We start from the raw sequence: 144,179 nt of genomic DNA on the forward strand, positions 1-144,179 counted from the left end.
GGTTTCCATGTTAATAGACAAGAAAGAGAACCTGGACAGGAGTTGATGTATCAGGCATTAAAATTAATCGAGCCACTCAAGCAGACTCTTCATCGTGTCTTTGCCTGCAGAAGTCTCGCTCATGTGCTTTCATGTCCCACCGTGTGTGGCCTAGTGTCTCCCACAGAATGCGTGCCCACTACGCTCTGACCGTGAAAATGGAAGATGTTAATCTTCTCCCTCACTCTATTGTGATCTTCTGGAAGGAAGGAACCATGACTTAAAAAAAAAAGAAGTCAAAACTTCAGGTCCCATCCAGATATTATAAAGCACACTAACTAAACTACAATACATGATTTGTGCTCAGTGAGTGATGAGAGTGTTTGTTTTTCTGGTGTGTGAGCAGCTCCTGAGTTGCCTTTAGGAACGTATATGTAATTGAAGGGGCCCAGAGTGTAGGGCACTGTGCTTATCCTGGGATCATGTTTAAAAAGGAAGGAAAAGACACCAAGATAGTATGGCTCGGGCTGTGACCATCCATATGTACGCCACTAGCTGGGGTAATAGTTCGGTTATAACCCCACATTGTAGCATTTAGTTGCTGTTGCTTATTGATGTTTCCCCGTGGAATTCTCCAGAAGCCTCTTCTGGAATTACTAGCGTGTGAACACCAGCACTGCGTGAGCCTCTGTGTGCAGATCCTGCATTCGATGTCGCATTCGAGGAGTGAGCAGGGCAGGACGAAGAACAGACAGCAAAAAGACAACCACAGGTCAGGTTGTTTTGGCTTCAGGAACTTACCATCTTGCTCAGTGAACAGAAAATGCAAACCACGTGTTGACTCCTTAGCTCTTCAGGGGCTCCCAAGAAGTGTTTCCCTGAAGCCCTGAACCATAAACTGAGTTTCTCTGAACAGAACTGGTTATCTATGGGCTCCCATCTGGGTGGCTGTGTTTTATACACTCATGGTTTCTTTGTTCACGTTGCTCCACTTTGGCCTTGCCTGGGGTTTGGCACGTCCTTTCGCGCACACAGTGACTGCTGAAGATATCAGGTCTTTCCTAACAGCTCACGGAGTGTGGTTTCCACATGTAGGTAGTTGACTTCTCAGGCACTCTCCGCAGGCTTCTCCTCATCGTGAGGTGAGGGAGGGTGGGAGGACCACACTGTAAATCATCGTCCGGAACAGGTTCTCAAGGAGGCCCCTCTAAGGGAGTGAGATTATGGCAACCTGTTGTAGTACTTTCTACAGCAAGTTCAAAGCTATTGTAACCAAAGCCCAGCTGATCGCAGTGTATTTTTTCTTTGGGGGAAGGTAGGGTATCCTATTTGAAGGGAGGGAAACTAAGACACAAGGCTGAGGTTACTTTTGTGAGGTCACGGGGAGCTTGAGACAGACAGGAATGGAAACTTCCAGTGGGCTGCCTTCTTGGTCCAGCTTCCTGCCTTCAGCTCGGGAAGGCTGATTTTGACTCAGAGTGGGTTCCAATCGATTCTTTAGCTGACAACGGTTGGGAGCTCTCCTTCTGCCAGCCTGCCGCCCTTGCCGTCCAGAAAGAACTTTCACACTTTGGGGCTTTTGCTGAATGAGACACAGGTTTGTTCCAGGAGAGCTGATTGCCAGGCCAGTGGAGTCTAGTGGGAGCCTAGTGGTCTCCGGAAATTCACTTTACCATCAGATTCAGTTTCTTTATGTGTAAAACGGGAAGGCAATCCTGATGACGGGGCAGGGTTCTGTGAGGGCCTAAGAATGAGCAAGTGTTTTAATTAAAAAAAAAATCATGCATGTTTACTTTTGAAAATTAAAAACTTTATGCAACCTGAAACATATACATAGAAAATAGTAACATTCTCTAAGAATCTCTTTGTCTACCACTCACTTCCTTTGTCCTTTCTTTAAAATCAGGGTTCTTCCAGCTGTCTGCCTCACCCACTGACCCTCCCTTTCCTAAACTGTTTTCCCGAAGAACTTTGCTCTCCTTATTGTCATCTCCAGCAGCTTTGTCTTCACGTTCGTTCTTCAGGAGAATGTGGTTTCTGATACTTTTCAAGTTTTCTGGATTACAATCACTTACTTGGGTTCTGAGATCAAGCCCTGCGTCAGGCTCCATACTCCGTGCAGAGTCTGTTTGTCCCTCTCCATCTCCCCTGCTTCTTTCATGTATGCGCTCTCACTCTCTCTTTCAAATAACAAATAAAATTATACACACACACACACACACACACACACATATTCCTTCAGGTTAAAACACTTTTTTTTTTTTAAATGGACACACCATATTTCATGGTATGGATATGCCATCATTTCTTCAATTATTGTCTTATTTATCTTGATTCAATTTTTCGGGTTTTCCTCTCCCTACTACCAGAGGATGCTGCAATGGTCAAATACAAGTATTTTTAAACGTATCGGTGCTTTTATTGCTCTGTGATAGATTTTCAAAAAAGATGTCATTGGCCCAAAGGGAATGTGCATTTTGAAATTTATTCAATGTCAGATTGTTGTCAAAAAATTTGGAACAACTCATGCTTCCACCTGTAATACGTGAAAAAGCCAGACTCCCCATACCCTAGTCACCAGGGACACTGTCAGCATTTCTGATCTGTTTTAATTTGTGTTTCCTTGTTTGTTGATGAATAGGAGTATTTTTTCATGTATAAACTGGCCGTTTTTAATTCTATTTCTGTGAAATTCCTGTTCCTATTCTTTGCCCTTTATTCTATGGCAAATGCTTTTCCTATTAATATTAACTCATTTGCCATATGTAGTTCAGATGGGTCCTCCCAGGCTATGTTTTGCTTTCTGCTCTTATTTATGGCATCTCTTGTCACATAGAATTCTTAAGTAATTCACTCTCTTTATAGAAATCTTTCTTCTTGTTTTCTGTGCTGCTGTATTATCTCTGGTTTCCCCCTTCTTCCCTGAATGATTCTTTTCCTGTTTCTCTCCTTGTCACCTCTTCTTTCTCCTTATTTCGCCCTATAGCTATGACTTCTTCCCACTTAGAGTTTTTGTTCCCTTCTTAAAATCTTGAAACACTTATCAATTCTTTTTCATTTCTCAATGTTATGCTGATGATGCCCTGATCTACGTCTCTGACACCCGCCTATAGCCTCAGATGTCTGGTTGGCCATCAGTCGTCTGAGCTTGGATCTGGCTTCCTTGCCTCACGGACAACTTGGGTAAGATCACACTCCTTGTTTTAACTCCCCAAACCAGTTCTTCCTGCCAACTTTCCTGACATTCTCAATACACTAGTTGTCCGTTACTGGGCTTGAAACTTTGGGTTCACCTTCAACCCTGATAGCAAGGCACTCATCCAAGTTTTGTCAAGGACAATCCTTTCCTCTCTATGCATGATGGCCCCTCCCTGGTCTAACACCTGTCACTTTGTAAGGAAATACTCCCATTTTTACGGATGTGTAATTCCTCCCAGGAGGACACAGTGATGCTGTTAGGAAATCCTCTTGTGCTTCAGAGGGTGGAGACACACTCCAGGGGGAAGCTGTGGACATGGGGGCGATGGACAGGAAATCTCATGGTAGAATGAAGTCATGTGTGACATCGATTACTTGAGAAACAGGTGGTCCCTGCAGGTAGACCTGTGCAAATGAGGAAAGAGTCCCACCAACAAAGATCTTCTTTAAGTTAGATTCTAGATAGTTGCTCCATGTTTTAAAGATGGTTTAACCATTCAGAATAGGCTAGAAGGTGAGGGTCTCAGACAAGAGGCGTGCAGGGATATCAGCCTTTGGGGTGGTGTAGTGTTCCGGGGAGGGCATAAAAAACAGGGCAAGCTTGCTGTAAAAAGATTAGAGAATTGTGTTTCATAAGTCAGATCGATTTTCTGAGTACCCTTCCTGTGTTCCTACTTTGTTCTGCTTGATGATTTAGCGAAAAATTTACAAGTTGGGCTTGTGTCAGTGCTGCAAGGGGACAGAGCAGAACTCTCCTGGAATTAGCATGGTGGGGTGGTGGGTGGATTTGAAGGGAAGGAACCAATCAGAGCAGCCACAGTACTTGGGAGGCAATTGTGAACTGATTGAAGATGTGGCTGCATAGCCAACCTTGTGCTCCCCCACTTACTAGCCATATGACCTTTACCAAGTTACTGTATCCTTCTGTGTCTCCGGTACCTCAGTCATAAAATGACAATAATAGAGGCGCCTGAGTGGCTCAGTGGGTTAAAGCCTCTGCCTTCGGCTCAGGTCATGATCTCGGGGTCCTGGGATTGAGCCCCGCATCAGGCTCTCTCTCAGCAGGGAGGCTGCTTCCCTTCCTCTCTCTCTGCCTGCCTCTCTGCCTACTTGTGATCTCTGTCGTCAAATAAATAAATAAAATCTAAAAAAAAAATGACAATAATAACGATACCCACTCAATATGGTTGCTAGGAAGATTAAATAGGTTAATGTATGGAAAGTGCTTAAAGCAGTGCCTATCATATTGTAAATATAATATCAATCTCTGCATTTCACCAAGAAGCTACTTTAGGAACTAAAATTTGGAGTTTCTGTATCGTACTTCATTAAAGGAAAGGACATTGTCTTCTATTCTTCATGCCTTGAAAAATTACTCACCTCGGCTTGCCACCCTGGTCCAGATATCATTTGCATCTCACTGCCAAAACACTCTTCCTCAGCTCACTTCCACCATGAACTTGGATTCCTTCTGTTTGTGAAACATTGCCTTTTTTTCTTACCCTTTGCTTTGTTCAGGTTGGTCTTGTCTACTCCCTCGTTCCCTCCTCTTTGACTTCGTTATGAATATTCCCTTACCTGGTATGTCCTTCTTTTCCAACTCTTTCCCTCCTTCCACTTCTACTCCGCAAAGGCTATCTATCCTAGATCTAGATTAATGCAAAAGTTTCCAGAATGTAATCTATGACCACCTTAGCTTTCCGTGTTTTACCTGTACTTTTGACTCAGCATATTTAGATTCAGGCTGTTGATCCCTCATTCTTCCCATTCACTTCCTAATAATTGCTTTCCTTTTGCTGCCTGCCAGCATGTGAGTTGAGAACTCACCCAATCTGACCCAATAGAAATTAAGAGCACCCAGTAGAAACACGTCATTTCTGACACTTCTCCTCTCTTATTCCAAATACCTATTGGCTCCCATGTTGTTTTGGTTCTATATTCTAAATCATTCTTTATTCCATCTTTCTCATTAGGTTTTGTCTTGATTACTGAACTCCACTCCTAATTAGTTCCTTAACTCTAATCTTGATCCACTCTAAACCATCCTCCTTGGAGTAATTGCAATAATTTTCCCAATACACAAATGAAATTGTCCTTGTCTCCTCTTTTGATATTGTAAAGGCTTTTCACTGTGGAAAGATAAAATCCCTTTTCCTTTTGCCATCTGGTCTCTACTATTCTCATCTGTCATCATTGCTCAACTTTTTCTCTGAGTTTTAGCCATTAATGACTCATCATACTGTTTCCCGACTCTGTACCCTTAGGTGCTTTGTTCCTTCTCCCTGGAAGACTCTTCACTCATGAGTCTTCCTGGAAAACACCTTCAAAACTTTCTTTAAATGTCATCTTTCTGTAATATTTCTTCTAGTTCTTATACTCGTCTTCAGCATTATCTTTCTATCTCTATCATTTATCTATAAATAATTCTGTCTTCATATGTTATATTATAAAATAATAAAATAAATTATAAATATAACTTATAAATTATATAAACATAAGTTTATGTATACTCTATAAATTATAAAATAAAATAATTCCATTTTATATATAAATTATATATAATATATAATACACATATATATTATTATATAATTACACACACACACACTACACTGAAAATAAATTGTTTACAGGTCTGCTACCTTACTAGACTGAGTTCCTTGTGTGTGGGATTGTGGGTTATTCATATCCCTCTTGTTTAGCATGATGCTTCATGTGTTTTAGGAGGTCCATTAATATTTACTGAATAAATTAATAAACAATAACATATACTTTACAACTAGAAAGTAAAGTCTGTAAGGTAAGCACAGTGACTTTTAATAAACGCTCTTGCATCTCAGTCATGTTTGGAACTTAGTAGACAATCAGAAAATATTTATTGACAATCTCTGTTGAGCTCGGCCACATGGGAATACAATCTGTTTTATATTATCATTAACAAACGTTTTTATGCATACATCCCATGCTCTCATAATTAGATTTCAGTTCCTTTAGGGCAAGGACAATATTTTATGCATTGCTAACCCCACGGAGACTCTTCCAGTACTGTTTAATGAATGTCCCTTGATTGAATAACCAGGTAGCAAAGCCTGGATTATTTTCTTCCAACTTTTGTGGCTTTTTATTTCCTGGAACAGTATCTGGCCTCTCCCATTAATGGTTCCTAGTGAAGATGTTGCTTAGGCCTCTGGGAACAACCTACTTTGGGCCAAGCAAGGACTCTAAGCTCTTTATACACGTCCTGATGTGCTCTGACAGGAATAACATCTCTAGGTGTCTCAAATAACACACTCTTGAAAGCACCTGGTCGTTGACTTTTGCCAGGAAATGGCGGTGCTCCAGGGCCTGTTCATTCTGGCTGGTGGTGAGTTGAGTGAATTCTGGGCAGCCTGTCAAACTTGGGTGGCCATTTTCAATTCTGCCCCAACCAGCCGAGAACTCCTCTGTGTTTCCTTATGTGCCAAGCAAAAATGATAATTGCCTCTCATCTATCTCAATGAGTTATGATGAGGCTAAACAAGATTATTCAACATGAAGGAAGCAGCGGTTGGAAGTGCTTGAACAGCATAAATGCTGAGGAGAAACCGGAAAACTCCTTCTCACCCAATATTAATACCTGCTGTGTCCTATAGTTGAGTGATGAAAATTATAAGTGATTAGGAAGTGGGGATTTGTTCCGTTAGATAAGGATAATTATAGAATTATGAATATGAAATGCCTCTTTTTTTCTTCCATTTTAATACATTTTAATCTAATGAGTATTTATTATCTTCGAGGAATGTGTTTTTCATTAGTAACATTTAAAAAAAATAGTGTTTTATGTTCAAGTCCTCTGTTTCTTAACACAGCCCATGGGAGTGCCCCCTAAACAAGATGATTGCCTGGGTCGGGAGTTGTCCTCACATGTGATCAGACATTGCCCCCTGGTGGTCCAAAGTGATCCTGCATTTCCTCCAGAGAGGGGGAAATGGGAATGCGTCGCATCCCAGGCTGAGGACCTCTCTCTCTCTCTTTCTCTCCTCTCTCACACACACAGCCCCCCTTCTTTCCATACTGTTTTTTCTTCGCCACCGTGTTTTTTAAACCACTGCAACTGTGATGCACACTTTAAAATTCCAGTGTTGTCTTACTTGCTCAGTTTGATGGTCAAGAAAACATATATTGAGCACCTACTGTGTGCCAGGCATTTGCTACCACTGGAACACTTTGGACAACTTTATCTGATCTATCCCATTATTCTAACAGAGTATGAAGCTCGTCATTTTCCTAAGTTGTGTGCATGTGTGGATGTGTATGTTTTTACTTGATGGTTCTTGACCTCTTCTCACTGCTGCGTATTTAGCACCTCGCTATGTATTTGGTACTTAATAGTCCCCCAATAACGTTGGTGGAATAAATGGATAAAAGTTAAATCACTTCAACTGTAATGTGATGATTGCTGAAAGAAGCAAACACAGGGGGTTATAGAAGCAGAGAGGAGAGCCAGCCAATTTGGGGAGGAGGGAAGAGGATGAGGTGTGTTCAAGACAGGCTCCTTAAAGGAGTCATTGGATTCCTGAGCTGCACCAGGAGATAGGCCAGCAAATGGAGAGAACAGCATGACTGAAACTGCAGGCCTGGGAACAAGCATGGAATGTATGGGCTGCAGTGATCAGTGGAACAGTGTTGGAAGGCCGCCATGATGAAGATTCTCCAGGGGGCAACTAGCGGCCACCGCAAGAGCACAAGATAGCTACATTTGTCTTTGAAGGAGATCACCCTCTGGACGGCCCCAGAGCTGAGGATCTGGTTTTCTTATACACTGAAGCTGGTATGCAGGAGGCAAGCCACAAAATTCAAATGCAAACATGACTCAGTAAGAACGGAAGTCCAATAAGGGCATTCCTGAGGGTGGCGGATGGAAGCAGAAGATACATGAGAAAGTGTAGAAGGGAAGTGTAGAAGGGAGAGCAGAGGACTGAGAGTGAATGTGGTGTCTTTTCTCAGCTTATGTAAACTGCACAGCAGATCCTCAATGAATGTTTGCTGAATGCATCAATGAACATTAGGGCTGGTTGTCAGAGAAAGAGTGAGCAGAAGCTGTTGCAATGAAATCCTCCAGATTCTGTGGTTTCTTCAATGTTCGTCAGCTGCATTAATCAAGCCCTACTTTTGTTTTGTTTGGTGTCTCGTTGTTCAGTCTGTGCCACATACAGAGACCACGGATGGGCTTAGATTTGTAACCTACATTTTGTAACATTCCAACTCTAAAATGATTGAGGAAAGAAACCCTGAAATCTGGGTATCACTCCTAAAATTTCATCCCTAATCCAAAGTGTATACCCTTTGTTGCTGTTGTCCTGCCATGAAAATTATCTTCCCACTGATTAATAGAATAGGGATTTGCCTTAGAGTTATAGACACAGCAATATCCATTTTGCAGTAGTTTTCTTTACACGTGTTTTCTCTTTGCAGAGACTGAAATTCATGGGTCTTTCAATAAATTTATTACCCTAAGTGAAACTCTGAGTGAGTTTCACTGCATGACAAAAACTTCCTGGGGGGCGCCTGGGTGTCTCAGTGGGTTAAAGCCTCTGCCTTCGGCTCAGGTCATGATCCCACGGTCCTGGGATAGAGCCCCACATCGGGCTCTGCTCAGGAGGGAGCCTGCTTCCCCCTCTCTCTCTGCCTGCCTCTCTGTCTACTTGTGATCTCTGTCTGTCAAATAAATAAATAAAATCTTTAAAAAAAACCCCAACTTCCTGGAATTTATTGCAGTTTCTAGAGGACATGAGAAATTAAAAGTCTAACACTAACACTTTGTAAGTATCTAGATTTTGTGAAATTTTAAAGAAATAATCTATTTTTCCTGAGGTTTCCTGTACTCTTAAATTTGTTGAATTCTTTATTTTTTTAAAGATTTTATTTATTTGAGAGAGAGGGAGAGAGAGAGGGAGAGAGCACCAGCAGGGAGAGCTGCAGAAGAAAGGGGAGAAGCAGGCTCCCCAATGGGCAGAGAGCACAACATGGGGCTTGATCCCAGGATCCTGACTGCATGACCTGAGCTGAAGGCAGAGGCTTAACTGATTGAACCACTCAGGTGCCCCAACTTTGCTGAATTCTTAAGTGCTAAGACAGCATGTGACGCCTGATAAGAGGCTTGAGAAGAAACTCTATTTGAACTTGAACTCCAGACAATTGCACTTTATGAATAATACTTTTTTGGATAACATTTTTTTAAAGCTCGAAATTGTTATTACTTTTAAAAAGGGCCATTATTGGTCAAGATTCAGTCAGAAACCAGTGTGCTTATGTCAAGTGGAAAGAGATTTAAGGGAATTCAGTGTCTGCCACAACTTTGGAAGTCCTGCAAGAACGCAAGTCAGAAGGCCTTTAGCTATGTTTCCAGAAAGTCAGAAACTTGCTGCTGCCACCTGAGAGACAGGAGATGGTGGGAAGGGCCACTCCATGGTCACAGCTGTCCTGAAGTGAGCCCTTCTCAGGGATATGTGACTGCTACAAAAGATGGTGTTTACTGAAGCCCACACATCCACCAATTCCAGAAGGGAAAGAACGCTTTCTCTTCCACCTTCCAAATCTAATGTAAACACTTATCACTGATGGGATCTATAGAGTATGGAGAACTCTGCTGGCAAAGGAAATGTGGTTCACAGGCGTCTAGTCTCTGGGGATGGCACAGAGGGAACGAGAATGAAGCTGAATGATGTTAGATGATATCTAGGATGTATTCACCACGATAATGAGAACATCTATACATCTTACTGATTTCTTCTATTGGCAGAGTATATCCTTGAGTAAGTTTCTCAGGAAAGGACGATGACTCTTATGAGTTTTTATATGTTTGAAAATATCTTTATTTTGCCTTCACGTTTGATTGATCATTTGATGAATATAGAATCCTATATTGTTTCCTCAAGACTTTAAAAATATCATTCCAGTAGCTTTTAGCATTCAGAGTTGCCAACAGGAGGAGGTTGGAGGCAGTCTGATTTTTATTCCTTTGTAGGTAAACTATTTTGGCCTGGTTTCATAATTTAAAGGACAGGATGTTTCAAAATTTCAGCATTTGTATGGGTCTAGCTTTTTGTTTTTTACCCTGTTTAGCACTTAGTTGGCTCTGACAAGAACAGTGCGGGTACAGTAGTATGGGGGTAAAAGTCTTCTTGGAGAGGGCTCGTGAGGGAAGAAAGGATGAGAAATGGTGGTGAGTATAGAAAATGCTTTAGGAGTTTTGCTACAAAATGAAGCAGAGAAATACATCAGTAGCCGGTGGAAAGTGGAATAGAATTTTTTTTTAAGGATGGAAGAGATAGTAGCACGTTTGCATACTGACATTGTAGAAAGAAAAAAAAAATGATAAATAGGAGGGAGAGGAGAGACTTCCTGGAGCAATAGATCTGACTTGGTTAGAGGAGATGGGTTCTCATGCACAAAGGGAAGGTTGGCTTTGGAGAGCTCATCTGCAGTCACGTTCAGAAAAGCAGAATGTAAGTGTGGTAGGTGGATAGATGTGTTGGTGAGAGTTGATGGATATTAGATTGTAATTACTCCATTTGCTCAGTGAAATAGGAAGCAGAGTCATCAGCTAAGTGTAGGACTTAGGGGAGGAGATGTTGGAAGTTTGAGGAGGTGTAAGAGAACGTAAGGATAAAACCAGAGAAATTAAGTTCTGGGAAAAATTGAGGGTTCCAGTGAAGTTCACATCCATGAATTTAAAGGGAGATCCTTGAGGATAGCTGTGTGATTTCTGCAACTACATTCATCTGTCTGGGTACAAGCATGGGCCATATGGAGAGTTAATTTATCTGGGGTTATGAGTTTGCCCAACTAAGCACAACACATTAAGGGAGGGAGATGTAAGGATACATAAGAGAGAAATGGCAATGATTGCCCATGGAAAATAGGCTGGTCAGTGTGTGTTGTGGGGGGAGTGGTGACTGAGGATGGAAAGGAACAGGAAGAGTTACTATCAAGGGACTGGTGTCCCAGTTGGTTGAAGGGGAGGAGTCAAGGTACTAAAGAAATTCAACTGGAAAGACAGGAGGTGGTGGCCAAAGAGATGCAAGGAATGGAGATAATGGTGGGATTTGGATTACTGATAATGAGAAGATCTAGGAATAACCACAAGGCTGAGTGACTGAGGAGAACTGGGAAGCAAGATCATTCGAGGAGAGGACATGCAACCCAAAGCAGAATATGGAAGCTTCAATTGTGTGAATACTAAAACTGCCAATAATTAGAACAGATGTAGAGTTGAAGAGAGTTACAGTGATCCAGGAACTAAAAGTTATAGAAAAACGAGGGGGACATCATCACCTGGAGGCTGGTAGTGAATGCCAACAATGAAGACAAGGGATTGACTAGTAGGGTGACATGAGCTTCAAGACTGCGTGTTTTAGGGAGGAAGTAGAATGATCTAGAAGTTGCAAACAAGAGCTAGGTTGGTACTTAGCATGTCTCCTTGAGACACCTGCAGAGGAAGAATTATACTCAGGAGAGAGATGGGTTTCCATTGGGAAAGACCTTGTTTCCAGAGGGAATTTGTTGTTTGAAGGAAACAAAGCACATCCAGTGTTTGGGACATAAATACCAGGGATTTATTTATTACCAAACCCTAAGAACTGTCCTGATGCTATAATTTCCCATTTCTAAAGAAAGTTCAGTTCAGCTGGACTCCATTTCCGCAGAAATAAATGGGAGCTCGAGGCTTCGGAGAGCTGGACTAGCAGCTCCGTGAAATGCCATGAAGAGCAAGACGAGTCGGCAGCCCAGGGGGTGTGATCTGTTGGGACTGGTATAGGTTTGATGTTGTGTAGCTGAAAGTTCTGGTCAAAGAGTTGCCCCCAGGTCATTTTCTTCTCTTTTTCTTTGTCATTAGATATAAGAAAGTTTTCTACTTTTCACAGAAGTTTGCTTTTTTGGTCATCTAAGATGGTCCTTTGTCTGACATCAAGCTTAATTGTAAGTTCAAATAATTTAAAACCAATCAGACACTATCAGACTATAGGAGGAAAGAGATGGGAACTAATATTTATTAAATGCCTCTATATACCAGACACTGCATAAGTATTTTTGTCATTTGGATTCATAAATTCATTTTCTTCATTCCCTTACTAACAGAAATGTGTGTGTGTTTGTGTGTGTGTGTGTGTGTGTGTGATACTTGCTAAATACTAGGGATTCAACAATAATTAGAAACCCTGTCTTAGAGGAGCTTATGGTTAAATGAGAGAAACATCTAAGCAAACAGAAATTGTAATACAGTGTGATATAGGTTAATAATTAATAATTATTGAATATTTACTATGCAGCAGGTGCTATGTGGACATCTTTTTTTTGTGGACATCTTTTATATTGGCTCATTTAATCTTCTCAGCAATGTCCTCACACATTATATTAATCGTCTCCTAATTATGTTGTTACAAACCATTTCCAACCTTGATGGCTCATGACAACAAATATTTACTTTTCTTGCATATATATATATATATTCCCCCCCCCTCCCCCGTTTCAAGCTATCAGTGAGTTGGTCTTGGTTCCAGGCTCTTGACTGGACTTCAGTTGGTTAATGTGTCTCCACATTCCTGTTGTTACAGTAGGACGTATTTTCATGATAGACTGTAGGAGTATAAGGTAGCCAGCCTCTGCCCATTTAGAGAATTCACTCTCGTCAGATTTGTTATTATTCAGTTGGCCAAAGTATGACACATGGTCAAACTCAGCATCAGTGGGATAGGAAAATACACTCTGCCTCCTCTAGTGAGAGGTCCTGCAAGTCACATGGCAAATGGCAAGGCCACATGGAGAGAGTAATGGATTGAGAACAGTGATTCAATCAGCCATAGGCATTTAGTATTGTATCATCCCCAACTTACAGGAGAGAAATTTAAAGAAAATTAGCAACTTGCCCAGGGTCGGGGAGTCAGGAACCTTAAACCCCAGGATCATGCCCTTGACCACTACACTATTTTGCACAGGTAATTTGGGAACAGGGCAGCAGTGGGGGTGGATTGCCAATCTAGTTGGGTGTGAAGGGTACGAGGAAGGTTCTTAGGGAAGATACGACCCGAGGATAACCTTAGCAGTGTATTTGGTCAGACTAAGAGTTTCTATTTGGTTTAGCACCGAAGAGGTCATTGGTAATGTGGTACAGGTAGTTTAACTGGAGAAGTGAGAACAGAAGGCAGATGACTATGGGTTAAGGAGAGCACGGGAAGTGAAGGGAGAGAAACAGCTTCTGGAAGCTTGACTGAGATGATATAAGGAAACTAGGATTGGAAGAGGCTAGAGAATAGCAATTTTTTTTCTTCAAAGACCCAAGTGCTTAATGTTAACCCGAACGTTAGTAGAGATGTGCCGCTGGATTTGGATTTGGCCTCTAAGGTGTCCACCCCCCCCCCCCTCCTGGGCCCATTGGTACAAGATGCGCTGTTGGGGGTAAGGAAGAAAGCAGATTTGGAGGTGACTCTAAGAAGAGGGAATGGAGATAATTTCCATGATTGTGTGTGCCACTGCATAATAACATGTCCTCTAGCCTGGCATCTGTCCTATAGCTTACAGAACAGAACCGATGCATTCATTTAGCTGGTATTCTGGGGGAGGGGGGTAACATATTTATTGCGAGCAGGTGTGAAAAGACTTTCCCAAAGTACCCATCAATTTAAATGAAATGTTAGTACACCTTACATCTCCCTTTAATACACAGAAGGGTCTGTTGAAAATACACAGAAGTCCCTTTAATACACAGAAGTCTCTGGAATTGGTGACTGAGAAATTATAACCTTTAGAGGTAGTTGATAGGAGTATGCCTGTGAAGTTTTGTATGCTAGAGTTTTCTTTTTTTTAACCTCTTTTCTCTCTCAGTCTTTAAAACAATGCAGGTGACTATAGTTGCCATCATAATAAACCAATGAAAACATTCAATTTGCCCTTTAGTATCTGAGATAAATAGTTCAGTTGTTAGATTAGGCCTCCCTCCCAATATCATGGCTTTAATTGGTTTCCTTGGCATTTAGTGTTCAGAAGAATTGAAGATATGGAAGCCACTCGAAAACTGTTGAAACATTCAATTTCAGATGGAGGATGATATGGCTAGCTAAGGACCCGTATGACAGTGAAAAGAGTTTCAATCCACTAATCCTTATTAATGAATAACAACCAACTGCAAAATTCAGAGGCTTAGAACAGAAAGAGTTCACCTCACTCATGCTATATGTCTCTCACAGATGTGGGCTATGCTCTTCTTCATATTTATTCCAGGCCACAGCAGTGGAGGGAAAGCAGGATGGTGAATCATGAATTTGCTCTTAAAGCTTCCATTTTCAGTGGCACACGTGACTTCTGCTTACATCTCAGTGACCAAAGTAGGTCACACAATCTTACCTAACTCCAAGTGTCAGGAAAGTACAATCCTGAAAGGAAAATGCTAGAAATAGTGAGCAGTGCTAGCGGCAAATAAGTGAGAAGACATCATAGCTGTCATTAGTGCTGGCCACGGAATGAGTCTGTGGTCTGGGCTGCAAGTGGCCATGTTCTCTGTTTGTCCCTCCACGGTCTTTCTCTACCTTTCTTCTTCCTGCCTAGCCTCAGAGGCTGACTTCTATGCACTGTGTCAACTAGGCTCCCTTACCCTCCGGTTTATGGTTGGGGATTTGGCCAATGTGAGGCTTTGGCTAGAGCTTGAAGAATGCGAGTAGAAAAATGTTGAGACGTTTATTCCCCAATCCCTCCTTGCCAGTCTATGTTTGTTAGAGGCTGAATTCCTCTCCAGAAGGTCATGTTCCCAGGTCAGGCGACCTTGTTCTACAAGAACAACTATCTCCTGAGTCTTCAGGCTGAGGGTGGAAATGGCTTCTCTCTCTTGATGCACGGCTTTACCTCCTTAGTTGGTTTCTTTTAATCTGCACATACCATTCTATTGCAGTAGAATCATCATTCATTTCTCTTCTTCTACCCATTTATAGTGATATATCATCTGTTTCTTGCCAGGATCTGGACCAACAGAATGACCAGGAAAAACTCAGCAACTCTTGGATCCACATGGTGGCAGCAAGCTGGCTGGGAGAGCTGCTCGGATTCCAAGGAAGGCATTATTTTCCAGCGCCCTTGTAGATGTGGCCAAGGAGAATGAAGGAACAGGCAGATCTACTTAGAGCCAAGAGCCATGAGGGGAGAGCTCCTCTCTGGGTATCAGAATAGAGACAAGAGCAAGGAATGTTCCCTATTTATCCTAAGGGTCGAGGGCCCTCACAATGTCTCGCCAGAATTTCTATTGTCAGTGAATGCTCCGTATCTTCTGTTGCTTCCCTTTAGAACAGGTGTGTTTATTGTGATCATCTTATCCCCATTTCATCATTGTATATTGAATATGTTGGGGAAAATAATTTGTCTTCCTAATTTGTCTCTGCTCAAGAGGACTCATGTCCACATCTGTCAGAGGGAGTACTGTGCGTCGTCACCCCGAGACCCTGGATCTTGAGCTTGCTGCTGTGGTCAAATGGACCTGGGGATTTTCCTGCAGGGACAGTGTGAATGTGCTTTACATGTGGGAAGGAGAATGACTGAATGTTTGGTGACCAGTAGCGTGGTAGTCACCTGTGCTGTTCGTGAAATATTCCTGGCTTTCCTCCTTCTGAGTTTATGTTGGAATTGCACTCTGGAGTTAAACGTGGACATACAGCTTGCTTTAGCCAATGAAATGTGATGTGGGCTGTTTCTAGGTAGAAGCTTAGGAGAGCCAGTGCACGATTTGCCTGCTTTCACTTTCCCTTTTCCGCAGCGACCGGCAGTGTCTCAGAGAGATGCAGCTCCCTGGCCTGCAGTGCAGAGCGAGGAATGACGCAGAGTCCACTGTGACCCACACTGGCCGTGCATCAGGAAATACGCAACTGTGCTTTACTAGCCTGAGAGTTTGTGGGTTTTATCATAGCCTGATCTAGCATCTTCTGGCTCATCTGTAGTGAAGATAATTCTAGACAGAGCGCAGCATGTGCATAGAGACCAGAAGTTTCTTGTCAGAGTGAACAGTTTGGTTCACTCCAAGGGTAGTAATGTTCTTGACAAATGAGGGGGATAGTAAAGCACTTTAATGCCTTGCAGAGGAGTGCAGGTTGGAGTGAAGGAGACATGTTTGTTGTTGTAAGAGGCTAATACAACCCAAATTAGGGCAGTGATTATGGAAATAGAAAAGAAGTAAGAAATGAGGAACCAGGGGCGCCTGGGTGGCTCAGTGGGTTAAGCCTCTGCCTTCAGCTCAGGTCAAGATCTCAGGGTCCTGGGATCGAGCCCCGCATCGGGCTCTCTGCTCAGCGGAAAGTCTGCTTTCCCCTCTCTCTCTCTTTCTGCCCTTCTGCCTACTTGTGATCCCTCTCTCTCTGTCAGATTAAAAAAAAAAAAAAGAAATGAGGAACCACGTGGAGGTCAAATTGATGCTGCTTGATTTCAGCAGGAGGTGGGTAGTGGGGACAGTGAGGGACCCAAGATGACTGCAATAATTTGGAGGAGGAGCTTGAGAATCTTTGTTTTGCATTGGGTTGTGTGTTCACCTTAGGAATTTTCAGCAAATTGCCCGATTAGAACTCAAGGATGTGCTTGTTCAGGGCTGGGAACACACAAGGTGATTGATTATTTGGTTGCTAATGTCAAGGATGCGTGTCTCCTCCTTCTCACTCTTTCCCTCAGTGGGATAGGGATGGATGTGGTGGATCACTATCCGTATATTTTTGCCTAGTTTTCTCCTCAGAAGTGTTGTAAAGGCCGGTGCTTGCCTCCAGAAAAACAGCATTTGTCAACCCTCAGTTGTGCCATGTATTTTTGAGTACAGTAGAAACAGGAGAGGAGGGTAAATCTTTAAACCAATGAGATTACACGAATTTTCTTCAGAGTGCATTTCAGAGTCATATATACAATTTAAACATAGTCCTGAGGAAAACAGACTCTGTAAAAAAAATTATAAGTGGAATAAGACGAATGACCTGGATAATTCACAAAATGACATTGTCCCTGCAAAGAGCACATAGTTCAACTCTTAAAGGGTGAGGAGCATGAGAGATGTTTTAAACTGTCCTGAAATACCACATTGTGTCGGAGATGCAAGACTATTGGTTCCTTGACCTCAGCTGTCTCTTAGATGCTTTCTTTCTGGTGTTTTATTAACCTGCAAGATGTAGTTGTTCGTTTTTTCTTCTTCTTGGATTCCTTTGGGTTCTACTTCTACTTTTGTGAGAAAGATGGAGTTTCTTTTCATGTCCCACCTCAGTGGAATATGCCCTGACTGAAACAGTATCACCACTGTGGCCATCACCCAGAGTCCACGCATCTGTACCAATTCAATTTTGTGGCGGCGTCTCTCAAGTGAGGTTGCAGACAAGAAACACTAGTACCACTTGGGAACATGATAGAAATGCACATTCTCGGGTTTCCACACAGACCTCGGGAATCAGAAATTCTGGGGTTGGAGCTCAACAATCTGTTTTTATCAAGCCCTCCAAATGACTCTGAAGCATGCCAAAATTTGGGAACCAGTTGTCTAGGGAAGCCTCAAAGACATAACATATCCTCAATGGTGTGGAAAGATTTGAGGATGGTCTATTAATGAGCTACTAATAAGGAGAGAAATCCCATTAAGTGGGCCTTGTGACGTGGAGCAAAATCACTTATCCTTCTCTGTCTCTCTGTGCCTTAGCCTCTTCACCTTTGGGACTAGGCAGTTGGAATGGTCAGCATTTCCAGTTTAGGGACCCACAAAGTAGTGTGAGGGGTTTGTCAACTAATTCTAATATTTCAGAAAACTTCACAGAAACTATGTTTCCCCTCAATATGCTGAAAAGACAGACCAAAATATCTTACTTTCTAGTTCTGAGCCAAAATAAGCACGTAAACTGTGAGCTTCTTGTGGTCACTCATTTTCATGTTTCCAGGGCTTAATCACAAGGTCCAGCCCTAGGGGAGCCCTTCAAATAACGTTACATAAAAAAGTTATGAACCAAGTTACATAAAAATCAGTATGAAAATACAGGTTACTTTATGCTAACCAGAAGCTGCGACCGACTTCCCAAAGGAAGATAATGGCGCCCACGTTTGTGAGCATGCGCCTTGAGGGTTGCCGCGGTAGAGTCCTGCAAACAGAGGCTATTCAAGGCGGGGACCAGGTGGCCTGCCCCCGACACTTGGCTTGTTAGTGCTTCTATGGACGATAGCCCAGTTCACTTATTCACAAGTCTGTGTGGTTTCAATTATTTATGATGTTCTGCTAAAGCTGGATGTGGTTCATTTGGTCCTGGAGGATCCATCTGGGTCACCGACAGGACCCCGCTGTGTCCATGTGTGCCGTGTGCTTCCTGGCAGTGCAAAATTCAGCAGCATGCCAGGGAAATCACATCTCACAGTCTGGCGAAGGGGGTCTGGGGCCACATGGGAGAACGCAAGGTGTGCCAGGGACCTCCCAAGTGCTTTGCAAGGGGGTCTCTTTCTCAGAATGATCCATCCGAACCTACCATCATCTCCTTCAGTCCTGGGTGTTTTTTTAGGGGGAACAGATTGAAGACCTCCCCTGCCCGGCTGGCCTGTCAGAGGGAGAGAGCAGAGAGAGGCCGCCTGCTGCCCCAGAAGGGAAGTGAATCAGCAGGGCACTGGTTTCCTTCAAACACTAATTATTGCCTCTTGGCTTTGGAGATTGTCTAATCCCATGGCTACCCTTTGGAAATCTGAACTCTGGGGTCAGATATGTAAAGGGGCAAGAGACCAGACGGAACATTTATTAGTTCACAGAACTCCAATTCTTTATTAATCACAGCTTGCTCACAATGACACAGGAAGATAGCACTAATGAAGAGTAAAGATGCAGGCAGCAACCTTCAGGAGTTGGGATTTGGGGGAGAAACGACTTCAAAACTGCGATAGGTACTTACGGTGGGTGTCTGGTGATTCTTAGTTGGCACAAATGCCCTGCCTAGCCCCCTTAGCTGTACCAGCCCTCACAGATGGAGTAAAGTTTCTTTTTATTTTAACAGGCAGGATTGCCTCACACTGGGGAAGAAAGACCAGCTTGAGTGAAAGTCCGCAGTGTTTTTGATCTTGTTCGTATGTGTGTTTTAATGCAACAACCAGCTCACAGTTTCCAAGTGGAAAAATATTCAGTAGCATCATGTACTTGTACTATAGGTAAGAGCTTAAAATGACATCATCAATCATGGCATCCACAAATAAGCCACCTGACACATTAAGTAATTCATTCCATCAAAAGAACTTAAACTAGAGAATTAAGCCCACTTCATGAAGAGCGAATTCGTGGCTGCTTGAACCACTGGGATTTGGATCTGTGTTCAGCAGTTTTAAAAGGTTCAACTTTTTGCTTCTACCCAGACTGATCTCAGATCTGTCTTCTCATCCATCCCTTTCTAAAGCCAAAGCACATTTGTAGCACATAATCCAGTAGAAGCAGAAGTAAATGCTATGATTGGTGTGTGTTTGTTTGTTTTTTCTTAGCCTGGTTTTGTAGTTTCTAGGCAGTTAGTAGATTATGAATGAACAAATGTGGAGTTTGCGTGGAATTGTAATTAATACCTGTAACCTAGGCATGGTCTTAGTCAAGTTCAGAGATTACAAAGCCGTCTAGGTCATTAGGCAATGGTGAAGGTTTCTAGCACCATGGACTGTCTACTGACCTCATTTTTCTGTTGGAGTGAAAAGGGCAAGGAATGGAGTTCAACATGAGGGCTTCAAAAAGAACAGACCTAGCAAATTCATTTGAGTGGAAAGACACAACATCAAAAGCCTGTTACAGGACATGTAAGATTATGAAATAACTTGCATAATGCAATACTTGTATTTTTTAACAAAAATGTAAGTATTTACAAAATAAGATCCAAGGTATTTTTTAAACATCAAGCAAAACATTCTGCAAAGAGACCGCATTGAATTTTTTTTTAATTTTTGATTTTGTTTTTTGTTTTTTATAATGAGTTCTTTTTAAACCATGTCATACATTTCCCATACTGATATCGCATGATCCATTATAATATAGGCAGGGGGATTTACTAACGGTGGGGCGTGCCATCCCTTCATCGCTTCAGCCAGAAAGTTCAACCTGCAGCTCCTTGTTCCTGCGCACCTCGGCAGCATGCCTCTCCTGGAAAACACCAAAGGGAGAAGCAACGTCACAGAACCCCGCTGTCTGCTCCACAGAGAACCAGGAAGGCCTGCCTACTCCTTTCCACAGTTCGCATCTCACTGGAAGTCACCCAGTTGTTTGGTGTCTATCTTTAGGAAATTTTCTCATTTCATGATAAATGACCGCAGGAGACCCAGGAAGTGTCACGTTAGGGAAGACCATATAAGACTTATGGAGACTAAAAAAACCTTCATGCCATATTTGATCAAAACCATGATCAGAAAGTCCTATGATTAAGAGAATTTTGAATATGCCAACTACTGTTCTAGATCCAGGAAATAGCAATAAAACATCACATTGTTGTTTACCCTGTCATTTTTAATGGTGTTTTTTCCCCCCTCTTCCCAAATACATGAAGGGCTTTATAATTGCCGGTGGATACTTTGAGAGGATTAGTTGCAAGACTTTTTGTACACTTCCTAAATGCTTATTACCCTGTTTGTCGGGGCCTTTCAAAGCTTGTCTGAATAACCTTTCTAGACTTACCCTCCATTCTTCTCCTTTCCACGCGTACTTGATGCTTTTGTATAATGGAGTTGTCTTTTCATGAATTTTTAATGCTTGAGATTCCTAGTTTTCCATCTCTATTTGGTCAGGATCAAAAACCTACTCTTTAAAGCCTATAGCAGTCATGTTTTCCTCCATGAAGATTTTCAGGAGACCACAAAATAAAATTGATCTTACCTTCCTTTTGAACACCTGCATAAATGTTTGCTTATATGTGGCAGCCATTTTGTTTTAACTTCTAGTATGGGCATTTCTGTTCTTGTCTCATCTTCTGTGGTAAGTAGTTGTTTATATATAAGCTCACTGAGGGCCAGGACTGTATTTTCTCACTTTTGTTACCTTGCTGGGCATAGCAGAGTGTTCTGCGTTCAACCTGTAATTGGTGAATGTTTATTTACGTGAGGGACTGAGGTGCTAAGTTTGGTTTGGGAACTGAGCTTACTGTGGAGGGAACTGAGAGGAAAGGTGGATCAGGTATTTTTCAGTACATGGTTCTGTACCGAATGACTATAAACCCCTTGTCTTGCATATCATACGTACTAAATAATTGTTTGTTGAACTGAAATTTTAAAATGCTAATGGTTACTAGTATTACTTCTTTTTCTACTTAGAATATTATTTATATTCCTATTTTCTTCCCTGCAGTTCCAGAAATTTCTTGTGGCTCTATGGATTCCTTTAGTTCAGGGGCAAAGACCTGAACCGGCTATAAAGTAAATCTTACCATTAAACTCCAACAATCTCAACGAGTCTCTGCTTACTGTGTTCTTTATAATACTGAGCATTTATTAGGACTTAATATGGAACCAGTTCTGCATAAATACAGATTTTTATCTGTTAAGTTCCCTTTCTTCCTCACAACAATCCCATGGTAGAGGCGTTATTCTGGTTCCCACTTAACAGATGAAGAAACCGAGGCATGGAAAGCCTACGTCATTTGCTCAGGATCACAGAACTAACAAGCGGCAGAGCTGGGACTCCACCTCAGGGAGCCTGCCTCTACAGCCCACTCTGTTAATCACTGCTGTACAACCTCACTGTTAGCAGAAGGACAAAAGTTTAATAGTTGTGAGGAAAAATGTGTCTTTTCAAATATAGGTGTTGGGACAAAAAGCCATATAACATCTGACACTTCCTTCAGAGAAAGAATTGGAGTAAATAGGAAGTTGACTCCAGAGAGTTGAAACACAATTTTATTTAATTGGTTTAAATGAGCTTTTTGTGTTTGTTGAAGAGCCATGAGGAAAAGGGGAAAAAGGCATTTTTAGGGAAGTCACCTCTGTCCCATCCAGAAATGTCAGAGGAAGGAGCAGGGATAAAACTGGCTCTTCCTTCTTTTTGTCCCGCCATTACAAGGAAAAAGATGCAGCAAAACCTTTCTCAGGCAGAAAGAAGCTAATTAGAGCTGAGCTCTGACAAAAATTGAGAAAAACTCCAGGCCATCAGTATACTGGAGCAAAATAGCAGACACCCAAGCGTAAGGATTGATACAAATTCAAATTTCTAACAGGGAGCATTATAATTAATATTACTGGGCTACCCTGGAGCGCACTTCTTAGGAAACTCAAAATTAGTTGTAAGGAAAAAGGTTTTGCTATAGGAAAGAACAACTAGATCTGTGAGCTGGAGATAAACATTAAAAAAGGGAAATTAGGGGCGCCTGGGTGGCTCAGTGGGTTAAGTCTCTGCCTTAGGCTCAGGTCATGATCCCAGGGTCCTGGGATTGAGCCCCACATGCGGCTCCCTGCTCAGTGGGAAGCCTGTTCTCCCTCTCCCTCTGCTTCTGTTCCCTCTGTCACTGTGTCTCTGTCAAATAAATAAATGAAATCTTAAAAAAAAAATAAAGTTATATAACATTCTCTCAAACTATTTTTATTTTAAGCTATATCACATTATGTGATGTGATTGTCACTGAAATAATGTCTATGATGTTTTCAGTTCAACTTTTCTATATTGTTAGAGGTGAAATTTATCAATTATAGTAAGACAACGTCTCTTATTTCCTAAGTGCTATCCTTTGTGGTTGGCCAGGTAAAGTAGCTGTCAAGGTCGTCTGTGTTTTTTTGCTTCTCTTACTCCTGAACACCACGGAAAGCTCCTTTAGTCTCTGTCACAATATTACGATCTGAGCAGTCTTGGCAGGGGCTTGTGAATGGTGGCGTTGTGTTATCAAAGCAAGAGGATGTGACACCTTTGAGTTATTTGGAGAATTCAACAAGATTCAGCCGAAGTCCTCTCAATTGACCTGCTAGGTTAACCAACATTCTCCATTCCCTCCATTATCTTGGAATTTCCTAAATGTTGGGTTGTTTGTGAGGCTGGGAGCCTCTTCTCTATTATTTCCACATACTTTTCCTCTCACTGGTTGAGCTATATAGCTTGCTTGCAGTTGGTGATATTTCTAGCCTCTTCGACCAGCTAGTTGAGAATTTCATTATATGATTCAGTTAAATGTTATAGTAATAGAAAATTGTGAGGGTGGAGGGAAAGCTTTGGAAATACTCAAGAAAGGGAACTATGATCAGACATTGGATCAACTGTAAAAGTGAGGGGAAACTGTAAAAAAGAAGAATTGTAAAGATCCTATGTATCCATATTATTATACAGAAGTCCTCAGCCAATTTTAAAGAAATTAAAACTGTAAAACATGGCTAATAGGATATAGGTGGAAAATGGGAGAAAAAAAGGACATGGGACCCCAATTAACTGATCCATTTCTCACAAAGGTCCTGATCTACATCAAAAGATTGGTAACTGGCTATACATTTAAATGTTCGATATTAAAGTTCTGTGTTTAATGAATGTATGTATTATTGTTAAAATGATTATACCTGCTTTAACTGATTTTTCAAAATTACCCACTACAGATCCTGTTCGGTTTGATGAGAGAGCTGTTGCTCTTCAGGCTTCTGAAGGGTCAGGTGGTGAATTTTCTGCAGGATACTGTCCAGAGTTAGGGAAGGAAGAACATGTTGGGGAGGAAGAAATTGTCTCTTTAATCCTTTCCATGTGGGAGGAACCAGTTCTTTTCTTTCTGTCTCTGTCTCTGTGTCTTTTTCTATTATACTATTCCAAGAATAAGAACATTTGAAACTTCACCAGAGTGTCATTTTTTTTTCTTAAAGATTTTATTTACTTATTTGACAGACAGAGATCACAAGTAGGCAGAGAAGCAGGCAGAGAGAGAGGGGGAAGCAGGCTTCCTGTTGAGCAGAGAGCCTGATGCGGGGCTCGATCCCAGGAACCTGAGATCATGACCTGAGCTGAAGGCAGAGGCTTTAACCCACTGAGCTACCCAGGTACCACACACCAGAGTGTCAATTAACTCACAGACTACAGTTTTGAGTCCTGGGTATGACAATTTATGTCACTCAATTTGAACACTATTGGGTATGTGTAATTTCGATTTGAGTGACATAAACAGATCAGCCTACTGTAGGTCTTTGTGGCCTAGGAATTCTTTCTTCCACACCTTTCTCCACATTTGATTCTATTCTATATAATAAGCTGGAGTGTTGAGACGAAGTGTTATGAAAACAGAAATTGAAAAAAAAAAGTGTCACATTCTTTTCTGAAGGAAAAAAGAACAGTTTTATGGAACAAAGGTAAAAAATATTTAAATATAATTTATGGTGGCGCCTGGGTGGCTCAGTGGGTTAAAGCCTCTGCCTTCGGCTCAGGTCATGATCCCAGGGTCCTGGGATCGAGTCCCGCATCGGGCTTTCTGCTCAACAGGGAGCCTGCTTCCCTTTCTCTCTCTGCCTGCCTCTTTACCTACTTGTGATCTCTGTCAAATAAATAAATTAAAAAAAATCTTTAAATATAATTTATGAAAACCTAACAAAGCATATTTAAGAAGTCTTTAGCTCAGTAGTTCTCAACTCCTGCTAAATATTAGCACCTACTGGCAAATTTAAAAGTAATGCTGATCTCTGGGTCCCATCCCATACAATTATATCAAAATCTCTTCCCTTAAAGAGCACTTCAGAGATTCTAAAGTTCAACTGAGATGGCTTTTGCTTTAGGCTTTCAGTTCTAGCTAAAGATTTTGGGTCTAGCATGGCTGGGTCTCCAAGAAGTCTGTGGAAATTTATCAGTGAATGACACCAAAGAAGCCACGAATACCACAGGAAGACATGCTCTGCTCGGATGCTCTGTTCTCTTACTTGAGGGGTGTGGGAGAGGGTGGCAGGGGGCAGAGTGTTGGCAAGAGCTCACATGGAATTGTATCATGTCTCCTGGTTAATTGATAGGGTCAGGGAGGCCTGTCAAATGGTGGGAATTTAGTGTGTTAGCCTTGATGTGGATTTATTTTTACTAACATTTTCCCAGTGTTTTTGTATTTACTATTTATATTGGTCCATTATGATACATTGACTTATTCTCTAATTTTTGCTGCTAGGTCATTTATTGTTGAGTTTTATATTGTCTGCACGGGGAGAGATATGGTTATTTAATGCTTTTTGATATACGTTCCCTTCCAGGTTCCTAAGCACACAGTCAGTACTCTATCAATACTCACTGAATGACTCACTAATAGGTCTCATTTTCAGTGGTAAACATCTTTTGAAGTATCAGATTCCAGAATAACTTATGTATGTTAGCACTTTGATGCATTTTCAGCACGATTCTTATTACTGATTCTCTTAATAATTTTAATCTCACTGCAGTAATTTCATTCATACAAAAGGCTAGATACTGGTATTAATAAAAAACTTACTTTGTATTATTTTAGGAAAGAGAACACATATTTAAAATACATCAAAAGGAAGTAAATTTGGTATTACCTAAGAAATCTCTCCACTTCATGGAAAAGATAATAGATCTTGGGTAACACTGGCCAAAGATCTCATTAGATTTGAAAAATGTCTCTGTGGCTGTGAAATACCAGGGGAAATGTGGTCTTAAAAATGATCTGCATTGTATCATTCATCATGGGATTAGAATATTGTCAGCTGAGGGAGTCTGGGTGGCTCAGTCATTAAGCGTCTGCCTTTGGTCCAGGTCATGAACCCAGGGTCCTTGGACTGAGCCTAGCATTGGGCTCCCTGCTCAGCTCCCCCTGCTTGTGTTCCCTCTCTCACGGTCTCTCTCTCTCTCTCTGTTAAATAAATAAATAAAATCTTAAAAAAAAAAAGAATACTGTCAGCTGAGATTTAAATCAGAATAGGCTAAAAACCCTTGTTATCAAACCTGACTGAATATTGGAGTCATCTGGAGGATTAAAAAAAAATTAGGTTCTACCCCTGAAGATTCTGCAGCTTGATGTCAGGAATGTTAGGCTGTCCACAGGTTGATTATTTCCAGGACAAACTGCATGTCTGTATGCATCTGTGTGTCTGAAAGAGGGCAGAGACTAAATCTGGGTGAGAATGGGGAAGGGTGCAAGGGGCTGGGCAGGGAGTGAGTGAAGAGAAATGCACAGAGAAAAAGAAATTGCCTATTAAAATCCAACACTTCTGGAAATACTAGTTAAAACATGCAAATTTCATGTGCCATTTTACAATTTCAATCAAGAGGGACATGCTGTCTACTTGTATATGTGTAATTTCAAAAACAATCATGGTCCTGGTTGTTGATGATATAAATCTTGCACTGGATACTAAGGTTTAATGGAAAATACTGGAATATGACCAGTGTGCCCCATTCCTAGCAACTCCACTTGATTTATTTTATTTTATTTTGGGCCTAGGATAGGAGATGGTTGAGCCATGATTATCCAGAAGAGAATACGTGGTGATCTTCTGCTGTCCATGGTACCAGTAAGAATCTCCTTGATTGTGCAGAAACATGTGAACTGAGGGCAAATGGAGGAAGACCGAATGGTTCAAAGTGAGGGGCATAAATTTTACCCAATGGAACTATGCCCTCCTGCATCTCAGCAAAGCACTGGCTATGGTACCACCATGTGTAACATGTAGAGAGTCGAAGGGCCACCTTCAAATTCTGACCTGATGCACTTATTAGATAAAGTGCACTTAGATGAAGTACATTGTTCTGAGAGTGGGGAAACACCAGCTTATATAAGTAAATTAAATTTTAACTTTAAAGTTCTGACTAAGGCATTCAGTAGCTCTCCATTCCTACCCAAGTCACCTAGTACTTCCTCTACACACTTCGGAGAGCCTCAGTGTCTTGCCGCTGTGTCAGAGCCCACACACACTTCCTCAGCAATGCTTTCAAAAGTTCCTCAAGAGCACAGATGTCCACCAAAATCTCCATGGAATTAAATGTATCTATTTTCAGGTTTTATGCCTAATTTTCTTTGGTTCTGGTCTGATATGTGTAATCAGATAATGGGAGCAAAAACAGTCATCAGAATAGATGAGAATATCAGCATGGGGTTGCTTGATCCTTAGATGAGATGGGCCAACTCTAATTGAAGACAGGAGTCTTCCTAAGAAAAACTCAGAAAACAGGAGCACAACTCCTGTTGTCGAGACTCCTCATGCTCTGATGACAGGGGCAGTCCTACCTCTCTCTCAGTGCCGACATGTCGTCGTACTCAGTACTGGTGCGGGAAGCAACTGCTCAGAAAATGACTGAGGCGTTGTTTCTCAAAAGTCATATTTCTCAATGTTTCAACCAGTTTCTGGAGAGGGACAAAGCTAAACGACTTGTAGCTATACTCTACATTTTCAAAGGAAAGTTTTCTGGGTGGTGGTGGTGGGTAGATAGCCCACAAAAGGGAAAGATAGAACACTTTCCAGAGGCTCTCCAGGAGAGCTCATCCTGACTGAAGGGTTGGTGAGAAGGCACCAGGATATCAGAACTTGGGGAAATGAACATCCCTTACTAGCTTCCCTTTGCTTTGGCTTCAAGCAATGTTATTATACTCTAGTTTCCCATGTAGATTTTCCTACATGGAGAGTATGGGCTTCCTGCTTTTTTTCATAGATATTTTGTTCTTTTCCTACAAATGTATTTTTCCAAATTATTATTTATATATTTAGCATCATGTTTTAATTAAATAGTGAAATAAATATTGAATGTGTTATTTTATTATATATTATTATTACTTATTAATATTATATATTTGTATGGTCTACTTTGTATTTCCAATTTAATATTTCTCTAAGGGATTGGTTCTTCAAATTTGTACAGAAGTCTTTACTATACTTGAAAAGCATGGACCAGCCTCCCTGAATTCATTCACTGCTAAAAAAATCAGACGTAGTTCTAGCTTTAAGGTTGGATTCACATTCTTCTACATGTTGCAGTGCCCACGAAGTCAATGCTACAATGGGAGAATCTGCCCAAACTGTTGGCTGTCTGCGCACTTGAAGCAGGTTTTGACTAAGTCTTTGGCGCCTGGACATTTGAGAGCTCACCCAGCTGTGTTGCATAGCAATGCATACTTATGCCCAGAACTTTGTTGGATTACCTTTTCCTGCAGACGTTCAATAATAGCAGCTAGATTAGCCTCACGGTTTTCTTTAATTTGTTCCATTTTCAGGATCAGCTTTTCCTCCGCCATTTTGCTGAAGTTGTTGTTCTCCTCCAAAGCCTTCTGAAGGACTTCTCGCTCATGTTCCCTCTTCTCTGCCAATTGCTTCAGCACCTGGGCCTCCTGAGACTGGGGAAGAAAAACATACTCATCTAAGAGTCACCCACACACAAACCTGGGGGAATGATGGCCTCCTGATTCGAGAGTGTTCCTTTCAAATGAACACCACTTCTAGCCTTGAGCATGGTTGCCATTCAATACCTATCTGCACGGCTTAGAGTTTTTGGTACAATGTGGTTAGCTGGGAGATGTGGTCAGCTGAAATTTCAGCTGTGAGTTTTTTGGAGGCACTGTCTTAGAAGAAGCATTTAACCCTGACTGAGGAGTTTTTTTTTTTTTTTTTTTTTTTTTAGAATAAGTTGCTGCTAAGCATTTATGCAACCGGGATACTGCAGTTAATCACTGCAGTGCAGCGTCCATTGAAGCCTAAGGAAAATATGGGAAGATTGGGGCAAGTTCTAGTCTTTTCCCTGCCCCATTTTTTCACCAGCTATAGGCTGAGTCCTGCAGTACGCTTTCAACTCTAGCCAATCAAATCCCCAAATCCATTTTCTCATTTTATTCCACACCCCACCTATCCCACCCCATTCGTCCCTCCAACCTGCTTGTTTTTCTTTCATTAGCCAAATTCTCTTTGGAGACTTGTGAACATACAAAGTTAATGTCCACTTGACCACAGAAAATAGAAAGCCCTTATTCTGGCCTCCTCTTGAACATGCTGAGGTCACCTGGGCAATCTTTGAAACCCTGTGGTTACTTAGTGATCAGAGGAGAAACATCAAAGTCAGACACACCTCACCCAGCATCCCCCCACATTTTGTGCCCTTATTTCTCCTGCAGCATCAGGGGGCTGTATGACTCTGTGCAGTGGAGGTTAGCAATCGCTGAGGTGCTTGATGAAAATGCAGAGGCTTGGTATCCACCTCCCTTCCCAAATTCTGATTCTGTGGTTCTTTTCTGACATGCAGGAATCTGTAGTTTTGATAAGCTTCCCTGGTGATTCTAATGCATGCTAGTCACAGAATACCTTCTGGAAAATGCTCTGGCATGGTCTTTGATGTCAGGGCTGCATTGGTGACCCAGATGTGCTATTTAACTTGACTTTTTCCTCCATAATATGCAACGGAAAGAAGTCTTACTCAGTGCAGAGCTATCCAGGTTTAAAACTAAATTACTGCACACTCACTGTTCCTGGGTAATGCCTTAGGACTGGTCGGTGCTCTGAGGGAAAGCTTCACAGGAGTAATTGTAAATGTGAACACCTAAACAATGGCAGATCAAAAAAAATCTCATGGCTTGTCAAATACTGATTACTATTAGAAGCATTAATGGGAAACCATTTTAATTAGCAGTGGTCATGGGGTCTTACAGGAGAGATCTTGGTAGGTGAACACTGAGAAGTTTGACAGGGGAAGAAGCTTCTCCTCGGATACAATTCTACAGGAATGATAACATCAGGCAGCCTTAAAGACTTTTTGCTGATGTGTTTGCTCTGAAGTTCATCAGGAACAGCTAGTGACTCATTGGAGATTAGAACATTTTGGAAACTGGCCTCATGTCTCCCTTTAACCCCCAATTGGTTTCACTGACATCCTTGGTAGACTCATCAGTCTTGCTTTGTTATAGCTGACAAAAAAATCAGTAAGAAAAATAATGAGAAAATGTTAACACAGAATAAATTCAAAATCAAATGGAGCTTTTTGGGAAAAAACATGAAAACTATTTTCTAGCTGATTCATCCTTCTGCCTCTAGGTGGGACTATTGGTAAAGCATCCTACACGGATTTTGCTTCCTTATTGCTGCTAGGACTACTGAACTGGGACAGGGACACACTGACTACAGATGTGTGTGTGTCTGTGTGTGTGTGTGTGTGTGTACACACACAGTTATACAGTTTCTCTCTGATGGACTGCAGGGCAAGGGGCCATGTGCCTGCTGTTCTTCACTGTATCTGCTCATAGAGAGAGTTATCATGGATCGGTATTAAGGGGCAACTGAGGAACTTTTCATTTTCAGGTGCTCAAATTTACTGTGGCTCTTCTAAAATTGGGTTCTAACTTACAGTTTATATTTGCATTCTTAGTTTTCTTTTATGAAAGGCCTAAAGACAGCCAGGAGATGGCAGGGGGATAGAATCGAGAAGGGAAGCCCTGGGGACTCACAGGGCAATATGGCAGCATGTGTCTTTTCAAATGACTTCCTTGGTGGGGGACATTTGGTCTGTGTGAACAAACACTCCCACAGGCCCCATCATCAGTGACGGAGAGAGGCCTATTGCCTCACTGGGTGGAGAGTTTGGCTCCGTTCGAGCTGCCTCAGTTAATGGCATTACTCCTTTGGCAGCCACTGGGACTAAATGAGACTACCCAGCATCGCTGTCAAGTGTATTTCTTTAGCACAATTAATGGGGTGAAATAGAAACAGAAGGCAGTCCAGAGTGTTCTTATGTGAGGCCGCTGCTAAACGAAGAAGACCGGCCAAACTGGGCCAGGCCACTTCAAAGCTGTTCTTTCCTGTCCTGCCTTTTCTTACACAGAGGAAAGGTCATATTTGCAATCGTCTCAACTAATCCATTTTTAGGACCTAATGATTACCTGTGTTGCAAATATATAAAGCTCAGGTCCATTAAAGAAATATATGACATGAAGTTGATTATGGAAAGAATTCCACACTGAGAAAATATTTATGACAGGGCCCCATTTTGGTTTCTCCTCACAAGTCCTTAACTCTCAAACACATTCTTCCACAGAGCCAATAGTCTTGGGGTCTTTACCTCAGTTCCTAAGGTCTCCATAATTCCACTGCTGCTACAGTCATATTCCTTTTTCTTTCTTTTGCAGCCTAGCACCCAGATATCTCTGCCTACAACTTCTCTGAATTTATTCTTGGGAAGAAACTGATTCGTTCATATATACACCTTCATCTCCCTAGGGTGCCTGGATGGCTCAGTTAGTTAAGCCTCCAACTCTTGGTTTCCCTTCAGGTCGTGATCTCAGGGTAGTGGGATGACACCCCTCATCGGGCTCCACACTCAGAGGGGAGTCTGCTTGAGATTCTGTTTCCCTCTCCCTCTCCCCCTCCTGCTCACACACTCTCTCTCTGTTTCTCAAATAAATAAATAAATCTTAAAAAAAAAAAGATAGGGGCACCTGGGTGGCTCATTGGGCTAAAGCCTCTGCCTTCAGCTCAGGTCATGATCCTGGAGTCCTGGGATCGAGCCCCGTGTCGGGCTCTCTGCTTGGTGGGGAGCCTGCTTCCCCCTCTCTCTCTGCCTGCCTCTCTGCCTACTTGTGATCTCTGTCTGCCAAATAAATAAATAAAATCTTAAAAAAAAAAAAAGATACACTTTAACCTCTCAGTCACAGCCTCACAGCCCGGAAGAAAACCAGTTATGGTTCTAATATTTCCATCAGTGAGCAAAAAAGGATGTAGTTTAAAAAACTGCTTTAAAATATAAAGTGTGTGTAAGGATGTAGAATAAAAATATGTGCTAGACAAAAGTGGAAAAGTGTCCCTTCATTTTGGCAAATGCAACGTTCTCACTGCAAGGTGGAAGAGGTGTTTTTTATTTTATTCCTTGCTTGGGCAGATTAGCAGAAAAGAGCCCCGACTGGGAGGCTTGAAAGGTAGGATTTGTTGAAAGTTGTTAAAAATAAATTGTTTAAGGAAAAAGGTCTGACCATGGAGGACCATCTCTGAAGAGCATGTACTTAATATAGAAGATCACGGACACAATGAAATGGAAAATTAGGGCGTGATAATCATCAGCTGATACAATGCAAATGTCAAGGCAAACTATTTATAGAACCGAGACATCCAACATGACATTCTGGGAGATCAGGGAACTTTCTCCACCTTGCTATTGTAATAATGGAGGTGCAGAATTGGTGAACACCTTTTCTAGGCATCAACCTCCTCACACTGAACTGAGTATCACTGCAATGATTACATGAGACTACGTGAAGGGAAAAATAATGAGACAGGGAGAGGAGTTATTGTACATTTAGGAACACTTCAACATTTTCTAAAGAGGTTCATTACCATTCCTTGTATTACTGAGTATGAATTTAATTACTATACAAATGAAATGGAAGATAAATTTGAGTTAAGTGGTATATAAAACTCACTTTATTTTATGTACACATAAGAGATTTAAGACTATATTTTAGATAGTATTAGTGTTCCACTTATTTCAGAAGTGAACACACTTCTAGCCCTTTATTTTATTGTCTCCTTTCATCATTTGAATATATTACTTGCCACTAGCTAGAACCTTTTATCAGACACTGGATCTCCTAGTATCTCAGTGTCTTCCCAGTGATAGGTTGGAGGATGTGTCTCCAATTATTGGCTTTACTGTTAACAATGAAAAAACATTAGTAACCCAGCTGGAGCATAATAAGGTCTTGTTACGATATAATAATTGAATATAATTGTGTAAAACCAAAGGGTGCCATATTCACTTTGTGTTGGAGTGAGAAGTGTAATAAAAATTTTAAAATAATTGAAACCTAAAGACCTTTAGAATGAGCTCTTCGCCTAAAGCCTGTACTGATTTTACTGTGATGAACTAGGAAAAGAACTACCGGGGGGTAGGGCTGCTACCCCCTGGTAGGGGACCACACACGAGAGGGTTCTGTGGACCAAGGGTCACATTCACCAAGGAGCAGATGCTTTCTGAATGTTGAATTACAAATAATCTAGCACTTTAGCTCGTAATCCACTGCTGTACAAACCACCTCCTCTTTTCCTGGATGCAACTTTAATTGCCATCTAGGAGATGCCAACAAGCAGAAAAGGTAAGTCTATCAAGTTTGGTGACCAATGGTCCACTTTATTCTATTTTCTTAAAAATAAGCAATGTATCTTTCTTTCAGAGATTCAGGGACTTTGGAGTTGATAGGTGATAATATTGTCAGTGTGGGTATCTCACTGAACTGCTCTGAGTAGTGCTCTTTTTAATTCAGTCTATTTTAGGTTGAGATTTTATCCATGTCATTAGAATTCTTAAATTTTCATCATTTTTTCCCAATACTAATTTTTTTCAGGCCACTGGTAGTTGGGCAGACCATTTTATAGGTGTCACCTACCAAACTGTTTCTCCTTCTTTGTAACTTGATAAATAATATTTTATAATATTTGAAGTATTTATGAAATGTATGGTAACATTTCAGCATCTTTGTTGATAAGAAACTTCTTTTCCTTATAAAATTGTGAATTTTCAAAATCAGAGAGGGAGACAAACTACAGGAGACTTTTAGGTATAGGAAACAAACTGACGGTTGCTGGAGGGGAGCAGAGTGGGGATGGGGTAATGAGGGGATGGGCATTAAGGAGGGCACTTGATGTAATGAGCACGGAGTGTTACATGCAATTGATAAATTCCTGAATTCTACCTCTGAAATGAATAATACACTATATGCTTAATTGAATTTAAATAAAATAAAATTTAAAAATTGTGAGTTTGCTGGACTATATGCACAGGAACCAGATGTGTTTTTGCATAATAGCTTTGTCTCACAGTGTTTTTCAAGTGTCTTCATGTAAGATAGGTCTCCTGGTTCTCACATTAACTCCATGACAGAGGTCCTATTACTAGGCTCACTTTACAGATAGGTAAAATAAGACATAGAAAGGTTAAGGACTTGTCCAAGGTCACACAGCTATTATGTGGTAGAACCAGACTTTGATCAAAGGTATTGTCTTAAACATATGTTTTCACCCACTGTGCTTTTAAAGATGCTCTTAAACACTATGATCAGCTTATGACAACCATATAATTTATTGTCCAAACTGGGGTACTTGTAAAATTGAAATGATAATAATGATATAGAAAAAGCAGGATTAAGCTGGAGTTGTCCTGGGCCAATTGGGACTTTGGGTTAGCTTAGCTCTGCTGTTTCTTGCTAAATGTTGAATGAATAAATGGCTGGCTGGCTGGCTGAATGGATGGATGACTGAAGAGTTTCACCCATGGGGGTCGGTTGCAGTATGGAAACCTTGATTTCAAAATATGAGCTTCAAGCTGACCTCATGTCCTACAGAGGCGAACGCTGATTCCCACGGATAATCAAGGAGAGGAGGAAAAGCAGGAAAAAGACTTATTTCTTGTGTAACAAATTTCTTCCGTGAACCAATCAATAGGGATTAATTCTGGTTCAAAGGAGCCTGAGGGAGGACTGCCCAACCTAGTAACCAGATGGTCGGTGCTGCAATCGTGTCAGCAGATGGTATGAGGAATTGGGGACACTGCCAGAACATTTACTGTGAAGGGAATCTGAGCCCACGTGGAGATGACTGCATTGCAGCCCTCCAGTTATAAATCCAGAAGGCCTCTGAAACATAGCCTAGGTCATTGGTTCCCAGATGTGGTTCCTAAACTCCCAGAAGCAGGCCTTTTGATGATACCAGTGGAGGGGAAAGGGGCTCATAAGCTTTTATTATGTTTTAGAAACCCTATCAGAAATCATATTTCACCTTTTTCTTTGTCTATTTTTATACTCACATTGAGTTAGAATTAAGTCAATTTCGTGAGAAAATGCTTATTTTTAATGACAATCAAAAACATTGATTAGCAGTTATAGATTGCTTATAACCATAGCAAAACAAATTTATTAATACTATTATATTAATTTATTAATACTGTTATGTTAATATTATACTACTATTAATAGCATGTTTGATAGGCAGAATCTTTAAAAACTTGTAACTATGAGAACAGAAATAGACTCAGAGCAAAATGTTGCTGACCACTGGACTAGGTTGGATATGTGTTTATTTTTGAAAGCCTTCGGTGTTTTTTTATGTCTTCCGTAATAGAGTTTGAACATCTAATCTGGGTTCTTCAAGGCCCACCACAATCTCACCTCATTACTCTCCATCTCCCCACCCAACTCCACTAGTTCACTGGTCTACCCACTGCCCTGAAAACATGCATTATGCATTCTTACCTCTGTGTATCCTTAGTTCTGGAATGATTCTCTTAGTCTAGAACACTTTCATGTCTTCTCTATCTAACACTATTTATTTTTCTAGTCAGCCAGTTTTTTCTTTTTAGTAGATATTTTTCTAAAGAGATGCCATGTTTCACATCAAATAGTGAAATGTTTTTATTTTCCTCAATGATCTCCCATTTCAGTTGAAGCCCAAGTCATTAAAATGCTACCTTCTGACCCCAATTCCTGCTGGCCCCTCCTTGTTCTTTCTGCTTCAGTCACACTGAGCTCTGTGTTCTTAAACTGCACACTCCTACCGCAGGGCCTTTGCACTTGCTAATCTCTTTACTTCAAATGTTCTATCCCCAGAGAAGAGTTGTAAAGCTTACTCCTTTCCTTCATGCTTCCCCCCCACCCAAATGTTCTCATATTTAAGAGGCCATTTTTGATCACCCCATATGAATAACACCTTCCACTCCAGCACTATCAATTACCCTGCTTTATTTAGTGTTATCTAATGTATTTTATACTTAGTTATTAGCTATTTCTTCCCAATTGGAATAAGGTTGATGAGGCATCTCTAATAGCTAGAACAGTGCCTGTCAAATAGTAGGTTCTTAAAATATCTGTTGATTGAGTGATTTTTCCCAGACTAAGAAGTCTTTGGATTGTATAATTTATTTAGTGCACTTTCAGAAGATATCCTTTGGAAATGTAGTAATTATAATTTTGTTTTAGGATGTGAAGACAAAATAAAAAGTCAAAACAAGTGATATATTGCCACTTTAACATTTGGTTCTAAAAATTATCATGTTCTTAGTCATTTAAAAATATTTGCAGTACTAACTCTTTCTAGGGACTAATAACAAAAGACAGAATCCATGCCTTCATGGAGTGTATAATTTAATAGCAGGAATATTAGGGCTAAATAAATATATATGCAGATAAACATATGCTTACTAGTTGTGCAAAGTGCTACAAAATAAATAAATAAATAAATAAATTAGAACACCAGGAGAGAGATCAGCAGGTGAAAATTGGGCCCAGAGAAGCTCCCTCCCCACAGTGAGGACTTGACAAGTAAATGCAGAGCCCACAGAGCCAAAGAAGAAAGTGTGAGATTTAGAAGATCCTATTATTTTCAGTAGGTCCTAAACTTCCCCTGGGTTGGTTCTGATCACGTAAAGATTGCAATCACAGCATGGCAGTTTCTTTTTAACTTTCTGAGTTTATATTTCAATGTAATTCTTAGAAAATATGTAAAAAATTAGTAAAGTTGAAACTGAATAATTATCTGGTACCAATTAGAAACAGGCCTAAAATTCCTCCATGGTTCATTAAGATTTTTCTGGTCTCCTTTTTATCTGTGCAGTCTAAATGAATAGCTAGTAGCCGCACAGGGCTGTTTTATGTTACTCCTTAAAACGTGACTGCTAGAAAAATTTAAAATACATATGTGGCTCACATTATATTTCTGTTCGACAGCACTGTTCTGTGTACCTGCAGAGATCGCTTTTTTCATGCTGACAGGGCTAGGAGAATTACCAGTTGAATAGTGTAAGAGCTAAATAGTTCCTGCAATTGTTATACAACGCTAAGCTTCTAAAGATGAAAATTGTGGCTATCTATCATTTTGCTTCTTCCCTTCTTTGGATAACAACACCTCAATTTTCTTTTAGGGCTCTACTCCTCCGCATTTCTCTGCAGGAATCTTACCTCCCTGCCTCTGAAGGTCATGTGATCCAGGCTAGCCAATCAAAGTACCGCATCCTCTCAATCCCAAGGATGGGCTCAGGGTGCAGGGTGCGACCCCAGGACAGGACAGTGAGGATCAATCCCAGGATTTTCCTGGGAAAGAAAAATGCTCTTTCTGCTCGAGTGTCTAATTTGTGAGGAAAATAAGCTGGGAGTGACTGTTGGAAAGGAAACTCTCTTGGTCTTGAAATCAATTAGAGGCAGGAGGAGATCGATGATAGATTTAAAAAGGTTTATCTGACCACATTGCTTCGTCTGGATCCAGCTTGTTTTTGAAGCTGTAACCATTTCTAGACATTTTAGTCACATACTCACTTTGTGTTTTAGCTAGTTGAATTGAGTTTTGGTTATATGCCTGTTTTCACTAAGGTCATCACTGACATATATCCACTAGCTAGAGGCTCTTTGAGGAGAATTAACAATTCTTCTAACGAGCACTAATTAAGTTGGCACAAGCCAATAGAATAAAATCAATTAATGATTTTTTAAGTTGGTACTTTCTGTTAATTAGTTATATTCTCTTCTAATTAAAACTCTACTACCAGGACATAATCTATATAATGATTTTTGCCTTGAAAATTGTAATAAGTAATACTAGACATGTGAAGGAATACTGATTTTAAGGGCTTTCAGAAATTTTTCCTGGTGTCATAATGCCGGATGATTATATTTGTGAATGTCATTTAGCCCCGAGGCCAATTTCTAGTTCAATTCACTTGTATAAAGGTGTAATTGTTGATAATTTATCATTGTCAAGGTGTAGGAGTTTTACCAGAATTAGTAATTACCTAACTCAGGAGTTTTATGAGGCTACCAAGTTAATTTTGATAATCTCTGTGTCGTTCTTTCCTTTTAACAGTATCCTTCAAATTTAAATAAGTTACCTGGAAACACCAGCAACATTCTGAAACATGATGCTGAATTTTCATCTCAAGTTTCAATCTCAGCTCAGTCGCTGACCTTCTATTCTAAACAAGTCGCAGCATTTCTATAGGACAACCTAGGACCTGTACCTATTGCCCCTTACCTGTAAGAGAACTTGAACTGCCTGGAATGTAACACACTGTTGTAGTTAGTAACTTACACCTATTGGCAGCAAGTTGGGAGATAAGTTCTCGTTATCTGATATTACATATGTATGTATATATGTGTGTGCATGTGTGTACACACGTATTATACACACGCATATATGCACATACACATATTTGGCTTTGTGCCATTTTGACTGTTAGAGAATTCTGTTAGTGAGAAAGACTATCTTTGTTTTCTTTGTAACTATCCAACCTATAGGTGTTGAATGTATTGGGTAACTTTTTATAAGTAATATATTAATAAAATAAAAAATTATTGTAAATGCAGAGTTTCCACTCAAGTAAGACAGTGCATGGAGCATATTCTTAGTGACTACATGCTTCTAAAAATATTTTATGATAAAGTCAGTGAAAAATACAATAGAGGCATGAATTACCTAAAAATAATTCCATTTGGGTTGGTCAAGAGCTTGTTGGTGGGATGGACTTTAACAATCACTTGGTTGGTACAGGCATATTCAGATGTAACTTCTATCTTTATGTATAGAGTCCCTGGGATTTCTGAGTGCCCCCCCACCATTTTTAATACCCTTGGTTTCTTAGTCATCTAATTGTGAACAATTAGAAATTGGGCAAAAGAAAAGTGCTCTAATACAAACAGGGGCCAGTGGAAAAGAGGGAAGAAAAGGCCATCAAGGCTTAGAACTGGGGAGAGGAGGACACTAATAGATTTAGAGGGTCCTGATCTTAGAAGGACCAACTTCAAAGGCAGGAAGTGAGGCCTGGAGACAGAAGCAAGCTTAGGGCCCTTATCCTGGGGTTAGCAGCATCTGGGCAGAGGTATTTTAGGCGGAGGATCTGGTGGTCTATAATTTCAAGGAAAACAATGCACTACACTGGGAATGGGACGCCGACCCCGAGAGGAGTAATCACCACTCGTGTACCCCTCCCCATCTCCAAACCATGAAGCTAAGTTTCCTAAGTTTATGCTTTCCTGGATATGCACCGTGTACTAAGGGAGATTTTTATGATAAGGGATATAAGAGAGGGAGAAGGGCACCAAGGTATTGAGCTCTTTTAGTGTCTAAGATCTTTGGTTTAAGTAGCCCAGAGGCAGCAATTTTTACTTGAACTAGCCCGGCTCTGTGTCTGTTGAAGACCTACACGTGCTGGGATATTGTAGGTCTACACATACTGTCCCCTGGAACCTCTGCTAGAATGTGTGGGGGGTGAAGGGGGGAGAAGAAAGGAGAGAGAAGAGGAGGGAAGGGAAGAGACAGAGAAAAGAGAGAAGAATTGAAAAACCTATGGGAGAAGTTACCTTTCTTCTTTCCTCTGCAGCCTCCAGTTTTTTCTGGATCTCCTCCAGAGACAGGTCTTTCTTCTTTGGAGAAGCTAAAGTCCGTGGGGCTTCTGAGATGGGAGATGGTGGCTTCAGGATCAGCTCAAAAGCCTGGCCGGAGGCACGTTTGTTGATTTGCTTCACTTCCATATCTGAGGAATGAATATTGAAGGATATTAAGCATACAGAGCAGTGAAGCAGGGGTTTATTGAAATAATTTGAGTTCTGGCAACGGAAAGCAGCCTTGTTATTCTGGCAAATAGGAATAAATGCTGCGTGTGTTATCTGTTCTACATGGTTTTGAACATACAAGACCTCTTTTTTTTTTTTTTTTTTACTATCATTACAGATATATTCCAACAGAATAAATATGTACAGTGTTGGGAAATTCAACAGTGTCCATAGGGAATTGATTAAAGGCAGGCCTCCTTAGGAGATAAGAGCCCAGACTGATTTTAAACTGAACTTTTTTTCCCTTTTGAATAAACATGAGCTTCACATGAAAATAAAGTGGCACAGATTTCGATTTATCCTTTGAAAATTACCATGGCTGGAGGCATTTTCAGGCTAAATGAGAAAGAAAAAAAATAACAAAGGTTTATTGAAAATTTGAAATGCTTCACCAATTCTTCTAGGAAGCAGTGCACGAAACAATGTTGAATTTATCTGTTTAGCTTCCAAGACTCAGCTCACCCATGACTTCTGACTTTCTTTCTCCCCTGTCTTCAATCCCTAATGCTGTAGAACCTGTCACTGTCTTCCCGGTACACTTCGTGTCACCCCCAGCTTAGCCCTTAACCACACTGTGCTCTGCTTGCCGATTATTTGACTATTGGACGCATGTCTCTTCTCTTCGGCTCTAAGTTCCCCCAAGACTGGCCTGTTCCATATTTATCTTTGTAGCCTCTGTGACGGTGCGTAGTGCCATATTAGAAACTCGGAAGAAATGTGGCTGGATTGCGGGTCACAGCTGTTTCTAGCAGAGGAAACCTCTGTCTGGGTTATCTGTCGACTGAATGAATTTACACAAGGTAGGCGCTGTCCCCGAATTCTAATGGAAGTTTTGGTTGGAAACGGAAACCCTTTCACAAGGACATGGTTACAAAACAGTTAATTAGCATTTATGACACTTATGTTATGTTAGTGTAACTTTGGAAGGAAAAAGCCGGGCTTTAAAGGCACCGAAGTGGGGCGCCTGGGTGGCTCAGTCGTTAAAACGTCTGCCTTCAGCTCAGGTCATGATCCTAGAGTCCCGGATGGAGCTCCATGTTGGGCTCCCTGCTCAGCGAGGTGCCTCCTTCTCCCTCTGCCCCTCATCCTGCTCTCTCTCTCTCTAATAAATAAATAAAATCTTAAAAAAAAATAAACACACGGATGGTGTTAAGTGCCACAGATGCCTTCAGCTTATCTTTAATGTATGTCTTTACTCTTCTGGAAAAGAAACATAATAAGCCAACAAGTAACAAAATATACCTCAGCTCTGACTGCTACACATAGAACTCTATCGAACATTGTAATTACATTGACTGAATTAAGTGAGGATGAGATCATCGGCAATGATAGCTACCATTTTTGAGGGCTTGTAAGGGGGGTCAGCCTTGCTGCCAAGTATTTGACCTGCATTAGACCATTTAAACCCTATAACAACTGTGGGAAGAAGATACTAGAGAAAATCTAAGTAACTTGCCTGAGGTCACACAGATAGTGGCAGATCCAGGAAGAAAAGCAAGCTAAGTAGACTGAACTTTGATTAAATCCAATGGAAAGTGTTGTACTACAGTGAAGTTTGTAGTCATGCCAATTCTTTAAGCTAGATTTCTTTCTTTCTTTCTTACTTTTAATTTCAATTCTTGTTATCTGGGACCTCCGTCATAAGTCACTTTTATCATGGGAATTTGTTAGCTTGTGGACGTGCATAATCAAAATATGGGAACTTTATGAAGAATAGAATAAGGGGAAACAGTGATGGTTGTTGATTTTTTCTTTTGAGTTTCCTGAGTATAAAGCATTTTCTTGCAAATTGCTGTTTGGTCTAGCGAAAACTTAGCATATTATATCATTTGCAAAGAAAAGCTTTAGACTTGCTATCCATGTTGGTATGCTGGATGTGGCTGCTAAGAGCCATCTAGCTCTATTTCTGAAGAGACATGAATGTGCTCTTGTTAGCATCAAACTGGAACTGTTTTAGGGGCGTCTGGCTTGCTCAGTCAGTAGAACATGTGACTCTTTTTTTTTTTTTAAGATTTATTTATTTATTATTTTAGAGAGAGAGGGCCATGTGGAGAGGAAAGGACAGAGGGAGAGGGAGAGAGAGAATCTCAAGCAGACTCTCTCTGAGTGTGGAGCCCCATGCAGGCTCGGTCTCGTGACCTTGAGATCATGACCTGAGCTGAAATCAAGAGTCTGATGCTTAAACTGACAGAGCCACCCATGTGCCCCAAACGTGTGACTCTTGATCTCAGGGTTAGGGTTTACATAAAAAAATAGAAACACACACACACAAACCACAAAACCCTAAACTGTTTAGAGCAATAGGCAATCAATAAGACCAAATAGCTAGACGCAACAAGTCAATAGTGAGATCTACAAAACATTGATTTAATTTGATTTAATTGTGAGACAGAAACAAGTGTATGTAAACTTTTCCAAACAATGTTAGCGGGAGCATTTCTACTGTAGGCAACTCACCGTCATAAGTATAGATGTTGATGTTGCGAGGTTCGGGGTAAAAGCAAGAGCAGATCAGTGACAGCATGGACAGCTCCTTCATTTTTTCCTTGTAGGCTAAAACAAAAGACTCAGGATTAGTATCTTTCATTTTCTGAATTTCCTCTTGGTGCTTCTTTTAATCTAAGTTACAATTACAGACTCTTTCGGAATGAATATTGGCAGGGACACAGCTTCGCAAAATACAAATGAAAGAAAGATTGAAACAGGTGCATATTCCTTATTACAGAAGATATAAATGACACATTAAACCAGGTTAGATAAAAAGAGAGAGAAAGGGAGTGAGAGAAAGAAAGGGAAGTAGGAGGAATGAAGACCCAACAGGACAGGGAGGAGAGACAACGAAGACATAGAAAAAGGAAAACCAGACAGAATGCTCCGGGAGACAGGTCCATCCGAGTTCATGTGTATGTGCATCTACCGGACATAAGTATGACTCAGGAGGTGTCCTTTGTTGCCTCGGCCTGCATGGCCACGGATGAGGTCGGGGACAGGCAGAGAACCCATCAGGATTGTTCTCAAGTGGATGCGTCCTCCAAGGATCTATGTTCCTATTTTCTCTTTATCCTCAAGCACACTTTCTTGTCCCAACTTCTTTCTACACATACCATAAAGTTAGATCTGAGCTCTGATAAGGCTCTCATCTCCTCTGTGGAACCTGGTTTGGGGGCCCACCTTGCCAGGCAGCTGCAGGCATTCAGTGAGGGATCTCCTTCCTCCTTCACTCCCCCTCCCTATTTCATTTTAACCTTTCTCTGTCAAGAGGCTTCCTGCTCAGGTAACCTGGCAAGGCATCTCCTCAGTGCTGGTTGTCACCAGGATGGGAGAAGACCCAACGGGTATAAGGAGGTGGGATTGGCCCACCATTGTTGATTATCAATAAATTTAAAAAAAAATGGAAGAGAAATGACAGGCATACTGTGCACTAACTTGAAGAAAGGTACAAATAATGGTGATGGTCTAATGTGTTGTATCTCACGGGTAATGGTCATCTTTTGGCAGGGGCTTCTGATTTTATGATAATGCAAGGGAGGGTGAGTACCTTGGGAAGATAGGAATTCCCAGATGATTAATTTGGGCATTACTGACAAAGTCCATCTTTTGTTGGCTAATGGGAAACAGATTTGACACCCAGATGCTCTAGAGCTACCAAATGCTAGATGAGGAGGGTCCTAAAAGATCATTGAGCTGACAGTCCACCTACCCCACCACCAATTTTGCAAATGAAACTGGCCCCCAGAGACTAAAGTCATATGTGGCCTCCAGATAAAAATGCAGTAAATCAATCAATATCAAGATTGCCAAGTAACACTTTTCTATTTCTACTTTTAGGATGAGGTTCAATGTCAAGGCGAGACATGTTTGCATATCATTGAACAACATGCAAAGATCAAATATTGCCATATTGTATATGGTTCAACCTAATACATCCAGAAGTTCACTCTAAGAGAGAATTTTCTCTCCTTGTGTAGCTTATTTCCTTTAAAATAAACAACGCAATTTGCCTTTTGTTATAACAGTCCTGCTAACAATTACTTTGAGAGATCTCATTAGATGCTTTTGGAATTTTAGAAGGCTGAAACTGTATTTCTTTGTCTTATTTGTTTATTTGGTTAATAAAATTATGGCACTTCTAAAGTTCCAAGCAGGTCGGTTAAAAAAAAGAAAAAGAAGTTCCAAGCAGGTCTTTACATGGATGCTTAGTGTGAATCACAGCTTCTGTCAGATAAAAACATTTGGTGGTTTAATACATTTGATTCCATGAAGAATAAAATTCAAAACACAAGTTTTTGCAGGCTGGTGCCTTTTTTTTTTTAATAAGAGAAAGCAAAATGGTATCCAAAATATTTTGCAAAATTAAGCACATACAAGGGACACATGTTAAAAATACCAACTTTATTAGGGAGGGCTAACCCCAAAATAAAAATAAAATAAGATCTCTATCTCATAGAGCAGTAACAGATTAAAGGTATAGAAGAACATGAATTTCTACTGAAAAGAATACTCCTCAACATCTGTCTTCCGTTTCTTGGAAATGAAATTCAATACTTTTTAGTAAGGCCACTGCTCTATTATACTCCATAAGTTAATGAAGGCAGAAGCTAGAAAGGTTGTCTGAGACCAACAGTTTAGAACTCTGTGTGTAATGTATAACCATGACTGATGAAAAGTTTGTCTTTCCTCTCCTAGGTGGTTTGGGGACAAAACTCAATTGACCAATGTGGGCAATTACTTAAGGTCATCCTTACATTGTTTTTATTGAGGGCCATGACTCTCCATGGCATGAACATAGATTCTCATTCATATATTTGTTCTGAATCCTAAGGAGCTCCTTAAAGCCACTTGCAACCATTCTGAGCATATCTTGACTTTCCCTGCAACAAAGGCACATTCTCCATTGAAGAAAGTTTTCCTCTTCACCTGGTAGAGCTGCCCAAATTTTCCCCAGGTGGCATTGCTCTTCCTAATCCTCTCCTCTCAACTAAATTCCTGCCAAAATTTCAATCCCATTTCCAGCCCTCCCTCCTCAGGGTTTCTCTCTCTTAGGGGTGCTGCCCACATTGATCTCCAATTGCCCTTAGCTGACTGTACTACCCAATCTTGATTATATACTGTTATATGTGGTTCTATACTGTCTAAGATCAGTCACTACTGGGTTTTGATGTGTAAATTTTGCTTATAAAACCATAGGCTCTTTGAAAACAAATACTACATCTTACTCATCTATGAAAAAATTCACAGCACAGGTCTGGATGGAACAGAAGGCTATTGCTTAATCAACTGTTGTTGGCTACCTTGCTCATTGATTTTAAGTCAATCTCTCAATTAACAAGTATTTATGATCACCACTGATGGAGAGGAGTTTCTGTAAGGCACTATGGAATTACAAAGAAATATAATAGTATCCTTATTCTCAAGAAGCTTTCAAATTTAGGAAATGGAATACATGGATATAAAAATATGGAGTATATGGATAGAAACACATGCAAAATATGGTGTCAAATAGAGGTACAGGTGATTTGTGTTAGAAGTTCAGAAGAATCTCAAGGCCTTGGTGCTATGGGGAGAGTGGTCAGGAATGGCTTTACAGTTACGGTTGCCAGATTCAGCAAGCAAAAATACGAGGTGCCTAGTTAAGTTTTAATCCAAAAATTGCATGGGACATACTAAAAATCATTCCTTGCTTTTCTGAGGTTCAAATTTCACTGGGTGACTTATATTTTATACAGCAACCAGAACAAATGGACCTGGATGGTAAAGACTGAGTGGAGTTAAGGAAAGCAAGGAAGGGAGAAGGTATGTTTATTATTGTTGACATGGAAATGGGGTTCTGAAGAAGCTATCTGGAAGGCTTTTGTGGGTGGGCAGTGAGTTGAGTTCATGCAAGAAAAGGATAACTGAACTACGGGGAGAATCATTCACTTCATTTTCATGGACTACACTACAATGAGGTTTTTAGGAGTTGTGTCCTGACAGAAAGACTTCCTGGGGCTCAGTTTTGCTCTGAGATGTTGGGTAAGATGTTCTGAATTTTTGTTCACGTGAAAAGTCTATGACTTAAGATATTGTATTTACATTAAGACAACAATTCGTATATTTTTTACCAGAATGTCAAAATATCATGAATTTTCTACATGGTACTTAAAAGAAATTTAAGCTCGAGGGTTTGGTTTTGAGTCCATTCTCAGGAATATTTCTGTGGGAAAATTTGAGAAGCTCAGAGGTGAGAATGAGTGGTTAGCTGGAAGTCCTGGTTTGCCTGCACAGTTCTAGATGAAGCCCGTTAATAATATCCTCTTTCACTGTCAGAATTTGGCCATTACAATTATCTTAGCAATAGGGAGCCGCTGAACATTTTGAAAGGGGGGTTACCTGGTGAAAGCCTCTTCTTAGAAATATTTATCTAGTCATTTTATTATGCAGGAAGGACCTGTTACCACGAGATACACTTAAGATGCAACCGAATAAAGTTCAGCGGGTAATGTGGTATGACTTAAGAAAACAGTAGGGAATGGCAAAGGGAAAAGAAAGGGAAGATAGTTACTAGAGACCGTATGAAAGAACAATGGAGAGTAAACAATAACTGTATTTGGAGTTAAGGGCAGAGGAAGAGAGCAAGAGATCCTTACAGATGGGTGGTTAAGGAAGCTTTCTAGACAAACTGTCACTAAATCTGAGTCTAGTAGGATAGGTTGGCCACACCCTAGAGTATGGGTCAAAATATATGGAATTTGGATTACCTTTTTTTTTTAATCAACAATGAAAAATCCCAAGCAAATGTGAAGGCTATTAGAAATGCGCTAATAAGATTTCACTATTGATATTTCATACTTTGAACTGACAATCCCAGTGACTGGTTTTTGGAACTCAGCATATATTAATTTTTTCATTATACCCCAACACCAAGTAAAGTTCTGGGCAGTTTGTAAGGTTTGGGAAGTAACAGGTAATTCCATATGATCTTTCTCATAGTTGGTTGCATTTGCTATTAACTATTAATGTTTGCAAGTTAGTGTATTTCTCTAGTGAATTCATTTAAAACTCAACCTATATGATGTACAATGATTCTATAGCAATACCTGTTTCACCTAATGATGTATGAACACTAATTGTTTTTCCATTCTTCCAAATGGCTACAGTGGACTATGAATCATGGTAGCAGTGGCTATTTGGGTTTGGAGCACAAAGACTATATCAGGCACCATGCTACGATATATGCATGCATTTCTCATTTAATCTTCTTGATAATGTTAGGAGAAGGATACTATAATGAGACTAGATTTACAGATGAAAGAAAAAGATGCAGAGAAGTGGAGTAGTTTGCCCAATAGCCAACAGATCATGAAGTGTGGAGTTCAGTTTGATTATGGGTCTGTCTGGTTCTATGTGCCTTGCCTGTAATGCCATTCACTTCCTCCAACTATCTGTTCAGATGCATTACACACACCTTCACCATCTCCATATTGTTTTTTAACAAGAAATTAATGTATGTTACTACTGCCTTTGAAACTAAAGAATCCAAGACTTTTTTCTCTTCCCATTTTTCTTTGGCATTTGTTCCTTAATTACTCCCCACATGTGACTTACTGACTACAGAACTATAGGTCAAGTACAGAGACTCAGAGAAATAAAGTATAAGGTGTTTTTTTTTTTTCTTGTATGTTTTACTTGGATAGTAAATATTGGCAGAGATGGCTACAAGACTCAGGAACAGTTTCTCAAAAGGAACTCTGAGTATGTGTATTCTTTTATGACTGAATATATCCTTATCCACTCCTATCACAGCTAATGAAGTAAGTGGTAATTATCTAGGCATTTTAGGGGGAAAATGCATTGCATTGGTTATTTGGATATTTTAAGAGCAATATATTTTGACTGGTAATTACCTGAATTTTTTCATTTTTTTTAACTTTTTCATTTGTGTTTGTGTGTGTGAATCTGAGGAATTCACAAGGAGCATCCAGGAGAACAATAGAATTGGTACTAGAGATTTAATAGATTAGATCTTGGTTTAGATTAAATTAGTAGCAGAGAAATTAATTGTACTTAATAAAATATGAAATAGACAAACACATATATAATGATTTCCTCACTCTTCTAAATACGCAGTCTTCACATAGATCAGAATCAGTGATCTTACAGCTTTCTTTAGCACCTTTTTCCATGTCATAAATTAAGCTCTTCATCCTTTTTTTAACTTGATTTTAACCATATTGTGTGTGTGTGTGTGTGTGTGTGTGTGTGTATTGTATTTGATAGTTTGATTGTTTTGGGGTCCTAGAGCTTGAGGTCAGATTATTTTCTAAAAGTCAAATCTGTCATCCTATTTAGAAATACTTTTGGGTGCTCTATCACTATGATTTTCTTCTTGAAAGAGGAAATAGATGAAATGGATTTTATTTAAAACACTTGTATACCACATTAGCTTGAATTTGGACCTTAAAAAAAGGTTGATGAATATAGTTGATGAATATGTAATTGAAGATTCAACATTGACATGAAAAATAAATCTCCCATTTTTGAAGGTCTATTTTAACATCCCAGAAGATCACTGATATGAGGTAATGTTCTAGATATTTCTGCTATGATGATGTAATGTTAATGGGCTTAGCACAAAAATGGATTCAGTCTACATTCATTCTACCCACCTCCTCCCCACCCCCCAAATTATGATTTCCTAAGATGTAATGACCAGGGAGGGTTTGAAAGATTAATGTTTGATCAGCTGAAATGGCATACTTTTCCTGCAGGAATAGATACCAAATCAAATTAGGGGACATTTAAGAAGGTCAAAGCTGTACAACCCATCGCTGGGTTGTACAGAAACATATAAGGCTCTTAAATTTCAATCTGATTGATTTTTGGCAAAGTAGCTGTGACAAGGAAAAGAAATTGGATGACATGAATCAGTCCTTGTGATCAAAAATGTAATAAGAATAAATGAAACAAGATGGGATTGGGAGGGAGACAAACCATAAATGATTCTTAATCTCACAAAACAAACTGGGGGTTGCTGGGGAGAGGTGGGATTGGAGAGGGGGAGGGGGCTATGGACATTGGGGAGGGGAGGCGAACCATAAGAGACTATGGACTCTGAAAAACAACCTGAGGGTTTTGAAGGGTCAGGGGTGGGAGGTTGGGGGAACAGGTGGTGGGTAATAGGGAGGGCACGTTTTGCATGGAGCACTGGGTGTTGTGCAAAAACAACGAATACTGTTATGCTGAAAAAAATAAATAAAATGGGATAAAAAAAATGTAATAAGAGCGGTAAATTGTACCAATCTGAGACCTCACCTTACCCTTGATTCCAGTTAAACCTCCTGCCGAGTTTAATGAGAATCCCACTATATCATGCAGGATCTTGCCCTTTTTTTCTCTCCCTCTAATGAAAGACATTCTTACAGTCCTACATGGAGATCTGCACTGGTTTATTGGAGTAATGAAAGCTCTTTATTCTGTTTATATTTCAAGACTTTATTGCCAACCTAATTTTGAGTATTCAAGGAAATTTTTTCTTAGGCTCTCAACACTACTAGGTAGTATGAATAAAATGATAGCCTAATGCGATAGCTAGATTGGTTGGTACTTAAATGAGAGAACGCCATCTCAGACACTCAGGAGAGTCGGCTCACCTGGGTGAGTAGAGTTCTGTCATCGGAATGACTCTTCCCTTCTTGTAGTCTCCTGAGCTGGAAGCAACCATCATTTGAGGCTGCCATGACGTTCTTTGAATTGTGTCTGCAAAATGGCTTCCTCTGGCATCTAAGTAATTTAAATTACTCCCCATTACTTTTTTCTCCCTTCCCATTATTTTTTAATTTTATTGGCTGAAGGCTGGAAAAATACTTCCTATCCATTCTTAATTCAGCAAAAACTCATACTTCCTATCCAGACTAATTATTGCATTTGTGGGCTCAATTTCTAGAATCCAAAATGTTTTGGTTATCAATGATAAGGATGTCATTAATGATGTATTACTTTGTTGTAATAATGTGTGAGCTTTCTCCGGAAAAAAATCTGTGGCTCCTACTCATGTGGATTTTATTTTATTTTTTAAAAGATTTTTAGAGATCACGAGTAGGCAGAGATGCAGGCAGGGAGAGAGAGAGAGAGAGAAGGAAGCAGGCTCCCTACTGAGCAGAGAGCCCGATGTGGGGCTTGATCCCAAGACCCTGGGATCATGACCTGAGCCGAAGGCAGAGGCTTTAACCCACTGAGCCACCCATGCACCCCTTCATGTGGATTTTAGAATAAAGTCCATGACATATGTCTTTGCATTGAATAAAGTGGTGTGAAACTACAAATACAGTAAGTTATTTACTATGCTCTCAGTGAAAGCAACACCTTTCAGAAATGGAAAAATGCAAGACTTTTATCACAAGTGCAAAAAAGAAAAAAAACCTGTCATATAAGATTCGTATGATTTTATCTCAGTTAATGGGCCAGTTGACTTTTCCCCTGAGTGGACCAGTGGTTTAGATACTGAGGATACAGAAAATGAATTCAGAGAAACTTATCTGTTAATCACAAGAACGGGCTGCCTGTATGCAAATAAAGGAACACACTAATTTATAGAAAACACTGTGAAGAAACACAGGAGGATTAAGCCGAGACTCCACAGCAACTTGTGTGACAAGCCTTAGACATTAATCTTGATTTATTTAATTAATCTATTGGGCTGAAAACTTAATAAAACTTGAAAGTATATTTCTTGAAGTGTCTCTATGTAAACTTCTGCTTCCTTGGAATGGTGTGAAGTTTCTATGCATTCAAAAAACTCCATATTGTTGTTTTAATTCTGAGCGTGTTCTACAAAATACATTCTACTTAGAACAGTTCCTAGCATCAACCACGAATAAAGGTATTTCACCTTGGTGTGATTGTCAAACGTTTCTTAAGGGTCCACTGGAAAGAATCTTTATTTGGATAGTATACAGACTGCATTCAGATAGGTCTCCCTAAATGTTTTCTTAGGAAACCTAAATGGTATATAAATAATTAATAGAAAATAACTATTTCAGGCAACAGCTGCAAAAACCTCATGGAAGGATAAGCATTCTGCTTGCTTCCAAAAACCTAACGAGAATTCCAGGGTCTCATTTAACTTTGCAAAATGCACAATATGTAACATTTACTTAACGGCACCCTAAAGTCAGATTTTTAAATCACATTCAGTGGCGTTTTATTTCAGCCATCCATTCAAAAACCTCACATTACATGCTTCTGTAATTGGTATAGTGAACCAAAACTGAACAATCAGGTAATTTTTCCCTCTGACTGAAAATACATCCGTGACTTTGCTAGTCACATTAGTATGTGCTCCGGTCACTCTGTGTTACAGAGAATAGAATGAACAAATACATCTTAAGAAAATAGTAAATATAAATATTGTTAAGGTTTGAACTACCTGATAGTAAAAAAAAAAATTATTGTAGTAATATTCTTGAGTAGCTCCGGGAGGATGTGGGAGTAGCAGAGCCTTGGAGGGGAGCGTGAAGCACCTTAACGTTACCGTGTCCGCAGGGCCATCTTCAGCATCAGATCTCCAGGCATGAAAGAAACCCTTCAGGTTAATCCCGGAAGGTGACGAAAATTGCTTTTTTGTTTTGGAAATCAAATGCTACTTCCTCAAGATCGGCCAGGTAAAGACTCAATTTTCTGAAATAGGATTCCTCAGATCGTACACTGGCGCTTGAATTAGTATAGTTTTCTGCTGGGGCCGTAAAGCAACATACGAAGCCAGTAATGCACCCGAAGTCTGCATTCTATGGTCAGCTGGGGTCATCGCTGCTACAAATGGGGTTGAAATATAAAAGACAGAGTAGGGGCGCCTGGGTGGCTCAGTGGGTTAAGCCTCAGCCTTCAGGCTCAGGTCCTGATCTCAGTCAGGGTGTTGGGATCCAGCCCAGCATCAGGCTCTCTGCTCCTGACCGCGCCCACCCCCGCCTGCCTCTCTGCCTACTTGAGATTTCTCTCTGTGTCAAAAAATAAAATCTTTACTTTGCAAAATTATGAAATGTGTGGAGATCGTTTCAAGTGAAACTATGATCCCATGGAGTTGCCCTTTGCTGAATCAATCCCACGTGAGAGGTAGGAAAATAAGCCTGAGATTTTTTTAAAAAATTTTTTTATTTATTTCTTATTTTTTTTATAAACATATAATGTATTTTTATCCCCAGGGGTACAGGTCTGTGAATCACCAGGTTTACACACTTCACAGCACTCACGATAGCACATACCCTCCCCAATGTCCATAACCCCCTCCCCCTCTCCCAACCCCCCCTCCCTCCAGCAACCCTTAGTTTGTTTTGTGAGATTAAGAGTCACTTGTGGTTTGTCTCCGTCCCAATCCCATCTTAAGCCTGAGATTCTGACTGTGTTATAGGACCTTAAAGATCTGTTCAGAAATTTCGGTTTTTTATTTTATGACGTTGAGCAAGTCATTTAACCACTCTGGACCTTTTCCTCATCTATAACTAATTTTATGATCCTACAAATTTAGCAATCTTGTCTTTAAATAAGTAACTTTCCCGTTACCTACAGATTTATCTTGTGTTTTCTGCAGTAGGCATTTTCTTTACCTATATATTTTCAACAAATTACTTTAAGGCATTGCATTTTTTTAAAAGCCTTATATATTTATTTGAGAGGGAGAGAAAGGGAGAGAGCACGAGTGGAAGAGAAGGGGGAGGAAGAACCAGACTCCCTGTTGAGCAGAGAGCCAGAACAGAGGGCTCTATGTCAGGACACTAGGATCATGACCTGAGCCCAAGGCAGATGCTTAACCATCTGAGCCATCCAGGTGCCCCAAGGCATTACAATTTAAAAGAAAACTTACTCAATATTTCTACTTGGCAAAAATGTTGCCCCTTTCCAAATTTTGATATTCCATAGTAAATATTTGTATGACATAAAATATTATAACATATAATGTTCTTCATAAAACAATTCACATTTTAAATTTCAAATTGTCCAAATATTAGGACAAATTTCACTTTCCCACATGTAAGATAGATTTATTTTTGGCTTTGGCTTTAAATATATAATTTTCACTATTAGGCAGAACAAATGATGTACACACTGTAAGCTTCTTGGATACGATTTAAAACTCTTTTGGAATCTGTAATAGTCATTCTTAATATATGTGAAGGATTCCATGTTGCTTTACTGATTGAGGTTGGAAGAGCCCATGCATTTTATTCATTTGTGGCAGTAAATACCATATGATTTGGTGATAAATATTGCCAATAAAATAAAAGGAAAGCAAAAATGGAATCAAGTGTTTGATCTGCAGAGACAAATGTGGGTTGGAATGTGGCATAAGTGGCTGATATTGTTTTACAAATGACAATGTGGTAATACATAATATATGAAGGCACGATGTTGCCTTTATCTTATGGTCTTTTTTTTTCTTTTTTTATTCTGCCCGAATATTATTCATAAAAGAGTGGCCTTGTGGTTGGGAATATTGCTCACAACATTTGCCAAATAATAATAGATGGAGTAGGACAGGGGTCTGTGTACTGGGATGTGGGCCATTTGAGAAATGTCTCCCACAGTTGTGACTCATGCAATTCCATAAGGCTGGGCTTGTATCTCCTTAAATACAGGAGTGAGTCAACCCTAATGGTTTCCATTGCAAGGGCCTTTGAGTTTCTTCTCTTTTAAGAGACAGTCATTTCCTGGCTTGTTTCGTAGAGGTTAGCCCTCATTCCTCTACTATTTTGTTTGCTGCTTATTGTTTCTTCCCAACTATATTTAAGTTTTTTGAGGATGAGGGAAGGTGTCTCACTTAATGTTTTCTATAGTTTTTCCCCCAACATGTAGGAGTGTGTATGGCAGTTAGAAGGTGTTCTGTGAACACTTATTCATTGGGGGCCAAGCAAGGTAGGGCTGTTCATCAGTTGCAAATGATATTTGAATGGGACAGTGGCCCAGGAGCTCTCCCATTGAAAGCAGGTATAGAGTGGGGGTTAAGAGCCCAGATGTTGGAGCCAGATTGAGTTCAACTTTTCTCTCCACTAAATGTACTAGCTTCATGTTATGCTACAGACCAATATTTCTGCATACTTGAAGTTGTTTGCTTCTCCCACTTAGCGCTTATCCCCTAGCTGTAAGCTGTGTGCATAGTTTCAAAATGGCACTAGTAAAGGGCACAACTATGATGTGTGGTTCCCTGAAAAAACTTAAGAAACCCCCACCACCTTTATTTTTCACAACAGTGGGTAATCAACTCTCTCTATTTAGGAGAAAAAGGAGACAAGTGAATGTTTCCTCTACATTTATACGTTGTGTTGCTTTCTTTCCCACCTCACCCCCCCGCCCCAACGGCCCATGGAAAGAATATGAATAGAGCTGAAGACTTATGCTCTTGTTCAGGATCTTTTCAACTTTGAACAATTTATTAAACCCGAATAGATGTTTATTTATCCACAAAATGGAGATAGGATGTTGTTGTAAGGATCGACTTAGGTATGTGTTGGGAAATTGAAATGCTGTACTGACATAATATGTTATTAGTGAAGATTCTTCTTCTACAAACTGATCCATATTCTTTTTTTTTTTTTCCTGGCACCAGAGTTTAGGACTTTTAATTTGTCCCAAATTTGCTGAAGCAAAAACCATGATAAAACATTCTGCTTTCCTTTACATACCCCAATGCAAAAAACAAAAACAAAACTATTTGTAGGAAAAAAATGGTTTTGTACATGGGAAGAAACAATATAAATTCAAAACTTACAGATAAGGATTAGCTCTATCACTCATCTCTTTAAAAAGTTTATATGAATATCTAGTCAAAACCAACAGGGTATCTCCCTTGAAATGTAATCTATATGAATTTCCAAGTAGACCACAGGACTGTACTATCTTGTAATGTCCTCAGAAGGCTCTGTCACTGAAACTGATCTATATTCTTGAGTGACCTTTTGAAGTTTTACTGGGCTTGGCTAAAGTGAAATGTTGTGGAACCTCGTTTCGTACAGTTCTGCCTGCTTCTCTTAGTTCATCCTTATCTCATTGAGTCAACAAACACAGTCAGAGCTCCTATGATGTCCAAGAGAGACATGGCAGTTAAGCAGGTGAACCCTGAGATTTGACTGACTTGTCCTGAATCCTGATCCATCCCTGTGTGTGTGTGTGTGTGGGGGGGGGGGGTGACCCATCCCAGGCTGTGTGTGACTTCTCCTCTCTCCCTTTCTCACCCGTGAAAATGGGGATGATGATACCCTCGCAAGTGTTTGGCATAGTCACAGACCCGACAGAGTTAGCACTCAGTACATATTAGCCAATAGCAGTGTTATTATTACCAGCCACTTACAAAGTAGGTGGAACATGGTTCAGTCCTAAAAGAAGCCCTCAGCATAGTTGGATCAAAGACAAAGAAAGGTCTGCAGCAAAACAGGAACTAAGAACAGCTCACGATGAGGAAGCTGGAGTGTAGTGAGGTGAGCGCTAGATTGAAACCTAGAGCTGCCCTGAATATTTGTACCCCAGAGCAAGTCACTTAACTTTCCTTGGCTTCTGCTTTCCTTCCTTGTCAGGTGGGGATAATGAAACTTGTTTGGGGGTTGCCATAAAAATTGAATGGGGAAAAGCAGCATAAGGAGGATGCGTGACATATAGCTGGTTCACTCGTAGTAGGGAAGAAATAAATGACCAGGAAGATGTTAGCAAAAGGTGTATTTAATGATATATGGCCAATTCCCACATTTACTAGGAGACAGTAAATCTGCTGTAAGAGTTCACAGGAAGGAAAGATTAAGGAAAGCCAGACTTGGGAAACTGCTAGAATTTGCTTCATGGAGAGCAAATCGTTTCTCAGAAGCAATTCTGAGAAATCCAATTTGACTTCTTAGCTGACTACCCTACTTATTGCCTATTCGCTTCTAAAATTTAGCAGAAGTGATAAAACCTGTAGTTTTCTGCATAGAAAAACTTCAGGGCTGTTTGTTACTTGTCATTCCCCTTACAATTAATTTAGATGCATAAGCTTTGGTTTCACCAAGCAAGCAGGACACAGAATCCAGTGTTCTGGGCAAGCTACATCTTTCTGCATTTCTTTTCTTGGATATGTTGTAACACAGCTTGTAGCAATTGATAACCAATACAGACTGCAACTGTGAACACTATTTTGAGATTGCATTTTAAGAAAAATTTCAGTGGATGAAATCCAATTCTTTCAAAGCTACTTAATTCAGTATTTCTTCCATGTCAGCCCTGAAGTTAGAAAAAAATTTCACCCTAAATACTGACTTCCATTTTCTTTTATTTTGTTCTGTTACTAAACTTTTTTTTTTTAAAGGTTTTATTTATTTATTTGTCAGAGGAAGAGAGAGAGAGAGAGAGAGAGAGAGTTCAAGCAGGGGGAGTAGCAGGCAGAGGGAGAAGCAAGGCCCCCTGCTGAGCAAGAAGCCAGATGCTGGGATCATGACCTGAGCCAAAGGTGGACCCTTAACCAACTGACCCACCCAGGCATCCCAACTTTTTTCTTTTTAAACCAAGTTTTTGTCTGATAGAGAGGTGCAGCTCTTTGCTCTCTACTTCGTGCTTGGTAGCTGTTTCAGAACTCTGCTAGATTTTTTTAAGTGAGGAAATATCTACATTTTCTTTAAAGCTGGTCTTTCTTACCAGGTGCATGTATTATGAACTTGTGAGGATATAACATTGTTTTAAGGCTTTCATATAAATCTCCTCCTTTGTCATTATTCTATGTTTATGAGAAAGTAGGAGTCTATTATTACCTGTATTTTATGGCCTTTAGATGTGAAAAAATACTGAGTACTTTTATACAGAGAGAGCTATAATCAACAGTAACTAATTTGAAAAAGGCCTATATAACTCTTATAAATGTAAGCACACAATTCTATTAATATGTCTGCAGTTATGTCATAAATATAATTCCTAGTTTATGTATCATACATTTATATGAAATTTTGGAGGCAAATACTTAAAATGCTCTTTTCTATTGGTAGTCAATTATCCTCCCTTAAGCCTTTGTAAAGTCTGATGTCAGATGAATGCTAATTTGATTTCTCAGGATATCTTTATTATTCTAACGATTACATTCTGCTAACGTCTTCCAGATTTATATTGGCTGGTACCTGAAACACTATCGATTGAGAAGGTATTACTGTCATCAATGACTGAGGAATAACATATCTCTACATATCCGTAGCCTTTTCCCATCACAGTCATCTAAGGAATATTACATTCTTACTGTGTGGCTCAAACTGATGGGTTTATAAGATTGTAAGGAGAAGAGACTCTGAGTGTGTGGGGTGTGTGTGTTACATGATATAATCCCCATTTCTCCGCTCTTTTTTTCTTTCTTTGAGAGGTGGTAGGGGCAGGGGAGGCAGAGGCAGAAGGAGAGAGAGAATCCCAACAGGCTCCATGCCCAATGTGTGAGCACCTGCCAAGGGGCTCAGGCAGATCTCACAATGCTGAGATCATGACCTGAGCAGAAATAAAAAGTCAGAGACTTAACCCACTGAGCCACCAGGATGCCCCTCTTCCTGCTCTTTAAGAGAACTCAGTGTAGACTTTTACATCTTATTGTTCTTAATTATTTCTACTGAATGTGACATTTTATGTAGATGAGCCTTACTGGGCAGACAAGAACGGTCAATTTTATTGAAGTTTTATATATATTTGAAGTTGGATGAGATATGAAATATGACTGTGAAACATGCCATGAGAAATAAATGCAAGAGAGGTGTGCTTTTAATTTTGGCATTCTCTGGAGTGGATCTGTCTTGGAGATATACTATATTGGCAGCTGCATCATAAATATAATATCAGCTCTCTCTGTATCACAAAGAATTGTTAATAGTAGTCATTTCTTAAATTCCAAGTAATTTCTAGTAGATTTGTTACTACATTCACAGAGCATAAGAATTTAGAAGTTTACTTTAAAAGATTACTTTTATTTAATATTTTCATGATCTATTTAGGGGGGCTTGGAAGGAGATTAAAATTTTTTTTTATTAAAAAGTACTTAACAGTCAATTGTTGAATGACGCCTCATAACAACCATATGATTTAGGTGGCATTATTTTTCTCATTTCATAATTGAGAAAATTGTGGTATAGAAATGATAATTTGTTCAAGGATTATCTGATAGTGAATAGCAGGGCAGGGTTCAAAACTATGTCCATCTAATATGCAATCCACCTCTAATCTGCCTGACCTAAGTTTTTTTTTGGGGGGGGGACTGTTTTTAATTTACATAGCATTTTGCATTCTTTTGAGTTCCATGACAAGTTGCATTTTCTTATTATACGAAGCTTTTCCCTTTTGTTTTTAACTTTTGGAGGCAGCTTTAAACCAACCTTTCAGCAGCATGAACATTTGCGTTTAGGTTGTTTGATCTAAGGTGGGCTTGTACTGTTGCTTGATGGGGCAGACTCAGAAGGTAGAGAACGTCAAGGCGGTGCAGGTAAGGGGCAAACATGGAAGAAGCATAACAATTTGTTATGAGTTTGTTATGAGTTTTATCTTTTCCTTTCCAACCCTCTGATATTTTCTATTTCTACTTTCAAGGGCATGCCTACTTTGCCCAACAATTCTCTTACCTTGATGGCTGCCATCTTGGGCCACTATTCATCACCCTTCCCTTAAAGAACGTTGGGTTGGAGAAAAATGGGGTGGGGACTGACTGCAAGAAGTTAAGCTTTGGAGAAGTTAGTTGCTTCTTCTCAGCTGATGTTCATTTAAAAAAACTTTTAAAGAAGAATCTTGGGTGGGACCTAAGCACAAGACCTTCAAAATATCAGATACTGTTGCTCAAGCAATTCACTTGACATTTCATTTTAATTACTTAGGAAGTGTTTTTCAAAGAAAACCAAATGACTCTGTTTCTGTGCTCCTTGTTCCTTCGTTATTTATTCTAAATGTGCATCAGTACATGGGTAAAATATCCAGGCATTCTATCTGATGACACATAATGCCATGGGCTGCATTTATACAGTGTTTGACAGACATTAATCACTTTCACATTTGTTTCCTTGGCTCTGGAAAGGACCCTCTGAAACAGACAAGGCAATATCTCACCACTTTATAATGCTACAATAGGGGCATAGAGAGGAAAAGGAACCTGACCAAGGTTGGCTAGCTAAGACAGTCAAGACTAGAGCTCAGGGCTTCAGAATTCTGCTCCGGGGCTCTTCCAGCAATGCAACCCTGGCTGCATGTGGAGAGGGAGCAGAGCTGTTAGGGCTAAAGTCTTCTATTCTCTTGAGTTCTGAGTTGCAGAGCTATTCAGAGGAAGGAAATCACACTAGAGGGCCATGCTGCTCCCCACACTGTTCCAGGTACCCCACTGGTCACCAGCATTAGGTTTGATCCAAGTATGGTTCTGGACCAGGAGCATCAGCAATGTGTCCCCCACCCTCCAAGCGTGTTAGAAATGCAAATTAATGAGACTCACCTTAGAGTCAGGGAATGGGAATCAGAACCTTAGGGGTGGGGGGGCTGGTGCAGGATGGGATCTGAATGCTGCTGAGGCTCAGTTAAGGTGGAGAAACCTTTTAACTAAGGGATTTCCTGGCTGGATTGGTTGATAGAGGACACTAGTTAGATATTTCAAGTTTGTATCCTCTGGGTGGATCACAGTACTTTTAACTGATGTTCTTTGTGTAGCATTATGTACTGTCTTATAATATGGTAGGATAGTATAATAAAATTTTTTAAAATGGTGGAGACTTCCAGTTATGGTTTTAAGCTACTACTACTGGCATTCAACTTTTTTGTATGTGCAGAGTCTTGTCTTCTACAAAAGACTAAATTCTTTCAAGCAAGAGAATCATATTTATTTATAGTCTCATGATACTTAGCATAAGCTTCAAAAGAGAATTGGTGCTTGAATCTATTTTACTTTGGTAAGTCTTGCCATTAACTATTAACTATTAATGACTTTGGACTAGAGGCAAATATGTTTAGTGTGTGACCTCCTCATGTATGCCTATTTGTTTATAGGACTTAGAGGAGTAGTGCTAAACTTTATTAGTTTTATTTTTTATTACATAATATATTATATTGCATAATATATTATACCATTATAATCATATAGAATATGCATATTCTATATAATATATAATTATCTATCTATCTATCTATCTATCTATCTATCTATCTATCTATCTTTATTAAACACATGTTCTGGCCCTGGCCCTGAAGCTTACCACATATGAACTTGACTGAGTAAATTCTTTGAGCTTAAACTGACTCATTTTAAACAAAGCAACATGTATACTATGCCCATTTCATAGGGACTATGTGAAGATTAAAAAGGATAGAGGAAGTAAATATTTTCTAAGAACTACAAGGTCCTTATGGATAGATCATTCTATCTAAATCCTCTTTTGAAACTTACATTTCTCAGACTTCTACGTTTGCTCTCCATTTTTTAATATGAAAGGAAAAGATAAGTCTGAAGTAGAATGGAAAGATTTTTAAAGTGACAAGGAGTCTTGGATAATCATGTAATCTGTACATCAAAAGACTAGAATTGACTCTGGTAATTTTTCATGTGTTTGAATGATGAGAATGAGAAGGATGCTAAATGGTGCTTTTCAGAGAAAGCTGCAAGACTTAAATTACAACAATAGATATTAGTGTTGGAAATAAAAAAGAACTTGGCAGGCATAAGGACAAGATGTTCCACAGCAAGATTCCAAGGGAGCCTCCAGTAACTCCAGGGTTGATGAACTGCCTGACGAGGTTGGTGCCCCTTCCCCTGATATTGGGTGAGTGCTACCAAGGAACGTCTTGAGATTTTCTGGTCTCCGTTTTGCAATAGTCAGTATATTGCAGGTTGAACTTTGTCACGTGAGTTAGACTTCTATCTACTAAGAACCCGGAACTGAAAGATTATCATTAGGTTCATTGTGAGTGTTGTTGTTGAATGGAAATCAACCGGGGCTGCGGTGCATGGGGGAATCTTCCAAAAGAGGGAATAGAGTGCTAACAAAAAATTAAAGTTTACAATGCTCTCTCGTACAAGTATTTGTGGAACAAGGTTTAGATAAAGTTCATCAATTTCTTTTTATTCTGATATAAAGAACTGTTACTTGAATGGTTGAAAGATTGACAAATTGATATTCAGATGATCTATTGTTAGACTAATTATTTGTCCAATGGATGGTGTACAAACTCTGACATCAAAAGTCTTATTCCAAAAGAATAACTGCTAAATAAGCACTCATACAGGAATTGCTTTACAACTTCACTTAAAAAAAAAAAAAAAGAAAAAAGTCAGGCCCGACAATGTTATTTTTAGTGTACTATACAAAAACTATAATTATCTATTTCTAGTCAAATTTTTTGAATTTTGTAATTTTTCCAAGTATTAGATATTTTAATCTGGAGGTAGACAAAATTGAAAATGAGAAAAATCTTAAAATTTTTATTATGCTTTTGTAGTAAAATCTATGACTGCTTCTCTTAAATACAGTTCCTAGAGAAGCTATATTTCCAGATGACTAACAAAATGATTGCTGAAATGCATTAATTAACCTTTATATTCACATAAAAGTGTTTTGTGAGAACAAATGTACACAAAATGTTATCTTTAATCATGGCTAATAAAAATGGGTTATATAAACACAGGTTTTACTACTGCAGATGTCTCCTTGACAAATGACAGGACCTGATTCCTTTATTAAAAGATAATTAAAAATGTTTCACAAGGGACTCAGAGCCTTCCTCCTGCCTGCTTGCTTTTGAGATAATAAGGGGTAGAGTCTTGAAGTAATATCTAATGATTATACTAAATGTGGATGCCTAGGTGGTATATCTCTTTTAGTTCTAGATTTATTTCATAAAAAAATATTAAAGCTAAATATCTAGTGTCTATGTAAGGAGGTAAGTGTCCATTTTAAAATGCAATAACCATGATGACACTGATTAGATTAAGTCAAGATTTTCTTTTTCTTTCTTTCCAGACTGGTCATCATGGTGTCCACATGAGAAGTCTCTGCTTCTCTCTTAGCCTTCAGACAGCCATGTGTTCCATACATTACAACCCCCAAGGTCTCATAGCTCTTGTTCCCCCAAAGCCTAAATCAAGGCAATTATTTTAATAAGTCCCAGGTTAGCAATTAAAGGTAGCTATCAATTTGAAGGCATCGCCTCTTTAAAGTGAGTCTGTGCTAAGAAAGGATAAGACCATCTCAGCCTTGTTGGACAAAACAGCAGTCTCATGGGTTTGACCTCCATGGTGGGAACACCTCTGACATGGAGCATTTATAAGAGTAACTGCTACTGGTTAAAGGGACAGATTCTGGAACCAGATGGCCTGGGTTCAAGTTCTGTATCTAACTGTGTGACCTTGGATAAAAGTTACTTCCCCCCGTGACTCAGTTTCCTCCTCTGTTAAAGCACTTACTTTTTGGGCTTATTGGCTATTAACGTAACTAATATGTGTAAAGGGCTTGGTGCCTAGCATGTTATATATGCTATATCAGGGTTGAATCGATCAGTAAAAATCCTTTCTTATAGATACTCTAAAATTTATGTCTATGCTGGAAAAACAAATCTTGAAAGAGAACAGTGGCAGTGGAAAACTGTTGATTGACAACAACAGCTACAAAACAGGAATGGATAATCTTGAGGCTTAATCCAACTTCACGTTGCATAATAGTATATCCTACAGCTGTGGGGCCAGTTTTATTGGGGACTGTTTTTAGTGCTCTATTTGGGAAATAATGTATTTCTAATTTCAGATATTTTAGATATAGTGTAATTTTGTAGGATAGCATTTCCAGAAACGTGGGAATGCACCCCACTGCATGGGAGCACTGACATATGGTATTTTTGGAGCTCTTTTTTGAAGTCTAGTTTTTTTTTCCCTTTAGGTTGACTTTCTTCCAAAGTTAGTATGGAACAATGGAGGTCCTTTATTGGCTTAAGTAAGGAGAAAACACATACATAATTTGTTTTCAATTATGCAGCCAAACTCAATAAATTATTAATAATTTTCTCATGTGGAAGAAATTCTCTGTTAATTTGGTAAGTAACACTTATGGGCTATGTTGAAAGGCAATTTTAGTGCTGTTTAATCTGTTTTAGCTTATACAGTATGTGGAGTATTTGTAGCAAATTATCTCTGTGACAAATGGGATTAGCTATATGGCAAATTGAATTAGGCAAATTTTAGATTATCCCATAACTAAAAGGTTGTGAGTTGAACTCTGCTCTGCACATTGTTTTGTAAATAACAGTAAGCTAGCAATATTGATTTATCATTTTTCTCCACTGTGCCACAAGCCATATTCATTTTTCCTTAGGCACATACACACACACATACACACACAGAGCTAAATTCGCATTTTCCACATTTTGTTGAAGGTCTTCTGCTGAGTCCTACAATATGAATATATTTTAAAGAATCCAATTATGAGAGACTGATGGCAGAGAACACATAAGTCCCAGAGGAATAAATCCCTAAGAGTATGAAAGGGGAAGTGAAATATTTTGTAAAGATTGCCATGCCTTTGAAAATGTAACACCCAATACCAAAGCTTATTAAGTGAGGAACACCTCTATCACAATTCTCTCTTTCTGAAACCGACATACAGGGTGGTTAGAATCAGCATCACCTGGGAGTTTGTTAGGAATGCAGAACGTCTGGTCTCCACTGGTCCTACTGTATCAGAATTAGCATTTTAATGAAAATCACAGGTAATTCATATGCACATTAAAGTTTGAGGAGCACAGTAATATGAAACTATTAAATATTTTCCAGATGGATTATAGTTACGTGAAAAAAAAAATCCCTGCCAATTCAAACATGGAAAAAAACTAATTTCAATGATCCTAAAAATTAGTTTAGGCTTGTTTTTGGTACCCCCCTCCTCAGTATCATGTTGTATCTATGTTTTAACTTCTAGCCTAAAGCTCCCTAAAGGTGGACACTGATATTCAGGTATGTCCCCAACATCTTGAGCACAGTTTAAATAAATGAATAAGTAAACAATGTTTTTGTTTAATTTATTCCTTTATTTAAACGTTACAACTTTCTGTTCCTAAATAATTTTGCTATTACTACTGACCATTTTCTACCATTCATCCACGACAAACTCCCAAAAGTAACATAAATGGTATTATAATAACAGTGTAATAAAACTCGCAAGTAAAATCATAAAAGGACTAACCAGGGTTAACACTCATTTCTACTCATTTTTAATAGTCTCCTTGAAAATGTGCACAAATTTTCATCCAGTAGGGTAAAGTATGGCATTAATTTATTAAGTAAGCAATTATATGTTTCAGATTAAAAAAAAAAGATTTTATTAAATAGTATTTGAAACTGGGGGCGCCTGGGTGGCTCAGTGGGTTAAAGCCTCTGCCTTCGGCTCAGGTCATGATCCCAGGATCCTGGGATTGAGCCCCGCATCGGGCTCTCTGCTCAGCGGGGAGCCTGCTTCCTCCTCTCTCTCTCTGCCTACTTGTAATTTCTGTCTTTCGAATAAATGAATAAAATCTTAAAAAAAAAAAAAATCAATCACCTATTTCTTTAGAGAACTAGATTGCCCTCTAGTGGGGCGAAAGCTTATGTGGACGCCAAGGTTTTCCAGTGGGGAGAGAACAAGAAATGAGAACCAGCCTCGGTTCTGGAAACATCTGGGTCATCAGCTAATTTGGTATTTTATGTGGCCAATTTCTTGCATTTTTCATATAAGGTCACAGATCCTGTGACAACAGTACGGTGTGTGTTTCTCCAAGAAACAGAAAGAAAATTGGTGTGAGCTGGAATTGGATTTTAGCAGCTCGGGAATGGCCACACCCAGAGCAGGTACCCACCTGCCCAGGGCCAGCATCATCCAGCCTTGTGAGCAAGGAGCTCCTGAGATGGAATCGGGCATGTAGTCAGTCCTGTTCGGTTGGAATAAAAAAAGCCATAGTGATTGACAAATGAGGAATTTTCCTAAAGATGGTCTGGATTCATTAATGACAAAAATGCTCAATTAAATGTGATTGATTCATCTCCCATTTCACTTTTAACCTTATAGATTTAACTTGCAATTCTGGATGATAGAAAATACTAGATATTCACAGAACTCAGTAACTATTTTGATCCTACATTGTAGGGTGAAAAACTATTTTATTTCATGCATTGGCTTTATCCACTCTGAAAGGACTGCCAGGCACTGTGGAATCTGAGCAAAATGTAGCCTCTTACAGCCTCTTCATCACAGGCACGCTGGCTCAAATGACTAAATGCTTCTATCCATTAATACTTTTAAAAATCTCCAAAGTAAATAAATGTGTTTTTAGTGCAACAAAAAAAAATCCTGCTAAAAATGTTAATGACTAAGAGCAGAGGCACTCATTCTAACAATAAAAATACTCCCCTCCTCCTTAGGATAAAACTATTTACTACAAAGCCATAGGTCACTTCGCAAAACCATTGCAAATAGTGACTGAAAAAAATTCCAGACTTTAATGCTAAAAACCATTCAATCTTATTTATTATTTTAAAGTACACTTTCAGAGAATTTTGACATGTGTCGACAAATGCCACCAGGTATACTAATTTATATCATCATACTAGCTCTTTGTATAGGGCTACACTGAGTCATGTAATGCTTACTACAGGTTCAGCTTACTCGCTGGTATTAACCATATATAATTAATTGATAAGCTAATGCTATTTCTCTTTCAGTTTTTTTGTTTGTTAGATTTTATTTATTTATTTGACACAGAGAGACACAGGGAGAGAGGGAACACAGTAGAGGGTATGGGAGAGGGAGAAGCAGGCTCCCTGTTGAGCAGGGAGCCTGATGCGGGGCTCAATCCCAGGGTTTTGGGATCATGACCTGAGCTGAAGGCAGACGCTTAACGACTGAGCCACCCAGGCGCCCCTCTCTTTCAGTTTTATGTTGCAACCCTGAGTGCTCGCTTCGGCAGCACATATACTAAAATTGGAATGTTGCAACCCTGACTAAATCCTCATTTTTCCACTTCTGGTTATTTATATATCCACTTAAAAGGTGCCCACTTTATTAGAGTAGATAAAGGGGAATACTATATGCACCTAGGACAATCATGCTGAATAATTGTTTAATGAATCAGGAAAAAGCACCCGCCCTGGTGATTAATTGATTATGCAGTGCAACTGAAACGAGTTCAAAATCCATTATTTTAGTATTGCAGAGGTTGAACTTCTCTTCATGATTTGCAAATACAGCTTACTCACGACAGAAAGAAACCTTCCATTTGTCATATTTTGGGTGGGATTTTTATTAATGGAATGGTGGCTACCATTTGAGGATCCAGGTTTCTGTGCCGAACTGAGACAGTATCAAGAATCAGCAATTGGAAGAACAGTTTCAGAAAAAAAAAAAAAAAAAAAAAAAAAAGAAAAGAAACAGTTAAAAATGTGTGCATAACCTATGTATAATGATTGGTAGATATGACCTTATGGAATACACAGTGAAGATTATTACATCTCAGTTATATACGTATAATTTTACTCTTTGCAGTCACAAACAATTATCTTTGGAGAATTTTCCAGCAATCTCTGGCACACAAACCCTATCCTTAGTAAGCACCTTCAGGTAATACCCGACCCACAAGAACATATGTAATCCAGACAGGAATTGAAAACACATCCGCTTTATAATGTAAAATGAACAACAGGGCAAAAAATTCCTTTTTTAAGGGGTGGGGGAGAAGGAAGGGAAGAGTAGAAGGGAGAAAAGAGTGCAACAAGGGTTAATCCTTAAATTCAATTATTCAAACCTTTTGAACAAATAGGCCATTGAGTCATAAAGTAGTAGTAGTAATAATAGTAATGATGATGATGATAATAATAATAATAATAATACTATGAAATAACACTGATGGTGATGAATTTGTCGCCCTCTCCTTCAGCAGAAACCCTCCGGTGCGGGTGCAGAAAGCAGAGCGAGATCGCCCCCATCCCTAATTCTGAGAACCTTTCTGGACTTGCGGGTGAATCGCGAACTGTGAGAAGTGGGGGTAGCTTAGGACACTGCGCAGAAATGCGTCTCCCAGGCTGCACCCGCGGGGGCGAGCGCCCAGCTCCGGGGAGGGGAGCACAGGGCGCGGCGCGGGGCTCTGCAGGGCTGGCAGCGCTCCACGCGCCGGCTCGCCAAGAGCGCCCCCACCAGGCCAGCGGCTGATTAGTCCGGGCCGCAGCTGGGAGGGGTGGGGCCGGGCCGCGCCTTGCTTGAATAGTGAGGGTCCCTTCTGGAGAGACTATCCAAAGGGACTACGTCCCGGGAAATGATAGAGAACCCCGCTTGGGCCGAGGGTTTCAACTAGGGGGAAAGTAGCCTGAACTCTGCGGGTTGTGGGAGGGCGAGAAGAGAAGAACCCTCCCCGCACCCCTGGAAGGGGTCACCTCTGCGGTCTTGCAGCCGGCTGGGGTGGGGCCGCGCTTTTGTATGGACCGGCGGGGCTCGAGCCAGCTTTTCTGCAGAGACACCCGCTTGGCTGGGAGGGGCTCGGCACCAGGACTTGGGGCAATATCGGGTGTCTGCGCAAAGCAAGGGGGTGTCTGGGTTGTTCTGGACTGCGGGGCTGAAAAAAGGGGGGCTTTAAGACAGCAGACCGTTCAACGGCCCCTCCCCAACTCCATTTCTTCGCCAAGCCTCGGAGCCGGAGGTCTTCCCAGCACCGCAAAAAGGGTGGGGCAGGGCGGGGCTGTGCGGAGCAAGCCCTGTCCACCGCTTTATCCCTTTTCCACATCCCGCACCAGTGTCCCGGGGGAGGGGTGCTTCCAGCAGTCACCAGACCTCTGGCCCATCCCTGCCTATCCACTCCGGGGGCCACTGAGCGCTGGAACCATGGGGCACTTAGAGGCGTACAACCGGTTGGGGATCTCTCGGGTCTCAACTGTTTCCCTGATATATAGGTTGAGCTTATGGAAATTGCCATTATTTGGCCCTGTCTGACCTAGAAGACGGATATTTTCACGTGGCTCAATTTATTAAGAAGTTGACCTGTTTTGTATCTGTATTATAATATCTACACTTATCTAGGTTCCCTAAGCTTTTACCCAAAACGATTAATGAGCTCGAAGAAGCCTTTATTCGCGTCAATGTCTAGTTACCCTATGCAATGTGGTTTTGAAAAGAAAAATGTTAACCCACTTTTTTCCTCCTCTCGGTTAAACAGAACAATGAGGCCAGGGTGGGGAAGACAGGGGCAATGGTCAGGTCTCATTCGGAAGCCGAGTCGGAGTCTGTAGCTACAAGCGCGGGGCGTGGCGCTGCTGTTCCCCCCAGGGCTGGGCTCCTGGGTGTCGCGCTGCGCTCCCCACCAGGCCCTCTTTCGGCTGAAGCTGCTGCACCCGGAGGGGGGGAGGAGTGAGGGCGCCGGCTTGGCTTCACACAGGGTGGGGCCGTCCGCATTGTGCGCCCAGCGCTGCAGGTGCCTCCCCCTGGGACCGTTCGTCCTCACACAAAGAAACCCCACCCCAGCGCCCGCGAAACCGCTGTCCCTCCACCCCTCCCCACCGCGCGCTTCCCCGCCCCTGCAGCTGCCCACCCGCGCCCTCCATGCCCTCCCCGACTTCCTCTCTTTTTCCCCTCCCTTTCCCTAAAACAAAGGAGCGTAGCACCCCATCCCCCGCCCTAACCTCCCCGCACCGCGCCCCAGGACTAGCGGTTTTTCGGACGAGACAATACCATAAAATTTGCCCCGTTCTCCACTCGCCCCCCCAACCCGTCTCCACCCATCTTTCAAACAACCTAAAAGGGACCGATTTGACTTCGCATTTTTCTTTTTCCTTTCCGCCACCTCCCTCTCCTCTTCCCCATTTTCCTTTTTTTAACTAAAGAAATGAAGGATGTTACAAGCACTTTTCAAAATGTCCCTTAACCCCATCTAAGGCAAACAGTAAAGGTAGCTCCCTCCCCCCACGATTGAGCCCTAATTTAAAACATGGAAACAGAACAAATTCTCTTCCCATGGGAAGGCAACTTACCTGCTTCTTTCTTTCAAAAGAAAATTTTAGTTTTAGGTTTCCAGGGACCCCTCTTTGCCCTTCTCAAACCCCCAGAACTGTCTTCATCCTTCCCGGTTTCTGTTTTATCATTAACGTCTTTTTCTTTATAAAATATTTCCCAATGCCTTAAAAGCTCTTAAGAGAGAAGGTGAGAGAGGTGGGCTCCAGGTCGAGCCGAGGAAGAAGGAGTCGCGATGCCTTACCCATTGCTGTTTTAGCCATTGTAGGGATGTGCAGATGCTGAGCGGTGGCGAAGGCGAAGGGTCCAGCTACAGCAGCGGAGAGCGCGAGAGAGAAGACTGAATAAGGCACTGAGTCTGCAGAGTGGGACCGTGCGAGAGAAAGAGCAAGAGGCAGGAGCCCATGAATAATTATCACTCAGAAGCTCAAGCAGATTGGCTCCCAAGGTCCCCTGACATGACTCCCGCAGAGTCAGAATCTCCAAGCATTAAATATTGATCGGCCAATGGTGCTGGAGTACAAAGTACCAGAATGCAGTTTGAAATGGAAATCAGTCCTTCCCTGGCAGCTCCCCCCCGTTTTGGGGGCCTGATAGTACAGTCCAAGTAGAGTGGAGCCTTAGCCCAGAAGCCTCCTAGGAGCTAAGAACTGGGCTGTGCCTACCTGGGAGCTCAGAGGATTGACTTTATTCACACATGTTTTATCTCACAAATAGACATAAAAGGGGAAGGGATTTAGAGCTTTGAAAAGTCTTCACAACTTGCTGACTATTGGAAACGTCTGTTTAAACATCATGGGTTTACTTGTTCATGTTTTCTCCTTCACCTTTGGCCCTGCTTTGGTAGTGTCTAGTCTCCCAGGGTGACCCTGTGTCTTGCTATGATGGCAGCTTGAAACAGAACTGCATTATTGTCCTTTGTCTCCCACCACAGTTGGACTCAGATGTCTTGGACTGTTGAAGGTCTCTCAGCAGAGTGAGGCCTGGTGTTTTCTACTCTTGGCACAGAAGGAAGGGGCTGTCTGTCTGGGCTGTTGGGAATAGGGACAAATAGTTATGGTTTACCTGGGACCTCATGGAGGAAGATGAAAGTCAGTTTCCTGTCTTGTTCATCTGGCTACAGGGCAGAACCAGGTCGACTGATTGGGTGGAACACTGGAGGAACTATGGGTAGGTAGTGCCATTCTGACTTGGAGATGCAGGATTATAGGGATTGAGATCTCAGTGACTTTTGCAGGTCTTAAAGGAGAAACCTTTATACTGAATGCTTCATGGAGATGAAAGGTGTGACCTGGAGTAGGATTCTTCAGAGATCCAGAGACTCCATTGATATGGGCCAAAGAAAGATGTGTTCAGGTTTCAGGTTGAGCAATGTGGTGTGTGAGTATCTCCCAGATCAGGTGCAAAAAGTGACCTGTCATTAGAGAGAAGACATTCACTAATTCATTCCTGTTGACTTAATGAACATTGCTCATTAATTCATTCTTTCTCAGAAGACTCATATAAATATTCATTGAGCATTTATCATATACCAAGATTTGAGGACACAATGGTGAAAAAGATTTTAGACCTTGTTCTCATGGAGATTTTAATCTCTGTTAATTTAATAACACTTCTGTGATTTCACTGAGCCTTCCTCCATTCTAGATCCATTCAGAAAATGTGGTTTTTGACATTTGAAAAAAAGGCAAAGGATTGTTAATTCCATTGCATTTGAAAGCTGAAAGAATTACACATTGTTGAAATCATGAACATACACAAAATCCTGGCAATTTTAAATTTTATAAAAAGAAATGGTTGGGATTATTCTAATGAATGAAATAAATTCTTAGCATCTTTCTATTAAATCACAATTGAAAATTTCTTCATAGCCTCATGAATAATATGCAGTTCTGAACACACAAAACCATAAAAAAAAAAAAAAAATCCACAGGCACTCTCCTTGGTGCTGAAATAAATTTCTTCACCTCCTATTAACTTGTGAGACATTTAAACTCCATGGACATCTCGCTGAGTGATAGAAAGTATTGGAACTAGAGCAATTCTGACCTGCTGAATCACAGGAAAAATATAAGATAAAGTGGAGATCAATAAAATTACTTCTTGAACAGGAAGATTAGAAATTATTTTTCCTGTCATTGTACAGGTCTGTGGGTATGACACAGCAATAGAGCAGTATGGAAGTTGGCAAGGTCTGGAAATAAATAACCATTTTCTCCCCTTCTATGGTCATTTCCCACTTTAAATGTGAGAGCTAATTCCTTCTCAGTGGAGTAGTTACCAGTCATGAGATGAAGGATCTTTAGCATTCTGTGTGACTCATATCTTTAGAATATTCTTCTCCCAACCTCCCCCTTCCCCCTTAGGCTATGTAACATCTTTACACATTCTTTAGCTTCCTTGGAGAACAAGATCCCTAAGTCATGGCATTAATGTTTTTAAAAATTACCACATAGCAGTTGAATAAGATCTTTTGCACTTTTAATCAAACAAAACAAAACAAAACAAAACGAAACAAAACAAAACAAAACACACATTCTACCGTCTAATTTCTCATCCTATGGTGAACATGACTTACTAAAGTATAGGAATATGAGAAGGAGGTCAGTATCCATAGGGACAACTGTCACATGTGTTTCTCTTTTCTATTTCTGACTTTCTGAGTGTTAGCCACCTAACCTCACCTATGTGTGATTTTCAAGTACTGTCAAGCAGGGAGAGGGTAGGTTAGTATGTTTAACTACAGAGCATCAAGATAACACTGTCATCAAGTGGCGAAGAAAAACTCAATAAATTCAAAGAGCTGACTTATCAATTATTGTTCTTTCTTTTCTTTTAAGATAGTAATTTCAATCATGAATTTGGCCCGGGGCGGGGGTTGGTAGGGACAAACAGGAACAGAGAATTATCTTATATTCAGTAGTTTATTCATTGTTCATTCATTTATTCAGCTAATTCATTCACTTAACAAATATTTTTAATGAAATTTTGGGTTTTAATAGTATTAAATCAGCCAACCTTTTCCCTAATGTCTCAAAAATACACAATGAAAAAAAATATAACCCCCATTTCTTCAAGAAAATGCTATTAATTTTGGAGGACAAATATTGTCCTGTGTATCAGAGTGTTTTGGTTGCAAAATATAGAAAAGACAACCAAACTGACTCTGATAATAAAAGGTGTTTTTTTTTTTTCCTTTTTATTCATCTAACTACATAGAGGTAGAGTAGGCCCCAACAGTCTGGAGATAAGAATCAGCTTTCCCTGAAGCAAGTGGTTTGTTTGTTTGTTTGTTTGTTTTTTTAAGCTTTATTTGTCAGAGAGCCAGTGCAGGCAGGGGGAGCAGCAGGCAGAGGGAGAAGCAGACTCCTGGCTGAGCAAGGAGCCCAATTTGGGGCTGGATCCTAGAGATCTGAGATCCTGACCTGAGCTGAAGGCAAATGCTTAACCCACTGAGCCACCCAGGTGCCTGAAGCAAGTGGTTTTGATAAGGATGGGTGGATACCCAAATTAAGGAATAGGTACTAGGTCTGTAAAATGTATAATAAGGCCAAAAGTTACTTATCTTCCAGGATTTGGGGTAGGCTGAGGGTTATCATGTATAAACTGCCTAAATCACTATGGATACGTAATAAATTATACCTACTATATTTGTGATTTCCAATACATTTAAAGTTTTTAAGGATAGGAACTGAGTAGTGTATATCTTTATGTCCTTTTTAGTGCTTGGCTTCAATGATTCACATGGTCATAAGTCCGTAAATGCTTGTGAACTAACAATGACAATAATAAAACACTGTTGAACATAATTCAAAATGATTGAACCTGGTGAAACCATTGTGATACTTTCAACCACCTTTCTTTCCTTGGCTCATGTTGGGAGCAGTGAATAAGCTGTTTACTATTGTTCCTTTATTTATATACTGCCCATTTCCTAAAGGACATAGGTGGATAGAACTCACATCAGTAGAAGACCCTTGTTAACTTTTTAAAATCTTTAACAGCCGGAAGAGGAAGTTGTGGAAGTCAAGATGTGCTAACAGAGATTTTAATTACTGTGGGTTACAGTGTATTGTGTATTATCTCAGGGAGGAGAACTGAGGTGTTGACTGCTTTCCAAACTGGAGAGGAACAGTTGCTTTGGAGGATTAGCTGATGTAATCTAGAGTAGTCATATGATTTTCTGCTATTAATAATCAAGTGTCTGGGAAAGAATCCTAAAGTAATTATTAGAAGTTAGTATATACAAAAAATATTGTTAGAGTTAAATTAATTATTTGGGTCTGGACTCAGTTGATTACAAAGGAAGTTTGTGGGAGGAAAAAGGTCATAGAATTTTTTTAGGTTGGGAATGCAGTTATAGCTGAAGATATCTAGAAATGCATCTAAAATAGTAAGATGAAAAAATAGTTAATTGACTAACATTTTGACTATTTTGCTATATTTAAACCCTTATAGATTAATGAAAAGTAAGAAGAATCAAATATCCTTTAGTAGCATTTTTCCAATATGGTTTATTTAAAAGGAAAAATATCTGAGGAAGGAGAGTTTGTGTTTCTTATTAATAATGAAATCTGTATTGTTCAGGAATTTTCCAACGTGTTAGAGTTGTTTTCTGCAACGGTAAATAAACATATCTTATTATTTCTCCTTAGATCAGTTATTTAAAGATGAAGAATGTTTAGTTAATTACTATCTCCTTTTTTGTACCTAGGGTTTCTTTATGTTCAAATGGGACTTGTACATATTAGTAATTAGTATAATTTACCTGGAAGGAAAATGACTTATTGAAATTAGTAAATCCTATCGATGATTTTATAATTGAACTTCTCTGAAAACAAATTTGCTCTAATCATAAGAAGGACTTAATATAAATTAAATACATTGAATCTTTACATTAAATTGGTATGTTGAAAAACTGCTATCTTGGCAGCAACTACTATGACTGTTTCCTTCTCTCTGTGAGTTGATTTACAGCCTGAGTCCAAGAAGAGTATTAGTTGGACATCACTGAAGCTGGGAAGTTGATTCCCCTTGGGATTCCACTCAGCATTTTAGCTTACAACATTTGAGTGGAAACACAATGGATACAATACTGAAGTGCTGGAGGAAAAATCTAGGGGAAGTATGACTCACTCTATTTAACCCATAGGTCCCATTTTATTTTATTTTTTAAACAGAAGTCCCACTATGAGCATTGCGCTGTAAATACTGTTAACAGTAGTTGCCTAAGAACTTTGTTTATTTTAAATCACAAAGGAGGAGGAGGATGAATTATGGAAGGAAAAAGCAAAAACATTTTATTATCCTGCCTTCCAGTGATATTTTGCCATTAATCATTTATTAACTCATTCTCTGACCGTCTGAACTTCCCTCACCCCTTTTCTGCTTTATTATCAAATGGAATTGAATTAATAGATGTAGGTAGGATTTTTAAAAAGCTATTTCATCAAAAATTCAATTTGACAGTAACATTAGCCTTGAGTTCAAGCATCATGTATTCAACTATTAGTTAAAACTTACCAAGGGGAAAATGTTCCTGAAGCAAAAATATTCCTTATCAGGGAAAGCAACTGTAGTTATTTATGAGTATTCTGATAACTCTCATTACTGAAAATGATGTGTTTTGTTTCTGGATATGGCTATTGCTGAACTCTTGGCTGGACTTCCCTGAATTCTCCTCCTTAGTCAAACTGATTGTACCTTTTCTCTCTTATAATAACACTGTTGTCCTTTTGTCCAAAGTGGGCTAAGTGAGCTGTAATAGCTTCGGGTTTTTTGTTTTGTTTTTGTTTTTTTAAATGGTGACAGCACCAGCATGTGTCACTCTGGTATAGTGGCAATGGGGTAATTTTTAAGCATATGATTCAGTAGAAAAGGCAAGATGTATTTGCAATCCCACTTTGTATCTAATTTTTAATTTGCCCAGAACCAACAAGGAGTATAAGTCTCATGGATCAATATGGCCAACCTTAATAACTACGTGCCTTTTTCTACCCCTCACTGCCGCCCCCCACCCTGTCAAATAAATGATTCCACTTTTCCTGAAGTGTTTCCCAGGCATTAGTTATTGTATTGATTCAGGATTTGGTTGGCCTGTAAATAGTCAGGGACAATTTTATTAGCTGGAACTATTCTAGCCAACAAATTTTTGCGGGTTGAGTGGACTTCTAAGGCCTAAGCTCTTTTATTTGTCACATAGTTATAGTCTGTTGTAAATTGGGGATCACACATTTCAGTCTGAGAATGACATTTTCATGATATCTGGTGTCTTGGATCTTTTCTGATAAGTTACCTAGCCAGGTTTCTCACCAAAAATATGAGATGTAGAGGGATTTGTCTTGAATCCTCAGAAAGGCAATATGATCTTCTCAAAGTGTAAATCATATTTTGATGTCATTAGCATGGAAGGTCCATCTAATTATATAGGAAAAATAGACCCATGTGTGTATATTGAGAGAGCATAAAAATAATCAGCTGGTACCAGTTGCTTCCTAATTGTAATTGGTCTAATTGCAAAGAACATCCTAGGTAGTTTTAAACAAATGATGTGATGGTCTGCATTGATTTATGACAAGGTAGTTGAATTATAATTTATGTTATTAGTGACCTGTCGCTTTCCATTTTTGTATATGTGCTGCCGAAGTGAGCACACCGTTTTTGACATTCTATTGGTGATCATGAGGTTTTGATGTGTATAATTGTGGGAGGCCTAGAGTTCAATTGATTTTGCATTAGATGTGTTTGGGTTAATACTCTCTAGGAGCATCTGGACCAGATAAGAAATTCCACAATTGGCAATTTTAATAGCTATGGCAATTGTCTGTTGTAATTGTCATTTTATTTCTGCAAATTTCCTGTTTCTGAATTAGACCTCCAATGGAAATTGTTATCTAGATTATAAACTCCTTGGCACATTTGCTTTGGGAGGTGTAAATCCATGGATTATATGTTCTGGAATTTAAGAACAGCGTTGGTGCTTTGAAACACTTGAAATGACCCTGTTTTCAATACAGTTCTAAAACTGACTTTCACTGGTGTCTTTCCCTATGTAATCAGTCTACTGGTTGTGTATTATACAGGGATGTGTTCACTGGTATCTCTTTAGGAAATAAAGCTTGCACCTGTTGGATATGATTGTATATGATGCTAGGTTTTGAAAACACCTGATAAGATCAAAATGTGATAAGGATAAGGTTGGTCAATAAGAAAATGAGAATATATGGGGATTTTGTAATGCACATTATATCATAATTAAGGCTAAGGTAGGACTTTAAGATGAGGAGGATTAAATTCTTCCATAAATATTAACTGTTCTAATCTTAAATACCATTAGTTCACAACTTTTAAACACAGTGCTTTGATTCTATACCCTCAGTTTAAAGATAACAAAACTGTAAACCCCTTGCCCAAATCTGAAACAATTACCCCCAAACCCAAAAAACAAAACCTTGAACATTTCTTAATTATTTCTTGTATGTATAGTATGGATGTGGAAATTCTGGAATCATTTCGTACATACATCCTATGAGTGAGAAACTGAATCAATTTAACCTTATTGTTGGGAGCCAGACAGTTTGCCTCTGTGGCAGAAGAGAGATACAAATGTGGAATTTGGGAAGGTGGAAAAGAATATTGTGGTATTAGATTGGAATTAGATATATAAAAATTCATAGTATAAAAATATATATGCATTTCTTAATTCATGATTTCAAATACGCCATATGTATAATAAAAGCCTGTGCTTCTTAGTTTTATCTACTCAATGCACTTAGAAGCAATTATACATTTGTATAATGAGAAGAGCTAGCACCCAGAGTTTGTTTTTGTTTTTAAGATTTTATTTATTTATTTATTTATTTGATATATAGACAGAGACAGCAAGAGAGGGAACAGAAGCAGGGGGAGAGGTGGGAGAGCAGGATTCCTGCTGAGCAGGGACCCTGATGTGGGGCTTAGTCTCAGGACCCTGGGATCATGACCTGAGCTGAAGGCAGATACTCAACAACTGAGAGACACAGGTGCTCCCAGAGTTTGGTTTTGAAATACCATTCTCCACTAAAAGGAGCTTGAGCAGGATGATCTTGCCAAAATATATGCCACATTTTTATGTGGTGAGCATGAGAAAGCCATCTAATTACATAGGAAGAAGTTTCCTTGAGAGTGTGTATTGAGGAGACATAAACTTATTGATATGAGAACAAACAGTCTACATAGATTTAAACAAACCATGTAATGGTTTCTGAATACCTTAGAGACTTGGCTGATTCCAGGGTTGGAATAGAGAAAATTCAAGATGAGTCTGAAGCACGTTATTGAGTCAAAAAGGAAGTGTAAGGGCCTACTTAGCCAGAGCGACTCCATCTTGGTAAAACAGCCATTTTGTTGTTTGTGCAGTAAACTTAAAATGATTCTGCCCCTCCCCCCCCTGAGGAATTTACTTAGAAACAAGTCTGGGAAACCAGTAAAATGTAGCCGACCAGTCCCTGATAACAGAGCCCAGATACAAGAACGGGTCAGTTTAGGCTGAGATAACAGAGCCCAGATGCAAGGAGGAGTCAGGTCAGATGGAGGCATCCAATCAGTAAAGTACACATACTATCTCCCTGACCACCAAAGAATGTGGACCCCGCCTTTTCCGGCGCCAACTTGAGTGCCAATTCTGACCAATGATAGGCTAGTTCAAATAGCTGCTATAGGGTAGATTGTAATTCAATTGGCCACCCATGTGTGACCTAGCATGACCGTGCAACTTTCGCTGTGTATTACAATCTCATTGGCCAGGCTCAACCACATGGCTTTTGCTCTATAAAAACTAGTCTGTGAGGCTGGGGGTCGTTGCTCTCTCTGTAAGAGATGCCCCCAGCTGGTCCATTTGATTCTTAGTACTGGCATGAAATAAAGCTTGGCTTGACCTTCACTTTGTATCAGTCTTGCTCCTTTGATAACGGACCCCAACAGAAGGAAGTTCTAAAACTAATGGATATTATAAAAAGGGCACCGGAGCTGGCTTGAAGAAATCTTAATGACCAAATCTGGGGCAATCTGAGCATCGATACAAATATAGCAGCAATGGCTAAGAATTCATTAAATAAAATAGAATTCCTGGGTCTTGACTGATGATAGAAAAATAAATGGGAAGGAAGGAAAAGCTCTTCTTTATCATGGAATTTTATATAAGTAATGTAGAAAGGAAGATAAAGTTGGGAAAAAAAATCACTCTGCAATTGCCATAGTGATCATTGACTTAGGCAAGAATCATTAATAAATGCTAAAACTGCTAGGTGAAAGTTTGATGGGGAAGAGATAATTAAACTCTCTCAGAGTATTTCCTCACAGATTACTTACTAATTACAGAGGAAATATTGATGACTTTACATGGAACCTTGAAACCTTGAGGAAGCTAACTGAGCCAAGCGATTGAAGTTAACATTACTAGTAATGTGATAAAAAAGCATCATGTGCCTCTAGATGCAACACACTAAGGACATATCATCAGTTACTTGACATTCCTGCCAAACATACACAAATTAATTGTGACAAAAAACATAAAAAAACCCATACTGATGGAGAGAATCTGTAAGACACTCACTTGTGTTCTTAAAAAATATCAATGCCATAAAGGCAAAGACTGATGAGTAACTACTGAAAAGACATGACAACTAATTGCAATGGATGATTCTGGAATGGATTCTAGGTCAAGAACAAAATTATATAAAGTATGTATGTGATAGAAGTATAGTTTATGCTATTGTGACATTATATTATTATTGATTTTTCTGAGTTTGATGACTGCACTGAGGTTATGTAAGAGAGTATATTCTTGAAAGATAAACATGGAAGTATTTAAAAATAAAGGATCAAAAATTAAAAAAATAAAAATAACAGGTCGTAATAGCTGTAATCAACTTTCAAATGGTATAGCATTTTTAATAATAATTATTTTATTATTTTTTATGAGTATGTATAACATATACAAAGAGAGAGAGAAAGGAGAGAGATGTATAAAATGTATAAATGTTAACAATGAATGTAGGTGAAGGTCATATAGGAATTAACTATTCTTGGGACTTTCTCTAGATATGGATTTTTAATTAATTAATTAAATATTATTTTAAAAGATTTGTTTATTGAGGAGAGAGTGCAAGTGAGTAGGGGGTGGGGAAGGGCATAGGGACATGGGGTGGGAGAAAGAGAGAGTCTCTAGCAGACTCCCCACTGAGACTGGAGCCTGACACAGGGCTCTATCTCAAACCCTGAGATCATGACCTGAGTTGAAATCAAGAATCAGAGCCCAACCTGCTGAGTTATCCAGGAACCCTTAAATTGGATTTTTAAAGAATAAGAAAGGAAAAGTTTAAAAATATTATTAATTCATCTTACTTCCTCAGTTTAGGCTAATAGATCATTGAAGATTCTGGGTTGGGTGGTTTATGTATTTAAAGATTTATTTACTTTAGAGAGAGAGAGTGTGTGTGCACAAGAGTGAGTGGTGGGAGGGGCAGAGGGACAGAATCTTCAAGTGGATTCCCTGATGAGCTGGACATGGGGCTTAATCTCTCCACCTTGACATGGTCAGTGGAAGCCAAGAGTTGGTTGCTTAACTAAGAGACCCAGACTCTCCTTCTTTTTTCACTATGTGTTATTTTTAAGCAGTGTTTTTTCAGTAGGACTTCTCCAAGTCAAGCTATGGGCTCAATTTGAAGTTTTTATATATATATATATAAATTTTATATTTTTATAAATTTATATATATACAAATATTTATATATATATAATTTATATATAATATATATTTATATATAATTAATATATATTATATATTTATAATTATATATATGTTTAATTTTATGACAATTTATATATATATATAAATATATATATATATTTATTTATTTTTTCCCCCCATAAGAAGCTCTTCTTACATCTTGATTTGGCTCATTGTATGTATTTCTATGGGATTTCTATTTCTTTTCTAAAGAGAGGAGAAAAAGTCATGTACCCAGGAAAGTTCAGATTTCTTGGGAGGTCCTGAATCTTCAGACAAGCCAGAAGCTATGACTCTCATTCCATCTGCATCTCCTTTCTAGTGTATTTGTATAAGTATCATACATAGAGTTCTTTGTTTTTCAAACAATGCAAATGTTCATTAATTACCTATTATTTTTGTAATATCTATTCAGAGTTCTCTTTAAGTGTCCTTTTTCATTCCTGACATTGGTAATTTGTATCTTTGCTCTTTTTTTCTGGGTCATTCTGACTGTTGGTTTCATTGATTTTTTTTTTTTCTATTGTACTTTGTTTCATATTTTATTGATTTGTACTTTTTTCTTTATTATTTCCTTCTTCCTGCAGATCTCAGAGAGAGCTAGCTACCTGTCCTGGAGCTGACTGACAGTAATCAGGGAAGAGGGCATTTTCAGCTATTTTCAAAAAACGCTTATGACTGTGGAATGTGTGTGGTATGTAAATTTCTGGGTAATGGCTGCCAGTAATGCTCTGGGTATCTCCATTCGTGCGTGTGTCTTATTCCCTTCATTGTAATTCTCCCAAAATTTTTTGGTAAGAATCTCTCACAGGTGGCACAGGATGCCTTATATCACAACACATTAAGGTGCATGCATTGTCTAAATTTTTGTGATGCCACAAATGGTCAGGGGGTTTTGGGTGATGGCAGCCTGGTCCCTTCCTCCTTTGTAAAGGCCACTGTCATGTAATGATTTCATCTCTTGATGAGGTTTGAATCAATTATTTCATTTCAGGGTATAAAACAGGTTTTTAAGAATTCTATATTACAATCCCATAAATTCATCCACACCATACTACAAAGAAGAACTTTCTCTAATTAAGAATGACTTTGGGGAGCCCCTGGGTGGCTCAGTTGATTAAACATCTGCCTTGAGCTCAGGTCGTGATCTGGGCATCCTGGGATTAAGCCCTGCAACAGGCTTCCTGCTTGGCGGGGATTCTCCTTCTCCTTCTCCCTCTGCCTGTCCCCTGCTTTGCATGTGCTCTTTCTCTGTCAAATAAATAAACAAATAAAGAAATAAACAAACAAATTTAAAAAAAAAGAAGAGGAAGAGTGATTTTGGATCTCTGAAATAGTAAAGGCCGATAGACACTCAATTTCATCCTTCTAATTGACATTTTTTGAAGTAAGGTTTTTAAAAATGTCTATTAAATAGATTTTTTTGCTTTCTTTCTTTTTTCTTATTATTTACTCATTTAAAATACTTCTACATTAAATGTTTTAAACAATTACATTCATTATTGTATTTGACAGTCAAATCATTTCAAGTTTGGTCAATAGGCACCCCTTCATGTTGGCTTAGTGTGTAGCCTTTGGAAATAACTCTTTGACTTTGACAATTTCCTTCCTCCTTGACACAGCAAAATGTTCATCTTGTATATTTACAGATTCACATTTAGAATCAAGTCTTCCTCTGAAGTTCCTGAATCCTTTTAGAAGGAAATGGCATTTGGAAATCATAATGCTAGTTGTGTTCAGTATTATTTAGCTATCATGACTTCTAGGTCTCTTCAGTAGACAGAACTAGGCACTTGTATTTTTTCAAAGGAGAAAAAAATCATGAATTTTTTTTTTTCCATTTTATTTATTTTTTCAGCGTAACAGTATTCATTCTTTTTGCACAACACCCAGTGCTCCATGCAAAACGTGCCCTCCCCATTACCCACCACCTGTTCCCCCAACCTCCCACCCCTGACCCTTCAAAACCCTCAGGTTGTTTTTCAGAGTCCATAGTCTCTTATGGTTCGCCTCCCCTCCCCAATGTCCATAGCCCGCTCCCCCTCTCCCAATCCCACCTCCCCCCAGCAACCCCCAGTTTGTTTTGTGAGATTAAGAGTCATTTATGGTTTGTCTCCCTCCCAATCCCATCTTGTTTCATTTATTCTTCTCCTATCCCCCTACCCCCCCATGTTGCTTCTCCATGTCCTCATATCAGGGAGAGCATATGATAGTTGTCTTTCTCCGATTGACTTATTTCACTAAGCATGATACGCTCTAGTTCCATCCACGTCGTCGCAAATGGCAAGATTTCATTTCTTTTGATGGCTGCATAGTATTCCATTGTGTATATATACCACATCTTCTTGATCCATTCATCTGTTGATAGACATCTAGGTTCTTTCCATAGTCTGGCTATTGTAGACATTGCTGCTATAAACATTCGGGTACACGTGCCCCTTCGGATCACTATGTTTGTATCTTTAGGGTAAATACCCAGTAGTGCAATTGCTGGGTCATAGGGTTCACTCCAAATGGATGAAGGACCTCAATGTGAGAAAGGAATCCATCAAAATCCTTGAGGAGAATGCAGGCAGCAACCTCTTCGACCTCAGCCGCAGCAACATCTTCCTAGGAACAACGGCAAAGGCAAGGGAAGCAAGGGCAAAAATGAACTATTGGGATTTCATCAAGATCAAAAGCTTTTGCACAGCAAAGGAAACAGTTAACAAAACCAAAAGACAGCTGACAGAATGGGAGAAGATATTTGCAAACGACATATCAGATAAAGGGCTAGTATCCAAAATCTATAAGGAACTTAGCAAACTCAACACCCAAAGAACAAACAATCCAATCAAGAAATGGGCAGAGGACATGAACAGACATTTCTGCAAAGAAGACATCCAGATGGCCAACAGACACATGAAAAAGTGCTCCACGTCACTCGGCATCAGGGAAATACAAATCAAAACCACAATGAGATATCACCTCACACCAGTCAGAATGGCTAAAATTAACAAGTCAGGAAATGACAGATGCTGGAGAGGATGTGGAGAAAGGGGAACCCTCCTCCACTGTTGGTGGGAATGCAAGCTGGTCCAACCACTCTGGAAAACAGCATGGAGGTTCCTCAAAATGTTGAAAAATCATGAATTTATAATGATATTTCAAACTCAGATTTAGCATTAAAATATTTAAGTCAAATTTTTGATTTTCTACTTTTCTCTTGCATTTTACTAGATAATAATATTAAACTTCATTGTATATTAGCATATATACACGTAAGATGTCAAAATAAACTTACCAATATTATTACCAACAAATAGACTACTGTTAAAATTTCTTTTGAACTCTATTTGTCCATGAAATATATCCTATTCCATAAAGTGTGAAAAGTCAAAACACTATGTGGAAAAAGAATTTTTTGTGGGTGTGTGCTTATGTCTCTAACTAGATATATAATTAAGCTTATTTTTCTTTTTGTTTTCATATTTTTGGGTTCTTGCTTCAATTCCAATGTATTCCATCCTCTTCCCTCTCTTTTTCTATAGCTATCCATTTTTTTGGTAACAAGTTGTGATTAGTACAAGTTTAACACACAAAAATCCTTTTTACAAATGTAACTTGCTAAATAAATGAAAATTCTTACTAATACTAAAGATAGCATATTGTATATGCTATTCTGAGTTTTTTTCCACTTTATATATTTTGGAGATCATTTCATATCAGTGTATAGCAATCTTCTTCAGTCCTGCTTATGATTAGATACTATTTAATTTACCATAATTAATTTAACCAGCATTTGAGTGACTTCCTGTTTTTAGTTTTAAAAATATACTTTTTTAAGAATTATTTATTTTGGGAGGAGGGGCTGAGGGGGAGGGGAGAATCTCAAGCAGACTCCCAGCTTAGCACAGAACCCCTCAGGGCTGGATCCCAGGACTCTGAGATCATGACCTGAGCCAAAACTCAGAGCCAGGCGCTTACCTGACTGAGTCACCCAGGCACACTGGTTTTTAAAAATAATTTTGCAAAGAATAACTTTGTACATAAAATATTTCATATTTCATAATTTTGACATTTCTTTACAGATATTTAGAATTGAGTTCAAAAAAATGTGTAAGTAGTTCTTTTAGTTACTGTCACATCCCCCTTTATCACTGTTAACTCTTTGTATTCTTAATTGCCATGGGTTTGTTCCATCAAAATAAAATAGATATTGTAAAAATTTTGGATGTTTTTCAATTGGAAGTGATATCTTAATAAAATGTTCATGTATGGTTGAGGTTAAGCAACTTGTTATATGTTTCATTCTTCTGTTTATTGTTTGTTCACATTGATTGCCCCTGTTTCTATCTGGTGTTGTTGGTTTTTGTCTCAATTTTGATTGAGACAAAATTTGATTTGATCAATATGATATCTTCATGTCATAAAAATATCATCCCTTTGTCTACAGTATTAGTTATAAATATCTTTTCTTAGTTTGTCCTTTGTTTTTGATTATGATATTTTTTCTTATATGAGTTTTTTCAAAAATTTAGTTTAGTCAAACTTATTATTCCTTTTATTGTTTTTAAATTCCAAATCAGGGATATTTTTCCAATTTCCAAGTCATGAAGAAATTTACCCTTATTTTATTTCTCCATTGCATAATTTCCTTAATTTAATTTAATTTTTATATTTTAGATCTTGGATCTCCTTGGAGTCAGTGTGAAATGAAAATTCAATTTTCTTTTTCCAAATGGCTATTTTTTATTCCAATGTCATTTAAAAATGTCCATCTTTTCCTCACTAATTTACAATCCCATCTTTGTTGTAGATCAATGGAACAGAATAGGGAGCCCAGATATGGACCCTCAACTGTATGGTCAAATAATCTTCGACAAAGCAGGAAAAAAATATCTAATAGAAAATAGACAGTCTCTTCAATAAATGGTGCTGGAAAAATTTGATGGCTATATAAGGAGAATGAAACTTGACCATTCTCTTACACCATACACAAAGATAAACTCTAAATGGATGAAAGACCTCAATGTGAGACAGGAATCCATCAAAATCTTAGAGGAGAACATAGACAGTAGCCTTTTCCACATCAGCCACAGCAACTTCTTTCAAAACATGTCTCCAAAAGCAAGGAGAACTAAAGTGAAAATGAGCTTTTAGGATTTAATCATGATAAAAACCTTTGCACAGCAAGGGAAACAGTCAACAAATCAAAGGGACAACCCAGGGAATGGGAGAATATATTTGCAAATGACACTACAGATAAAGGACTGGTTTCCAAGATCTATAAAGAACTTCTGAAATTCAACACCCAAAAAACAAATAATCAGTCAAAAAATGGGCAGAAGACATGAACGGACACTTCTCCAAAGAAGACATACAAATGGCTATCGGACACATGAAAAAACTTCATCATAATTAGCCATCAGGGAAATTCAAATCAAAACCACGTTGAGATAGCACCTTATACCAGTTAGAATGGCAAAAATCGACAAGACAAGAAACAACAAATATTGGAGAGGTCGTAGAGAAAAGGGAACCCTCTTACATTCTTGGTAGGAATCAAGTTGGTAGAGCCACTTTGAAAACAATGTGTAAGCTCCTCAAAAAGTTAAAAATAGAGCTTCCCTGTGACCCAGCAATTGTACTACTGGGTATTTACTCCAAAGATACAGATATAGTGAAAAGAAGGGTCATATCCATCCCAATGTTCATAAAAGCAATGTCCACAATAGTCAAACTGTGGAAAGAGCCAAGAGGTCCTTCAACAGACTAATGGATAAAGAAGATGTGGTCCATATATAGCATGTAATATTACACAGCCATCAGAAAGGATTAATATCCAACATCTGCATCAACAGGGATGAACCTGGAGGAGATTATGCTAAGTGAAATAAGTCAAACAGAGAAGGTCAATTATCATATGGTTTCACTTACTTGTGGGACATAAGGAGTAGCATGGAGGAAATTAGGAGAAAGAAGGGAAAAAGTAAGGGGGGGAAATCAGAGGAGAAGATGAACTATGAGAGACTATGGGCTCTGGGAATCAAACAGAGGGTTTTAGAGGTGAGGGGGGTGGAGGTATGGGTGAGCCTGATGATGGTTATTACTGCATGGAGCCCTGGAATGAATGAATCATGGAACACTACATCAAAAACTAATGATGTACTGTATGGTGACTAACATAATAAAAAAATTATTGAAAAAAATAAAGGTCAAAGTTCATACAAGTATTTCTGAACCAGAACTAGATGTTTTCTTCAGTATTTAACAGACACAACTGCCTTCATTTCAAATAATGTCAGCTTAAACTCATTTTGAATTTGACTATAGAAATTTCACGTTAGGGGGTGCCTGGGTGGCTCAGTGGGTTGAGCCTCTGCCTTTGGCTCAGGTCATGATCTCAGTGTCCTGGGATAGGACTCTTTGCCCAGTGGGGAGCCTGTTTCCCTCTCTCTCTGCTTGCCTTTCTGCCTACTTGTGATCTCTCTCTCTCTGTCAAATAAATAAATAAATACATAAATAAATATTAAAAAAAAGAAATTTCATATTAGGTCTTATCTAATATAAACAGTTTAAAAACAGAGGCAAAATTTCCAAGACACTATCTTATGCCATACCACAAAATTGTATAAGGCATAGATACTGTAACTAGGAGCTTATACTCTAATGAGAGAGACAGGTACACAGAAACCATTTCAATATATTTTCAATGTAAAGGTTACTGACTTATGCACAGCATTTGCAAAGATATACATGTGGACTTGGATTCTTCAAAAATAAGATGTAAAAAAAATCAATGAAGTCAAGATAGAACAATTATATTTATTTTATTCTATTCTGTGATTATTATTAGTCTTCTTTGTTTTAGTTTGTATTTTCAAAGTCGTGCTAGAAGACCCACATATCTGGTTGAGTAGATGCAAATAAGGAAAGAAAATTACTCATGTGAAAGACAGAGCACTAGGATAATGGATTCTTTAGGTTCTCATGAAGAAGAAACACTGCATTTCATGTTTAAGACTAGGGTATCTTATGAAAACAGAGAAACTTTGAGTTCTCTCTCTATTCTGTATCTGAGAATTTTCCCACATGGGCAGAGGTTTCCTCCCTCGGGTTACTCCTTGTTCCCAGGGCCCTAAATGCTTGACTACATGGCATAATTTTCAACCATGTAGTCGTGTGACTTGCTTTCTGCCTGAAGCTTTAAAATTTTAATTGACACCCCTCCCTTTGGGTTTTGGAGGGACTTGCATTACGGGCAAATGGTGGTTCTAATTCTCTACTAAGAAGGTCGATTAAAGATAAATTTTCTTCCTTCCTGCTGAGTGTTGGCATGATTGGAAGAACTTCTCATTAGTCAGATGTTGAGGAAACTAACTGGAGGATGGATGCCTGGAACAAAGGTGTGTGAGCCATCTCCTCACCAGAGAAGCTGTTCAGGAAGAGCTGCTTATGAACGTTTCTCCTTCAAAACAAATGCCAGTTCCAGACTAGCATTGTATATTGAAATGTTGCCCTGGCGAGAGAGGCAGAAAAAAGGAATATTAAAGAGATGTCTGAGCTAATAGCTCGTGTGAGAAATAGCATGTCATTTCTCAATCACTGTCATTTCTAAGTCCTGCAAGGAAATTATTTATGGGGAATGGCCACCTGCCTGTTCGTCCATCATTTTGATCCATAGCTGACCCCTAGGTTTGGTCAGATGGATTCAGAGATGTAATTTTAAAAAATCACCCTCAGCTGCTCTTTTCGAGTTTGGTTGAATGTTCCTATGACTTTCTAGGCTGAGGTTGTATTTGTATTCATGGAATTACTCTACTTGCTTCATTAAAGTGTGGTTGAGGGGAATATTGGAACACATATCATGAGGCACGATAAAATCGTAAGAATCAGAGATGGAAAGAAAAATAAAACTGGCCACTTAGCTACAAAATAAGATTTGTGTACTTTCACCTTCCAAATAGACTGTCATCAGAAGAGCACATGGTAACCTACTGTTTCTCAAGAGCTTCCAAGTCATCTAATTCTTTCTGTTATTTGGCTTATCAAATAGATGAAGTATAACCATTTCATATCAATAAGTTTTTTAGTACTTACCTTATACTAGGCACAGTGGGCTTACTATTTACAGTACTTAATTTACTCCCCATGTCAGCCTTATATGACATGTGCTATTATCCTCATTACAGCTCTGAAATCTGAGGGCTAAGAGAGTCTAATAACTTGTGCGAAGTGATAAAACTACTAAGATTTGGATGTAGGTCTGATTCCAAAGCACATGTCCTTAGCAACTGTGCTTTATCTGTGTGGAAACATAAGCAGTGTTTTGGAATTGGAACTTTATTTTAGACTTAAAATATATGTTAGAGATTTGATGTGATATTTTGGAGAATAATGAGAAGTCACTACCAGTGATTTGAGGTCTGGTTACCAGTTCCTGTGGTATAGTATGTGGATACTAAGTATGTCAATTTATTTAGCTATGTGACTATGAGTGAATAAATAATACTTTAAGATTTTGACTAAGAAATTAACATTTATATGTGTATAGATACAGACTCATATAGGAATTCCTCAACTGATTTTTGGGATTATTGTAGCCTGTAAAATTATTATGAACTCAATACACAATTTCCTATAGGATCAATGTTATTTACTCATCATGTTTATGTATTAAAACTGATCTATAAAAAAAACTCATAATTTTATCTGTTCATTATGGCCATTTTCCCAGACTCATAAGTGGGGAGCCTGAAATACAGTAGACAACAGCAAAAAATATTTTGTTGAATAAGTAAATGAATAAATGAATGAAAAGAACTGAAGAATAATACCAATTATGTTAAAGATGTAATCTATAACATTGTTATCTATATTATTCCTGACATTGGAGGATACATTCAGAATTCTAACTTGGGTTATCTGTAACTTATCTTTCCTCCCTCCTTTCCTGAATGTACAGAAATAGGTGTGGAGACCCTTCATCGGGTCATTAATTCAGTTTCCACAATTTGGGAAGCGGTCTCTAGCAGGCCTGAATGAAGGGCTGACAAGGTTATCCCAGAGGCTGGGAGTAGAGGCTCCAGGAAGGGAATCTTGGAGAGGCACAGGAGGTGGTGGGAGACTGTCAGAACAGAGGTACAAGTGTGGAAGGAAGGGAGGGCAGGAAATCTTTACTGATGGTGAGGTGGAAAGAACTTCTGCAGTCTGGCTCTCAGCATGGAAGAACTGTGTGTAAATCAGCATGGTGTGTGTGTGTGCGTGCTTACATAAAAGGGAAAAGATGATTTTTATTGTAGATTCATCATACAAATCAGTCTCATCATTTTATAGCCATAGCACAAGAACATGGTTTCAGACTTCACATCCCAAACCAGTGGTAAGAAGCAATTCTCAAGAGACAAGAAATTCAGCTATACCAGACCCACAAGATTTGTGAGTCAGACAATTGCATTTAACATAAAAGTGGGGAAAATACAGCTGTTAGTCCATTTTTGCCTCATGCATATTTCTAGAGAAGAACTCCCCATAGCCAAATGATGGCTTGTGAGGCAAATAAAGTCCAAGGAAGCAGAATACCTGCATGGACATGCTTGGAGGTAGGCTCACATTTCTTTTTGAATTATCAGCATTGACACCAAAAAATATTATTCATTCTGGAAGAAGTAGAAGATATTTTATTTCTTTCCCAGTTTACATATGCTTCCCTGAAGACCTGATTGCTTGAAAACTTACATTAACAGTTCCCACTGTTGCGTCAACAGTATCCAGGTATTGCAGTCTTTGTTAGAATCCTCTCTTTTGGCCAATACTCAAGTCATTTCTTAGTAGAAAGCTGGCTAATAAAAGAAACTCTTTAATCCTTTCAATCCACCAAGCTACAATTTTGTGCATTGTAGTAGCACTGCAGGAAAAATGTTCCAGAGAGCCCTTAAGGAAGTATACAGGCCAAACTCTCAGATTACTTGAATATACGCAATGGATGTCCAAGTAGAATCAATCAACAGCATTATAAGAACAACTTCAATCTGAAGTTACCTTATGATTTCTCCTAAAGTAAGTGAATTAGAATGTGGATCTTGAGTTTTTCTCTCACATTTTCTTAGTCTCCTTTTATTTTGGAAGGCATTTATGTTACAATTCACCATCACTTTTACCACTGATCAAAATCCATTCAAATTTACATAAGCAAAAATGGGATATGTTGAAAGTAAATACCAACCTAGTGAGAGGAACAGAAGTCAGAGCTCATGAAGAGCTGGAGTCAGAAATGGAAAGTTATTCCAATCCACTACATCCTCACTCTCTCTGTCGCCCTTCCTCTGGGTCCTTGTGGACCCATCTCTGCTCTTTCTCTCTTGGCCTTTTAATTTTCCTCTCTCGTTAACAGGTTGACTTACTTGTGCACGTACTATAAAATGGCCTTCCCTGACCTCTAACTGTCCGCTCAACTTGATGCTAACAGAGATGATGTGCAATTACCAAATAAATTCCTGGGAGAGGAAATCTGAATGGTTTCAGTCAGATTTCTACTACTGGTTCAACCATCTGTGGTCAAGAAGGAGGTAAGGTGACAGCTGCAAGAGTCCATTACCGAAGATTGCAGTGAGGCAGTTTTTAGAGGAGGGGAAAGAGGAGGAGGAGGGGAGAAGGAGATCATCAGAGACAACAGCAATAGCAACAAACACTTGTATAGCATTTACTATAATCCATTCACTTCCCTAAGTACCTTGTACGTATCAACTCACATAGTAGGGAGTCATTGGTTTTCTTAAAAGATGCCCATACAGTTTAGCATTTCTCAAAGTCTGTGTAGACCTTTAAAAAGATTGCTCTTTATGCATGTTCAAATAATATCTTAATGTAACTTTTTTGTGACTTCTGTTTAAAGAAAAACAATTATTTCATAGGTGAATATGTCTTGGGTAGTCTGTGATTTTTACCTTTCTTTTCATTCCAACTCCATTTGTTTTGATATTCTTAATCATTTTATGTGACTCGTTCTAGTCATGAAGATTCCTAGAGATTGTGGGCTCCCTTTTGCTGAGTCTCAGGTCCTTACAGGACAGATTAGTGCTACTGAAAAATAAGGTCTCCTGGAGTCAGGCAGAAAAGGGTTTAAATCTTGACTTCATCACTTCTATTTCTAGGAACTGGGGCACATCTTTTAAGGTCTTTGTGTCTTGGTTTCCTCAAGTTAAAATGCAGGACATAGTGTTACACATAAAATTATAAGTAATTCCTACAAAGGGCCTGGCACATAGTAGGTCTTCAGTAAATCTCACATAATAATATTTCTCACCAAATATATATTTTTTCTTTGTGTGAGTTTGGCATATTGGCATCACTTAGCAGGAAATTTTTGATATATTTGTGTTGAAACATATTAAAGTTGATAACTTACTTGACTTGAAACATATTAAAGTTGATAACTTACTTGACATACAAGACCCTATGCCCCCATGAATAAAGAAGGGGACAGAAAAAAAGCACAAAACGTGATGAGACAGGCATTTAATCAGTTAAATTATGAATATTGGCAAGTAGAATAAAAATGCAAATTGTGTTTTTGCATCAGTGTGTATGTGTGTGTGTGAGTGTGTGCATATATGTGTGTGTGGGTGTGAGAAAGAGAGAAAGAAAGAGAGGATAATGGCTTTTTACAATCCCCGTTCAGAACTACAAAGCTGAGCTTTACAATCACTCATCATCGGAGGTTGTCTATATCTGATTTTTAATAGAAATTCGGCAAACTTGTTCTTCCAAATACACTTTCAAGCATGAAAATGAGATTACTTATAGATTTATTTTCTCTGAAGTTTACAGCCAAGCCTTTTGCAGTGCTATTTACTCCTTAATCTTGTTAGAAACTGCGTCGGTAGCTTCATCTTTGCAGTGTTTTCTTTTTTTTTTTTTAAAGATTTTATTCATTTATTTGAAAGACAGAAATTACAAGTAGGCAGAGAGAGAGAGGAGGAAGCAGGCTCCCTGCCGAGCAGAGAGCCCGATGCGGGGCTCGATCCCAGGACCCTGGGATCATGACCTGAGCCGAAGGCAGAGGCTTTAACCCACTGAGCCACCCAGGTGCCCCTACAGTGTTTTCAATTACTCTCATCTTCTGACTTTGGACGTACAAGTTTCTTCCTTGGGAGGTCTTTACTCTCATCGATTTTGATTCCTTTGGGAAATTTCATCTTTAACTCTTTTAAAAGGCCTAATTATTTACCCAATTATGTAACCCATCTCATGTATTAGCAAAGAGAGAGTTTAGTAGAGTTCCAATTTGTATTTCTGAAATTAGGAAATTTTGATACAAAAATAGAACAAAAATAATGAAGTTATGCCTCATTTATAATGGTGATACAGGGAAATAACATGCACGAGTCCTTATTGCAGTGACTGTCATGTGAAAATCACACTGTGTGTGGCTGTCTGTGTGTGTTTACTTACACAGCACAGTGCAGCACTATGCAGGATCGCATAGTGATTAAGAGCTGGACAGCTTTGTATTCTTCTGGTCACCTTCTGTGGCAAGGAGTCCTTGGTGATTAGCCTTCCCAGTTTGGAACCTCAGGAAGACTACATGGGTGAGGAAGAAAATAAAGAGTTTTATCCTACTTTTGGGTGTTCTTAAGGTCTATTTTGATATAAAAATTTCCAACTCAGTAAAGAGGTAACCATCTGAGCATTCTTAGAAAGAATCCAGTCATTTCAGGATGAATTTTTACCAAGAGATAACCTCACCTCCCTTAGCCACTCAGGACAACAGCAATTTATCTCACTGCCATAATTTTTTTCTATTTTAATATAGACAACTTCTTGTACTGCTTTGCATTTTTATCTATGTCTGTAAGTCCGGATTTCTTTGAAATTCTTTCATGATAAAAAAGCGATCCACATATGAAAAATATAAAAATACCTAGCGAGAAGATTCCAAAGCACTATGCTATAGTCTGAATGTATCCCCTCAAATTCATATGTTGAATCTTAACCCCCCAGCTGTGAAAGTATGAGGAAGTGGGATCTTTGGGAAGTGATGTCATGAGGGCAGAGCCTTTATGAATGGAATCAGTGCTCCTATAAAAGTGGCTCAGAGAGATTATCTCATCCTTTCTGCCATGGGAGGACACAGCAAGATCAGGAACAAGAAGAGGGCTCTCACTAGAATGTGACCATGCTGGCATCTTGATCTTGGAATTCCAGTCTCCAGAACAGTGAGAAATAAATTTCTGTTGTTTATAAGTCACCTAGCCCATGGTATTTTGTTACAGCAGCCAGAAAAGAATAATACAGACTGTGAATTGTCCTTACTGTAAACACATCATTAAAAGTGATGACCAAACTGCCATTCAGAAGTCAGCTTTTCTTTTTTGAATAAACCTTCCATGAAAAATATTTTTTAAAATTCAGAATATAACATAGTTTCTTTATAAGACAGAAACGTACTGAAAAATAAAGCAGGTAACAGTTGTGCTTTAATTGGAAATTCTTTGTATTTTGTTTTTTTTTTTTAAGTTTTTATTAAAATCTATAATGAGATACCACCTCACACTGGTCAGAATGGTTAAAATGAACAACTCAGGAAAAAAACAGAAGTTGATGAGGATGCAGAGAAAGGGGATTGCTCTTACCCTGTTGGTAGGAATGCAAACTGGTGCAGCCACTCTGGAAAAGACTATGGAAGTTCCTCAGAAAGTTAAAAATAGAACTAACCTACAATCCAACAATTGCACTACTAGGTATTTATCCAAAAGATACAAAAATACATTTGAAGGGGTATATACACCAGTGTTTATGGCAGCATTATCCACTATAACCAAAATATGGAAAGAACCCAAGTGTCCATAGACTGATGAATGAATAAAGAAGATATGGGGGATGCCTGGGTGGCTCGGTTGGTTAAGCAGCTGCCTTCGGCTCAGGTCATGATCCCAGCATCCTGGGATCGAGTCCCACATGGGGCTCCTTGCTCAGCAGGGAGCCTGCTTCTCCCTCTGCCTCTGCCTGCCAGTGCTCACTCTCTCTCTCTCTGACAAATAAATAAATAAAATCTAAAAAAAAAAAAAAAGAAGATATGGTACACACATGCACACACACACACACAGGAATATTACTCAGCCATCAAAACAAGCAAAATCTTGCCATTTGTAACAACGTGGCTAGAACTAGAGGGTATTAAACTAAGTGAAATAAGTCAGAGAGAAAAATACCATATGATTCCACTCATGTGTGGAATTTAAGAAACAAAACCTATGAACATAGAGGAAGGGAAGGAAAAATAAAATAAGATAAAAACAGAAAGTGAGGCAAACCACGAGACCTTTAACTATAGAGAACAAACTGAGGGTTGCTGGTGGGTATTATAGGCAAGTGATGAATCACTAAATTCTACCCCTGAAACAAGTACTTCACTCTATGTTAACTAACTTGAATTTGAATAAAATCTTGAAAAAAATTCCAGTTAGTTAACGTACAGTGTAATATCACTTTTAGGTGTACAATATTTAACACTTTCACACATCACCCAGTGTTCACCACAATAAGTGCCCTCCTTAATCCCCATCACCTGTTTAACTTATTCCCCCACCCACATCTCTGTGTCTGTGTGTGTGTGTGTGTGTGTGTGTGTGTGTTTTTAAACATTTTACTTATCCATTCGAGAGAGACAGAGCAAGAGACGAGAGGGGAGAAGGAGACGCAGGCAGGGGGAGAAGTAGGCTCCTCACTGACCAAGGAACCAGATGCAGGACTGGATCCCAGGATCCTGGGATCACGACCTGACTGGGAGGCAGATGCTTAACAGACTAAGCCACCCAAGCATCCCTCTTTGTGTTTTAGGTAACAGTTTTTGAGCATGTATACTGCAGAAAGGAAAATGAGCTCCAGGTCAGGATATCAGGGCTGTCATCAGGTCCATGTCTATAAACATGAACATGTCATGGCTAAATGGACATCATAACTCTGATCTATTTTGTGGATAAAATAATTTGAAATATATGAAAGAACCTTGTAAAGTTATTGGTCATCAAGAGTGTGTAGAATATTTGATTCTTGAATATTTACCACATACTCACAAAAGAGTCACTTAGGCTATTTTTTTTTTTTTAACAGAAAGAGAGAGAGCACAAGCAGGCAGAACAACAGTGGGAGAGGGAGAAGCAGGCTTCCCGCTGAGCAGGGAATTTGATATGGGACTCGATCCCATGACCATGGGATCAAGACCTGAGCTGAACAGCAGGATCCTAACTGACTGAGCCACCTAGGGGCTACTCACTTAGCCTTTTTATACATATCTTACATGGAAATATTTAGGAATACTTGTAAAATATTTGACAGCTTTGGCAATGCCCAAGTCCAAGCTTAGATGCAAATAAGTTTATTTATTTTCTTTTTAAGATTTTATTTATTTATTTATTTGACAGACAGAGATCACAAGTAGGCAGAGAAGCAGGCAGAGAGAGGAGGAAGCAGGCTCCCTGCTGAGCAGAGAGTCCTATGTGGGGGTTCGATCCCAGGACCCTGGAATCATGACCTGAGCCAAAGGCAGAGGCTTTAACCCACTGAGCCACCCAGGCACCCCACAAATAAGTTTATTATGCCCTTGAGAAGAAATGTCTTCAAAGAAAATGGAGTGACACTTGAAACATCCTGTTTTAAAATCTCATTCTTCGGGAGAATATTGCTTCTCAAAAGACAGTTCTAATTTGTTTGATCAAATGCATGCTATTTGTGCCAGTCACCGCAGGGGATTATAGCCTATAGGCATACACATAGCATCACCGAGGGAAAACGACTCCCTTATCATACCTGAAAAACTAACCACAGAGTAAGGCAAGAGCGAAGAAATGCGGTCGCCTTCTGCAGTATAGGAAGGGATTAGTTACTGAATTAGGGAATGAAATGGCATCTTTGAAGAAATTGAGTCCCTGATAAGAATTCAAATCAGAGAACTGAGTGGGTCGCTGGAGCCTCCTGCAATCCAAGACAGCACACATCCGCGTGTGCACCTGCTTCAGAATTGCTTCCCTTTTTAAAGCAAATTCACCACTTAGAGCAAGGACTGGGAGTCCAGCTTCCGGAAATGAAGGCGGCAATTACTCTCAGGCAGAATAACTGGGCAAGAAAACTTGTGAGACATCTAATTCCTGCTCAGAAAAAGCATCTTTGGTAGGGAAGAGAAGAGCCCCGTGTACGACTATCATTTGGGTCACTTCCGGTTCGGACTTCCGGTGGCAGGATGTCTCATCACAGCCACAGAAATGTTGTGAGCTATCTTAGAAAGAAAACAGCCTGTTAGAGTAGGGTCCCTTCATGGCTCTCTGACCATAAGAACATAGGCTCACGGGGACATCAACCTCTGGGGTCACTTCTCTTTATAAGAGGCTGCAGGGGGCTTTATAAAATTCTAGGCCTGAAGACTAACCTGTCTGCTGATCAGGCCCTGATTTTGTTTCTAGTAACCAAACTCCTGCCTACTTCCTGTGGGCAGGTCATGGCCTTATATCAGTAGCTGAATCCCTGTCATAGCCTTACCTGTCTTGGTTCTCTTCTCTTCTTTTCGTTCCTTCTTTTTTTTTTTTTTAAAGCATTTTACTTTATTAATTTGAGAGAGAGAGGAGAGCACAGAGGAAAAGTGAGAGGGAGAAGCCAATTCCCCACTGAGCAGAGAACCCAACATGGGGCTCGATCCCAGAACCCAGAGATCACGACCTTTGATCATGATCAGACTTAACCTTAACTGACTGAGCCACCCAGAGCCCCAGTGATGGTTCTCTTCCAAGACTGCAACCTCACTTCATTCCATCTCAACCCTCTTAGGGACTGGAGAGCAGGTTCTGAATTACAGCCATCTTGGCCATGTACTTGTTTTCTCCTGGTCTGCTTGCTGACTGCAAGATGTTCTCAGCATGGTAGACCACTGTGCAAGGGTCACATGTCATGTCTGCCATGTTCTGGACTGTAAGACACCCGAAGGCAGTCATCACTTTTGTCACATTCAGCGTTGTGTCTCCAGGATCCTGAATGGTGCATAACATATACTGTGGTTAGTAAGACTTTTGTTGTTGTTGTTTTTTATTTTTGTTTCCCTGCTAATATCTGTTTGAAGTATTTATGTTGCTGTGACTAATCCGTCTTATCTAGTTTGGCCATCTGAGGTGTGACCCTTCCTTTACTGATTGATTCCCAATACTAACATACACAATTTAGTTGGAGTAGCACACTAATTATTATTCATAGCAATGCTTAGCACTTTTCATCATCAAAATGTCTTCCAATTTTAGTTAATTAATCAGCCACAGATTTGTGTGGAGGTGACTATAGAATCTGATGTGTGATGATAAATCATGGCAAAGTAGCATGACAGTTTAAATAGGAAAGAGATAAATGTGAAGATACTTTCAGATTAACTATTGTGAGGAAGTCAGCCTGAGGAGTGTGTAATGCCCCCATAGTTTCTCAGATTCGTTTTGCATAATGAGTCAAGGATACCTGGGTTCAATCTTGAGCCCGCCAATTACTGCCTAACTCCTGTGGGCAGGTTGGTGAGCCTGTCATCTCAGTCTCCCTGTTTTGTTTTTCGAGATTTTATTTATTTATTTTACAGAGATCACAAGTAAGCAGAGAGGCAGACAGAGAGGTGGTGGGGGAGGGAAGCAGGCTCCCTGCTGAGCAGAGAGCCCCATTCAGGGCTCAATCCCAGGACCCTGAGATCATAACCTGAGCCAAGGCAGAGGCTTAACCCACTGAGCTACCCAGGCACCCTCGTTTCCCTGTGTTTGAAATGGGGGCTTGATCATTTCCATATCAGAAAGCTATGAGGATTAGATGAAATAACATGTAGAACACCAAATACTGTGTTTGACATAGGGTACGGGCTCAATAAATGCTTAGTAACTATAGAACTCAGGAAAACTACAGCTCCAATCTGAAAACTAAAACCCCCTGAAATTCCAAATTAATGGAAGTTTACTTTTTGGTGCAGTACAAAGGATGAACCAAAGGCCCAGGGTTTCCTTTTCCATTTAAGTGGGTATACTTGACCTGACCGGTTTGTACAAGTCCTGTGAGGCATGATTCACACAAAATACATGGGAATGGAGCCCCTGAGTTGGACCTCATATCTTGGTATCTCAATTTCCTTATCTATAAGATATGTATATTAATAATTATTTTTCAGGGATTTAAGGATTAATTAAAGCAATGTTTATAAAATTTCATGCCTAACATATGGCAGGTACTTGATAGTGTTACTATTTTTTTGGAAAACTAAAAATGGTATTTGTTCCTTAATGTCATGTATAGCGTTTGATCTGAAATAATTTTAGTTAATGAATATCGAAATATATTATACCTAACTTAGTTTGAAACAATAGTGTTTAGAGCTACGAAGGCCTGGAGAAAATTGTCACTTTATTAAAAAAGCAAAATAATCTCCAAAACTTTAATTTTCCATCCTTTCTTTTTAAAAGATTGTATTTATTTATTTGAGAAAGAGAGCACGAGAGCACACACGAGAGACAGAATGGAGAGAGACAGAGACAGCATGAGCCGGGAGAGGGACAGAGGAAGAAGAAGATTCCAACTGAGCTGGGAGCCCGATGCAGGGCTCAATCCAGGAACCCGGGATAGTGACCTGAGCTGAAGGCAGATGCTTAGCCAACTGAGCCATCCAGATGCTCCCAGTTTTCCATTCTTAATTTTAAATTCACTTTCCTTCTTCTGGTGTGCAGTCTGTATCCCCACTGACTTGCCTCTCCCCACTCAGATCTGCCAGTTTTGAAATGTGGCCCAGGGTCAGCCCAGGTGCAGGGAAGACCAACACCATCACACAGTGATGGTGGAAAGCCTTAGAAAGAGCCACGTTGAAGTTCCACAGGGCTCTGTGGCCAGGCAATCTGGGGCAGAACATACGTGATAGGGTTACCCACTAGTACCAGGTTACCCATATCCCAATTCCTCTACAGTTCTTTCTCCAAGGCCACCACAGACAGTGGTGTAGCCTGTTCACTGGGAAGATGGGGTGCAGGATGAATTCAGCCTTTAGGCATTCTGCCACCAACCTGTCTATGGTGTGGTATGTACATACCAGGAGAAGGGGTGTCTTTACCTAATTCACACAAAGACATCCCCTGGGGTGGCAGAAACTCTGTCTTCTCTTTGAGAATTCCTATAAATTCTCACAACGTGGAAAAATAGAGGTCCTTTTATTCCATTCTAAGGACAATTATTATTTCAGAATGTGATTCCTACATTCCCTCCTCTGCTCTGTTGTTGCTAAGGCTTTTCAACTTACTTGGGATGTATTTTCCTCATCTCTTTCCCCACTCCCATCAAAGGCAACCTACAAACTCATCTCAGACCTCCTCATTATGAAATTTTCGTGTCATCTTGTGGCAGACACATCCTAAAAAGACCTCCAAATGAGTCATGCTTTTGTGTCATTCTCTCCTCTGAAGTGTAGGCAGAAGTTGTGACTTGCTTCTGGCCAATAAAATACAGTAGAGAGAATGGGATAGTTACTTCTTTGGTTATCTTAAGTTACATAAGACCCTGCCTTAGCAGATGGGAGAGGAGATTCTCCTGCTGGCCTTGAAGAAGTAAACTCTTAGTAAATTTGAATAGAGCAGAAAGCATTTTATTTAGGTAAAAAAAAAAAAAAGTTATTCTGGAATAGCAGAGGAATCACAATTTGGGACAATCCAGCGACAGTGAGCCACAGGCAAGTCCAAAGAAACAAAGGGAAGGTCAACTTTTCCTAGGCTTTATGAGGAAAGTGGGGGAGGGATGATGTGAGCTGAAGTTCACCTAGAAAAATGAGGGTTGACGGCTGTGGTGGTTCTCATTGGCAGCAAGCCATGGTTTCTGCCTTGTTCCTGGGCAGGGAGAGATCTTCTCTCTTTTCCCTACAAGCAGGAGAGAAAATTCCTATGAGAAAATGTCCTCCCTTGTCAAAATTACTCTTATCTTCTTTCTTCCTATAGGTTAAGCAGGCTGCCATAAACAGTAGGTGTGAGAAAGCTCCCCCTTCAGGGCTTCTGACTCCATTTTGAATAAGGTCTCCTTTAGCTGTTTCCCTGTGGCCCCATCTGAGAAGGCTGGGCAGAGGCTGTGTGGCAAAGACAAGTGGGCAGTCCCTAGGAAATGAGAGAGCCCCAGGGTTAAAAGCCTAACAGCCAGCAAGAAAACAGGGACCTTTGTCCTACAGTCACAAGGACCTGAATTCTCCCAACAACAACAGGAACTTGGACGAGCGCCCTGAGCTCCAGGTGAGAATGCAGGGGAGCTGACCTCTGGATTTCCATCCTGGAAGACACCGAGTAGAGGACCCAGCTAAGCTGGACTTTGGTCCCTAGAAACTGTGAGGTAATCAATATTTTTTTTTTTAAAGATTTTATTTATTTATTTGACAGAGAGAGATGGCAAGAGAGGGAATACAAGCAGGGGGATTGGGAGAGGGAGATGCAGGCTTACCGCTGAGCAGGGAGCCAGATGCCGGGCTCGATCCCAGGACCCTGGGATTATGACCTGAGCTGAAGGCTGATGCTTAATGACTGAGCCACCCAGGTGCCCCTCAGTAGGCGTTGTTTTAAGCTGCTAAACTTGTGGTAATTTGTTTTGCAGCAATAGAAAACTAATGGCACTACCCTCCATGGACATTAGCACACAAACAAGTCCCCGACTGCCCATATGAGGTGTTGTAATATTGCTGTACCTTGATATTACCTTTATTACCATATCTATCGGACTACATTGTTATTGATTATTCACTTGTCTGTTGATTATGCTTGGTTGGATGACCCCAGGTTATAACAAACATCTAGGCGGAGAATCAAGACATATAAAACAATATGTATTTGTAGAACAACTCCAGAAGTGAAGAGAGTTACTTGGCCAGGTAATATCTCAAAGTTTCAGTCTTTGTCCAACTCAGAATAGCTGGACAGTATTGTCTGGTGTCTTTTACTATTGCTCTTAACCGCAGCACATGAAAAAGGAATATATGCTGTTGTGTCCGTTTCCATTCCTACAATGGAGAGAGGAGATAAAGAGGCAAATTTTGGTAGTTTATAGGATAAGGAAATGTATGGAGGAAAAATACATCTTCTCAAGGTTAGGGAACAATTTTTATTGATTTGAAAAATGTTTAGCATTGCCATGCACTTTTCAAAGAAAGGCCTTTTTATATTATAAATTTATATTTATATTTGCCTTTTTATATTAGAAAATATAGAATTGCCATATTTTCCCCCAAATAAGCATCTCATTTTTTAAAATTTAAACCAAGTGCACAGATCAACATGGTCACATAGGCTGTTCCCAACTTCAGTTCTCACAAGAAGACCAGAGATAAGACACTGTTGTAAAAATCCCAGGGACCCAGAGGTGCGCTGAAGCAACAGCGCCACCACCCCCCCGCCCTGCCCCTGCCTCTGATCACAGATATCTGGAAAGACCACATTAGAAGGGCAATAAGAGGGGCTACACTCTGACTTTTTTGCCCCTCTTCCAGGACTGCATAGCGCTGTACCAAGGGTACACTTCTGGGCTTATGGTTTCTCCAGGGGGGATAAAGAACCCAAGGTGAACATCCAGCTCCTCCATCATTCTCAGGCATTTTTCTAGATGCCCACTTGGACATCACCGCCTAGGAATCACTGGGGAAATCTGCAGCCTTGACAACTGAATCAGACAGGAATGGAGAAGAGGGGCAGGGCTTACAGCAATCAAAGCTGTACCTGTGGGGCACCTGGGTGGCTCAGTGGGCTGATGCCTCTGCCTTCAGCTCGGGTCATGATCCTAGGGTCCTGGGATCAGGCCCCGCGTCGGGCTCTCTGCTCCTCGGGGAGCCTGCTTCCTCTTCTCTCTCTGCCTGCCTCTCTGCCTAGTTGTGATTTCTCTCTGTCAAATGAATAAAATATTAAAAAAAAAAAAAAGCTGTACCTGTTGGGAGAGCTATTATCTAAAAGACAAGAATACCAAGTGTTTGGAAGGATGTGGGGAAAAGGGAAACCTTTACACTGTGGTGGGAATGTAAATTGGTGCAGCCATTATGGAAAACAGTGTGGAGGTTCCTCAAAAAATTAAAAATAGAACTGGCATATAATTTAGCAATTCTCCTGGAATACATATTCCAAAGAAATAAAATCACTACCTTGGGGGTGCCGAGGTGGCTCAGTGGCTAAGTGACTGTCTTTGGCTCAGGTCATGATCCCAGAGTCCTGGGATCGCGTCCCACATCAGGCTCCCTGCTCAGCAGGGAGTCTGCTTCTCCCTCTGACCCTCTCCCCTCTTGTGCTCTCTCATGCTCTGTTGTGCTCTCTCATGCTGTCCTATGTTTAAAGCTTTAACTCCATGGTTATAATTTACAGCACTGCTTTTGACAAAGAATGAGGCCCATGCAAACTTAAATATTTTAAAATAACAAAATCTTTAGGGTTTTTTTTTTTTGGTCCCAGTGGAAAAGATCCAGAACCCATATACCCTTAATGCTTCATGAAATCCTCCTTTTCATCTCCTGCTCAACTCAGTGGGAAAGAACAGCCCCTTATTCCCTTTGAGCTCACTATCTTTTCCCCCATCCACCCCACTGTCAAACACAGGTCCAGAGATATTTGTCCCTAGTCTGTTTGTCCTATACCTCTGAGCTCTTTATTATGTAAATTGACTGCATTTCTTTGCTAAATTTTTGCTTCTTTTAAAAATATTCTTATATTCTAAATCTGTGCGATTCTTCCAATTTCCTAGCATCATGGTGGCTACTGAACACTTGGGTGTGGCTAATCTAATTTGAAATAGACAGCAAGTATACACACTGAATTTCAGTGTGAGAAAACACTAAAATATACCATTAATAATTTTTTATATTGATTGCATATTGAAATAGAATCTTGGATATAAGGGGTTAGATGAAATATGTTAACATTTAAAAAAATAAACCGAGTGCCCAGGATTCACCTTCATCTAACATTTCAGAAAGCTTGAAGTGAAAAAACTTTACTTTTACTCTTCAGTATTTTAAATATTCAAACTCTTTTTTCTCTAGTGCACGAGCCCGTCATTTTTCAAGTTTTCATTTTGATCGTTATAGCCTCAATAAATGAACCTATTTCATTGCCATCAAAAGAAAAAGAAAACTTATTACACCACAGCATCAAAAAAGATTATGAATAATTATTCATATAAGCTAAGTCTGCAAGGCAATTAGAAGAGCAATTCACTTTTATTTTTACTGTATCTGCAAAATTCCTCCTCTGACTGTGCTTCCAAATATGAAAAATGGATATAACCTGATTTTCAAATGGAAAAAGATGAAGAGAAAAGCTGCGTACAAAAATCAAATCTATCCAATCAAGTGCATTATTCTGAGGTATATCTTATTTTATTCTTTCTCTCCCTATCTGTCCCATCATTTAGGAATAAAATGAAGTCACTGAACCATTTTGATTCAGGGCCATTTGTTGAGCTGATCTGAGGTAAGTCAGGAAGTAGGTGATGCTGGTGCCTAGTTTTTTTTTTTTTTTTTTTTTTTTAACTATCTTATTCTGTTCCATTCATCTGTATGGTCCTTAGACCACTGGGGAGGATCCCCCACTGAGGTGAAAACCTCCTCCTTCATGGACGTAATCCCACTCCAGAAGTCTCCTCCCTCCCAATCCAAAGTTACCTGTGCCTAGTTTCATTTCCTCATCATTTTATTAGGTAATAGGCTAGCAGTTCAAGTAATTGAGGTTGTTCTGAGAAGTTAATGGCTTTTTCCTCCTGAAAGATGGCAATTCCTTATTTTAGATGACATTTTAGACTTTGCAAACTACCTCCCTGTGCCTCTCATTTGACATTCTCAGTAACCTAGAAAGCAGGTATTTCTTTCCCTACTTTGCCGATGAAGAAACTTGAGAGGTTAAATGACTGCACCAAGGTTAGGTAAGTAATTATGAGAGAATCAGGGCTTTTGGTTCAAGACTTTTCCCTTACAATGTAACTGGCCAGCACATTCAGGCACGATATTAGGCTGGAGGGGGTTATCTTATTACTATTTCTATTTTTTAAAGATTTATTTATTTGAGAGAGAGAGTGTGCACGCGTTGATGAGTAGGGAGAGAGGTAGAGATGAGGAAGAGAGAGAATCCTTTTTTTTTCCATATTCCCTATTTATTTATTTATTTATTTATTTTTTATTTGTTTATTTTCAGCATAACAGTGTTCATTGTTTTTGCACCACACCCAGTGCTCCATGCAGTACGTGCCCTCCCTATTACCCACCACCTGGTTCCTCAACCTCTCACCCCCCCACCCCTTCAAAACCAAGAGAGAAAATCCTTAAGCAGACTCTCCAGTGAGCTCGGAGCCTGAACTGGGGCTGATCCTAGGACCCTGAGATCATGACCTGAGCTGAAATCAACAGTCAGCCACATCAACTGATTGAGCCATCCAGGTGGAGGGGGTTATATTATTAAAAAACCCTCTTGTTACCCCTCAAGTCACATCATATTGCTAATGCCCTTTTTTGCCTTTACTGGTGATTCCTATTTAGCAGCGTGCATGGCAATGACCTGTGATGTTAAAGCAAATGTTAGCACCTCATCTCAGACTAAATGAATTCAAATTTCCAGTAAATGGGGAAAAATCGGTAGTTTAAAAAAGCCCACTGGTGATTATTATGCCCATCCCTGGTTCAAAACCATCATCACAGACCCTGACCAGTAATTTTTCCCTTATCATGTGGTAAAGGGCTCAGTGCAATTTTGGCCTGACCTCAGTCTAACTCTTGATGGAGCCATCTCCCCCAGCAGGCTTTCCTATATATGAAAGAAAGTGAATGACCGTGAAGCAGGCATCTTGTGGTCAGTTTCAACACTCAGCAATGAACTAATCCCGCACTGAGGTTGCTTCCCAGCATCCACTAGTAACAAATCAGGAAATAGGATTTAATAAATGGATTACTAGAATTATAGGATAGCTAGAATGGAAACCATTTGGAAGTAACATATTCCTAGAGTTTTCAAATACTGTAAGCTATTTTCGAAGACTGAGCATTTGCTAGGGGGTCAGTGATGGTAGAGATTGCAATGGGGTGAGACTGAGAATTAACATAACACTCATACTTCTATTTTCTCATTTTCTTCCAAATAAAGCATTGCTTTATTTACCACCTCTCTTCCTTACCACTCTTCTTTAAATGAACAATTACTATCCTTTATCAGAAGATGAAAGTGTATTCCTGTATTAGTTATGCATTACTGTATAAGTAATTGTAAAAATAATTTATTGGCTTAAAGTAATTTCAGTTGTTTGTGATTCTATGAGTCATCCATCTGGGCAGTTGTTTTTTTTTTTTTTAAGATTTTACTTATTTATTTGACAGACAGAGATCACAAGCAGGCAGAGAGGCAGGCAGAGAGAGAGGAGGAAGCAGGCTCCCCGCAGAGCAGAGAGCCCGATGTGGGGCTCAATCCCAGGACCCTGGGATCACGACCCAAGCCAAAGGCAGAGGCTTTAACCCACTGAGCCACCCAGGAGCCCCATCTGGGTAGTTTTTAAGCTCAGCTGGGCTGATGGTTATTCCTGGTCCAATCACTTGGCTGTGGTCTTCTGGTGGCTTAACTAGAACTCAGTTGTCAAAGATGGGCTCACTCACAGAGAGGTGATTAGCAGTCTGTCATGCTGGAGTGCTCTGCTCCACTCCAAATGATCTATCTAGTAGGCTAGTTCAGAATTATCCACACTGTGGTCTTAAGGTTCCAAATGGGGTCAAAGAGAGAAATCCCTACTGTGAAAGTACTTTTAAGTCTTTTTTCATCTCATGCTTCTAATATGCCATTGGCCAAAGCAAGTCAGATGGCTAGGTCCAGGTTCAAAGGGTGGAGGAAGAAATTCACTTCTTGATAGGAGGAGAAGCAAGGTCACATTGCAAGTGTGCATGTATACGAGAGGTCATCTTTGCAAAAGACATACCACAGTTGGTAAAAATTGATATATGATTACTTAAAACACAGAGAAATTCAGATGACAAATATTTTAAGAATGAAGAATAGCACAGAGGAACAGAGTAGATTATAAAATGAAGCATTTCTTCTAAGCATCTTGCAAATACAAGTTTAAGTAAACATTTTCTTAATATCATTCAAATCTTGCTTTTTCCCCCCAAAATGGTTTTATCCATTGGGAAAGATTATGTTAAACATCATTTAAATATTTAAGCCCTGAGGCATACCAGGTCGTGAATTGTATTAACTTGCACAAAATGAAAGTTTGCATAAATGGCCAAACATAATTTCCATCCTGGAATATTTTATCATAATTATGAAATATCATATTAAAGTATGAGTGAATCGCTTGAGCGAACTAGAAACATGTCACCAGTTCAGTGCTCTGACTGCAAAATGAGCAGTATTTACTCTCGAAAGCTTCACTCAAGTAATGAGGCACATTAATTCCGAGCAGGGTTTCAGTTATTGCTCTGAATTTAATCTGATCTTTTAATTCTTCTCTGCCTATAAAAAATTCATAGACTAGAGTTTGATGTATTCCATGTTCCTGGTAAGCACACACCTTGCTTCTAATTTGAGGTATATTTAAGAACAAAACAGGCAAGGAAAATGCTTGATCTTGCTATAAAGTACAAAGTACATGACGAAAGAGAGCTCATTAAAGTCAGAAAACACCTTATGTGAAATTTTATGAGAATCTCTGCCTAACTACTCTTGTGATAGTGTACTTACTTTGGAATTAAACCACTACAAAAAGACTCCTTTCTTCCTCTCTACTTCCCAACCTCTGACATCAGTCACTGCTGTCTCTTTGGTTAGTCTTCTTCTTCTTCTTCTTTTTTTTTTTTAAGGTTTTATTTATTTATTTGAGAGCACAATGCAGGAGCACAAGCAAGGAGAGCAGCAGGCAGAGGGAGAGGGAGAAGTAGGCTCCCTGCTGAGCAAAGAGCCCAATGCAGTGGTACTCGATCCCAGGACCCTGGGATCATGACCTGAGCCAAAGGCCGATGTTTAACTGACTCAGTCACCTAGGCACCCTTCTTTGGTTTGTCTTCCTCTTTCTTGATGCCTCTATACAAACTCATTCAAATTCAGTTTATCCATTAATTTCATCTATGGGCTACCCATGCCTCCTCCTCACCAACCTCTCCCATGGCTTTTTTTTTTAATGCAACTTTTACTTCACTGCTAGAAACTTTGTCATATTCAGACTTTCTTTATTCCTTTAGTGGAAATGTGGCTTCTTTAAATAAGATTATATATAACTATATGAAATATCATGTATATAAGTAGAAATAGCTCTAACTATAACTGTAACTATGTAACTCTACATATATATGTTTGTATATATATGGTTGCCTTCTTTCGTTATTCTCGTACACTCAGAAAGACTCAGCCTGTTCTCTGCATTTCAAAACATTTTCATTTCAATTATCTCCTGCCATTGCTTCACTTGGACATTGTGTTCATGCTGCTGGTCACATTACTCTCTCATATTTCTTCTTATCTCCCTCATACTTGCAAACTTAATACCCATGTTGAGCACAAGACATTGAATCACAGTTTGTTGCTCAATATACTGCCAGCAACCTTACCTTCCACTTTCTAATACTGTTGATTATTACTACTGTATCCTGGATTTTGCCATTATCCACCTTGCCCCCAGTCACAGACTGCTAACTTGTTTTTTAGGTGACAATTACCTGATATTTGCATCTGCTAAGTCTTATTCTTACTTTCTTCACGAACAGGTACTTTCTCTTTGCCTAGTTTGCACTACTGTTTTGTTGCAGTAGAAAGAGTAACACGCAGACCGTCTAAGCCTCAATATTCTTCCACCACATGGTGGCTGAATGACCCTAGCTCACTGCTTTGGGTCTCAACTTAATCTTTTTGGCCATGGAAACAAAATAAAAATCTATTTCACAAGATGAAATGAATTCTCAAAGCACCAGAGTTGAGCTTTGAACAGAGGATCATTGAACATAAAAATCTTATTGGAGTTATTATTTGCTGTTGTAAGAACAAAAGAAGCATTTTAAACAAAGTATTATAAGTATACTTTGTATACTTATGCATCATGCCATCAAGCCTGCCTGGTCATCTTGCAATAAGATAAAATGATGCCATATTTGTGGGCTCGGTGAAAAAGTTGTAGGTGGTCTGACAAGTGCAGGTCTGACTATGCTTACTACCTAGTCTTTGGTGAGCATCAAGTGAGCTACTATTTGGCAAACATTTGAGCACATGAATTTATTTATTGCTTTGCTTTTCTGTGGACCATTTCCCAGTGTAACATTTGTTCCCTCTGCTTTTGCTTCTAGCTCATGGAATGTTTCTGAAGAAAGACATTCAATGGTGAAATAATTTATTACACTGTAGATTGATGATCTCTAATTTTAGTTGAGTTTTTATCACTACTTCTTTCTTTTCTTGTTCGTTTCATGGATCACCCTCCCTGAGCTGACATCGTTCTCTTCTCAAGTTTCCAGTATCACTCTTCCTCTTCATTCAGGCCAACTGATCTCATGAACTAGATTTAGATATTTTAACTGGAATTAACAGCTTTCCCCAAAGGTGGTTACTTTCACATCACGAGACCTCTATTTTTAATTAATGTTGTATCATCACTATCTCTTTCCAGGTAACTCATAGAGATAAATTTGTGTCCTTTATTTTTAAATTCTTTTACATCTGATTACTTACCAAATCCTATTCTCTTTTATATTTTTCCTGTTACATATTTTTATGTGCCTCAGTTCAAGATCTTACTCAGTTTGTCCTGCACGTTTCTTTCAAAGTGGACTTTTCTCCAGAGCCATGCCTCTTGACAGCCTGCTGTACCCTGGGCCCACATATTAAAGTCACTGCTTAGCCTCAATCATCATGTAGTTTTAAAAAACATGTCTGATAAATTGATTATCTGAATTTCTTCTCCATAAAAGAAGACATGAGATAATTTGGTCAGAGTAAGAAGAGATAAAAGAAGTCTTTTCATTTTTAAGACTTAGCTGAGGCATCATTTCCTCAAGGAGATCTTCCTTGAGGGACAAATGTTCCTTTTCTAAGTTTTTATGTTATTTTTACTTACCTTTATTCTACTGGTTACCATATTATACTAAAATTACCTTTTTAGGTACTTGTTTCTCCTACTGGACTATGAACTTTTTATTTATTTATTTATTTATTTAATATTTTATTTATTTGACAGAGAGAAATCACAACTAGGCAGAGAGGCAGGCAGAGAGAGAGGAGGAAGCAGGCTCCCCACGGAGCAGAGAGCCTGACGCGGGGCTCGATCCCAGGACCCTGGGATCATGACCTGAGCCGAAGGCAGAGGCTTTAGCCACTGAGCCACCCAGGCGCCCCTGGACTATGAACTTTTTAAAGGTAAGGGCTGTGTCATTCAATTTTGTACCTACAGTGATGACACAGGCATCTCTGTAAGTATTCAGTACAGAGTTTATGATGTGGGTTGCTATAAAATGATGAGTCTGGACCTCAGTCCATGGGATTTATCAGTAAAGATAAACTCAGATACACAAGTGAGCTAGGTGAAAAAATCTTCTTAGTCCCTTCTTGAATTTTTGGTATTTCTTTTGTTAAATTATCTTTAATGAGGTATTACCTTATTTAAGTTGCAGTGTCATTTTACGCAAATATGTTATTGCATTCTTCAGTACCTGATCAAGAATCATCAGTCAATACTTTGCTAAGTTATGATGTCTGTGATTGCTTCCCACTGGTACTATTTTTAAAAGTGTAACTTGGAGATCACATGATGGAGACCCATCTATCCTTGTATTGGTGATGTTGTATTAGGTGATGCTGAAAATGTTGAAGCAGAGGAATGTCTAATTTAGCAGATGCATTCATTGATTTTGCTTTTATCATTAAATGTGATGGGCCACAATAGCTGCTTCTTCATAGAAAGACTCATACAATGGAAACATAAAGCCCTTGGAACCAATGAGCCCCTTACATCGGTCAATCAAAAACACAGATTAAAAAAAAAAGATCTAAAAGCTTCTGCACAGCAAAGGAAACAGTCAACAAAACAAAAAGGCAGGGACGCCTGGGTGGCTCAGTTGGTTGGGCGGCTGCCTTCAGCTCAGGTCATGATCCCAGCATCCTGGGATCGAGTCCCACATTGGGCTCCTTGTTCGGCAGGGACCCTGCTTCGCCCTCTGCCTCTGCCTGTGCTTGCTCTCTCTCTCTCTCTCTAATAAATAAATAAAATCTTAAAAAAAAAACAAAAACAAAAAGGCAACCCACGGAATGGGAAAAGATATTTGCAAATGACAGTACAGATAAAAGGTTGATATCCAGGATCTATAAAGAACTCCTCAACACACACAAAACAGATAATCATATCAAAAAATGGGCAGAAGATATGAACAGACACTTCTCCAATGAGGCATACAAATGGCTATCAGACACATAAAAAAATGCTCATCATCACTAGCCATCAGGGAGATTCAAGTTAAAACCTCATTGAGATATCATCTTACACCAGTTAGAATGGCCAAAATTGGGGCACCTGGGTGGCTCAGCGGGTTAAAGCCTCTGCCTTCGGCTCAGGTCATGATCCCAGGGTCCTGGGATGGAGCCCTGCATCGGGCTCTCTGCTTGGCTGGGAGCCTGCTTCCTCCTCTCTCTCTCTCTGCCTGCCTCTCTGCCTACTTGTAATCTCTATCTGTCAAATAAATAAATCTAAAAAAAAAAAAAAAAGTGGCCAAAATTAGCAAGACAGGAAAAAGGGGAACCCTCTTACACTGTTGGTGGGAATGCAAGTTGGTGCAGCCACTCTGGAGAACAGTGTGGAGATTCCTCAAGAAATTAAAAATAGAGCTTCCCTATGACCCTGCAATTGCACTGCTGGGTATTTACCCCCAAAGATACAGATGTAGTGAAAAGAAGAGCCAACTGTACCCCAATGTATATAGTAGCAATGGCCACGGTCGCCAAACTGTGGAAAGAACCAAGATGCCCTTCAACAGATGAATGGCTAAAGAAGATGTGGTCCATATACACGATGGAGTATTATGCCTCCACCAGAAAGGATGAATACCCAACTTTTGTAGCAACATGGACGGGACTGGAAGAGATTATGCTGAGCGAAATAAGTCAAGCAGAGAGAGTCAAATATCATATGGTTTCACTTATTTGTGGAGCATAACAAATAACATGGAGGACATGGGGAGATGGAGAGGAGAAGGGAGTTGTGGGAAATTGGAAGGGGAGAGGAACCATGAGAGACTATGGACTCTGAAAAACAACCTGAGGGTTTTGAAGGGGCAGAGGGTGGGAGGTTGGGGAACCAGGTGGAGGGTAATAGAGAGGGCATGTATTGCATGGAGCACTGGTTGTGGTGCAAAAACAATGAGTACTGTTACGCTGAAAATACATAAATAAATAAAATTAAAAAAAATGTGATCTGAAGAAGGTTCAATTTAAAGTCTGGAATTTTACCAAGAGTAAGGTTTTCTCCAATCCATATTCTTTTTGATCCATTCTAGGAAATTGCTTTTTGGAATGTCAAATAAAAGGAGCCTTACATAATGAGCAGCTTTGGTGAATCCATTTGTACTGGAATTGGTGGTGCTTATTTGTAACGGGGAGCAGAATGAGAGCAGAATCAGTCTTTTTAAATGATGTCATATACTCCAGAATTGCTGACATTCATTCTAGTAATTTGAAGTGGGTAATGAAGGAATTGGAAGCTACTCCATTTTCCCTCAACATGCAACTGGGTGAATCTACAGACGTTTTAGTGATCTCATTTTTGTATTTTCACAAATTATGCCTGTGCTGATATCACTGTATGGGGCTTTTTGGAAATTGTGACATTGACTTCTTCAAAACGGTTAGTTATTTTGCTAAGAAAGAATTCAATTGGAAGAAAATTCCATCTACTCTACCTGTAGAGGGAGTATCTGTAATGCTTGACAATACATCTGTTTTTGTTGGTTTGTTGAAGAATGATGCCCATTCTTCCTTCTCCATTAGTATATATGGCATCAAAGATTCTGAGAAGAATCCCAAAGGAGTCTTTGTTTATATGCTATGAAAGTCATCCACTTTAGGAGAGCCAGAATCTTTTTTTAAAAAATTTTTAAAGAGATTTTATTTATTTATTTGTCAGAGAGAGAGAGCAAGCACAGGCAGACAGAGTGGCAGGCAGAGGCAGAGGGAGAAGCAGGCTCCTTGCTGAGCAAGGAGCCCGATGGGGACTCGATCCCAGGACGCTGGGATCATGACCTGAGGTGAAGGCAGCCGCTTAACCAACTGAGCCACCTAGGTGTCCCAAGGAGAGCCAGAATCTTAAATCAGCATATTGTCAATTAGTTTGTTAGGACATAGTAGCAAAATAGAAATATGTCTTTAAAAATAACCACGTAATATATAAATCCATACATTTATGCACACATATAATAATAAATATGCTTTTAATATTATGTTTTAAAATACATAATAAATACACAATAATACATAATATAAGTCAATTCATATCATATAAATATATGTATATCTTTAAAATATGTAATATATATGCCTTTACAGTGTGCATACATTTGTAAATATATATAAATTAATATACATGTCCTATAAATATGCATTGCCTTCTAAGAAGAGGAATTTACATTGTGATCAGCAACATACACGAGTGCCTTACTCTAAAACCCTTGCCAACACCGGGCACCATCATTATAAAAATATTTTCCACTTTGACAAGTGAGAAAAGTATATTATTATGATCATTTTAATTTTCAATCCTCTGATTATTATTGTGACCAATTTTTTTTTTTTTTAAGATTTATTTATTTGAAAGAGAGAGATCACAAGTAGGCAGAGAGGCAGGCAGAGAGAGGGGAAGGAAGCAGGCTCCCTGCTGAGCAGAGAGCCCGATGCGGGGCTCGATCCCAGGACCCTGAGATCATGACCTGAGCCGAAGGCAGAGGCTTAACCACTGAGCCACCCAGGCACCCCTATTGTGACCAATTTTTAAAATACCTTGAGTATTTACCTTTTGAGGTTGATAGTTCATATACATTGCCTATTTTATTTTTTAGATTTTATTTTATTTTTTCAGTGTTTTCAAGATTCACTGTTTATGCACCACACCCAGTGCTCCATGCAATACGTGCCCTCCTTAGTACCCACCACCAGGCTCACCCAACCCCCACTCCCTCCCCTCCAAAACCCTCAGTTTGTTTCTGAGTCCACAGTCTCTCATGGTTCGTCTCCCCCTCCAATTTCCCCCAATTCACTTTTCCTTTCCTTCTCCTAATGTCCTCCATGTTATTTCTTATGCTCCACAAGTAAGTGAAACCATATGATAATTGAGTCTCTCTGCTTGACTTATTTCACTCAGCATAATCGCCAGTCCCATCCATGTTGATACAGAAATTGGGTATTCATCCTTTTTGATGGAGGCATAATACTCCATTGTATATATGGACCATATCTTCTTTATCCATTTGTCTGTTGAAGGGCATCTTGGCTCTTTCCACAGTTTGGTGATTGTGGCCATAGATGCTATGAACATTGGGGGTACAGATGGCCCTTCTTTTCATTACATCAGTATCTTTGGGGTAAATACCCAGTAGTGCAATTGCAGGGTCATAGGGAAGCTCTATTTTTAATTTCTTAAGGAATCTCCATACTGTTTTCCAAAGTGGCTGCACCAACTTACATTCCCACTGATAGTGTAAGAGGGTTCCTCTTTCTCCACATCCTCGCCAACACATGTTGTTTACTGTCTTGTTAATTTTGGCCATTCTAACTGGTGTAAGGTAGTATCTCATACATTGCCTATTTTAATACGGAAGTGTTTATCTTTCGCTTAATGATATCTCTGTACTCTCTATGTAGTATGAATATTAAGCCTTTCTCAGTCACATGTATTGTGAATTTTTTGTTCATCTCTTGTCTTTTAATTTTGTTTATGATGATTTTTTGAATGCCTTTGCTCCTTAGAAATGTGTAGGTCATTCAATTCAAAAAGCCCATGGAAAAGTCCTAATTACACTTTTAATTGAATTGACCCTGAGAGAAGAAATCTTAAAGAATTTGGTTTTGAGATAGACAGATTGGTGGGAGTACTGTACACATGGTGGTGATTCTTGCCTCTTATCTTCCCCACTCCTCTCCTTAATTTATAATAGGTCATTCACTCTGATACCCATTGAAAATCATCTGGGGGTTCTAGTACCCATTTACAGATAGTGAACTTGAAGCACAGAGTCCCAGCTTTTTAGAAGTTTAGTGAAATAAGTCAAGCAGAGAGACTCAATTATCATATGGTTTTACTTACTTGTAGAGCAAAAGGAATAACACAGCAGACATTGGGAGAAGGAGAGGAGAAGGGGGTTAGGGGAAATCTGAGGGGGAGACGAACCATGAGAGACTGTGGACTCTGAGAAACAAACTGAGGGTTTAGGAGGGGAGGGGAGGTGGGGGTTAGGTGAGCCTGGTGGTGGGTACTAAGGAAGGCACATATTGCATGGAGCACTGGGTGTGGTGCATAAACAGTGAATAAATTTAATAATTTAATTTAATAAAATAATTTAATAAAATAAAATTTAAAAAATAAAATAAAACAGGCAATGTATATGAACTATCAACCTCAAAAGGTAACTACTCAAGGTATTTTAAAAATTGAAAAAATAAAATAAAGTTTAAATTAAAAAATTAAAAAAAAGAAAAACAAATGCTAAAAAAAAGAAGAAGTATAGGTTTTTCTCTGAGTGGAGTTTTTGCTGAAGGATATGAGAACCTTATTTCACGACCTACATTCACCTGTGTTAGCAAGCAAATAAATGACAGATTCAGTCCAGTTTCTACAGAGCATCTTGATATTTTCAGTGAAACCAAGTTATCAAATATTCTGTCTTACCGTATTGGTGAATGCCTCATTTCATGATAATCCATGTATGGAAAAATATAACTCAGAGTCTAGTGCTTATTTTTGAGGATTACCCATGTTGGCTACATGACGAGATACTGAAGTATGGCACAGATATTGAATGAATGGGAAAGAGAGATTTTTCAGGCTCATAAAATAAAGCAAAGTGTGGGATTCAACCACAAGTTTGCTTAAGGAGAGAAAGTAAGGATTCCAGTGGGGTGTAAATTCTTCCTGGTGAGTGGTGCCTCAGAAGTCTGATGGTATAAATGGTATAAATACACTCCCTAAGACAGCTTCTCATTCTAAGAAAAGAATGGAATAACTGAACACAAAACCTGCCTCCTTGCACTTTCTTTTTTTTAAAAAACTAAGTAGCATGCTCTTTGGAGCCTGTCTCTTCAAGGAAGCTGCTGCCGCCAGTATTTAAGAGAAGAGGTCAGGTCAGGGGCACAACAAACTAATATGCTTTAAAAAGGGACAGCAAAGGGGGTCTGGACGAGAGTGAGTTGGCAAGGAAAGAGACAGTGACAGATGGAAAACTTATCTTTTGTGTCAGAACCAGATTTGATATATAGACCGAGCTGTTGGGATCTTTTGTCCTTGCCCTGGATTGTGGAGTCCTGACAGAAGAACAAGGAATCCCGTTTCCCAGGAGGAGTGGTGACTTTATCTTGATTTTTCACTCAGCAGATCACCATCCTATGTTATCATACTTAAGTTGCTGGAATAATGAAAAGGCCACTTTCTTGGTTCTTCAGGCTTTTTTTCTTCTTCAAGGCATAGGCATGAGTTCTATATTTCTCTCTAATTATAGGGCATTAAGTTAGAACTAGCAGTTTACACCTTACAAATGAATCTCATGTAGCATTTTATCACCTAGTTAATATCTCCAGTCAAAGTTTTATTATACTATATCACATTCCAGAGATTTTATAAATTGAGATTTGGTAAAGTTGCCATTGTAAAATCTACCCCAGAAATCAAATGGGTAGACCCCAGATGAAACTTACTAAGATAATTTTTAAATAAACTAGGCTTGAATAAGAGTAATTGTAATAAGATGACAGCTAGTATATGGACACTAACTGATTTATAAAAACTTTTGGCTTATTAACAAATGCTCTGGGAAGGGAGTATAACTTCATATTTTAAAAAATTATAGGCTATTGAATAAAATAAAGACTGAAGTTTCCTGCACATTTAGAAGGATTTTAAGATGACCAACTAAAATTGGCACTGTGTTGTTAATGTATATGCTAAAGAAATACTTGAATGGGGCCTGAGGTAGGTGGAACATGGAAGAGAAGAAGGTATTCATTTCAGGTAAGTAGAATAAGGGCAAGAAGTAAAAACTTTAGAAACTGACTTGTTAAACATTCATTTGACAGAAAAAGAACTGTACTAATTTTTATTTCCTCAGACAGGGAATAGGTAGGAATCCAGCTAGCCTAAATGAGTAATAATAATTGTAGCAGTAGTAACAAAGCCATTAAGTATAAAATTCAGGTTACGGTTTATAGAGATTTATTTTTTAAATGTTAAATAAATCATATTAGCAGTGTCACCTGGTAGGAATCTTTAGAGACACTATTTTAGTAAAGAGATGAAAATGAATTATATTTAACAGGTCATTTTTATGTAATTTGTGCTTTTAGAAACTGATGCTATATTGTCTTATATGTTTGTTTATGCTTGGTGCCTGTCCAGACTAGTAACCACTTCATAAACATATACTTTTTTTTAAAGATTTTATTAACTTATTTGCCAGACAGAGATCACAAGTAGGCAGAGAGGTAGGCAGAGACAGAGGGGAAAGCTCTCTGCTGAGCAGAGAGCCCGATGCGGGGCTTGATCCCAGGTCCCTGGGATCATAACCTGAGCTGAAGGCAGAGGCTTTAACCCACTGAGTCACTGAGCCACCCAGGCGCCCCTAAACATATACTTTTTTAAGGTAGTTTAAAATTTAGCCACAGTTTTTTATTAGTATTCTTTTTAATCATGAACTTTACAGAGAGCATTTTCTGTATATCTGGCTTTTTGCTAGGTACTTTGTAGGTAAATGATAAATACAATACCCTTGTGAGTGAGTCAGAGGATTTTTTTTTTATAGCTTTATTACAGGATGGGTGACCTGAAATAGATTTTAGAGTGTTCTTTAAAGTGTTCAATTTGCTAAGTTTATATACATAAAAATATACATACATACCTGTGAAGCTGTCATCGCAATCAAATAATGAACATGTTCATCATCTTCAAAAGTTTCCTTGTGCCCTTTTTAAATTCCCTCTTCTGCCCTTCTTCCTCCTGTCAGCAGTCTGTGATTCAGTTTTTTCCCTCTATAGACTAGCTTGCATGTTCTAGGATTGTACTCAAATGGGATCATATATTATGAACTATTTTTTTCGCCTGACTTCTACTCAGCATGATCAAGTTGTGTATCAGCTGTATGTTCCCTTCTACTGCTGAGTAGTATATATATATATATATATATATATATATATATGGACGTACCACAGCTAGTTTATCTATTCACCCGTTGTTGGACATGGATTGTTTCCAGGTTTTGGAAAGCATAACTAAAGCTGCTGAGATGGGTGCATATTCTCATGTTTTTTAGGTAAATATCTAGTGGTGGGATAACTGCTCATATGGTAGGAATATGTACAACTTTTAAAGAAATTTCTTAACTGTTTTCCAAAGTGGTGGTACCATTTACATTCTCACATACCTGGTATGGTCAGGCTTTTTAATTTTGTTCATTCTTGTTTTTAAATTTTATTTAGGCAAGCATGAGCTTAAGTGCATTAGTCTGACCTACCAATTAAATAGCATTGTTTGGGTCATAAACTACAACATCAGGGAATCACTAGGAGAAGGCAAGATTAACACATTCACCAAATTAAAAAAATATATATCAAAGAAGAGTAAAAAGTTTGGCAACGGAGAAGCTTTATCCTATCAGATATACTTTTTTTTAAAAAACAATACTGTCAACAATAAACTCTAATGGAATTTTAAATGATCTATTGCAGTCTGAACTGACTAAAATAAATAAAACTTCCTTATAAACTCGTGCCAAACATTTAATTAAATATATCAAACATAAATAACATATTTTTAAATCCAATACCCCAAGCAAAAATGTCAGAAAAGGTCTTCCACTCTTTTTTTCTTTGAAAAATAAACAGATAGGTCTCCAGGAGAACAGAAGATTTTGGCCATTCTAATAGGTGCTATTATGGGTCAAGCTGTTTCCCCCACAAAGCCCTAACTAAGCCCTGGTACCTCAGAATGTTCAGTATGTTCAGACCTTATCTGAACATACGGTTGCTACAGATGTAATTAGTTAAGATGAGGTCATGATGGGGTCAGATGTCCCCCTAATCCAGTATGACTAATGTCCTTATAAATAGGGGAAATTTTGGCATAGATGAATATACACACAGAGAACACCATGGGAAGATTGAAGTTATGCTTCCACAAGCCAAGAAAGAAGCTACAAGAGCTGCCTGGAACAGATCCTTTCTTGGTATTCATGCAACTTTTTTTTAGAAATGCCAAAAGTTTTCTAAGGAAACAGTTGCATTTTACATTCCCATCAGCACTCTCTGAGAATTCCCATTGTTCTGCATTCTCATCTGCACTTGGTATTGTTACTTTCAAGTTTATATTAACCATTTTACTAGCTTAAGAAGTTTCATCTCATTGTAGTTAAATCTTTATTTTCCTAATGATGAAAAGTGTTGAACCACTTTCATATGTTTATTTGTCATCCTGTATCTTCTTTGGTGAAATACTTAGCAGGATAATTCTTAGTGTTGAATCTGTTGATAGTTGATCTGTTGATAGACTCCTGGGTTGTTTTCAACTTTTTGCTGTGAGTTGTGAATTTTGCTGGGTAAACACTGGTATCTATTTGAGTCCCTGCTTTGAATAATTTTAGGTATATACCTAGAAGGGGAATTGTTGGGTCACATGGGTAAATCTATGTTTAGTTTTTGGAGGTAATTCTATATATAACCTTTTGAGATAATTCTGTTTAAAAAAATTTTTTTTTAAAGATTTATTTGAGAGAGAGAGATCGATCGATCGATCCAGGGGAGTGGGGAGTGAGAATCCCAAGAGACTCCCCACTGTGCACAGAGCCCACTACAGGATTTTGACATGCAAACCAAGATCATGACCCTAGTTGAAACCAAGAGTTGGACACCCAACCGACTGAGCCACACAGGTGTCCCTTAAATTTCTGTTTTTATATTTAAAGTGGGTCTCTTGTAGGCAGAGTGTAGTTGACACTTGCTTGTCTATCAATCTGGCATTCTTTGCTTTATAATTTAGATACCATATTAGTTTTCTAGAGATGCCGTAACAATGTAACACAATCTTTGTGCTATAAAACAACAGAAATGTATTTTCTCACAGTCTGGAAACTAGAAATCCCAACTAAGATATTATAAGGGCTATGCTCCCTCTGCTGCCTCTAGGGGAGGGGTCCTTTGCCACCTCTAGTTACTAGTACCCCCCCCCCCCCCCCCCGTGTCCCTTAGTTTGTGGCCACCTAACTCCAATCTCTACCTCTGTCTTGACATGGTATTCTTGTGTGTCTGTGTCTCCATATCATCTCTTCTCATTTTATAGGAATATCAGTCATATTAGGTTAAGAACTCACTCTACTTCAGTATGACCTCATCTTAACTAATTACATTAGCAATGATCATATTTCTGGATAAGATCACAGTCTGAGCTACTGGGAGTTAGAACTTCAATAAATCTTTTTGAGAGACACAATTCAACCTATAACAGATGTCTTTGTCTATATAGGTTTAATGCTCATGTTAATATTTTAGAGTTTAAAATATGACACATTTCTATTTGTCCTACCTGTCTCCCTCCCCCCCTTTACTTTTTGCCTTCTTTTGGACTAAGTAATTTTATTTCCCTTTTAGCATATTTTGTATAACCTCTCTTTTAAAAAATCAATATTGTATATTTTATAATATTCTTCTTTAATCTATCATCAGCTGTTTTTGAGTAATATTGTATTATGTCATGTGTGGTATAAGAACTTTATAGCAATACTCTTCCATTTCCCCCCCTCTTGGTCTTTGGGATTCTTTTATGTACATTTTATGTGCAATTCATGTCACATATCTCATTGTAGATTATTATTTTTTCTTAAAGCAGACTATTATTATTTAAAGATATGCAAATTCAAGAAATGAATTCAAAATTGACCTACATAGTCTACTTCCGGTGTTAGTCATTTCTTTGTGTAGTTCTAGATTTCCATCTGGTATCCTTTTCTTTCTGCTAAAATGAATTCCTTTGCCTTTTCTTTATTGTGCATTTCTATTGATTTTGAATCCTTCAGTTTTTTGTATGTTGTCTTATTTTTTAAACACTTTAATTCTGTAATAAATATGGATTGCAGAAACTAGCAAAGAATAGTAGAGAGGTTCCTTATACCCTGTACTCAGTTTCTCCCAAAGGTAACATCCTGCATATTATAGTACAATATTAAAATGAGGAACTTGACATTGATACAATCCATATGCCTGATTAATATTTTTGCTAGTTTTACATCCATGTGAGTATATAATTGTATGCAGTTTCATCACATGTAACCACAGAGATCCCTCATACAATCCCTTTACAGCCACATACATGCCTTCTACCCATCCTGTCCTTAGCCCCTGGGAGCCATTAATCTTTTCTTTATCTCTGTAAATGTTGTTTTGTTTTAATAATATTTTACAAATTCAATACTTTAAAAATCTTCCGCCATTGTCTGCTGGCTTGCGGTTTTTGAGAAGTCTGTCATTACTTTTTGCTTTCTTATATGTAATGATCTTTCTTTCGTCTGGTTGCTTTTAAGATTTTTCTTTATATTTTGGTTTTAAGCAATCTGATTATGATGTCACTGGATGTAGTTTTATTTATGCTTTGATTTTTTGGATTTGTGCGTTTAAAATTTTCAGTGAATTAAAAAAAGATTATCAGGGCACCTGGGTGGCTCAGTCAGTTGAGCAACTGACTCTTGGTTTTGGCTAAGGTCATGATCTTGGGGTCATGATATTGAGCCCTGTGTTGTTTCCCCCACTCAGTACAGAGACGGTTTAAGTTTCTCTCTCCCTATCCCTCTGCCCCTCCTCCCACGTGCTCTTCTCTAAAATAAATAAACGAATCTTAAAAAAATCATCAGTCATTATTTCTTCAAACTTTTTTTTTCCTTCCCCTTCTCTTTTCTCTTTTATGTATATTATATAACTTGTAGTTGTCCACATCTCTGGAGCTTTATTTTTTAAATATCAGTCTTTTTTCTCTGTTTCATCCTGAATTTTTATTGCTATGTCTTCAAGTTTACGGATCTTTTCTTAATATGCTGTTAATCTCATCCACTGTAATTTTAATTTCAAGCATTGTATTCTCATCTTTATAAGTTTGATATGGGTCATTATTAGATCTTCTATTTCCTTATTTACAGTCATTTTTGAAAAATTTTGATAATTTCTCTAGTCTTTTTAACGTATGGAATACAATTATAATGACTGTTTTAAAGTTCTTGCCTGTTAATTTTATTACCCATGTTATTTCTAGGTCTACTGCAATTGAAAAGTCATATTGTCTAGCTTCTTTGCCTGCCTTGTAACTTTTATATTGAATGCCAGAATATGCCTTTTATAGAATGTGAATTTTACCTTGCTGTGTGCAAAAACCTCTTGAGCTTTCTGGGACACAATTAAGTTCTTTGGAAATAGTTTGATCCTTTTCAAGCTTGCTTTTACTTTTTTTTTTTTAATGGAATGATGCAGCTTTTATTGTATGTTTGATTTTTTTCCAGTGTTGGGACAATTGCCTCTGACTACCACACCTGATTCATCATGTACCATGAAGTTTTCTGCCCGAGCTAGTGAGAACATAGAGCATCCCCAGCCTTGGGTGAGTCCCAAGGTTTCTTCCTTCCACTCCTCTTGGTTTTATTGCCTTGGGTACAATCCAGACTTTATTCAGACATATGGTTAGTACTTCCTGAAGACTCCAGGGGTACCATCTGCACATTTCAGGAGCTCTCTCTCATTGCAGGTCTCAATCTCTGTGGTCCTCTGCCCTGTGAACCCTAGTTACTTTGGCCTCCCTGGCTCCCAGCTCGGACTCCTCAACTCAGGGAGAGTCCTGGAATCCACTTGTGTTCCAGCTTCCTCTGTCACTGCCTGGAAATCTCTGGGCAGTCAGCTGAAGTAATCAGAGGGCTCACATCATTTGTTTCCCTTTTTTCAAAAATGACTGTTCTGAATTCTTGATGTCCAATATTGGAACATCATGTTTTTATATGTATGTATATATATCTTTTTATTTTTTCCCAGGAGAGAAGAAAAATCTGGTCCTTGTTATTCAATCTTGACAGGAAACAGAAGTCCCAATGAACATTTTAAAATGAATAAATGTTAGTGGATTCACTCATTGTATGTCTATATGTGTATTTATATATATGTTAAATGAATATCTATATATATATCACATAACCCTGAGTATTTCTTTCAAAGCTTTTACCCCAATTTAAAATTGTGCATTTATAATTTGCTTGCTCTGTTTTTTTTTCCATCTCTCTAGCTATACCATAAGCTCAAAGAAGCACAGACTATTTATTACTCACTAACATACATCTGACATGATGTCTAGTTCCTTGTTTTCATGAACAAACCAATGAATTAAACATTTTTGAAGAAGGGTTTTTAGGTATAGATAAAATGCTGCTTACCTACAACCCAAATGTTCAGAATTCAAACATGTAGAATTATAATTATTGAGGTGATATAATTTTGAAAAAAACAGAGAAAAGTATGATTAAGATTATTATTTTATTTCCAGTGAATCAAAGGACCAATAATACTTGTGAAGCTTTATATAGAAAAGTATCGTCTAAAAAAGGTATAATGGGTAGTAGTGTAAGAAACTTGTTGATTTTTCAATTAAGTAAATATTTTCTGTTTGTCAGTGAAAATCCAACTGTATTTCTTTATTGCCACTAAGACCGCAGGGCTGTGTCTCATCTAAACTCCTTCTTTGTACATGAAATAGCACATTATCTGCATCAAGGTAAATTTATTATTTCATCAGGTGTAGGCAAACACCATATATATCTCCTTTGTGATAGTAAGTGATGATTATCACTATTATCACTGCAAAGTTCCCCCATCCACCTGTTGTACGACACGTATTTTCTTTAATTTTCAAATTCTTGCTTAGATTTACAGACAAATGGATCAAAGACATTCTTTGAAATTGAATTTGGATAAGAAAAATTCCTCCCCTACAAACTTTCAAACCATATGGTGTAACAGAAATAGAAACAAAATTGGGCTTTTGTTTATGATTTCCAATGGAAAATAACAAGAAGTCATCATTTTTTAGGCAATTGATTTGAAGTTCAAGATCACCATCAAATTTTTATGATCAGCCTGATTTCACCTGAGTCTTAAAATTTGAAAGGGAGATGGTTTTCAGCTGTGTACTATGAAAGGTGAAATAAGCGAACGTGGATGGTATAGCATAATGAGCCTTCATGTACTGTGCCCCAGCTCCAACAATCACCAGCTCACAACCAATCACAACCAATGCATTGCAATTGTTTGATGTATCTCTTAAGCGCCTTCTTTTAAAATCTTTAAAAAAAAGATTTTCTTTATTTATTTGTATGAAAGAGAGAGAACAAGCACAAGCGGGGGCGGGGGGAACCGCAGGCAGAGGGAGAAGCAGGCTCCCCATTGAGCAAGGAGCCCCATGTGGGACTCAGTCCCAGGACACTGGGATCATGACCTAAGCCAAAGGCAGACACTTAAGCAACTGAGCTACCCTGGCTTCCCTCTCTTAGGTGCCTTTTAATCTATATTTTCATCCATCTCTTTTTTTCCACTTGCAAAATACTTGTTGAAGGTATGAGTTATTTGTTCTGTAGAATTAATATAGTCTGTATTTTTCTGATCACATTCCTGTGATATTAACTAACACTTCCCTCTACCCCCTGTTTTTCTATAAGTTGGTGGCAGGATCTAGAAGCTTGCCGAAATTCAGGCTTGACTTTCTTGGCAAGACTACTTCATAGGTAATGTTATGTACTTACATCAAGGCACACATAATATCTGGTTGTCTTTGTTTTAGTGATGTTGGCAGTCATAGATGATCAGTGCATAAATCATTAATTCATTAGTGTTTGTAAAATAGTCGTATTTAAAATCCATCATTTTTTTCATTTGTTAGCTATAATACTTCTCTAAAGACAAACTTTTCTCATTAACATTAGACATTTGTTACCCAGATGCCTAAGTCATACAGGAAAGACAGAATAAATGCTTCATTCCCTTTGTTTACCAGTTTTCAGATTCATTATCTGGTTGCCTAGAATCCTCTAATTGTGATCAATGAGTTTTTGAAAATGAGAGATTGTTTTTATAGAACAATTAGGCCATCTGGTCAAATCTGGCTTAACTCTCTGATTCTCCTAAGAATTCTTAATAATAACAGTAAAGAAATGAAGAAACATAAACTGAGATAAAAGAAGGCTCATGATATATTAAAAGAATGCATTAGAATAGACGCTACAATGACTTTCTGCCTCCTCTCTCTTTCCCAGTTGACATGTGAAACTAAAGCTATATCTTTATGTTTGAAAAATTAAAAGGGATTTCCATTTTCCTTAAGATGGCATGATACATAGTAAGCAGCTTTATCTTAAAAGTCAATCATCAGTCTCTTTAGAAATGATAGCAGAAATGTTCAGAAGGGTAGATGCACCAAGGCTTGTTGGTTATTCTCTTGGCTCTTTGACTAGTTTCTGGTGTTGGCCCTTGGGCAAAAGTAAAGCACACTCCCTGTAAGTGAAAGGTGTCAGAAACCATTGTCTGTGAAATATTCCTAAAATATGTCAGAATGATCTGTGAACAGCAAATTATTCCCACATTCAGTGTTGAATTTGCAGATGTACTTGATGCTTTTTATAATACTCTATGTGATATACACCCAAGACCTAAAAATCACACTGATTAGCTTCTGAATTGCCTGGCATCCTCCCTCAATTTCATGCCTTCCCTTCTGCTTATTGACAAGGGATTCATACTCCTTAAGATAGACAAGTTGTATGTTCCAGTTACTGAGTGAAATAATTAAAACCTAACTTCATATGTCATCACTTTTGAACTGATATCCAAGTATGCATTGCCCAGGACACCAGGCATCTCTTTACAGTTAATGCTTCTTGCATCTATATGGGTATCTGTCATTTTGATAATAACAACACTGTTACAGTGATTATCAGTGTAAATTATTTATGTTAGAGACAGGAACATGGGAGGTACATTAACCAACAACCGCTTAAATGCTACACAGCACGGGACTTATGGACACTTTTTGTCTTACTTGGATGCCTTTTCTTTCAGCTCACCTGGAGGTTTAGTTCTTGTTTTGGGGAATATATCTATTCCCTATTCCTATCTGTGGAGCACAGACCACAGTGCCCAAGAGGCAATAAAACACCTTTCTCCCTGGGAAGCTCAAGGATGACTGGTTCCATTCTCAGCCATCGTCATCAGTATAATCATGATCAGAACAATTATGTGTCAGTTTACTGTGGATGAGGCTCTTTACAAAGTGTTTCACATACACTATGCTGTTTAATGTCCCAGCCACACTGTGAAGTAAGCAAAGCTCTTTGCCCACCAAATAATGAGCTTCCGATTTCACCACGGACCGTTTGTCTCCTCCAGGCCATGAGAGATCAATTATGGCCTCAGTTTCTTGATCTTCAAGATGTGGATGAGAATATATCAACCTTACAGGATTGTCAGGGGTGTTAAATGAGTTATTGGAGGCAGAGTGCTTGGAACAATGAGTGCTCTAAAATTATGAGCTGTTGCGGGACTGCCGAGTAAAACAGTAACCTGAATAATGGACATTTACTTTGGCTACAAAAGCACTTGGCATAAAGAGAATATTCTGTACATTATTAAACTTGATGGTTTGGGGAAGACATGACACATCATCTTCTGTCCTCTTGGTATTGTTGCCTTTGCCATCTGTGGTCCAGCCCGGGCAGCCCTTGGAATTGCAGCAACTAAGAAAGGGAATTGAGACTGGTGCTTTTAGGCGAGGGGATGAAAAGATTTCCAATCTCTGCCTCCTAGAATTCAAAGAGCATCTTTATTTGGATCCGTTTAATTTTCTATAGTGCCGAAACCAACTCTGTATTAGTCAGTAGAAGCCAGATTATTCTTCAGTAACAAATTATGCCTGAAATTGCTGGGCTCAGCCCAACAAAGATTTATTCCTGCTGGATTTTTGGCAGTCACCAAGGCAGAGAAAAGCACTTGAACTTTTTACTACTTCCGCCCAGAAGTGATATATGTCTCTTTTGTTCACATTTAATTCTCCAGAACTAGAACATGTTCTTACCTAGCTATAAAAGGGCCAGGAAATGTAGACGAGAAAATGGAATATTTAGCACTGCCTTCTCTACCACACGCTCCGGATGGCTCCTGCAGGCTTATTGATGATAGGTCTAAGCATTTGTTCCAGTGATTCTGCAATTGTTGGTAACAAGAAGAGACTGGTGAAATCACCCCCGGGTGGACTTCATGCTGTACAGAAGGGTGAGGTTCGGGTGTAACACTCTCTCACTAATTGGATCACGAGTGGGCATAGGATATAGATAGCAAAGAATAAATGTTGTCACAAGAAATCTGCTTCTCCCTCTCCTTTTGGTCTTCCCACCTCTCATGCTCTCTCTCCCTCAAGTAAATAAACAAAATCTCTTAAAAACATTAAGTGAATGTGATATCCTGAGATTTCATCATGGCGAGTGCCAACCCGATGCTTGGTTACGCATGCGTGTGTGGACTCGTGAGTGTGTGTGTGTGTGTGTGTGTGTGTCTGTACATTCACCTAAGCATTTAAAAACAGATCCTGGAGAATTCCTGCAGTAAGTCCTATTGTATTTGTTTTATAGAAAAGATACTGAAGTTCAGGAACATGAAGCAATCTGCCAAAATCCACAGCCAGGAGATGTCAAAGCTGGAATTTGAACTCGGGTCTGCCTGACTCTAACACGTGACCTCTTCTTGATCACTACACTGCATCTTCCACACCTGGCCCTTTCCCGTCTCTTTCTTTCTTTTCTTTCTTCCTTCCTTCTTTCCTCCCTCCTTCCCTCCCTCTCTTTCTTTCTTTCTTTCTTCTTTCTGTAATATCTCTTTTGCTAGAATGTTTTATTTCCTGTCCTTCATGCCCAATGTCTAGTACATTACTTTCTTTACCATAGAAAGTCAATAGATCTGGGTTAAAATATTAAAAGAAGAAAAATCCAATCTAGAATTGAGCCTTAAAAGCAAATTGAAGTTCTTATTTTGAGCCCCAGAAAATAACAGAATGTGAAATTGTGTGATGGAGGGGCTCAAATACTGTGTCCTCTCCTTCGAAGAGGCTGAGTCTCATGCAAAACTCTCCTCTGAAAACTAGCTTATACATGGAACCAATAGGGTCCATCATGTACCATTGTCACTGTCTGGAGCTGATTTGATGAAGAGAGGGTATTTGATGCAAGGGTAGCTAGTCCACAGCCTGACTGAAAGCCTTTATGTTGTTCTGGTATGAATCTTTGCCCAATGGAAGTTCAATATTTATGCAGAAAGACAGTTGGTAATTTGGTAGCAGTTTTATAGTGTGGCTTGATGTCTGAGAAGAAGACAGCACAAAAAACAGATGAGAGGTCCAATAGGAACTGTGGAGGAGTAGAAGTCAGCTAGAGAGAATGGGCAGAAGCACACAGTAGCAGTGACAGGTGGGACAGTTGGTCTTGTTAAAGGCAGAACCCAAGAAAAAAGATCAGTAAATCCTTCCTGCTTAGGGATAGGATAACCCTTTTGATGAAGCTGCATTGGATTCTGAGTGACTCTCCACTTCCTACATTGTGTTTTGGCTCTTTTTATAAAATTTGGTGGTCAGATTTTTGTTGGCTAACATATGGCTGGTCATGTGGCTAGCATTTCTGTCTGCCTTATTTCCGTGTGATGTTACCCTTCCTGCAGGTGAACACACTGCTTTTTATAAACAAGGCTTAACACCTTTTTTTTTTTTTTTTAAACAATTATCTTCCCTATGGCTTTGAAAACAGATTGGTTTTGAAGTTTAGCATCTTACCTTCATACTTACTTGTTATAAGTGTATTTAGGGAGGGTAGGGATATGGGTCATGTGAATGAAGGTACCAGATTTATGTCCAGTTTATTTCTGAATGGAAATAAAAAGTTCTTCTACAAAAAGCAGAAGTAACTCTTCTGTTTACTTTAGAAGTTAATGTCCTCATATCAGGGAGATCATATGATAGTTGTCTTTCTCCGATTGACTTATTTCACTAAGCATGATACGCTCTAGTTCCATCCACGTCGTCGCAAATGGCAAGATTTCATTTCTTTTGATGGCTGCATAGTATTCCATTGTGTATATATACCACATCTTCTTGATCCATTCATCTGTTGATGGACATCTAGGTTCTTTCCATAGTCTGGCTATTGTAGACATTGCTGCTATAAACATTCGGGTACACGTGCCCCTTCGGATCACTATGTTTGTATCTTTAGGGTAAATACCCAGTAGTGCAATTGCTGGGTCATAGGGTAGTTCTATTTTCAACATTTTGAGGAACCTCCATGCTGTTTTCCAGAGTGGTTGCACCAGCTTGCATTCCCACCAACAGTGGAGGAGGGTTCCCCTTTCTCCACATCCTCTCCAGCATCTGTCATTTCCTGACTTGTTAATTTTAGCCATTCTGACTGGTGTGAAGTTAATGAAACAAGATGGGATTGGGAGGGAGACAAACCATAAATGACTCTTAATCTCACAAAACAAACTGGGGGTTGCTGGGGGGAGGTGGGATTGGGAGAGGGGGAGCGGGCTATGGACATTGGGGAGGGGAGGCGAACCATAAGAGACTATGTACTCTGAAAAACAACCTGAGGGTTTTGAAGGGTCAGGGGTGGGAGGTTGGGGCAACCTGAGGGTTTTGAAGGGTCAGGGGTGGGAGGTTGGGGGAACAGGTGGTGGGTAATGGGGAGGGTACGTTTTGCATGGAGCACTGGGTGTTGTGCAAAAAGAATGAATACTGTTACACTGAAAAAATAAATAAAATGAAAAAAAAAAGAAAAAAAAGAAGTTCAACTGAGTTTTTCGTTTTTGTTTTTTTAAAGTAAGCTCTACATGGGAGCTTTAATTCACAACCCTGAGATCAAGAGTCATATTCCGCATCCACTGAGCCATCCAGGAGCCCTTCTATGTGAGCTATCAATATGTTTTGCTTCTGGTGCCTTTGTTTTCTGATGCATCTGTGGACAAAAAGAATCTTTAGCTATCTTTTATTTCATTTTTTTTTCCCAGTTGTATCCCTTTTCACCAATTCTACACCTCTCTTTATCTTTTCTTATAATGTACAAAGAATTGCTTTCTACTATTCTAGGATCTTCCCTGCAAATGAAAAGAGGACATAAAAATACCAGGGAGTGAATCTTTTTACTTGAATTGATATGAAATGGAATGAGACTTTAGCTTATCTTATAGACATTAAACAACATATTGGTTTAGAGCTAAAGGACAAAAAAAAGACTCTTTTTCTGTTTCCTTAACCCTGGTGTGCGGAGCAACCCTTGAATGGAATTGTTTTATTCACATTTTATAGAACTCTACTGTAATCTGGGACGGTGGCCAAGGAACTGAAGGTTCTCAGAAACACAAAGAGATTAACTTACCCTTGCTGGGCAGTCTGTGAAGCTCTTTAAAAAAAAGTCACCTTCAGCTGGCTGTTGCTGGGTTTACATTTTTCTAGTAAATACTTGATCACTATACTCAAAATTCTTTTATTAAATTTAGATTTTTAGTAAATCTCACAGGACTGAGAGCAGTATTTCAACTACTTATTTATGTACTTCTGCCAAAAGAACACTCAAAAATGTCTTTGAAGATTACTCTTAAGCGTCTATCCAAGGTTATAAACAACTTGGGAAATACTTTTGGTGGCCTCTTTGATGTGAAAATCAATAGAATAAATGCAGATGCTTTAGTTGAAATGACCTATGGATACATCTCCTCTTGTCCCTTTAAATTTCTATTTTGTGCATATTACAAATATTTCTCAGACTTCTGCTTAATATCACATACTGTGAACATAGAAATTGATTAAGATTTCTATGACAATAACAAGTATATCTTTTAAGATCCTCTTGAACTCAGAAATATCAAAATGTGAAAATATTAAAACATTTGAGTACCCACCACATTTTTTATGAGGGAGAACAATTCCCAACACTGTTGGAACTCTTGCATCTACAACTCTGATGACATCTCCCTCCTTTCCACCCTACAGATTATTATTCCTCTAATTTTGCCAAGTACACATTCTAAATGGTCTTGTTTTTGAACTATTCTGTAAATAGAACTATAACACATGTGTTCTTATGTGACTGGCTTTTAATACTCAGCACTGAGATTCATCCATTCCAATGTAGCTGCCATTATTGTATAGTATCCTATTTTCTAGGTGATGGACAATTAGGGCTATTTCCAATGTTTTGCTCTTACAAACTCTTTTGCTAAAAACATTTTTGTAGGATATTGGGGAAGGTATGTGCTATGGTGAGTACTGTGAAGTGTGTAAACCTGGCAATTCACAGATCTGTACCCCTGGGGCTAATAATACATTATATGTTTATAAAAAATTAAAAAATAAAAAAAATTTTTTTGGTAACTGTCTTCTAAGGTAAATGTATGAGAGTTTCTCAAGGGTATAGAACAAAAAGTGGAATTGCTAAGTCTACATGGTGGTCTTAATCTGATTGCCAAAAAATATTAACCATTTGCCTCATCTCTTCCCTAAATACCCAAAGGGGACATGAATCCTGTTCTTGTTTTATTAGTAGACTGTATTTAATTTTATGTTCAGGGACCTGCAGAGGGACAAAAAAGAATAGGAGAGGGAGGTGGTGGTGTTTTCAGCCCACAAAATAACTTTCAGCCATAACCTGGGGGAAACAGAGGCAGGTAATTTTTAAGGCAGATAGAGCATTCCTTTGACTCCATTGATATGGGTGTGAGGTTGGGCTCTGCTCTACCAGAAAACTGGGGCATCAGGCATTAGCACGGTTGATGTCATGGAATCCACTGTGAGGTCTCTATTATGTTATGGAATATGTAAACTTAAAAGGATAGCATTTCAGGTGTGCTTGGGTGGTTCAGCCAGTTAGTTAAGCATCCAACTTTTGATCTCTCTTCAGGAATTGATTTCAGGGTTGTGAGTTCAAGTCCCATGTTGGGCTCCATGTGCTGGGCCTACTTAAAAAAAAAAGAGCACTTAAAAAAATAGCATTTCATTGTCAGACTGTATGGCTTTATTTATTTAAAACTAAAGAAGTTGAGCTGGAAATAGCTTGGTTCCTATACTTTTGCTCCTTCTGATTGGCTTCTAAGTTTCCTGTCTTCTTTGTCTCAGATACCATGGTACCAGGGATTTCTGCCATGCTGCTCTCCACCCCAGTCCTAGACATAATGTTCACCTTTGAACTATGTGAGACAAGGCAGACTTTGAGGTTCTCAAATAAAGAACCAATCCTGCTGGGTGTCTTACTTTTAGAACTTGGAGTCACTCTGGTCAGATGGGCTCTGATGTCCTTCAACAAAGAGCAGATCTTCTTGTACTCTTGGAAGACCCTGAACTAGCCAAATAGTGGATCCTGCCCAATTTTTGAGATAACTGCTAGGCACCTTTGTACTCCAAACACAGTGTCATGAAACAAAATTCATTCAAGTGTATTTGGAGATCTAAATGGCTTTATCAAGTGATTCATGAAGGAGCAGCATTTCATCTAGCAAATAGATGTTCCAATGAATCATACAAAATAGAAGGTTTTTATAAGCAGGAAGATGGGCCAAGAAGGTTATTAGCAAAAGAAAAGAAAGGATTGTTTCAGGCCAGAACACCTTTTTTGGGGGGGAAGAGAAGGGAGGAGGTTTTTATTATGCAGATTACCTCACTAGTGTTGGTCAGGAAATTTTAGTTTGACTGTTAAAAAGTCACATTCTTCTGGGATAAATTGAAACTGTAATTACATTTTGGTTTGTTTTCATGGGGGAGCAGATGACTCCATTTTGGGCTTCTTCTTCTTCTTCTTCTTCTTTTTTTTTTTTTTAAGATTGATTTGTCTGTTAGAGAGAGAGAGAGAGCATGTGCAAGTGCAGGGAGTGGCAGAGGGAAAGAATCTATCGCAGACTCCCTCCTGAGCGTGAAGCCCAAGATGAGGGTTTGGGGGTTCGATCTCATGACACATGAGATCATGACCTGAGCTGAAACAAAAAGTCAAGTCAGATGCTCAACCCACTGAGTCGCCCAGGTGTCCCTGGGGTACTTTTTAAACAACAGTACTGTTCCCAGATGAAATGGCCTGCATATTGACATACCCTTTGCTGCCGGTTTTAGGAGGTCAACAAGTTTTTTTTTTTTTTTAAAGTATAAGCCTCCGGAGAGCAGGGCATTATTCTTTTTTTTTTTTTTAAATTTTTTCTTTTTTTATTTGACAGAGAGGGATCACAAGTAGGCAGAGGGGCAGACAGAGAGAGGGGAAAGCAGGCTTCCTGCTGAGCAGAGAGCCTGATGCGGGGCTCAATCCCAGGACCCTGAGATCTTGACCTGAGCCGAAGGCAGAGGCTTAACCTACTAAGCCACCCAGGCACCCCAACAAGTTTTTTTTGTATAAATGAGAAGATCTCTTGCATCTGAAGGGACACACAACTTAAGTTAGAGGAGTAGCAGGGGTAAGCTTCAGGTCGAGCTGCTTTTCATGGTCAGGAATGGGTATCTTTACACACTTCTAGAGAAGCAGCCTGGTTAGCTCTAAGGTTTTCCTAGGCTCCCAGCCTTTGCTTTGGGTGGTCCTACCACATTAGCATGCTCTTTTCCCAGTGAAGTGTTGATCACCTTGGGGAGTGGTAGGGGAGGCAGGTGCATTTGACACCCAGAGTTACCATTCACACATGGTTGTGTACATTGATCCTTTCCTTTTTGTTGATCTGGATAAAGTTACTCAAGGGTTGGTGCCTACTTGAGTATAGCATACTCTCTGGTACAGTCGTGACTGTAGTCTCTCCACGGAGACAGGAAGCATGCCCACATGCTAGTCATGGTTCTTATCAAGACCCTTCCTTCAGGTTCCTCCAGACCATTGAGAATGACTTGCAAAGGCATCTCATTGCCCTGGGCCTTCTGGCAGGTGGGTGAGCCTTGGTCTACCCCAGATCCCCTTTTTGCCTCAGGGTCTCCCCAGGAGGGAAGGGACACCCAGAGTAACTAAAAATGGGGGGGGGGTGATGCCAATTACAGACCACTCTAGGTGTGCTCTGGTCACCTGGACTCAGATGGGGTCCTGGCTAGGGCATGAGGCATGGGGTGGCCTGGTGGGGGGCCTGTCTCCTGGGTGCCAGACATACCCACTCTGCTCTCCATTGCCTCAGCATTTCAATCTCACAGAGAAAGGCCAAACACACAGGCAAATGCTTATCTCCCTCCATAGCCTTCGACTCTTCCTAAACTCTGTGAGGCTGCTTTCATCCTCCCTGGCTCATGGTGACCTATCACCATCACACATGTCTTTGTCCTTGTCCCCACACAGCTGTCCCCTCTGTCCCTCCTACTATCAGGCTTTAGAGTAGGTGACCCTGCCCTTAGTTGAGTGGAACCAAATGCTTCTTTTTTGAATGAGTCTTCACCTCTTGGAAATACTGTGTGAAATGAAAAACACAAAATGAAATCAATCTCGAAAGAGTTTGGTTTCCTTTCAGAAGGAATGAAACTGGTAGTTGGTGTACCAACCAGCTGCTGATTGATAATGCATGATAATAACGGAACATAAATCTAGGGATAGAAGAGTGAATAGTAAGAGATTTTATTAAATCTTTTTTTTTTTAATTTTTTGAGAGAGAGAGAGAGAGAGTGCATACAGGGGAAGGCAGAGAGAGAGAGGGAGAGAGAGAATCTGAAACAGGCTCCACACCCAGTGCAGAGCCTGACTCCAGGCTAGATCTCAAGAACCTGACCTCATGACCTGAGCCAAATCCAAGAGTCTAATGCTTAGCCAACTGAGCCATCCAGGTGCCCCAGTAAGCAGATTTTATGAATGAACAAGTTTGTCAATGTGAAAATATGTTATCTTCTCCCCCGAGACAGAGTCACTGTGACACGTATGAAGACCCATCTTTAAGACCCTTACCTGGTTAGGCTTCTTTCAAGATCCTGGGAAGGTTTGCTAGCAATGTGATATATATTTATATGTTTGTGTGTGCTTTTTTTTTAATTTATAAAAGTAAGATATTTTAATTACAAACAGAGCTGCTGTCTAGTTCCACTATAACTTTCCTACAGTCACACCTACCCTTATGTTGGGTGGCAGGGGACTGGCCAGAGCACTTTTGGGATCTGACTGATGAGAACTTCAGTGGGGCCTAGATTTCATTGTGTTTAGTGGAATAACAGGTTATCCATTCGTGTTCAGGTGTGGTGTGACTTCTGGGAATTCTCTTAGCACTTTTTTGGTCAACTCACTTTATCTTCAGAAATGGCGAGGCCAGAAGTTGTTTCACGATCTGTCATGTTCTATTGTGTCTGGTTATGGGATCCATAGAGGAGATATAAGGTATGAAATGTATTGGGTAGAGACTAGTCAGGAAAAGTAGTCCAATCATCAGATTATAAAATTAAAAGTGGAGGATTTGGTGCTCAGATATGCCTAGATAAAACAGAAGTTCACTCTTGTCAGGAATTTATAATGTTTGTGGAAAATATCTTTTGTTTCTTAACTTTTTTTAAAAAAAGAGAATCATGTGAAATAGAATTTACCAGAATTATTATTTCTAGGGCACAAATTTGGACTACTACAAAGAGTATGTACCATTATATACAAAGTTGCATGTTTTATGTATCCTAATGCATTGGACTGTGTCTTAAGTTTATCAGTGCATCTTTTCCTTTTTAAATGGAATTAAAATTTATTTATTTATTTATTTATTTAGTGGATTTTTCCTGATAAAAACTGACAGTTCCAGACAAAATCACACTCAGCAGAATGGCCTAAAGAAACAAGTGTTCCAGTGACAAAACCACCCTCAGTAAAGCAATATATTTTTTATAGAAGTGTTTAATCACATTTTGTAGTTCAATGTAACAAAATGGTGATTTTAAATTTAATATGAGTTGCTCTTTTGAATGCCCGAATCCAAATTAATTTGTATTTTTTCTCTGAAATTATTAACCCTATCAAAATTCAACTATGATGGAAAAGTATTGTGGAAATACAAACTAAAATAAGTCTGGCAGAAACTTCAAGATGCCAACAACTCTTCTTCAACATTATAAAGAGAACTAAACGTCTGATGGTTAAAATAATGAAGATTAAGGAAAAAAAGATCATGACAACCCCCAATATAGATAGCAAAAAGGAAAAGAGAACTCAAATCAGTATTTGCTCTTGCACTTAATTTTATGTTTGGAATTTTGTATTTTTTTCATAACCGGAGGCTTCCGAATTATTTAAGCTTTAAGCCTCAAAACCTGGACCTGCTCGGATTCTCTAACTCTATAGAGCAAAAACTAGAGCTGCAGGGGAAAGGGCTCCATGAGTGAGCCATCCTCCACTTGGGGCCAGTGGCTGAGTAATCTTGACCATATTCCCCTCTTGTGTGGACAAGAGGGCCTCTGTTCTTGGGGTGTGACTTTGCTAGGGACTGAGAACCAGGGCCCAGGGCTAAACCTCATGTCCAAGTGACATGGAGGAGACCTGGGATTGTACATGGAGAAGAGGAGGACCCGTTTGTTGTAGAGTGGGTCACAGCTCTTCTTCTCCCCATATTGTCCCAGGCAGAAGCCCAGGGTCTGCAACAGTCAGCAGCTGGCCTAGGAATCTCAGAGCCTTAATACCCTGCATCAATTTATTGCAAACGTGCTAGAAGGGCACAGGAGATTTTTCCTGAATCCAGGGAATTTATGTCCTCTATATTTGACGTATTATGTAATTTCTTAAAGAAGCATGAAGAAATCTCCGTAATAATAACATTTACGATGGATTGTTTTGTGTTGGTTTCTGTGTTAGCATCTCCCTCCCTTCTTTCCTGTCTTCCTCCATTTCTCTCTCCCCTTCTTTCTTCTTACATCCAAAATGTCTTACCTTATGCCCATTCTCAGGATGACACTTTCTAGGGAAGACAGCATATACAAGCCCTAGAGGAGTGGTTTAAATGACAGCCTGCAGGAGATAAATAGCAGAATATGTTTCCCACTTGACTAGGGTGATCTGTAAAGGGTTCATGGAGGAATAAGAGCTTGTGTGGGTCGTACATGAAGCAAGATGGCAGGAATACACTATAAAAACTCGGGCATTAAGTGAGAGTCAAGGCCTGCAGACATGGGAGAGAATGGGCGACAAGCAAATAACCATAGCGAGACTTCAGAGATGAGAGTGTTAATTCCAAATGTACCTAAATTATCACATAAGCAAGAGTACTAACAGTTCTGGGGATATCGGTCTTCTGAGAGCCTTCAAACTAGTTCATCACACTTGCAGGGAAATTAAAGCACAAGACACAAGACAAGAATTTAGATGTCAGAGTGAGGTTGATGTTTGGTCAAGCACTTGCTGAGGAAATATAGATCATCAGTATGGTTCAGGGTAGCTTTCCACACGCAGCCTAGTCCTAGAAAGATGAGGTGAAGGAATACGAGGAAAGTCACGCAAACCACTCTGAACTACTTGTTTTCTTCAAGAAGGTTTCCCGAGTAATTTCAGTCCCAGTGGGAATTATATTCCTTTATCTTCCACCAGCCATTTGTGAACCCATTTTTATTTCATTATATTTGCAGTTATTCCTTTGTAGCTTTGTGTAATTGTTTCATTTCTGGCTTTTCAATTTGACTGAAAATCAGGAGCCAAGTTTTTCTTAGGTGGCTTCTCACAAATCCCACTTTGATTTTCTGAGTGTAGAGCAGCTGGGAATATTTTTGAGTTAGTGAGATCTTTTGAGGTAATTGAAACCACTGATTTTATTTTTCTAGGAGACTGAGGTTTTGTTCTTTCTTAATCTTATTTTTAAGTACAAAATGAAAACACATGTTTTAATTAAGAAATAATAGATCGATTGCTTCTTGTTCTCTCTAACCTAATCCTAATATCCTACCAAGCACTCTCTTTATTTCCAGGTCAGAGAATAATTGTCAATGCTTTTTATACGAATTCTTTCCACCTTTTCCTTTTTCAGTTCTTCTACGAAATGCTCCTATATATATAGCATCACCTGGATGACTAACATTTAAATTGTTAACAATCAATGTTGCACTATGTATTAATGCTTTTACTTCTGTAGTATACATTGACAGAAGTAGGATTGCTGGGTCAAAAGGTGTATACATTAAAATATTAATTTTATAAGCAATGTAAGCAAGTTTTCTTTATGTTCTTGACACTCTGGATGCTATCAGTTAAAACAGTATCTGATTTATCATACAATCTAAACGTTTTTAAAGAAAGAGGAAAGTTGAAAAAACATTGGGAAAAAATCTTAAGATTTTTAACAAGACTGGAAGAGATTATGCTGAGTGAAATAAGTCAAGCAGAGACAGTCAATTATCATATGGTTTCACTTATTTGTGGAGCATAACAAATAACATGGAGGACATAAGGAGATGGGAGAGGAGAAGGGAGTTGAGGGAAATTGGAAGGGGAGATGAACCATGAGGGACTATAGACTCTGAAAAACAATCTGCGTGTTTTGAAGGGGTGGGGGGTGGGAGGTTGGGGGAGCCAGGTGGGTATTATGGAGGGCACATATGGCATGGAGCACTGGGTGTGGTGCATAAACAATGAATTCTGTTACACTGAAAAGAAATTAATAAAAAAAAAAGATTTTTAACAAGATCGTTAAAATCATAACAATATTTTATTTTTTAATTTTTATTTATCTGTCAGAGGGAGAGATCATAAGCAGGCAGAGAGGCAGGTAGAGAGAGAGGGGGAAGCAGGCTTCCCGCTGAGCAGAGAGCCCGATGCGGGGTTCAATCCCAGGACTCTGAGATCATGACCTGAGCTGAAGGCAGAGGCTTAACCCACTGAGCCACCCAGGCGTCCAAAACCTTAACAATATTTTAAATCTTGTTAAGTGATGGTGGAAATGTTATGTTATTGTTCTCTTTTAGTGACATTTAACATCTTTTTAATATATAGTTTTCCATATTTTCTCTTTGCTTATATAATTTATCCACTTAAAAACTAGGTAGTTTGTCTTTGTCTTTTTTTTTTTTTAAGATTTTATTTGTTTATTTGACACAGAGAGAGAAAGATCACAAGTAGGCACAGAAGGAGGCAGAAAGAGAGAGGGGGAAGCAGGCTTCCCGCTGAGCAGAGAACCCGATGTGGGGCTCGATCCCAGGACCCTGAGATCATGACCCGAGTTGGAGGCAGAGCCTTTAACCCACTGAGCCACCCAGGCGCCCTTGTCTTTTTGTTAATAACATATAGGCTCTGATCCCATTATAAGTAATATTTTTTGACTTTGTTCAGGTTTTTTTCCCCCTTCAATACTGAAGACTTTTAATATTTATATAATCAAATCTGTCAATTTTTTGGTAACTGCTCATGTCTTATATTGTTTTAGCTAGTCATCTACATCACAGTATTATAAAACTTCTATTCACTATTTTCTTCTAGTGTTTTATTTCACTTTTATATTTATATATTTAAACATTCTGATGTTGATGATTATTTATGGTGTTAGTTATGTTTTTTCTTCCACATGGATAGCTATTTTTTCTGGTGCTGTTTATTGAATAAGTTATTTTTTTCCAATAAATTTGCATGCCACCTTTATCATAAATGATGTTCTTTCATATACTTGGATCTGTTTCCTGATTTTTGAATTTTCACTGATATATTTGTCTATTCCTATTTTCATACCACACTGTAGTTTCATATATGTAAGTTTTACTAATACTTAGGGTATCCCTGGTCACTAATCTTCATTATCCAAATTTTTTTGACAGACCTCACACCTTAATGTTTCCATGTAAATGTTAAACATATTTTGTCTAGATAAAAAAGCTATGGAATTTTGTTTATAATTGTACTACATTTTACATGTTAATTTGGGAAGAATTATTATTGTTATTTTGACTTATTTATTATGGTTTTACATTCTGTTCTTTGACAAACTATTGTGGTTCTTATAAATAGAAGTTATTTTGATTTTTATTATCATTGGGGATATTAGAACTTTTGTTGCTGTGAATTAAGGTTTTCTTCCTTCATTTTTAAATTAAATTTTCTGGTCAGTGCTAATTAGTTTGGTATTGAGTTTCTTGGATTTCCATGTATGTAAGCATTTCAATTGTAAAAATAATTCTATTTTCTTTTTCATTAGATCAAAAATGGTGAATATTGGAAATCACATAAGACATCTCTCCCTACTTCCTGATTCAAGAGAATTAGTCTTAATATTTCACAATGTAGATAATTTTAATGATAGCATCTGATAAATACTTGCATCTTGTATTTTCTTGCATTTTCTTTTATTCCTTTGCTACTTACTAACTTTTGAGGAATAGCTGATGCATTTGACTATTTTCAGCATCTTTTTATATAACATTTTTCTTCCTTCATTTTTTTTTTAGTTTAAATTTATTTATTTATTTTTTCAGCGTAACAGTATTCATTGTTTTTGCACAACACCCAGTGCTCCATGCAACACGTGCTCTCCCTATTACTCACCACCTGGTTCCCCCAACCTCCCATCCCCGCCCCTTCAAAACCCCCAGGTTGTTTCTCAGAGTCCATAGTCTCTCATGGTTTGCCTCCCCTTCCAATTTCTCCCAAATTCCTTCTCCTCTCCATCTCCCAATGTCTTCCTTCATTTTTTAATATAGTGAAACATTTTGATAGCTCAACTAATATTTCCTCATCTGTTCAGTCATAAGGCCAACTCTGCATAGTCACTGTTATTTCTAAAAATACCATTTGACTTAATTAGTTAATACTTAACATTTTATAACATTTTAACATTTCACATTCAGAAGTGAAATTGACCTATAGTTATTTTTCTTTTTGATTTTCAATGTAGTTTCATCAAGCTATGCTTGCTTCAGTGAACAAATTAGTATGATTTCTGTCCTCTGCATGCAGCAATAAGTTGAGACACACAGGAATTACTCACTCACTGAAGGGGAGGTAGATGTTGGGAGAGTGACCAATTAGATTGTCCCATGACTCCAGAGTTCTCTCTGGCCAAGCCAGCTGGAACCGGGTTGGGAAGGGCTGTGCTCAAACTCACCCTTCCTGGAGCTGAAAGTTCTGGGGCTTCCAAGGTCTCTTGGTTCTGGGCATCTGGTTTTCCTAGCCTGAATTTTCTGTTCACTCTCGGGCTCGCTCTGTGTGGCATCAAGTACTCTTGTTTGTCCTGACTCTTAAAACACAGTTCCCACTTTTGCCCTAACAAAAGGAGATCTAACCAGACTGTGAGGAATTTATCTATCTTATTATGTTATTTAAAAATATCAATAGTTATCAAATATATTTATTTTTAAATATTTTAAGATATCAATATGCTCGATTTATCATATTTGCTGCCTTTATTTTGTTTTATTTTATTTAATGACTGGTATATAATACACCTGTTGGGCATTGTATAAAATCTTTACAACCTTGAATTCATTTCTCTTAATAGGTCTATATATTAGGTATTATTTTGTTTCCACTTTGTAGATGAGGGAAATGAGGCATAGGGAGACTAAAACTATTGCCCAAGCTACTCATTGAAAACTGGCACAGCTGGAATTAGATCTGTAGGGACCCAGGGCAGGCCACCCTAAAATATACTCCCATGGCATATTGATTATTCTGAACTGAAGCTACTTGGTAACAGTCAGTGCAAGGACACTCAGACTCTCCTCTGTCTCCCTGAAAGCAGGAAACAAATCTCGCCCATGAAAAATACTTTCCCCATACTAAGAGGTAAAAAGACATCCTCATCACCAGAGATGGAGACTTTAAAGTTAAGAAAGCTGTAGAAATGAACCTTGTTACCTCTTTACTAATCTACTACTTCAGCCCAAATTCAACTTAGAATTCCTTGCTAATTAAAGCTCCCAGACACTGGTTTTCCTTATCCTGTAAATTCCTCACAAATTTATCATCTTTTTGTCTAAAATGTATAAAAACTGCTTGTCTTGGTAATTTCTTCAGGGTCATAATTTTATTATTGGGCCTCCATACACGTGTGATAAAACTCTGGGTTTTCCTCCTCTACAGCTGTCTCGTGTAATTGAATTCTTAGTCCAGCTGGAAGACCTTGAATGGTAGAGGAAGAATTCTGCCTCCGCTGCAGATCTCAGCTGTTTGGCTTCAGAGCGGGTATGTGGGCTGCTTCTCCAATCCCATATTAGCAACTTTAACTTTTATCTGTATTAATTTCTTTTTTTAAAAATTTCCTTTTTTAATTATTTTCCAGTTTCTTGAGTCAGTTTATAGTCTAGTTATAGTCAGTCTTTTATTTTTAAATATAAAAGCATGTGGAGTTACATATTTTCCTATGATAAGGATTCTAGAACTTTTTCATAGGTTACCTTTTTTATTCATGATTTTTAATTTTACCATGTAATGTCCAAGAAATGACCTCCCTTCCCCCTCTTTTTTTCCTGAGTGAAATAAGTTGTTCTCTCTGGTCCAATAAATGATCACATTTTTGTAAATATTTCTAGTAATGAATGAAGAATGTTTATTGTCTCATGGGGGTAAAATATTTTCTTTAAATGTGTTTATTAGTCCAACCTTGAGGATTATATTCAAATCCTGCGTATTTTTACATAGTTTTCATCTATATGATCTCAAATGTTTAGATATATAAAAATCCTCTCATAATTTATAGTGTCCCATTTTAATATTTGTTTTGTTTTATATATTTTATTTTTATTCTGTAAATATGCTGTTTTTACATATTCTTCAGAGATTATAGATTTTAAAGCATAAAAGACTTCAGAGATTATAGATTTTAAAGCATAAAAGACTATTTTGCTCTCAAATTTCACTTTCTATTCTATTATTCTATCTATACAGTATTTTTGCATTTCCTTGCTATACTTTACCTATTCCTTTTATGTTCAACCATTTATTTTCTTGTTGTTTTTGATATATTTCTCACCCTTACTGAAAATACCATTGTTTTGTTTGCAACATTCTCTTGCCTGGGAATAAGATTCCTAAATGTTCTTTTCTCTTATAGATTATATTTCTCTGTCTTCTAAGATCCAAGTTTACAGTGAGAAGTCTGATACTAGAGTGTTGACTTTTATTTTGAAGGCCATATATTATTTTGGACTGGTCAAATAATTTTCTCTTTACTACTAAATCTCAGAGATTTCACAAAGGTATATTTAGATATAGATCCTTTTTTTTCTCTTTAGACTTGCCTAGCACTTATAGACTTATATACACTGAATTCAAGATTTCCTTCAATTCAGTAAAATGTACTATGTTTCTTTAACTCATACTGTTTTTCCCGAAGTTGTTTTCTTCATATGCTCTAAACTTATTTTTTAATAGATTTTATTTTTTTAGTATAGTTTTGGGTTCATAGCAAAATTGAGCGGTAGGGAAGCAGAGGTTTCCCATAAACCTATTGCCCTCCACATAGGGATAATCTCCTCATTATCAATATCTCCCATCAGAGCAGTGCATTTGTCGTAATTGAGGTGCATTGTAATAATTGAGGAAACTACACTGATACATCATTATTAGTTGAAGTCCATAGCCTACATTAGAGTTAATTCCTTGTGTTGTACTTTTATAATGGCATGTATCCAACATTAGAGTTTCATACAGAGTATTGTCACTGCTCTAGAAATCCTCTGTACTCTACCTATTTATCCTTTTTTCCCCTGTAACTCCTGGGAACCACTGAATATATCTATATATATACATACATATATATTTTTTTTTGGGGGGGGTCTCCGTAGTTTTGTGTTTTCCAGAATTTCACGTAGTTGGAATCATGTAGTATGTAACCTTTTCAGATTGGTTTCTCTCACTTCATAATATGCATTTAAGTTTTCTCCATGTTTCTTCATGGCTTGATAACTCATTTATTTTTAGTGTTGAATAATATTCCATTCTCTGGGTGTACCACAGTTTGTTTATTAACCCACTAAAAGACATCTTGGTTGCTTCCAATTTTTGGCAATTATGAGTATAATTGATGCTATTAACATCCATGTACAGTTTTCTATTTAGACATACGTTTTCAATTCATTTGTATAAATACCAGGAAGTACTATTGCTGGATTATATGGTAAGAATATGTTTAATTTTATAATACACTGCCAAACTATCTTCCAAAGTGACTGTACCATTTTGCATTCCTGTCCACAATGAATGAGAGTTCCTATTGCTCCACATCCTCACAGCATTTGATGTTGTCAGTGTCCTGGATTTTGGTCATTATAATAGGTGTATAGTGTCATCTCTAAATTTTTTTTTTTTTAAAGATCTCATTTATTCGACAGAGAGAAACACAGTGAGAGAGGAAACAAAAGCAGAAGGAATGGGAGAAGGAGAAGCAGGCCTCCCACTGAGCAGGCATCCTGATGCAGACCTGAGCCAAAGGCAGACGCTTAATGACTGAACCACCCAGGCGCCCCTCTAAATTTTTTATTCGTGATTTTCTTTAATTTTTTTCCTATGTGTAATGAAACAACTTCTTCACTTGATTTTCCAGGACACAATTGTTTCTTTCTTCCTCCTTCTCTTTCTTCTCCTCCTTCCTCTTCTTTTTGGCCAATGTATTTTTTTTTGTTTTTGTTAATTCTAATTCTATTTTAATTTTCAGATATTAGCTTTATGTTTGTCTGCTTTAGAGTCTCATTGTTTTGATCATATATCCTCTTGCTGCAGCCTTTATTAGTGGTCTTTTTTGTTTCTTCCGTTAGCTTTGGCCCAGTGGGGACATGTGCATAGATTGGCTTGTCTAACTTCTCTGTTTTGGATCCCTGATTCTTCTCATCTGGCCTTTCTTCCTACTTCTTCTGGTAGATCTGATAGGTTTTTGTTCCTGGAAAGGTGAAATAGATGTGGATTAGTAGATGTGGAAAGTAAGACAGAAATTTATTTTCTGGTTGTCAGCCAACCTCAGAAGGACAGACAAGCTGGAATCTCTGTATCAAGATAGGGATGGAAAATCTGCTCTATTCTGGGGTATTTATAGCTGTGAGAGAGAAGGAACAATCAGATTGTCATGGTCTTGTTCTATGCTTATTGAATTAGACCAGGATGGTCATTTTGCTTCAACACGGCAGCCCATGCAGAGTCAGCCAACCTTGCATGCATTGACATTTGAGAGAGTTCTCCATTTGCAGAAAGATCCATGTTCAGCTTGCTGGGCTGTCTCAGGCTGCCACAGGGCCTGCATCTTTACCTGGGACTGCAACAGAGAGAGAATAGCTGGTCTTCCTTTCCTCTCCCTGACATTGTTCACAATGGTAACTATGTCTGCTTTTTAAAAAGCTCACTTCTTAGGTATATTTGTGACCTCTCCAAGCTCCTTAAGTAAGCCCTACTATTTTTTTTTAGTGATATATAATTAAGAGAAAACATTGTATAAGTAAAAGGTGTATGTGTTGATTTTAAACATTTATATATTGCAATATGATTATCACTGTAGTGTTAACCAACACCTTTATTATGCCATATAATTATCATTTCTTTTTTTTGTGATGAGAACAATTAAGATCTAATCTCCAGTATTTTTTTTTTTAAGTAGAGTTCCCTCAACTGGGAGGCAAAAGGGGACATAAACTTGTAATTAGGCTGCCAATTTCTCTCTCTTC

At 39.0% G+C, this 144,179-nt stretch overlaps 1 protein-coding gene across 1 annotated transcript; it reads right to left on the reverse strand.

Annotated features, from left to right (window-relative positions):
• Positions 1-18,934: 18,934 nt before the first annotated feature.
• On the reverse strand, positions 18,935-69,058 carry STMN2 (stathmin 2). The gene is made up of 5 exons (XM_045981837.1): positions 68,835-69,058; positions 42,114-42,209; positions 39,405-39,577; positions 28,239-28,430; positions 18,935-20,305 (listed from the first exon to the last, which is right to left on the reverse strand). The coding sequence occupies exons 1-5, from the start codon at positions 68,851-68,853 to the stop codon at positions 20,246-20,248; spliced, it is 540 nt and encodes a 179-aa protein (XP_045837793.1). The 5' UTR covers positions 68,854-69,058; the 3' UTR covers positions 18,935-20,245.
• Between the last annotated feature and the right edge of the window lie 75,121 nt (positions 69,059-144,179).

This window comes from Meles meles, chromosome 1 (assembly GCF_922984935.1).
Source record: "Meles meles chromosome 1, mMelMel3.1 paternal haplotype, whole genome shotgun sequence".
NCBI classification, from domain to species: Eukaryota; Metazoa; Chordata; class Mammalia; order Carnivora; family Mustelidae; genus Meles; species Meles meles.

Bases quoted from the DNA above. Each gene is read 5' to 3' on its own strand.
- STMN2 (XM_045981837.1), bottom strand. The intron at 39,578-42,113 runs GTGAGTTGCCTA...TTCATTCCTCAG, and splicing joins CAACATCTATACTTATGACG to ATATGGAAGTGAAGCAAATC. The intron at 28,431-39,404 runs GTAACTTCTCCC...TTTCTTCCCCAG, and splicing joins CTGCAGAGGAAAGAAGAAAG to TCTCAGGAGGCCCAGGTGCT.